At 46.1% G+C, this 144,179-nt stretch overlaps 1 protein-coding gene, 1 long non-coding RNA gene and 1 pseudogene across 3 annotated transcripts; 1 reads left to right on the top strand and 2 right to left on the bottom strand.

Moving 5' to 3' along the window:
• Positions 1-4,798: 4,798 nt before the first annotated feature.
• On the bottom strand, positions 4,799-26,188 carry LOC134911790 (uncharacterized). The gene is made up of 3 exons (XM_063919824.1): positions 26,036-26,188; positions 5,836-6,245; positions 4,799-5,752 (listed from the first exon to the last, which is right to left on the bottom strand). Exons 2-3 carry the CDS (start codon positions 6,241-6,243, stop codon positions 5,204-5,206), a joined length of 957 nt encoding a protein of 318 aa, XP_063775894.1. The 5' UTR covers positions 6,244-6,245; positions 26,036-26,188; the 3' UTR covers positions 4,799-5,203.
• A 49,909-nt stretch (positions 26,189-76,097) lies between these two features.
• Positions 76,098-110,381, bottom strand: LOC134911789 (uncharacterized). 2 transcript variants are annotated; one of them, XR_010176840.1, is made up of 5 exons: positions 110,297-110,381; positions 85,406-85,615; positions 84,068-84,272; positions 77,256-77,317; positions 76,098-76,288 (listed from the first exon to the last, which is right to left on the bottom strand). It is a non-coding gene; the product is annotated as an uncharacterized LOC134911789 (long non-coding RNA). The 2 variants fall into 2 exon arrangements; XR_010176841.1 differs by lacking the exon at positions 110,297-110,381 and adding an exon at positions 110,101-110,260.
• LOC134912900 (5S ribosomal RNA) lies at positions 105,698-105,817 on the top strand (annotated as a pseudogene).
• Positions 110,382-144,179: the final 33,798 nt, after the last annotated feature.

Raw genomic sequence — 144,179 nt, 5'->3', positions numbered from 1 at the left:
TACAAGTGCCACCAGGAAGACAGCAGGCTGCAGAGGACGCTAGACAGCCATTAATAATACTCATGCAGCTATAAAAAAAAAAAAAAAAAAATTAAATTAGTGGAGGGGGGTTTCTGGGTGCTTGGAAACCCCCCCTGGGTGCACCACTGGAGAGTGTCACTATCTGTGCACATAGGGAATTTTGATAAGGTGGGGAGTGTCACTAAAATAGGGTGATATTACACAGTGGGTGGAGTATTGTGGTAATAAATAGCATCAGCCATTATAACTCAGTGCATTATATGCTCTGTGGCTAGTTCTAGTTAGGTTTACCTACTTGAACACTTCACATTGCTAGTGCGCTATTCTTTGTTTGGCAAGCCAGAACAAAGAGCTTTTTGTTATGGATCACAACTACCAAGTCAGGGTATTATATGCTCACGCTGTGGCAGTGTGGGATACGGAGAGAGCACAGAGGAGGGAGAGGAGATGTGCTCGATCCTGTTGGACCAAGCAGTGGCTGTTGCAGAGGGAATCTCTCATATGCCATTGCTGAAGCAGATTCAGGAGAACAATCCGGAGGATTACCGGAATTATCTGCGGATGGATGCGGAGATGTTCCAGGAGCTGCTGCGACTGGTGACACCTCTCATTCAGAAGCAGGATACGAACATACAGCAGGCTATATCTGTGCAGGACTGGCTGGTGGCTACCCTGCGCTAAGTGGCTACCGGGAGATCGCTGCAGGACCTGAAGTTCAGCACCCTGAATATATATATATATATATATAAATAAATAGTTTCCTGCCTCTGCCGAGGAGTGGAGAGTCACTGAGGATTTCGAAGAGAGCTGGCATTTTCCTAATTGTGGCGGAGCAATTGACGGGAAGCACGTGCGCATAACACCTCCTTCCAAGAGTGGCTCCCTTTACTACAACTATAAGGGCTTTTTCAGCATAGTCCTCATGGCAATTGTTAATGCCAACTACGAATTTATTTTCATAGATGTTGGCAAAAATGGGAGAGCATCAGATGGGGGTTCATTAAAAGGGGTGTGGTATAGTGGTTCAAATCTATTTTTCCCGACAAAGATTAGTCCGACAGTGATTGTCAGACAATGTAGTTTTACCGTCAAACTATGGTTCGACATTAATCATACCTCGACATAGATAACTTAGACAATGAAAGTAAACAGACCTCTCGAAGATCGACAGCGTGTATGCAGACATTAAAAAAGCCCGACAATTATCAATTAGATACGTATTACACAGACACTGTTGAAGACCGACAAAGCATATATAGACATTTTAAAGACCGACAGGACATAAGTCAGATAAGCTCAAGGCCGACAAACAAAAGACCGACAAAACATATGTAGACATTTTAAAGTCCGACAGGACATAAGTCAGATAAGCTCAAGACCGACAAACAAAAGACCGACAAAACATATATAGACATTTAAAAATCAGATAGGCCACATGTCAGGTAAGCACAAGACCGACACACATAAGACCGACACACATTCACTATCAAAAAATAATATTACACATAACAGACAGTTCTTAGACAAGTATTCTTACTCCGAAACAGGCCCTTATCATCTGTCCTGAGACTTGTAGTTCTCCTAATCACCCCTGCATACTCAGTCACGGCATCGCCACCATACCTGGACGCAACGCTCTCAATAGCTATTGCGGGTGGACGGGACTCATAGCATCTCGTCTTGGACGGCCCCCCGTCGCCAGCAATAGCTACTGAGGGGTGTGTGTGTGTGTGTGTGTGTGTGGGAAGGGGGGGGGGCGGTTGGCCTGTATGGTTTGTGCTTGGTAGCTGTAAAGCTGACAGGTGTGGCTGGGACCTGTAGTTCCACGGATGAGGGTAGCGCCGGGGGTAACGCTGTTAGCGTAGGCGCGTCTGAGGTTAGACGGCATGGTACCGTTGCTGGGGTGACGATGGAGGCGTCCAGAACAGGGCGCCCAGAAATCGCGGGGGGACGGACGGAAGAGGGGTGACTGAGGGAATGGGGTGCTTTGCGGGGAAGGTTGGGGGTGTGGGGGGGGGGGGTGGCCTTGCACTCATGACTTTGGCCTGTATGGTTTGGGCTTGGTAGCTGTAAGGCTGACAGGTGTGGCTGGGACCTGTAGTTCCACGGATGAGGGTAGCGCCGGGGGTAACGCTGTTAGCGCAGGCGCGTCTGAGGTTAGACGGCATGGTGACGATGGAGGCGTCCAGGACAGGGCGCCCAGAATCGCGGGGGGACGGACGGAAGAGGGGTGACTGAGGGGATGGGGTGCTTTGCGGGGAAGGTTGGGGGTGTGGGGGGGGGGTGGCCTTGCACTCATGACTTTGGCCTGTATGGTTTGGGCTTGGTAGCTGTAAGGCTGACAGGTGTGGCTGGGACCTGTAGTTCCACGGATGAGGGTAGCGCCGGGGGTAACGCTGTTAGCGCAGGCGCGTCTGAGGTTTTGCTGGGGTGACGATGGAGGCGTCCAGAACAGGGCGTCCAGACATCGCGGGGGGACGGACGGGAGAGGGGTGACTGAGGGGATGGGGTGCTTTGCGGGGAAGGGTGGGGGTGTGTGGGGTTTGGCCTTGCACTCATGACTTTGGCCTGTATGGTTTGGGCTTGGTAGCTGTAAGGCTGACAGGTGTGGCTGGGACCTGTAGTTCCACGGATGAGGGTAGCGCCGTGGGCTGTTGGGGTGATCACCGTTCACCCGCCTAACCTATTTGGAGCTGAGGGTACAGGTGTGTACGCGGCTACATGTATGTAGGAGGGTAGTCTTGGGGAAATGAAAGTCTCAGAGGACTATGATATCGACATATTGGCCCATGTCCTAATAATCTGTCGGTCTTTTGCGTGCCGGTATTATTTTATTCTTTTATATATATGTATTGTCTAGGTATATGATGTCGGTCTTTTATGTGTCGGTATTATTGCTTTCTGTTTTATGATTTGTCGATCATTTGCCAGTCTATGCATACACTGTCGGTCTTTTACTTGTCGATATTATCGAGGTCTGTTTGATCAATTGTCGGCCTTTTTTACTGTCTATGTATGCACTGTCGGGTTTTTGTCATGTCGGTCAAATGCACGTCTGACTTGTGTTTTGTCGGTCTTTGGTGTGTCTGCATATATACTGTCGGTCTGTTGTGTTTCGGTATAAATCTTGTCTGATGAAGGACTTGTCGGTCTGTTTTGTTGCCGATTTATGCGATGTCGGTTTAGGGGTGGTCGATGTGACTGTTGTCTGACTTATGAACTGTCGGTCTTTGTTCTGTCGGACTGTTGGTCTTGTCGGGTTTTCCTTTGTCTTTATTTTAACTTTGTCTGACTTTTAACTGTCGGTCTCTCACTACTGTCTAACTAGTGTCTTTCTGTCTTCTGTTGTCGGTCTTTTCTCTGTCTGTATTCTTCATGTCGGCGAGTCAGCCAGAACCCCATTAAAAGACACCGGCTTCTATCGGCGGCTCCTCACACAGCAGCTACATCTGCCTAAAGCAGAGGAGTGCAAGCAGGGGCTGAATTTTGTATTTGTAGGAGATGAAGCCTTTGCTCTGCACGAACACATTCTAAAGCCCTACTCTCAAAGGCAGCTTACCTTGGAAAAGAGGATCTATAACTATCGCCTATCTCGGGCCCAACGCGTAGTGGAGAACGCTTTTGGGATCATGAGTAGGTGATTTCGTATCTTCACTTCTCCAATTGATTTGAGGGTGGACAAAATAAACTGGGTGGTATTTGGGTGTTGCGCCTTGCACAATTATTTGAGGCGCGAAAAAAATACCCACAAGGCCACCACCTACAGCACCGCCAATAGACAAGCCACGTGATCCTGACTCTGCCAGGTGGCCTGGTGTGGAAACACCTGCAGGACATAACTCACAAGCCACCAATGCAAAGGCCAAAAAAGTCAGAGAGGAGTGCATGGCCTACTTTAACGGTGTGGGTGCAGTGTACTGGCAGGACGCTGCAATTGAGTAGATGTATTTCAGGGATTGTTTACTATCTGTGGTGAAATAAATGATGTCTGCGGCATGGTTTTGGTGTGTCCTTTTTACTTTGTGTCTGCTATTTTGGTTTTAAATTTGTATTTGTTAGCTAATTGAACCGTGTCCTGAAATTAATTACAAATCCCGAGTCATCGGTTAATAACAGAGATTTGAACCACCATCTATTACCAATTTACATATTTGTTTGCATATTGTGGTTTTTAAAAACGTAACTGCACTGCAGCTAAATAACAGGGATATACTTGGGATCCCGCAAGGTGCTTAATTGTGCTTGACCCACTGCCTGCATTCCGATGTTGTTATCTTGTATATCGTTGTGGCAGCAGCCAGGATTTCATTATTCATCCTGATTAACCACATATCCAAACATCTATGTAAACAAGTGCAACATACAATACCCCTTTCACATCTTCAATGCCGAATCCCACCCTGGAATTGGAAACGGGGCTTTCCCGGGTGGGATTTGGCAATGGACCCTAACGGCAGTCTTTGGCAGGCTTCCCAACCCGGCAATATGTTGTGATGGTTGCAATAACGTTGGGGGGCAGAGCCGGCAACAGCACTGGGAGATAAGGTCATCTCTGCACCGCCTCTTCCTATGTAGTGAATGGGGCCCAGGTTGCATCGCCTCGGTAACCCGTTTACACTGCCACTGACCCGATATTCAACCCGGGAATAACTCTTGTTCTAACCTGGGTTGAATTACTGGGTAAGGTGACCCGGGAATTCTCCATAGCCCTTTATCTTCTTTAAAAAAGTTACAATATAAATCACCCATACAGAATTGGAAAACATACTCAAGACAATTTGTTGATTTTGCAAAACTTTATAAAATTTGAAAATAATACAGTATACAGCCAATTCTAGGCAGGCTTCATTGACTGTATCATGAGAATAAGTGCCCTTTTTGCGCGGACTATCCCAACAGAACATTAGAAGAATCGGGCAGAACTCTTACAACAGTACAGTAGAGACTAACAGTGCTGCGAACATGCACTGGGTGAAGGAGAAATAGTGCACTTTTCCGAACAGTCTCTTGAAGGAGCACAAGGAGTGGACTCATCACAACGATCAAAAGTCCGGGACAATTATGTCATAAAACCAACGCTGTGGAACTATAGACCTCAGTATAGTTCACTTGGAGCAACAGTGTAGGAAAAGGTCAACAACAGATTTTTACACTTACTAAAAAACCGGGCTGAAAAACAAAATTATAAATTAAAAAAACGAGGGTCGCCCAGGACCGATGCCTGTGAAGGTGGCATGTCGGAGTACGACGTGCTAGGCTGAGGGGAGGGGCTGGGCTGTGTGGGTCCCGCCGGAAAATAAGACATCTGATGAGGAGGATTTCCCGGCGCATACTGCATGGGATGGTGATGTGGAAAGGTGGATGGGGGAACATTTTGGAGATGGCGTCTGGCAGGTGGCACTATCTCACACTCATCGACCAGTGTCCGGTCGATGGCGCGTGTGGTAGCATCAAGTACCAGGCACTTGTGGATCCTCTTTTGATCCTCAGTCATCTGCCTCATCTCCGCCGCAATGAAATTGGCAAAGGTTTGTTCATAATCCGGGGACCTATTCAGAACCTCCTCAGCATGTGCAAAAAAATGCTGTGAGCTGTAGGCGGCAGAGGTGACCCTCCTGGATGTCCTCCGTCGTGTGGGAGGACGTGACTGAGGTGCTGCAGATTCCTCAGACTCGACCACCTCTGCAGATTCCGGAGTCGACTGCTCCACCTCCAGCTCCTGGGTAAGATCCTGCAAAATAATTGAAAAACAGCAAATTGATTCCAAGTCAAAATGTTGTGGGAACAATACAATACAAATATGTATGTACTTACCAGATCCAGACTCTCCTGGGCCTCCTCTTCCATGAGGATTGGAGATTCTGGATCCAGGCTTCCCAGTGACCTTGTCCGCGGCTCCTGCTCCAACGTGAACTTGAAGAGGTCATAGTACCACAGTGTCTGCTTATAGACCTCATCTGTCCCGGCTCCGGATCGCTGTGACTCTTCCACCCTCTTGTGTTCTTTTATGAAGACTGTTCGGAAATTAGCAATCTTCTTCTTCACCCAAGCAATGTCCACAGAACTGTTTTGGCCTCTACTGTACTCGATCAACTGTTGAAATGCCCTATTCTTCTTGGTCCTGTTGGAATAGTCCGCGCTCTTCACTCTCCACAGGCACTCATTCTCCTGATAAATTTCAATGAAGCCTGCCCAGAATTGACGATACTGCTCACTAGCCATTTCTGTGTAAAAATTAAAAACACAGTGCCTGGTAAACAAATATGCCCCCAGAAATGCAGTGGTTGAAAAACATATATCTGCCCCCACTTCCCCTGCACCTGTTAAAGCACATTATGCACATTGCACCGGGCAGAGCAATACACATTGCACGAGGTACAGCACGTTATACAGTACACATTCCAACAGGTAGAGCACATTATACACTTTGCGCCAGGTAGAGCACTTAGCAATTATTAGATTAAAAAACAGGTCAATAAATTATTCTAACATATTATAACACATTACTAAAACATACATTTTATATATGCAATGGGTTTATGTTTATGGTGCTGCTATGATAGGAGCCACAGACTGGATTTAGACATTACAAAAGTATTGCAGGGAGTGGGGGGCGAGAGGGTGACAATGCTGTTGGGCTGTTATCATAGAGGAGGTATGCGTTCAGATTCCCAGCTGTGGGGATCCCGGCAGCCGTAATATAGACGCTGGAATCCCCAAAGCACAGGGCCGGCACCAGGCCTACTAGCACCCAGAGCGAGGAAATTTGAAAGTGCCGCCCCCCCCCCTTTTTTTTTCACCTGGAAAAGTGGGCGTGGCCTCACAACTTTATATTATCAGAGTATAGATATATTTTCACACCCCTCTACACACACAATTAGCAGCCTTACACAAAACGCTCACAGTAGTGTACTTTACACATAATGTGTCCAGTATAGTGTGCAGTGCCAGTTACACATATGCTCCCAGGAGTGCCAGATACACAGTATATGGCCGCAGCAGTGCCAGAAACACAGCATATGCCCGCAGCAGTGCCAGGTACACAGTATATGCTCCCAGCAGTGCCAGATACACGTGCCCCCAACAGAGCCAGAGACACTCGCCCCCAGAGTGCCAGCTGCACTGAGTCTGCACCAGTGTCCATCCCGCGGCCCACCTCCTGGCTGAGTCCTATCAGTGGCTGTGTGTGCCGACGAAGGGGAGTGCTGTGGGCGGACTAAAGCAAAGCTAATCTGTGCGCGCTGTGTGACGCCGGTGCCGCACAGCGTGCAGAGTAGTTTAGCTTTGTCCCACCCACAGCACTCCCCCTCATTGGCACACACAGCCACTACTGCAGGACCTGGCTCCAGGCAGGCTCCAATATGGCGGCACTAGCATGCGCCACCCTTTAGGGCTGGCGCCCTGCTGGGCCACTCTATTGGAACATGCCTGCAGCCAGCCCTGCCACAGCACGCAGGGGGGTTATGGTTAGGCACACTCGGGGGGGGGGGGGGGTGATTGAGGGTTAGGCTACAGAGAGGAGGGCTAAGCACTAAAGGGGGCGGGTTAGGTATAGGCTACAGAGTGGGAGGGTTAGGGGTACGGGAGGGAGGTTTGGGTACTCTCTGCACCCTTGTTGGCATTACTGCGATTGGAATGCCGGCATCGGTATACTGAACGACGGCCTCCCAACAGATGATTTTTTGGACTTGGTACAGCCACTGGGATTCGAGAGAGAGATGGAGGAAGAGAGAGACAGGGGAAGACAGAGGGGTATATTTACTAAGCTCCCGATTTTGATCGAGTTGGTGTTTTTTCTTCAAAGTGTCATCTCGGTCATTTACTAAACACCAATCTTGGCAGTGATGAGGGCATTCGTATTTTTTTTGTGGGCTGAGAAAAAAAATACGAATGAATACACCATCGGTCAAACACGCCTGTTATTATAGAACTCGGTCATTTACTAATCTCAATCACTGCCGACAATAGCCAAACACTGCCGGGAAAAAGTACAAATCGTAAAAAAAAGCAGTTTTCAAATAGACCTGCTTTTTTTTACCGTGTTCTGATAGGCATGCACGGATCAGTGAGATCCGTGCATGTTTGTCAGTGGGAAGGGGTGTGAAAGGGTTAAAAATCAGAAAAAAAATTGCGTGGGGTCCCCCCTCCTAAGCATAACCAGCCTCGGGCTCTTTGAGCCAGTCCTGGTTGTAAAAATACAGGGAAAAAATTGACAGGTGTTCCCCCGGGTGTGGTTCATCAAATCGACAGTGTCTAGGTCGACACTGGATGGAAGGTCGACAGGGTTTCTAGGTCGACATGTGCTAGGTTGACAGGTCTAAAGGTCGACATGAGGATTTTTTTTTTTTTGGTGTCGTTTTCTTCGTAGAGTGACCGGGATCCCAAATTAGTGCACCACGTCCCGTCGCATGGCTCGCTTTGCTCGCCATGCTTCGGGCATGGTGCCTTCGCTCCGCTACCGCTTTGCTCGGCACACTTTACCGTTCCAATCGTAGTCCACGTGGATCGTTAAGTATGAAAAAATCCAAAAAATAAAATAAAATGTGAAAAACTCATGTCGACCTTTAGACCTGTCGACCTAGCACATGTCGACCTAGAAACCCTGTCGACCTTCCATCCATGTCGACCTATAGTGGTCCACCTAAACATTGTCGACCTAGACATTGTCGATCTTCAGACCGGATCCCGTTCCCCCATATTTTAACAACCAGCACCGGGCTCTGTGCCTGGTCCTGGTGCAAAATATATGGGGGACAAAAAGCGTAGGGGTCCCCCGTATTTTTAACACCAGCACCGGGCTCCACTAGTCAGTGAGATAATGCCACAGCCGGGGGACACTTTTATATTGGTCCCTGCGGCCCTGGCATTAAATCACCAACTAGTCACCCCTGGCCAGGGTACCCTGGAGGAGTGGGGACCCCTAAAATGAAGGGGTCACCCACCCTCCAGCCACCCAAGGGCCAGGAGTGAAGCCCGAGGCTGTCCTTCCCATCCCTGGGCAGTGGATGGGGGCTGATAGTCTTTCAAAGTGACAAAAAAAAAGAATATTGTCTTTTGCTGTGGAACTACAAGTCCCAGAAAGCCTCCCCCTCATGCTGATACTTGGAAAACCACAAGTACCAGCATGCGGAGAAATAACGGACCCAATGGTACCTGTAGTTCCACAACAAAAGAAATACCCAAATAAAACTCACACACCGTGAAAGTTAAAATTTATTTAAACACACTTACACACTCACACATACTTACCTACATCCCACGCCGCCAATCACGTCCACTTGTCCAGTAGAATCCAATAAGGGTACCTGTTAAAAAAAACCTCAAAATACTCACCTATTATCTGGTGAAGTTCAGTCCTCTTCGTTCCAGTAGGCAGTGCAGGGTGAGACATATTGAAAAACGAAAACCCGCTCCAAACGAACTAAAGGGAATCCATGTTTAAACATGAAACCCCTTTCCAAGAATGCCGGGACCCCCCCCCCCCCAATAGCTGATCTTCACCCCCGACTGGGAGGTCAGGGGCGAAGCCAGTGCTGGGTGCTGAGCAGAGAGGTAGAGCACCAGGTAGAGCACTACTACACTTTGCGCCAGGTAGAGCACTACTACACTTTGCGCCAGGTAGAGCACTAAAACACTTTGCGCCAGGTAGAGCACGTATACACTTTGTGCCAGGTAGAGCACGTATACACTTTGCGCCCCCCAACTGTGCCGGCTGACAGCATCCCTCAGGAATACTCTGGGCACCATCTCACAGCCAGCTAAGGACACAGCGCACCCCAACCAATTTCCATCTCCCCCCCCCGGACCTGTGCCGGCTGACAAACTCGGGGCCAAAGAAGTAGGCATTGACAACAGAAACACACACCGCGGCATCTCCCCCCCTTCCCCCGCCCCACTACTCACGGAGCAGCAGCTAGGCAGAGGAGAGCAGCGGGAATTGGCCAGGCACCTCGTATCGTGCTGTGCGCCAGGGACAGACCCGGAGCCAACACATAGCACACATCACCGCCGCCAACCCCCTGACAGACTCGGCGCCAAACATAGACATCAGCAAGGCACGGCGGCATCTCCCCCCTGCCCCCGCTGCCCACCTCACGGAGCAGCAGCTAGGCAGAGGAGAGCAGCGGGAATTGGCCAGGCACCTCGCTATTCATACTCACTTTTTCAGCCGTGTCTGGAGCTCATGAACTCTGCTGACTCTTCCCTCTTCAGCCTCCGCGCACTGAGCTATGGGCGGCGGGGAGAGGCTAGAAGGAAACCGCTATCGCTGGGGAAAATCGCTTGTGCACACAAAATATGAGCAATTTTGACTAACTTTTACAGCGACATAGTCTAAATTGACTTGCCTGCACAGTCTATTTTTCCCAGCGATAGTGACCTGGCAGGGACGCGCATCGCTATCGCGCCTGTGTACTCACGGAGCGATATGCACTAACTTTCCGAGTGATTTTGACTACGCTTTTGGGACACGGCGGCTGTTTCCGCACTGCTGGTCTCTGTGGTAGGGATTTTGACTCCCCTGTTGACGGTGTGGGCGTCTGGAAGTGGATCGGCGGGCCAGTACGGTGACTTGCGGTCTGCGCTGACCCCACTTGTCGCTCCTGGTTCTGCTGCGGGGCAGCAAACGCTTGTTACAGATGAGTCCGGTGCGCATGCTCCTGCACTTAACCAATTGCCGGGCTCTTCGCGGGCACCTTCTGTTCCCTCTCCTGTTGCAGATCTGGTGGACATGGCGGAGAGTGAATCCGATGACAGCGACCAGTCTTTCGCATCGGCTGCCACGAGACGGGACTCCCAGGCCTCCTCGTCCGGTGAGACTGATTGTCATGGCGCATTAGGTCAGCTGGGTGCCGTGGCCGAGGCTGCTAGTGGCAAATGCCAGACGGAGCTTGCCAAGGGTAAATGCCGGAGGCACGGATGCTCCCACAAGCGCAGTAAGCGTTCGCGCCGCCATAGGCACAGGAGCAGTAGTCCGGAAGAGGGCAGCCCAGCGACGTCGTGCGTTGCCCATACACCAAAGTTTTGCGGGGTCTCCGCCCACGGATACGGGATTGTATCAATAGTGGATCCTACGTGGATGTCTTCGCATTAATATCCAAGTCCCACAAGGCTTTGGTGGTGGCCAAGAAAAAGAGTGGGATTGGTGAGAACGCCTATAGGTCCTATGTTAACTGGCTCAAGGGGTTCTACACCTTCTCAGCCTGTTATCTGGAGACTCGCCTGGAAGAGGCCCTGAACATCATGCGCTATCTGCACATGCTTCATGGTTTATTCCTTTCTAACAGGCCTCTTGCATGGTTTCGGTACGACACGGAGTTCAGGCGAAAACAGCACGGGCTGCATATCATGGCTTTCAGAGTCAAGGACGTTGAAGTTTGGCTTGAGGTTACGGAGGGCTCCCTCGAGCTTCCGGAAGCCTCTCCGGCCAAGCCCGTTAGTACGTCCGCTAGGGGTTCATTTCGGGCCAAAGCGGGTCGTGGGTCCAAAGGTCGTTGTTTTGCCTTTAACAACGGCAATTGCGGATCCGGATCCAAATGTCGTTTCCGGCACAGCTGCCTGTGCTGCAGAGCATCCCACCCGGCTACGGAATGTCCCAAGCCTGGGTCCAGGTGGAAGATCCTCTGGCATTACTAGTGCTAAGTAAAGCCCTTTCCCCTGTCCAGCTGGATGCCATGCGCAAATGGCTGACTTGGTACCCGCTTCGCCCCCAGGCCCAATTTTTGCTGGAAGGTTTTACTGAGGGATTTCGCCTCCCCATTAGCGGCGAGGTCCCTTACTCAGCTCCTCGGAACTTGCGAGAGAGCTTCCCCACGTTCTGAAGGAAGAAGTGGCCAAGGAGGTGCAGCTGGGACGCATGGCCGTCCCCTTTGCTGCACCCTCTTTGCTGAATTTGGTTTTATCCCCTGTCGGAGTCGTCCCTAAGAAAACTCCTGGCAAAATTAGGCTAATCCAGCACCTGTTTTACCCTCATGGCGGGTCTGTTAACGATGCGATTTCCGAGGCACTGTCCTCGATTACGTATCAGTCGTTTGATGACGCTTTGAAATTAGTCAGAGCGACGGGCCCCCATGCGTTATTGGGTAAAGTTGAATCTGCATTTCGTCTTTTGCCATTGCACCCTGATTCATTTTGTTTCATGGGCTTTAGGCTGGACGACGGCTTTCACATCGACAAATGCCGACCCATGGGTTGCTCAGTCTCCTTTGCTTTTTTCGAGGCTTTTAGTTCATTTCTCCATTGGTGCGTTTGCCCTGGGACGGGTGAACCGGGAGTCGCACACTATCTGGACGATTTCCTGTGCGTCGGGACTTGCGGCTCGGACAGATGTGCTCGGCTGCTATTCTACTTGAAAGCACTTTTTTCCGAGTTCGGGGTACCGATCGCTTCGGAAAAATGTGAGGGTCCCTGCACTCGCCTCTCGTATCTAGACATCGAAATGGATACTGAGGCGGGATGCTGCCGGTTGCCCTTAGACATAGTTGCCAAGTTGCGTGAGAGTATTGAGAGGGCATTGGCAGGTGGCAAGGTTACCTTGCGCCAGTGCCAATCCCTTCTCGGTCTTTTCAATTTTGCATGCAGGGTTATTCCCATGGGTAGAATCTTTTGTCACAAATTGGAGCGGGCGATGGCTGGCGCTCGTAGGCCGCATCACTTCATTAGATTGTCATCCGAGATTTGCAGGGATCTGCAAGTTTGGGATGCCTTTCTGCAGGAGTTTAATGGTGTAGCCATTTGGCTGTCTGATGCGGTCTACAGCCCAGGTATCCAGTTGTTCACCGATGCGTTGGGTTCCTGGGGATACGGTGCGTACCTCGATGGTGCGTGGTCCACTGCCCCTTGGCCGGATTCCTGGTTCCAGCTCGGCTTAACCCGCAACCTGTTGTTGCTGGAACTGTTTCCCATTGTCGTTGCATTGGAGCTGTGGGGGGAGCGGATCAAAGACCGACACATGGTCTTTTGGTGTGACAATCTGGGGGTGGTTCAGGCGATCAATGGGCAGCGATCTTCCTCGCTTCCAGTTCTTCGCTTGTTGGCCCGCCTGGTCTTGCGCTGTTTGCGTCTTAATGTTCACTTTGTTGCGCGGCACGTCCCAGTGGTTGACAACAGCATTGCCGATGTTCTTTCTAGACAACAGTGGGCTTGGTTTCGCACGTTGGCTCCTTCTGCAGCGCTTACAGGTGACGTTTGCCCTTCTCATTGCTGGCAGGTTATATGGATGGGCTAACTGGGGCGTGGGCGTTGGATTACCTTGCCTGCCTGCCCTAACACTAGCGTTCGTCCCGTCACCTTAGCACCCATGTATGGTGACTCCCGGCCACGTGGTGGCGGAGCGTGGCTTGTCCACCTCGATGGGTCTCCTTTGATGTTGAACCAATTCCGGTGGGTATTTCAGTAATGCATCCTTGCGTTGGGATTGTCGCCATCACTGTCTGGCACACATTCCTTTCGTAGGGGTGCTGCGACAACAGCCGCTGCATTGGGTTTTTCTGAGACTGAGATTAAATCGCTTGGTCGATGGAAATCCAATGCCTACAAGCGCTATGTCTGGTAATTGCATTTTTCCAGTTTCAGGCAGGCCTCCTTCTGTTTTGCCTCAATTTTTTCTTGTTATACTTTGGTTTATTTTCAGTTCACTCGAGGGAGGACAGGATGGCGGGCCGGCAGGTCGGTGTGGGGGTGCCTTTGCTAGCTGCTACATTTTTAGCGGTGTTCTGCGGGAGTGCCTTGGCTCTGACTTGTTTCCCCATCTTTTCGTCTCTCCTCGACTGGACTCGACCTGTAGCCTTTTTTGGCCACTCGTCACCATTTGTACGGTGGGGGTCCTGTTGGATTTTGCCCTGCTTTTCTCCTGAGAACCCGGAGGGTGCTATTGGCCCGCGCCCTCTGCGGCAGGTTTTGCAGGTTTTCACTTCGGGACAGGTCGTTCCCCTCCCCGCCCCTTCTTTGTTTTCAGGACGCCCATTTCTCTGGACCTGATGGCGTCCTTTTTGACTGATGAGGGCATTTGTTTAGGTTGGAATGTAGTTTTCGGGTTCTTGATAGCTTAGTTTTAGTTAGTTAGCGCTTAGTCCGTTGTTAGTCAGGGTATGGTGGCGGCACCGGCTCCTTACAGGCCGGTGTGTAGCGGGAAAGAACGGCAGTTACAGTGGCTACTGCGCCGCTGTTTGTGGGTGCGCTTTTTGACCAATACATCGTATACTCTGGCCCTCCTTACCGGGGGTCATTTGGGCTCGGCTGTCTGGCCGGCTCTATTATGGTGTATTGGGGAGAAAGTTGGAAACTCAGCACTTATTGGTGGTCATTCCGAGTTGTTCGCTCGTTGCCAATTTTCGCTATGCTGCGATTTGTTGCTAAATGCGCATGCGCATGGTACGCAGAGCGCATGCGCTAAGTTATTTTACACAAAACTTAGTAGATTTGCTGGTGTTCGTGCGGCGCTTTTCAGACGCACTGCTGATCGGTGAATGATTGACAGGAAAGGGGCATTTCTGGGTGGTAACTGAGCGTTTTCTGGGAGTGTGCTAAAAAACGCAGGCGTGTCAGGGAAAAACGCGGGAGTGTCTGGAGAAATGGGGGAGTGGCTGGCCGAACGCAGGGCGTGTTAGTGATGTCAAACCAGGAACTAAACGGACCGAGCTGATCGCAATCTAGGAGTAGGTCTGGAGCTACTCAGAAACTGCAAGAAAATATTTAGTAGCAGTTCTGCTACTCTTTCGTTTGCTATTCTGCTAAGCTAAGATACACTCCCAGAGGGCGGCGGCCTAGCGTGTGCAATGCTGCTAAAAGCAGCTATCGAGCAAACAACTCGAAATGAGGGCCATTGGCGTAGCCAATGAGATAAAGCAAGTCATGTCGTGGACATGCGTAGCGGCAATAAGTCGGAATGTCACTGTTGGTCTGGCCGTTCTTTCCTATTGCCACCATACGTAGTTTAAATATATCATAATAAATAACGGTTGACCGATTTTAATGGCATTTCAGTGGTCTGTGTCGTTATTTCTCTGTGTCATTTATGTATAGATAAGTTAAGTTAGTTCATATTTATTTGTAAGGTTATTGTGTAATGATGTCATGCGGTCCGACATCGGCCGATAGAAAGTTTATATTCTCCTGTTAAATTACAAGATACCAGAGGAAAAAAGCTCAGGCATTAAATCAATAAAATCCTGAATAGCTCTTGGCTCTGACTGTTTCCCAGTAATAATTTAATTTAAAAAAAATTGTATCAGCACCGCTAAACTAAGCCATGCTTTTAAAGGCCTCCTTTGGCCCAGCCATCACTAAAGCAGACAGCATAGTCATTCCTAAACTAGGTAAAGATCCCAACTGTTGTGGAGTCTGTAGGCCCATTTCATTACTTAACACCAACCTTAAAAATATGACCAAAATAACACACATCTAAACTTGTGCGATAACCACATTTATTCACCAAGCCCAAGCAGGTTTTGCTCCTGTCCATCAAGCTTCGGACAATATTAAATGCACAATCATTTTAATCCATATAGCTCAACAACATAAGTCCCCAGCCCTAGTTCTGGCCTTGGGAGCAGAGAAAGCTTTTGATCGCATTCGATGCCCTTGCATAGTTACAGCACGTGCAGCAGTGGGATTCTCTAGTAATTTCCTCCATGGTGTTCCCACTCTTTTTTATGACACTCTGCCACAAGCAAACATGTTCTCCCTTTATGATCTTTCATGGCACTAGACATGCCTATTTACTAATACTTATTTTCCACAATATTTGAATTAGTAATCAAACACCTTTCCAGTTAAGTGATATTAATTTTCTACTCACCTTCATAAATCTTCAAACATACTAACCCTTAAAATGTGAGAAGTTCAGATTATGTCTAATAAATATTTAAAATGCCAGCGTTAATATGTTGTGGACGCAAGGCGCATCTTATTATCATATACGATAAAAGTGCGCTGTACCTCACAAACATTACATCCCTTAAGAGAAAACAAGCACTCGCACACATTGGGGTAAATTTACTAAGGTCCCGATTTTGACCGAGATGCCGTTTTTTCATCAAAGTGTCATCTCGGTAATTTACTAAACTCAAATCACGGCAGTGATGAGGGCATTCGTAATATTTGGAAGTCCTAGGAAAAAATCACGAATGAATACACCATCGGTCAAAACGCGGCTGTTTAAGTATGAATCTCGGTCATTTACTAAGAAGTGCAAAGCAAAAAAAAAACAAAACACTGCCGTGAAAAATTACAACTCGTAAAAAAGTGCTTAAAAAAACCAGACCTGCTTTTTTTATCCGTGATTGGATAGGCATGCACGGATCCATGAGATCCGTGCATGTATATCAGTGGGAAGGGGTGGGAAAGTGATTATTTTCTCAAAAAAAAATTGCGTGGAATCCCCCCTCCTAAGCATAACCAGCCTCGGGCTCTTTGAGCCGATCCCAAGGGCCAGGGGTGAAGCCCGAGGCTGTCCCCCCATCCAATTGGCTGCGGATGGGGGGCTGATAGCCTTTTGTGAAAATGAAAAGATATTGTTTTTAGTAGCAGTACTACAAGGCCCAGCAAGCCTCCCCCGCATGCTGGTACTTGGAGAACCACAAGTACCAGCATGCGGCGGAAAAACGGGCCCGCTGGTACCTGTAGTACTACTACTTAAAAAATACCCAAAAAAAGACAAGACACACACACCGTGAAAGTAAAGATTTATTACATACATGCACACAAACATACATACATACTTACCTTATGTTCACACGCAGGTCGGTCCTCTTCTCCAGTAGAATCCAAGGGGTACCTGTTGAATAAATTCTACTCACCAGATCCAGGGTCCCAGGGGCAACCATTTGTAATCCAGGTACTTGAATAAAATAACAAAACGGATACCCGAGCCACGAACTGAAAGGGGCCCCATGTTTTCACATGGGACTCCTTTCCCCGAATGCCAGAAACCCACTCTGACTTCTGTCTAAGTGGGTTTCTTCAGCCAATCAGGGAGCGCCACGTTGTAGCACTCTCCTGATCGGCTGTGTGCTCCTGTACTGAGTGACAGGCGGCACACGGCAGTGTTACAATGTAGCGCCTATGCGCTCCATTGTAACCAATGGTGGGAACTTTCTGCCCTGCGGTTGACCTAAAGTGACGTCACCGCTGAGCAGAAAGTTCCCACCATTGGTTACAACGGAGCGCATAGGCCAGGGGTGACTAGTTGGATATTTGATGCCACGGCCGCAGGGCACTATATAAAAGTGACCCCCGGCTGTGGCATTATCTGTCCAGCTAGTGGAGCCCGGTGCTGGTTTTAAAAATACGGGGGACCCCTACTCTTTTTGTCCCCCGTATTTTTGGAACCAGGACCAGGCGCAGAGCCCGATGCTGGTTGCTTAAATATGGGGGAACCCCTGTCATTTTTTTCCCCATATTTCTGCAACCAGGATCGGCTCAAAGAGCCCGAGGCTGGTTATGCTTAGGAGGGGGGACCCCGCGCAATTTTTTTATTTATTTTACACTGTTTAATTTAAAAAAAAAAAAAATGAACCCCAGCACGGATCACACAGATCCGGCCAAGATTCATTTTTAAAAAGTCGGCAGTGTTTTGCTAATCACTGCCGTAAAAAAAAAACAAAAAAAAACACGAATGACATCGACATCGGAACAAAAGAAAAACCCGAATACGACAGCTTAGTAAATTAGTCGTAATAAATTCAAAAAGTTGCAGTTTTACACTTTCGATGTCATTCGTGATTGAACTTTGACCTGAAACGGGAAAATACGAATCTTAGTAAATTTACCCCATTGTATGAGTTCCAATGCTCATAGATGTATATTTTTGATATTAAAAGGATATGCATACAATATAACACATGTACAGTGTATATATATATATGGTTACAGATTTACAATTACACAGGAAGCAAGAATCCATACAGCCACAGCCAGTATACATTACCATTTCCCTCAATGCACACTCCGCTCCATCTCTCTCTCTTTCTCTCTCTCTCTCCCTCCCTCTCGGCAAGCAAAAACAACTAACTCTCTAAGTCCTACACACTGCATATATCAAAACAGTGGGAGTTAACAGGTTGTTGGCTTCAGGCTCCTTCCATTGATACAGGAGAGGGAGGTCTCTCATTCATGATGTGTCATTGGTCAGTTCATATGCAAGCAACGTCCAGCCTTGAATCAGACATCATAGGGGTTGGCCACTTGGATCCTGCCCACATGCTTTCTATGGAATGTCCTTTTGTTTCTCGTTAGAATTGTGGCTTCATATTCCTACACTTAATCATAACTAATCGTTGTAATGTGCTACAACCTAACCACAGCTATTAAACCAACACACTCATTCCCCTGATTATTTTGACACCATGCATGCCATGTTTATCTTGTTCCGTTCTATTAATACATATACATGATGTTATACTCTATTATATAATTCATTACATTATAATGTCTGGTGCTTGACATGTTGAATTTATGTGTGGTATGAAATATTTGTTGAATACATCTCTGTGGCCCGTCTGTGCGAATGCGCGCGCTACCATACATCACTGTGCACGCTGCGTGTACGCTCACGCACAGCGACCCATCTGATTGGAGTTTACATGTGCTGTGTATGTAATATTTTTGACTTCGACAAATGATAGAACTATACAGTAGCCTATTTGGTTATAAAATCAACCCAGATAAAACTGAAGTATTAGATCATATTAAAAAAAAAAAATTATTGAAATGAAATTTCAATGTTAAATGGCCGTGATATAAGCTAAAATATACGGGTATACATCTTACTGATGATGTCATCTCCAAGCGCCAGCAGAAGGAAGACCTGCTATTAACCCTGGTCCAGCTTGCGGTGTGAACATGGTTTAAAGGTGCCATGACATGGCTATGACACAGCTTGAAAACATGGCCCTCATTCCGAGTTGTTCACTCGCTAGCTGCTTTTAGCAGCATTGCAAACGCTAGGCCGCCGCCGCCCTCTGGGAGTGTATCTTAGCTTAGCAGAATAGCGAACAAAAGATTAGCAGATCTGCTACTAAATAATTCCTTGCAGTTTTTGAGTAGCTCCAGACCTACTCCTAGATTGCGATCACTTCAGTCCGTTTAGTTCCTGGTTTGACGTCACAAACAAGCCCTGCGTTCGGCCAGCCACTCCTGCGTTTTTACCTGGCACACCTGCGTTTCGTAGCACACTCCCTGAAAACGGCCAGTTTCCGCCCAGAAACACCCACTTCCTGTCAATCACACTACGATCACTTGAGCGATGAAAAAACTTCGCTCGAGCTTGTGTAAATCTACTAAGTTTTGTGTTAAATTACTAAGCGCATGCACGCTGCGCACCATGCGCATGCGCATTTTCCACCTAATCGCTCCGTGGCGAAAAACGGCAACGAGCGAACAACTCGGAATGACCACCCATGTCCAATTACCCAGGTTGAACCCAGGTTTTTGATGGATAAAGGGTATTGGTGACAAATTGACATGTATGTTTTTAAACACAAAATTCTGTGGGAGAATTTACGCAAGTTTGAATTCACATTCTGATCAGTTTCATGTAAGATTTACAAATAAAAGCGTCTGCAGTTGTAATGCACTTTTTGTTTCAATTACCTACTTTTTCAGAGCCAGCTTTAAAATGCAGACTATACATTTCTCAATACTGACCAAGCCTGGACCCTGTATTCCACAACACCTGGAAAGCCACTAGATTTCCATGGTCTGCTATAGAGTATAGAATACTCAAGTGAGAGCAGAAAAGTTTAGGAACAATAACAGAAAAGTCTATTAAGAACAATTTACAATAATAGGTATTATCTTGCAAGTATTGATCAGAAGGCGCCCACACTTATGTCTTCTGACTTATACTGATCAGTGTAATAGATGGGAACTGATGATGTCATATCAGTTTCTCTCTGTACTTCCAGGCTGATGGGGTCTTGCTGTGGCCTGCCAGACAGAGGGGCCACCAGTAAGGAGACAGTCCAAGCCTTGAAAAAAGGAGATTTATGGTAGACTTACCATCGTTAAATTTCTTTCTGCGAAGTACATTGGGTTCCACAGGGAAACATTGGGTGTAGAGTGAATCTTGATTCAGAGACACACCAACAAGCTAAAGCTTTAGGCTGTCCCAGGATGCATTGTGGGGCCTTCTCTATAACCCCGCCTCCAGGCACTGTGAGCTCAATTTTGTTAACCAATCCAATGTAGGAGCAGGCAAAAGAGAAGGCAGATGTTAGTCACATAGAACCACATTCTCACGACAGAAGAAGGGACCAGCGGTTAATACCATACAAAGCCATAGAAGCTAGGTGCGTCAGGGTGGGCGCCCTGTGGAACCCAATGTACTTCGCAGAAAGAGATTTAATAATGTTAAGTCTACCATAAATCTCCTTTTCTGATGTCCTAAAGTAGTTCCTCAAGGGAGGGGACGTGCCTTAGCGGTATGAGAACCCGTCGTACAAAGGAAGCATCTTGGGAGGCAGAATTATCAAAGGCATAGAACCTAATGAACGTGTTCACTGAGGACCACGTAGCCAGCTTGCACAATTTTTCAGCGGACGCGCCACGGCGGGCCGCTCGAAAAGGTCCAACAGACCGAGTAGAATGGGCAATAATAGGAGCAGGAACTGGGAGTCTAGTCTGTACTTAAGCTTGTACATTCACCATTCTAATCCATCTGGCCAGTGATTGCTTATTCGCAGGCCAGCCACTTTTGTGAAAACCAAAAGGGAATCTGACATCCAGATAGAGGCAGTCCTCTCCACGTATATACGGAGAGCCCGTATCACATCCAAAGACCGCTCTTTGGAGGACAAACCAGAAGCGATGAAGGTCGGACCCACAATCTCTTGGTTTAGGTGAAAAGATGACACCACCTTAGGTAAATAACCAGGGCGAGTTCTCAGAACTGCCCGGTCACGGTGAAATATCAGGAAGGGTGGATGACAGGACAAAGCGCCTAGGTCTGACACCCTCCTAGCAGAGGCAATAGCCAGTAGGAACAGGACCTTGACAGAGAGCCATTTAAGGTCCACTGACTCAAGAGGTTCAAATGCCTCATAATTCTTAGCAGCACACCAGGTGAAGTAAGAATTCCAGACCCTGTAATATATCCGTGCAAATGCCGGTTTTCGGGCCTTTAGCATAGTTTGGATAACCACCTCGGAGAATCCTTTGGCCCTCAGGAGTGAAGCTTCAAGAGCCACGCCATCAAAGCTAGTCTGGCCAGGTCCGGGTAGACACAAGGGCCCTGAACGAGGAGGTCTGGGCGTTCAGGAAGTAGAAGAGGACGCTCTATCGATAGACCCTGCAGGTCTGAGAACCAATGCCGTCTGGGCCATGCTGGAGCAACTAGAAGTAGTATTCCTCCTTCTTGTTTGAACTTCCGTAGTACCCTAGGCAGGAGTAACACTGGAGGGAACACATAGGGCAGCTGAAAGTTCCATGGAATGGCCAGTGCGTCCGCGAACGCTGCTTGAGGATCCCTGGTTCCTGATTCAAAGACCAGAACTTTGTGATTGTGTCGAGACGCCATCAGGTCTACATCTGGAAGACCCCATTTGTCCACTAAGAGTTGAAAAACTTCCTGATGAAGACTCCACTCTCCGGCATGCATGTCCTGATGACTGAGGAAATCCGCTTCCCAGTTGAGGACTTCCGGAATGAACACTGCGGATATTGCTGGCAGATGGCGTTCCGCCCAACAAAGGATTTTTGACACTTCCACCATTGCCATGCAGCTTCGAGTGCCTTCTTGATGGTTTATGTATGCCACGGTGGTGGTGTTGTCTGACCGTACTTGAACAGGCCTGTCCTTTAACAGAGGCAGGGCAAGAGACAAAGCATTGAACACTGCCCGCAATTCCAGGATGTTTATCGGGAGGAGTGATTCTTCCTGGTCCACCGACCCTGGAAAGAGTGTTGCTCCAACACCGCACCCCAGCCCCTCAAACTGGATCCGTAGTCAGTAAGACCCAGTTGGGGATCCAGAAGGGACAGCCCTTGTTGAACTGCTGGTCCTGTAGCCACCAGGTCAGCGATAGATGAACCTCCAGAGTCAAAGAGATCATGTGAGACCTGATCCGATGAGGTAGGCCGTGCCACTTGGAAAGGATTAACCTCTGCAGAGGGCGGGAATGAAATTGAGCGTACTCTACCATGTCGAAAGCCAACACCATGAGGCCTAGTACTTGCATCGCAGAGTGTATCGACATTCTTGGGTGAGAGAGGAAGTACCTTATCCTGTCCTGAAGCTTCAAGACCTTCTCTGGAGACAGAAACAGCCATTGACTGTGTGTGTCCAGCAGTGCCCCCAGGTGCACCATTCTCCGAGCAAGGACAAGCGAGGACTTCTTCCAGTTGATGAGCCATCTGTGGGCTTGTAGGAAGTTTGCCGTCAGTTGCAGATGACTGAGGAGGATATCGTGGGAGTTTGCCAGGATCAGCAAGTTGTCCAGATATGGCAGGATCCTTGCTCCCTGGCGACGGAGATGAGCTGTCATCACGGTCATAACCTCGGTAAAGATCTGAGGGGCCGTGGCCAGTCCAAATGGCAGTGCCTGGAAATGAGAGTGAAGGTTGCCAATAGCAAACCGCAGATATTGCTGATGCAATATGGCAATAGGTATATGCAGGTAAGAATCTTGTATGTCCAGGGATACCATATAATCTCCGTGTTCCATGGCCACTACATTTGAGCTCAGTGTTTCCATACGGAACTTGGATACTCTCACAAACTTGTTCAGTGATTTGAGGTTCAGTATAGACCGGAAAGACCCATTGGGTTTCGGTACTAGAAACAGGGTCAAGTAGTATCCTCTGTCACTCTGATGTAGAGGTACCGGCACCACCACACCTGTATCCAGGAGGGAAGTCACAACCATTTGTAGAGCTTGCACCTGTAATAGATCCAAAGGGATAACCATTGTGCAGAACTGGCGAGGGGAGACTGCGTACCTGTGAAAGACAACTTCTCGCACCCATGCATCTGAAGTGATCTTTAACCAGACCTGGGTGAATCGCAAAAGTCGGCCTCCCATACTGGGATTCCCCAGTGGGAGGCTTGTCCCGTCATTCAGCAGGCTTGTCGTCTTTAGACGCAGGCTGACGGGCTGCCCAGGACTGCTTGGCCTTGGGCTTTGTGGTTTTGGAAGAACGAGATTGTCTCGGGTATGCCTGACCTTTTGCTTTCCCTTGAGGCTGAAAGGAGCGAAAAGTGGTACCTTTTGCCTTCTGTGCAGAAGGAGTAGTGTTAGGGAGAAAGGCAGTCTTAGCAGCTGCCAAGTCAGCCACAATTTTATTGAGGTCTTCCCCAAACAGGATGTATCCCTTAAAAGGGAGCACCTCCAATGTCTTTTTGGAGTCCAGGTCCACCTTCCATGAGCTCAACCACAAATTACGGCGAGCCAGGATGGACGTATTTAATGCCTTGGTCGCCAACATACCTGCCTCAGAGGACACCTTCTGAATGTAATAGGCGGCAGTGGTCATGTGAGACAGGTACTGTCTGGCAATGCCAGATATATCCTGAGGCAGCTCTTCCTCTAATGCCTGAACCCATGCTTCAATTCCTTTTTGCAGCCCAAGAGGCTTCAGGCATCCTTCCACACGCTTATCTGTCGGTTCTGTCAGTAAGGTGAAAGTGGTGACAGGCAGAGTAGACAACACCACTACTAGACGGGTGACATGGGAATCCTCCGGTGGTGAATTTTCCCACTTGTTACACAACTCTGTAGGGAGAGGATAGCGAGCTACCATCCTTTTAGACAGGGAGAATTTAATTCCTGGAAAAGACCAGGGTTCTTGTCGTATGTCCACTAGATGGTCAGAAGCAATAACGTTTTAGTTACCTTCTGACGTTCAAACCTATCAGGTTTCTTAGACACCGTAGTGGAATCCTCATCATTATCAGTGATTTGTAGGATCTGCTTAATAGCTACTAAGTTAGGGACATCAACCTGAGCAGTGGATTCCTATTCAGAAGCAGCTGTGTCAGTGTCTGACGGGACAGTATATTCCCTATCCTCATCAGAAGAATCTTCTGAGAGATAAGTGGATTGTGAGGAAGAAATAACCCGCTTAAATGACCCCGTGACGCGAGAGTGATTTGGGGCAGTTTTATGTCTAACCAAGGAGTGACTCCATTGCTGCAACTGGGTAGACAAATTATCCGCTCAAGGCGGATTTACCATAGAGACAATATGTTGCTGTAATTGCACAGGAGGTCCCATAGGGGGCGTAAGACATGTCACAAGCGTATTGAGCAAAGTTGAGAACGCCGCCCAAGGTGGCTTCTGATTGGTTACAGGACCTGCGGACTGACTAGGAGATGTCTGGCACATAGGGGGTTATTCCGAGTTGTTCGCTCGTTGCCGATTTTCGCTATACTGCGATTAGTCGCTTACTGCGCATGTGCAAGGTTCGCAGAGCGCATGCGCTTAGTTATTTTACACAAAAGTTAGGTATTTTACTCACGGCATAACGAGGATTTTTCATCGTTCTGGTGATCGTAGTGTGATTGACAGGAAGTGGGTGTTTCTGGGCGGAAACTGGCCGTTTTATGGGAGTGTGCGAAAAAACGCTGGCATTTCTGGGAAAAACGCGGGAGTGTCTGAAGAAACGGGGGAGTGTCTGGGCGAACGCTGGGTGTGTTTGTGACATCAAACCAGGAACGAAACTGAGTGAACTGATCGCAATGTAGGAGTAAGTCTGGAGCTACTCAGAAACCGCTAAGAAATTTCTAATCGCAATTCTGCTAATCTTTCGTTCGCAATTCTGCTAAGCTAAGATACACTCCCAGAGGGCGGCGGCTTAGCGTGTGCAATGCTGCTAAAAGCAGCTAGCGAGTGAACAACTCGGAATGAGGGCCCTAGTACACAAACCATCATACAAAACTTCCCCCTCAGGCAAGTCCTTGGCGCATGCGCTGCAGGATGCAGGAGCGTACTTGGATTTCCAGCCCTTTGTGCTAGACATTATTACTATTAGTGAATGCAACCGCAGAGTGTATTAGTACGATACAGCCAGAGTACAATACCTGCGAATAAATTCCCTAGTATGTGACTGTGTACACAGCAAATAAGTCCGGTATTATGCGACTGAGCCCGCAGCACACAACACAAGCGAATAAATCCGACATTAGGTGATTGAGTACACAGTAGAGTACACTGTAATCAGTAAATACTGTGAAGCACTATATATGGACCCTGACGCACCTAGTCCCTAAGGGTACAGAATACAGTGGTAGATATAGCTGAGATACACTGAAAGTGAAATCCACACAGTAGATACATGCACACACTGTCACAGTGACAATACAGATAATTATTTTAGTAATACAATAAAACTGCACTGGACTAGTATATGTATATTATATATAACAATGCACGGTCTGAGACCGGATGTATACATACCCTCCAACTGTACCTTTTTAATAGGTACAGTACCTTTTTTTCATGGTCTGTACCGATTTTTGCCTCTCCAAACTTCCATTGAAAGTATAGGAAAAGGGGCGTGGCCACGCCCCCTTTACACGCGGCCACGTCCCTTTTTCGGATTTGTACCGATTTTTCTGTGTAAAATGTTGGAGGGTATGTGTATATATCAGAATACTCGTACAATATATTCTGGCACAAATACACTTTTTTTTAACTAACGCTGTCTTAATATTGACATGTAGAATACTTAAGTGCTTGTAAAACCACGGTGCTAATGTACAGGTGGGTTTACAAAGGAGACCTTGCCCTGCAGTCCCGGAGACCAGTCGCATCTATTTTGGAAAATGGTGCCCAGCGTCTCAGTCAAGGAGTGAGGGAGAGTGTGAGGCAGCTCCAGGGCGGGAACACCAGCAGTAGATGGCGCCCTGGGCCGGGGGAGAGGCTACAGGTCAAGCGCCGGTTTCCCTATGCTCATGGCCGGATTAACAATAGGGCGGATAGAGCTGCAGCTCCAAGCCCCCCATTGAAAATAGGCCCACAGAGCTCCCTGCAGTGCAGGCAGTAGCCAGTCCTGTCAGCACATACAGCAGCTCACTCACCTCCGGCTGCTCATTCACCTCCACCCCAAACTGGTCAGCCTGTGTCCTGACCGCTTCGTGTCGCAAGGGGGCGGGGCTACGGACGGGCAAGGGGGCGGAGCCACGGAAATAGTTCCGAGACAGCAGCCTCCTGTCAAGACCCTTCCTCTCTTATCAGGCATGTTATTGTTGGAAAGCTGCAGCAGGAGTGGTATGCTGCAGCAAATGCATTTATGTTTTGATGGGCGAGGGGGCGGGGCTTCGGATGGGCGTGGGGGCGGAGCCTCGGAGATATCTCTGAGGCTCCGCCCCCAAACCAATCCGAAGCCTCGCCCCCTTGTCCATCAAAACGTAAATGTTTTTGCTGCAGCATACCACTCCTGCTGCAAAGCAATAACATGCCTCATGGAAGAGGGGAATGGTCTTGACAGGAGGCTGCCGTCTTTTAGGAGAGCTGGGTCCCTGGATGTCAGAGCTGAGGGGGCATGCAAAACCATGTGAGTAGCAGCCCACACCAGGCCCTGAGGTCTCCTATGGAAGTGGTGTCTATGTCAGTAAGTTTTGAAGGGGGGGGGGGGGGGGGATGTGGGGGGGATGTGTGTGTGTGTGTGTGTGTGTGTGTGTGTGTGTGTGTGTGTGTGTCGCTAAGTAAGTAGTGTCTGTCAGTAAGAAGTGTCAGTGTCAGTAGGTTTTGCGTTGTGTGTGTGTGTGTGTGTGTGTGTGTCAGTAAGTAGTGTCAGTAAGTTTTGCATTGTGTCTGTGTCATTAAGTTTTGCATTGTGTGTGTGTGTGTGTCTGTGTAAGTTTTGTGTTGTGTCGTGTGTGTCAATATGTTTTGCGTTGTGTGTGTGTTAGTCAGTCCTGCAAGTGTGGCGGTACGCTCCGTTACTGCGTACCATTAAGAATGTGTCCGCCAGTATGCCATAACCCCGCCACACTGTAAAACACCACCACCAAGCTCCTAGATCTTGCTCGGAGGCGCCGCCAGCACCGTCTTCCTTTTCCAGGAAAAGGACTGCTGGGAGCGTGAAGGTGATGTCATCACGCTCCCGCACCTGGCAGACTGGCAGAGAAAAAGTGACGTTGGGGTGCCGGACCAGCGGTGTGTGGGTGGTATTCAGTATACCAGTTGATGGGATCCCGGCGCACAGTATACCGGCGCCGGAATCCCGTCAACCGGCATACCGACACATTTTCTCCCTCTTGGGGGTCCATGAACCCCCTGGAGGGAGGATAGCGTGGCGCTTCAGCGCGCCACTGTGCCCGCAGCGAGCCCGCAAGGGGCTTATTTGTGCTCGCCCTGCTGTCGGGAAGCCGGCAGTCTGGATCCCGGCGCCGGTATGCTGGCTGCCGGGGACCCAGCCGCCGGCAGCTCATACTACACCTCGGTGAGTAACTCTAATGGTCGAGACCCCACCTCACAAGTACAATGAGGCGGCACTCCCGAGTTTTGCTGGTGCATTAAGACTTATTGATCCAGAATCTTACTAAATAAATCTTACTGCACCAGCAAGACTCGGGAGTGCTGCCTCATTGTACTCTGTCCACAGCTTGAATAACCGAAGGAGGGCACTGGAGCAAATATTCACTAATAAGTGTCACATCCTGCTGTCCTTGTCTCTGTAGTCCGCAGGGACAGGGGGTGTCTGTGCCATGGATTCACATAATATATAACCACTCCACCTAGTATCACATGGTCACATCCCTTAATGGCATGTGACCACGCCCACGGCGCGCAGGCACAGTACCACTGAGAAAAAAATTCTGTGTGCAGCACTGGTTTCAGTAAGAAGTGTCTGTCAGTAAGTAGTGTTTGTGTCAGCACATTTTGCATGGTGTCTGTGTCAGTAAGTTTTGTGTTTGTGTGTGTCAGTAAGTAGTGTCTGTCAGTAGGTTTTGTACTGTGTGTATGTGTCAGTAAGTAGTGTCTGTCAGTAAGTGGTGGGTGTCTGTGTCAGTAATACCCCTTTCACACCGCAAAAATAACCTGGTATAGACTGGGTGTATTGCTGGGTCGACACGTTCCGATGTGTTTTGTGAAAGGGGTCATGGGCGAATTCTGGATTGCCTGACCCGGTAATTCAACCCGGGAATAAAGAAGGGTTGTTCCCGGGTTAAATACCAGGTCCGGTGCACTGTGAATGGGTCACCCAGGTCGATGCAACCCGGGACCCGTTCACTGCATAGGGATGATCTCATCTCCCAGCGCCGCCTCCGCACCTGATGCCGACTCCATCTCCGCCCACAGATGGCAACCCGAACCGGCAAATTGCCGGGTCGGGTTGGCGGTGTGTAGGGTCAAATGCCGGGTCCCACCCAGGAATGGACCCATTTCCAATTCCCAGGTGGGACTCGGCATTGTGATGTGAGAGCGGTATTGTGTTGTGTGTGTGTCAGTAAGTAATGTCTGTGTCAGTAAGTTTATCTGTGTTGTGCGTGTGTGTCAGTCAGTAATATCTATCAGTAAGTGGTGTCTGTGTCGGTAAGTTTTGTGTTGTGTGTGTGTGTGTTAGTAAATAGTGTCTGTCAGTAAGTGGTGATTGTGTCAGTAAGCTTTGTGTTGTGTGTGTGTGTGTCAGTAAGTAGAGTCTGTCAGTAAGTGGTGACTGTGTCACTCACATGGCATAGGCCACACCCCCTATTTAGACCACACCCACACCACACTGATCACCCCCCCCACATCACTAGTCACACCACCGCAGCGCTTGTCACATCTCCTGCCGAGGCACACAATAGGCCCTTCCTAAATTTCAGCTCCAGGCCAATATGGACCTTAATCTGGCACTGCCTATGCTGGACTTCACAACCTGGTACTAGGGAGTCTTATTAAAATGGATATTAGTATATCCGACCTGTACTCCTATGCCCTGGTGGATATAGTGGGGTCCCTGCTCGGTTACAGTGTCCACGCCAGCGTCGCAGTCTGTCTCCCTAGACTGCAACAGGAACGTAATTTAGTGGCAAGTCCCACCTGGGGGACCCTCTTACTTCCTCTCCGTAGCAGCCACGCAAACCAAGAGAGCGTCTGCGACCGTGTGCCAAGAGCTGTAGTGTCTCTGCATTAAGTACCCAGGAACAGGCAGCGGTAGTATGCGACGCCGCTTGGGAGGTGATGGAGCTGCAGCGCTGAAGTGTCACCATGACATACAGTGCTTACAGCCCAGTTTTGAAGAAATTTTCTGTCAGAAAAAGCTTTTTCAGGGCTGCCCAGTACAGCCCTCCTGTTAGTGACTGCTTCTACAGGCACCAACTCAAAACTGAGCTTACAGTGCCTGGAGGCGGGGTTATAGAGGAGGCCCCACAATGCATCCTGGCACAACCTAAAGCTTTAGGCTGTTGGTGCCTCTCTGGATCAAGATCCACTCTACACCCGATGTTTCCCTGTGGAAACCAATGTACCCTGCTGCAGAAATAGAGGCAGCACTTTTGCCTGTGTCCTGCTAATCCTTCCAACTCCCCCAAAGCAGCCCCCTGATTCCTGCTGATTTCCACTTTGCGATTCACTATTTTTATTTTGCTTTAATCAAATCAAACACAAGTAATAAACTAAATCTAAAGGGGGGTACACACGGAGAGATCCGTGTTTAAAATCTAAGCAATCTAACTAAATTGCTTAGATTTTAAGCACGGATCTGTCGTGTGTATTCTGGCCAGCGATAGCGATGCGCTGCTCCGCATATCGCTATCGCCGGTGCTAGATTGAGCCTGCATGCAGGCTCAATCTAGCGGGTTGCTCACTTCACCACTGTGTGAAGTGAGCGGCCCCCCGTCCATCCCCCCTTCGCTCAGCACATCGCGTTGTGCTGAGCGGGGGGAGAGATGTGTGCTGAGCGGTCTGTGTTAAGATCGCTCAGTACACATCTCTCCTGTCAGTACTGGCCTTAAAGTTACAGTTAATAAACACATTAGTGAAATATTATGGAAAATGGCTGCATATACAGTAGCAGCCCCAAGCACTGACTTGTAGATGGTAGTGCACTAAGCATTGAATCTAAATCTGCATGTTTTCATCTGTTATGAGACATCTGTACAGTATGTCACCTTTGTGGGGGGAACAATTGACCTTGTGCTGAAACAGAACAGACTTATATTTCTTTCCGTGCGTACAAAACTATTTTTTTTATTGTACTGTTGCTTTAAACAGTGCCTATAGATTACATAATGAGTATGTGAACACAACAAACTATTCTATATAGTGTAATAGAAACATATGGCTGATCGTATTTAGTAATCCTTGCAACACAAGATTCCACATTCCATTACTGCACTTAAACTGCTCTCACCATAATAAAATTAAATACATAGACAAGTGGTATTTATTATGCTGATCTAATTTAATCAATTGATTGATACGTTCTCTTGTTTAAAGCAAATATACTTTGGTAACGTGAGAAGGTGTCACCTCATCAACATAAAGATGATAGCAGATAAATTACATTTCATTACATTACAGCCATTTCCAACCAGTGCAGAGCTCTACGCTAATGGCACTTTTCTCTGTTTGTTTTAGAGTAGGTCACATATAATCTATTCCCAGTCAAACAAAGGCTTTACACAAATACAGTGCATTAGAACAAGTATTAGATAACATCACCAGTACCAAAGACATTGGCTGCAGGTGAGATTGGGGGGTCTGCTTTATATCACATGCAGTCAGCTCTTACAGGCCACTGTGTGTTCCTAATTATACATTTCAATGCAAATAAAGGTCTTGGAGATTAATTGCTTTGATACATCAAGTAGCTCAAGTGTACTAACAGACTCCAGTGTATAAAAGCACATGTGGGTGGTTCAAGATATCCAATACATCATATAATGGAAAGTAATAAATATATAAATATATATTCTTAAAGGGCTACTCAAAAAAACCCCCAACTAACTGAATGTGTGGTGTTTTATAAACTACGGGTGAATAATAACACAGACACAAATATATGTAGGAGTTTATTAAATAGACATCTGAGAAGTTATACTCGCATGGGTGGATGGAGTCAGATATTTTCTTATACACACCAGGCTTTCTGTCAGTAATTCCATTGAAGGGCTCTAATGCCAATTTTTTTAGTCAGCTTTTGTCGAAACCTGGTTGCAGGGCAGGGCTGGATCTAGGGGAGGAGGGGGGGGGGGGGGAGGGGGCAACCGCCCCCCCTAACACAGTCATTGCCACGCCCACTTTTGAGCAGAAGAGAGCTCTCTGGGGAGAGCCTGAAGCAGAACGATGTGCTGCAGCTTATACCACAGCAGCACAGAGGAGCCAGGAGAGCAAGGGTTACAGAGCATTTGCCCCTCGCTTGCTGGTGTGTGTACTAGGGCTAATAAATACAATTACCCCATAGCATAGTTACATGTACGTAGAACAATCACAAAGCACTATCTCAGTCTCACTCAAAAAGTTCAGTCAGAATTGAGAGAGGAGGAGTTAGGATTGCAGATGGGAGGAGTTGGGACTGTAGAGGGAGGAGTCAAGATTAAACAGTAAACCGCCCCCCCCCTAAAGAAAAGTCTAGATCCGTCCCTGTTGCAGGGTGGTAGAGATCAATAACAGGATCAGGTGATGGGGAGGCATGATCAGGGACAGGCCCACAGGGGTACTGGGGAAAATCCAGGTGGGCCCAACCCCCTCTACTAGGGGTCAGGTTCCAGACTGTGCACCTTAATTATACATTGTTACTTTATTAGCATGGATGTTTGATTTACTTCTATGGAAATTACACCAAGATTCGCCTAATGGTTGTTACCCACCTCCTGTGGTGGCTGACTACACCCCTTAGACATGGGCACATACTGTACTACTGTATTCTCTTGGTGTTCCCTTCTTGCCACAGTCAGACACTTAGGTGGTCATTCCGAGTTGATCGCTAGCTGCATTCGTTCGCTGTGCAGCGATGAGGCAAAAAAAGGCACTTCTGCGCATGCGTATGCGGCGCAATGCGCACGTGCGAAGTACTATTACAACGAACTATGTAGTTTCACACAAGGTCTAGCGAAGCTTTTCAGTCGCAATGCTGGCCGCAGAGTGATTGACATGAAGTGTGCGTTTCTGGGTGTCAACTGACCGTTTTCAGGGAGTGTTCGAAAAAACGCAAGCATGCCAGGAAAACTGCAGGCGTGGCTGGGCGAACGCAGGGCGTGTTTGTAACGTCAAAATAGGAACTGAACAGTCTGAAGTCATCGCAAGCGCTGAGTAGGTATTGAGCTACTCTAAAACTGCACAAAAAAAGTTTGCCACCGCTCTGCGATCCTTTTCGTTCGCACTTCTGCTAAGCTAAAATACACTCCCAGTGGGAGGCGGCATAGCATTTGCACGGCTGCTAAAAACTGCTAGCGAGCGAACAACTCGGAATGACCACCTTGGTGTGTCCACTCCCATCTTAAAATAAATATATATGAAAACTACTATGCATGCTGAAGAGGGGGGCATTCTACCCCCTGCACGTCTGGCTACTTAAATAAGCCTGGGTAATTAGTACCTGCTCCACTCTCTTTGCGCCCCTGCATGGCTGACAATAATATTAAACGGCCTGTACTAATATCAGCAATACAGTAAATGTAATAGAATATCAAACATTACTGTAAATCAGTGGCAGCCACCAACAAGCCTGCAAGTCTTCCCTGTGGCATTCAGCTTTGTACTCCGTTTTCTTATAAAGCAGAGAATAAGACTGAACCTTCATTCTTCTTTATAAGGAAGTCTGACTGGTTTCTGCGTCACAAGCCCACACTGCAGAGGGCACACAGCACATCCCATCCAAGGAGACTGCGGTGTATGTATTCTGGACCATGGTCTCTTCCTCTTTCCTCTGCAGACTTTGGACTAAATTTATTATTTGTCAAAAAGTCACTAAATTAGCTAATAAGTGTTTGAGTGGCTATCAGGAAGGACAGGGAAGTATACTTGTCCACTCTCCATTTACCTCCAGGAGACTGCCGGGTCATTGAAAACTGTGCAATTCTCTTGCAACCCGATAGCCCCCAGCAGGGGCGTTACTAGAACTTTGTGAGCCCCATAGCAAAATCTTGAAAAGGCCTCCCCCCCAGTCAGGAGAGAGAAGGGAGTAAGAGAGAAAGAGGGTGTCAGGGGAGAGAAAGAGGACCGAGTTAGAGAGGAAGAGAGAGAGAGAGAGAGTGTTTTCATGGAAAAAGAGGGGATGAGAAAAAGAGAGAGACAGTGTCATGGGGAGAGAGAGAAAGAGGAGCAAAAGAGAGAGCGAGTGTTAGGGAGAGAAGGTAAGCAGTTAGCTTCCCGATGGATGGGATCCCGGCAGTCAATATACCGACGCCTGGGATCCCTAAGGAGGACACAATGACGGCGTCTACATACCGCCATCACTCGGGATGGTGGAGTCACATTACCGACAGCCGGCATCCCGATTGGATCGTCCTCACAGCGGGATGCGATGGCACCCTGCCACGCGCGCGGGGGGGGGGTTAGGTTAAGGCATGAGAAGGGGGGTAATGGGGGGGCTGTCGGGATAATGATTGATGGGATGCAGCTGTTGGTATACTCACAGCCGGCATCCCGTCCATCGGCAAATCATACTGATCCCGGAGAGAGAGTGGGGAGGGAGAAGGAGCGAGCAGGAGAGACACTACTTGACTACAGCACAGGATGGGGGTGGAGGCATACAGTAGATAGACAGATGGACAGTTGGGGTTATAGATGGACGAGCGGGAGGGGGCATAGACGAACAGACGGTCAGATAGAGCACCATATGGGGGCATAGACGATTGTACGGGAGGGTGTATAGACAAACAAACGGATGGATTGAGCACCATTTGGGGGTATAGACGGACTGTACGGATGGGAGGGGTCATAGACGGACGGACAGAGTGGCATTGGCAGACAGGTGGACAGACAAAGCACCGTGTGGGGGTATAGAGAGACAAGCAGACGGACAGGAAGGCACATAGATGGACGGACGGGAGGGGGCATAGATGGACAGATAAGAGGCGGCATAAACAGACAAACATGCCGGTCCCTCTAAATATACAGGGTGCAGGGAATGCAGCTGTTATAGGGCTTGATGGCTTGTAGGTCCCCGAAGGCAATCCCATTGCACCCTCTATAATTTATTATTATTATTTATTATATATTTTTTTCTTATTTCTTTATTTGTAATCACTGCTGCCGCACCAGATTCGGAGCCCGGCAGTGTACTTATAGGGAGTTAGGAGGGAGGCAGGAGGCAAAGCCACATATGGGTTCGGCTGTATGGATGTGATTTGCAACACTATTCCTCTAGCCTGCCCTCCCAGAGCCGGCCCTAAACAATTTGGTGGCATAGGCAAGATTTTGGCAGGTGCCCCCAGCAGTTAATCCCAGGCTCTCCCCTCACAACACACTGTTGTAACAGAAAAAAAGGGCCAGGTTTTAGAGAAAAGTCCCTTATAACCCCAAATCAGAAGGAGCTATATTTTACACTCAAATACACAGCACCACTGCACAGCACCCATCACAGCACCCCTCTCCAGGCACAGAAATACTCACAATATAGACCCCATTACTCCTCACCCAGGACAGCATCACTCTCCCCGCACAGCATCCCTCTCCCAGCACAGCACAGATCACCCCTCACCCAGCATCCCTCTCCGAGCACAGCACAGGGCACCCCTCACCCAGCATCCCTCTCCCAGCACAGCACAGATCACCCCTCACGTAGCATCCCTCTCCCAGAACAGCACAGATCACCCCTCACCTAGCATCCCTCTCCCAGCACAGCACAGATCACCCCTCACCCAGCATCTCTCTCCCAGCACAGTACAGGGCACCCCTCACACAGCATCCCTCTCCCTGCAGAGTACAGATCACCCCTCACCCAGCATCCCTCTCCCTGCAGAGTACAGATCACCCCTCACCCAGCATCCCTCTCCCAGCACAGCACAGATCACCCCTCACCCAGCATCCCTCTCCCAGCACAGTACAGATCACCCCTCACCCAGCATCTCTCTCCCAGCACAGTACAGGGCACCCCTCACACAGCATCCCTCTCCCTGCAGAGTACAGATCACCCCTCACCCAGCATCCATCTCCCAGCACAGTACAGATCACCCCTCACCCAGCATCCCTCTCCCAGCACAGCACAGATCACCCCTCACCCAGCATCTCTCTCCCAGCACAGTACAGGGCACCCCTCACACAGCATCCCTCTCCCAGCACAGCACAGGTCACCCCTCACCCAGCATCCCTCACCCAGCACAGTACAGGGCACCCCTCACACAGCATCCCTCTCCCAGCAGAGTACAGATCACCCCTCACCTAGCATCCCTCTCCCAGCACAGCACAGATCACCCCTCACCCAGCATCTCTCTCCCAGCACAGTACAGGGCACCCCTCACACAGCATCCCTCTCCCAGCAGAGTACAGATCACCCCTCACCTAGCATCCCTCTCCCAGCACAGTACAGATCACCCCTCACCCAGCATCCCTCTCCCAGCACAGTACAGGGCACCCCTCACACAGCATCCCTCTCCCAGCACAGTACAGGGCACCCCTCACCTAGCATCCCTCTCCCAGCACAGCACAGATCACCCCTCACCCAGCATCCCTCTCCCAGCACAGTACAGATCACCCCTCACCCAGCATCCCTCTCCCAGCACAGTACAGATCACCCCTCACCCAGCATCCCTCTCCCAGAACAGCACAGATCACCCCTCACCTAGCATCCCTCTCCCAGCACAGCACAGATCACCCCTCACCCAGCATCTCTCTCCCAGCACAGTACAGGGCACCCCTCACACAGCATCCCTCTCCCAGCAGAGTACAGATCACCCCTCACCTAGCATCCCTCTCCCAGCACAGTACAGATCACCCCTCACCCAGCATCTCTCTCCCAGCACAGTACAGGGCACCCCTCACACAGCATCCCTCTCCCTGCAGAGTACAGATCACCCCTCACCCAGCATCCATCTCCCAGCACAGTACAGATCACCCCTCACCCAGCATCCCTCTCCCAGCACAGCACAGATCACCCCTCACCCAGCATCTCTCTCCCAGCATAGTACAGGGCACCCCTCACACAGCATCCCTCTCCCAGCAGAGTACAGATCACCCCTCACCTAGCATCCCTCTCCCAGCACAGCACAGATCACCCCTCACCCAGCATCTCTCTCCCAGCACAGTACGGGGCACCCCTCACACAGCATCCCTCTCCCAGCACAGTACAGATCACCCCTCACCCAGCATCCCTCTCCCAGCACAGTACAGATCACCCCTCACCCAGCATCCCTCTCCCAGAACAGCACAGATCACCCCTCACCTAGCATCCCTCTCCCAGCACAGTACAGATCACCACTCACCCAGCATCTCTCTCCCAGCACAGTACAGGGCACCCCTCACACAGCATCCCTCTCCCAGCAGAGTACAGATCACCCCTCACCTAGCATCCCTCTCCCAGCACAGCACAGATCACCCCTCACCCAGCATCTCTCTCCCAGCACAGTACAGGGCACCCCTCACACAGCATCCCTCTCCCAGCACAGTACAGATCACCCCTCACCTAGCATCCCTCTCCCAGCACAGTACAGATCACCCCTCACCCAGCATCCCTCTCCCAGCACAGTACAGGGCACCCCTCACACAGCATCCCTCTCCCAGCACAGTACAGGGCACCCCTCACCTAGCATCCCTCTCCCAGCACAGCACAGATCACCCCTCACCCAGCATCTCTCTCCCAGCACAGTACAGGGCACCCCTCACACAGCATCCCTCTCCCAGCACAGCACAGGTCACCCCTCACCCAGCATCCCTCTCCCAGCACAGTACAGGTCACCCCTCACACAGCATCCCTCTCCCAGCACAGTACAGATCGCCACTCACCCAGCATCCCTCTCCCAGCACAGCACAGGTCACCCCTCACCCAGCATCCCTCTCCCAGCACAGTACAGATCACCCCTCACCTAGCATCCCTCTCCCAGCACAGTACAGATCACCCCTCACCCAGCATCCCTCTCCCTGCACAGTACAGGGCACCCCTCACACAGCATCCCTCTCCCAGCACAGTACAGGGCACCCCTCACCTAGCATCCCTCTCCCAGCACAGCACAGATCACCCCTCACCCAGCATCTCTCTCCCAGCACAGTACAGGGCACCCCTCACACAGCATCCCTCTCCCAGCACAGCACAGGTCACCCCTCACCCAGCATCCCTCTCCCAGCACAGTACAGGTCACCCCTCACACAGCATCCCTCTCCCAGCACAGTACAGATCGCCACTCACCCAGCATCCCTCTCCCAGCACAGCACAGGTCACCCCTCACCCAGCATCCCTCTCCCAGCACAGTACAGGTCACCCCTCACACAGCATCCCTCTCCCAGCAGAGTACAGATCACCCCTCACCCAGCATCCCTCTCCCAGCAGAGTACAGATCACCCCTCACCCAGCATCCCTCTCCCAGCACAGCACAGGTCACCCCTCACCCAGCATCCCTCTCCCAGCACAGTACAGGTCACCCCTCACACAGCATCCCTCTCCCAGCACAGTACAGATCGCCACTCACCCAGCATCCCTCTCCCAGCACAGTACAGATCACCACTCACCCAGCATCCCTCTCCCAGCACAGGTCACCCCTCACCCAGCATCCCTCTCCCAGCACAATGTGGAGGGGATTGCTCCCTCCGGCCGTGCGTCGCGGCGGGCAGGCCCTAGCCTGGAGGGGCTTGCATCCGAAAGGATTCAAGCCCCTCCAATCGCGACGCCGGAATTTGAACGGCGCGCCGAGCGCGAGCCAATCAGGGCTCGCGCCTTGGCCGCCAATCAGAGCTCGCCGCGGCGGGCCTATCAGGGCCCACCGCGGCGAGCCAATCGGAGCTCGCCGCGGCGGGCCAATCGGAGCTCGCCGCATCATAGCTCCGCCCGCTCCCAGCGTCATATAAGAGACGCTGCGGAGCGGGAAGAGTCAGTCAAGCGGCGGACGGCGAAGAGAGAAGAGCTCCGGACGAAGACAGGAGACCTCCCGCAGAAGATAGAGGATCCGGCAGCGGCGGCGGAGCGGAGGAAGGCGTCAGCGGAGCGGAAGAAGACGTCAGTGGAGAAGAAGAGGAAGGCGGAAGACGGCGACCAGCGGCGGGAGTCCGGCGGAGAGTGCTGCAGCGTGTGGAGAGCAAAAGAGCTAACGAAGCTCCCCGCTGCAGCCTCTCCCTCCGAGACAGGTAGGCGGCCCTGGGCCACCTCCACCTACCTCTAGAACCACCCTAGACCACCAGGGACAGGCGCTAGGCCTGCAGGTATAATCAGGCCCCCTCGGCCTGTGCCCACGGTAGGCAGGCCTTCTGCCTGAGCTCCCTCCAGGCCTTCTGCCTGAGCTCCCTCCAGGCCTCCTGCCTGAGTCTCCCTCCAGGCCCCCGACCTGAGCCCCCTTCCAGGCCTCTGGCTTGAGCCCCCTCCAGGCCTCCGGCCTGATCCCTCCTCCAGGCCTCCGGCCTGCGCCCCTCACCCAGGCCTCCGGCCTGCGCCCCTCACCCAGGCCTCCGGCCTGCGCCCCTCACCCAAGCTCCCAGGCCTACTGCCTTATACGGGACCCGGGACAAAGTTCTGTGCAGACCGGCCCGGATCGGCTGGAAGTGGGCTGTGCGGCAGCTTTCGAGGGATCCGTGGCCGGTGTTAGGAGCCGACCGGCTCCACGCGGTGTATGCTCCAGGGGATTTGGAAGTGTGGAGTAACGTCCCCGTCCCACACGTCGCCATCCTCCGGTCGTCTGGAGTGGGCAACCGTCTGCTCTAGACCCCCCGTCCCCCATTGAGAGCAAAAGGCAGTGGCCGGTGTCCAGTATCTGGAAGGTAGGACTGGTTAGTCGGGGTATACTGTTGGGCCGGGGAATTGTTCTACTGGCTTGTTGGTTAGTGAATGTGTTTAATTAGTCCGGTCTCTGCTAGTTTGGAATAGAACCAGTAGCCTCAGTTGTCGAAGACTGTTTATTCAGGCAGGCGTAGTTGGCTGTAGTTGTTGTTAGCCGTTAGTGTAGCCTGTAGTTAGGGAGGCTGCTCTTCTTGCCCCAACAGGAGTGAAGAGGCGCGACAATCAAGGTGACCAGCAAGTCGGGAGTGAGTATTACTCTGTGTCTGTCCTGTCATCACCCCGTATAACCGGTCGGGGGTTTGCTCACGGACGTGAGGACCCCCCTCACCACACAACGTGCGAGAGTGCGAGTGTGTGAGAACTGGGTAGCTGAGGCCTGCGGGCCGGTGATGACCTTCCGCCCAGCCGGTGAAGGTCGCTGCTACCTCTGACGTGCCCCGTACTCCGGACGGAGGCCGACACGCACGTCTCAACCGGTTCGTTCCTTTTTCCTAGGTTCCGCATCACCCCCTGCAAGGTGGTGTTCACGCTGGTGATAGGTCCGTAGGTCCGGAAGGCAGTTTCCCCTGACGCGTTGGGCATCGTCGGTGACGGGAGTTGTACAGGTGGGTGGAGTGACGACACCTGCACGGCAGCAGGCCCTACATCATCGTCTAGGCCTGTTACATTAGTACAGATCACCCCTCACCCAGCATCCCTCTCCCAGCAGAGTACAGATCACCCCTCACACAGCATCCCTCTCCCAGCACAGTACAGATCACCCCTCACCCAGCATCCCTCTCCCAGCAGAGTACAGATCACCCCTCACCCAGCATCCCTCTCCCAGCAGAGTACAGATCACCCCTCACCCAGCATCCCTCTCCCAGCAGAGTACAGATCACCACTCACCCAGCATCCCTCTCCCAGCACAGTACAGATCACCCCTCACCCAGCATCCCTCTCCCAGCATAGCACAGATCACCCCTCACCCAGCATCCCTCTCCCAGCACAGGTCACCCCTCACCCAGCATCCCTCTCCCAGCACAGCACAGTACAGATCACCCCTCACCCAGCATCCCTCTCCCAGCAGAGTACAGATCGCCACTCACCCAGCATCCCTCTCCCAGCACAGTACAGATCACCCCTCACCCAGCTTCCCTCTCCCAGCACAGCACAGTACAGATCACCCCTCACCCAGCATCCATCTCCCAGCACAGTACAGATCACCACTCACCCAGCATCCCTCTCCCAGCACAGTACAGATCACCCCTCACCCAGCATCCATCTCCCAGCACAGTACAGATCACCCCTCACCCAGCATCCCTCTCCCAGCAGAGTACAGATCACCACTCACCCAGCATCCCTCTCCCAGCACAGTACAGATCACCCCTCACCCAGCATCCCTCTCCCAGCACAGTACAGATCACCCCTCACCCAGCATCCATCTCCCAGCACAGTACAGATCACCCCTCACCCAGCATCTCTCTCCCAGCACAGTACAGATCGCCACTCACCCAGCATCCCTCTACCAGCACAGCACAGATCACCCCTCACCCAGCATCCCTCTCCCAGCACAGTACAGATCACCCCTCACCCAGCATCCCTCTCCCAGCACAGTACAGATCACCCCTCACCCAGCATCCCTCTCCCAGCACAGTACAGATCACCCCTCACCCAGCATCTCTCTCCCAGCACAGTACAGATCACCCCTCACCCAGCATCCCTCACCCAGCACAGTAACCCTCTTCCAGCACATCACCCCTCACCCAGAAAAGAACATATCACAGCAGCAGTTCCCATCACCACTCTCCCAGCACATCATCCCTCACCCAGCACGGCATCCCTCACCCAGCACAGCGCCCTCTCCCAGCACATCATCCCTCACCCAGAAAAGCAAAGATCACAGCAGCAGCCCCCATTGCCCCTTACCCAGCACAGCTCCACTCACCACAGGCGTATTTATAATGGTTGAGGTGTATGTAGTGCACATGGGGCCCCGGGGTCCAGGGTGGCCCACACCGCACACCCTGCACCCATTATTTTTAATATTTACCCTCCGAAGTCCGCGGTGTAGCAGGAGCGCTGCAGAAATCACTGGGGAAATGGCGCGGCTCCATTTTCCCGGTGTTTTGCGCATGCACAGTAGGAAAATCACTGGGAAAATGGCCACAGCGCCATTTTCTCTGAGATCTGCACATGCGCTCTAGGGACCCTAGTGCCCAGAACTACAGCGCTGCCGGCTTGAGGTGAGTGGGCCCAGACAGAGCGTGGACATGGGCCTTCTCCTCTCTAGGTACGCTCCTGCCCCTCACAGCACAGTCATAACTTCTCACAGTACAGGCTAACAGCTAAGCTGAGAAATAAGAAAATTCCCTGACTGTGCTGACTTGTTTAAGACTTGTAAGTTAAGAGGTACACTGGTATAGGCAGATGCCTCTGTTTTCCCGCCTCTTTGCTATGTGTAGCTGGATTTGGTAGCTGCAGTGCAACCTGCTGAAGGTGGAGCTGAAAGGTGTTGCTCCCTACCCCCTCCATCCTGGTGACAATCATCATCACTAGTCCACCTGCTGGGTCCCTAAGTTCTTACCAATGTGAATGATACTAGAATCCACCTGTACCCTTAGTAGTATCCCCCGGTATCCGTTCAGATGGTTGACCATGTTATGGTCGACAGTCATTAGGTCGACCACTGTTGGTCAACATTGACATGGTCGACATGGACACATTGTCGACGCATGAAAATGGTCGACACATGAAAAGGTCGACATGAGTTTTTAAAAAAAATCTTTTGTGGAACTTTTCCATACTTTCCGATCCACGTGGACTACAAATGGGAACCTTGCCCGAAGCATGGCGAGCGAAGCGAGCCATATTAGGGGACGCGGTGCACTAATTGGGGTTCCCCGTCACTTTACGCAAAAAACGACACCTAACAAAGTTAAAAAACTCATGCCGACCTTTTCATGTGTCGACCTTTCATGTGTCGACCATTTTCATGTTTCGACCATGTGTCCATGTCGACCATGTCAATGTCGACCAATAGTGGTCGACCTAATGACTGTCGACCATAACATGGTCGACCATTCATATCGGAACCTAATCCCCCTGGGTCCCCACTCCCGATATCTCTCCCCCTCCCCCCAAAGCAGTGTAATTAGCCTACTGAGCTCCCACCCCTCCACCCCCCCATATTTATCAGCTCCCCTTCAACCAGCTGTTACCTTTACCTTAGCTGGGGCAGGTTCCTGCAGCTGCGTGAGTTGCCTGGCTTCCTCTGCAGCTGCCTCATGCAGAAAGTGAAAGTAATAATAATAATAATAATAATAATTATTATTATTTTATTTATAAAGTGCTCTTTCTCCACTCAAGGTGCTTAAATAAATACTTCCTGTCTGTCTGAAGCTGAACACTGGCTCTGTGTTCTACTGCTGCAGCCTCCTGATGTTTACTCCTGGCTGGCTCGGATCGCTGATATAGCGATCCTTGCCAGAGCTAAGTGAAAGAGAAAAAAAGTACCACTGGCACTAGGTTTAGGATGCCCCTAGGCATTTGCCTAAATGCCTATGCTTAGGGTTGGCTCTGCTCCCTGCTGGCCTGTCTTCTTCAGAGAACAGCTGGAGAGGTACTTGACCAGAGTCAGAGGTTTGGTTGATCCTCTGCACTACTTATCTTTTATCCCCAGTGGGGAGGTCTGAATGGTAGGTGGGGAGCTTTTAGTGGTACGTTGGTGGCATGTAGAGAGCTATGTGGCATGTGGATCCAAGTGCAGAGGTGTGAGTGGTATGGCATGGCATGTGTGGAGGTCTGTGACATATGGGGGCTATCTGAGTGGCATGTGGGTTAGTTTAGGAACATATCTGAGGGGACCATTTTATGGCGATGACGGTTTGAGTGTTTGTTAGTACATATTGTGGCCTATTTTGCAGCATGTGGGGGGCATTATAGGGAACCACAGATTTTTTTTTTTTTAATTCTAAAAAGTGTCACTTTTATGCAGTTAGCTCTTCTAGCATATGCACACAAACATACACATTGCAGGGTCAGGTCAGGCAGATGCGTCATAATTTACTCAAAGGATCTTGAAGATGTAAGATAAGATTGGCATTACCCAGAAAAGAGGTGCAGAGTATAATGCACTGGAGGTCTTCGCAAGGGACCTCTGCAAGGGGATATGGGGGTCTATTCATGAAGCAGTGAAAAGTGTGGAGAAGTGAGCCAGTGGAGAAGTTGCCCATGGCAACCATTCAGCATTGAAGTAACATTTATAATATGCATACTATACAATTGTACGGAGCAGCTGATTGGTTGCCATAGGCAACTTCTCCACAGGCTCACGTCTCCACTCTTTTCACTACTTCATGAATAGACCCCATTATCTATTCTACACAGGTTGATGCCTTCTGTCAGGGATCCTGGCATGACAGGCTGGTGTTCACAAGGAGAATGTTCAGACAAGCTTGGATCACATTCAGAGAGTAGAATAGTAAGATTGAATATCCAGTAGAAGGCGATAAAGCAGAAATATGCCTCTATTTGCAGTAAATATGCAAATAAAACAAATATTAAATGGACTTTCATAATTAAATAACTGCAATTATCATTAGTATGTCTTTTACTAAAATACTGATGCAAGCTAATAGCATATCTCTAGTCCTTCTATTAGATTAATTCCTGATTTACTGTACTTAATAAGTATTTTATAAAGTATTTTATTATAATGTGTCATAATTGAAGAAACGGATACGAAAGTTACTTTCACTTTTAAAGAAGAATTATAAAACTTTCTTTGATCAACTTTTGTCATTATATATATATATATATATATATATATATATATGTATCTATCCAATAAATACGGCACTCAGAGATGATATAATGAAAAACTGGATATATTCATAATGAATATATCCAGTTTTTCATTATATCATCTCTGAGTGCCGTATTTATTGGATACATATCTATTTACTCATTCTGGCACCGGAGGAAGTTGTTATTTGATTTAGAGTGCCGGCTGACTTTGGAAATATATATATATATATATATATATATATATTTAGATATGGTAGTAATTGTGGTGGCATTCACAGACTTGAACACGAGTAAAAATTGCTTCTACGTTTCGGTTTTAATTCAACCTTCGTCAGGAATCACACAATACAAAATGTTCTTACCTTAAATACATGTCATGTTCACCTTGTGACAATAACAAATTTGCATATTTCCGCCCGGATGTTCACTGATGTCATTGACAATGAGTATTTATCTCTGACATGACTACAAGCTCTGGCACCATAGACTACGTGCACCCGTCACCATAGAGACTGCAGCTAATGAACACCTTACATTAATCACAAAATACAATAAAACAGCACTTAATGAAACACTGAGATAAATGAGTTAAAAGACAAGTATTCATTCAAGCCATGTGGATATGGTATTCAAATCATATATCCACCTAGCTTCCCGTTGTAATAATACTTTCTCTGACGTCCTAGTGGATGCTGGGGACTCCGTAAGGACCATGGGGAATAGCAGCTCCGCAGGAGACTGGGCACAGCTAAGAAAGATTTAGGACTACCTGGTGTGCACTGGCTCCTCCCACTATGACCCTCCTCCAGACTTCAGTTAGAATCCTGTGCCCGGCTGAGCTGGATGCACACTAGGGGCTCTCCTGAGCTCCTAGAGAGAAAGTATATTTTAGGTTTTTTATTTTACAGTGAGATCTGCTGGCAACAGACTCACTGCAGCGAGGGACTAAGGGGAGAAGAAGCGAACCTACCTAACTGGTGGTAGCTTGGGCTTCTTAGGCTACTGGACACCATTAGCTACAGAGGGATCGACCGCATGGAACCGGCCATTGGTGTTCGGTCCCGGAGCCGCGCCGCCGGCCCCCTTACAGAGCCAGAAGCAAGAAGAATCCGGAAAATCGGCGGCAGAAGACATCAGTCTTCACCAAGGTAGCGCACAGCACTGCAGCTGTGCGCCATTGCTCCTCATACACACTTCACACTCCGGTCACTGAGGGTGCAGGGCGCTGGGGGGGGGGCGCCCTGAGAAGCAATAAATACACCTTGGCTGGCAAATATATCACAATATATAGCCCCAGAGGCTATATATGTGATAAATACCCCTGCCAGAATCCATAAAAAAGCGGGAGAAAAGTCAGCCAAAAAAGGGGCGGAGCTATCTCCCTCAGCACACTGGCGCCATTTCTCCCTCACAGCTCCGCTGGAAGGAAGCTCCCTGGCTCTCCCCTGCAGTCTACACTACAGAAAAGGGTAAAAAAGAGAGGGGGGGGGCACTAAATTTAGGAGCAATATACATATAGCAGCTATAAGGGGATATAATTTAGTTAATCCCTGATTTATATAGCGCTCTGGTGTGTGCTGGCATACTCTCTCTCTGTCTCCCCAAAGGGCTGTGTGTGGTCCTGTCTTCTGTCAGAGCATTCCCTGTGTGTGTGCGGTGTTTCGGTACGGCTGTGTCGGCATGTTTGATGAGGAGACTTATGTGGAGGAGGAGCAGGTGCCTATAAATGTGTTGTCACCCCCTGCGGGGCAGACACGGGAGTGGATGGACTTGTGGAAGGAATTACGCGAAAGTGTCGACTCCTTACATAAAAAATTTGACAACTTGCCAAATGCGGGGCAGCCGGCTTCTCAGCCCGTGCCTGCCCAGACGTCTCAAAAGTCATCAGGGGCTCTAAAACGCCCGCTACCTCAGATGGCAGACACAGATGTCGACACGGATACTGATACCAGTGTCGACGACGAAGAGACAAATGTAATGTCCAATAGGGCCACTCGTTATATGATTGAGGCAATGAAAAATGTTTTACACATTTCTGAGGTGACCCCAGGTACCACAAAAAAGGGTATTATGTTTGGGGAGAAAAAACTACCAGTAGTTTCTCTAACGTCCTAAGTGGATGCTGGGGACTCCGTAAGGACCATGGGGAATAGCGGCTCCGCAGGAGACTGGGCACATCTAAAGAATGCTTTAGGACTATCTGGTGTGCACTGGCTCCTCCCCCTATGACCCTCCTCCAAGCCTCAGTTAGATCTCTGTGCCCGAACGAGAAGGGTGCACACTAGGGGCTCTCCTGAGCTTCTTAGTGAAAGTTTTAGTTTAGGTTTTTTATTTTCAGTGAGACCTGCTGGCAACAGGCTCACTGCATCGAGGGACTAAGGGGAGAAGAAGCGAACTCACCTGCGTGCAGAGTGGATTGGGCTTCTTAGGCTACTGGACATTAGCTCCAGAGGGACGATCACAGGCCCAGCCATGGATGGGTCCCAGAGCCGCGCCGCCGGCCCCCTTACAGAGCCAGAAGACAGAAGAGGTCCGGAAAATCGGCGGCAGAAGACATCCTGTCTTCACCAAGGTAGCGCACAGCACTGCAGCTGTGCGCCATTGCTCCTCAGCACACTTCACACTTCGGTCACTGAGGGTGCAGGGCGCTAGGGGGGGGCGCCCTGAGCAGCAATAAAAACACCTTGGCTGGCGAAAATACATCACATATAGCCCCCAGGGCTATATGGATGAATTTTAACCCCTGCCAGAATCCATAAAAAAGCAGGAGAAAAGTCCGCGAAAAAGGGGCGGAGCCTATCTCCTCAGCACACTGGCGCCATTTTCCCTCACAGCTCAGTTGGAGGGAAGCTCCCCTGGCTCTCCCCTGCAGTCACTACACTACAGAAAGGGTTAAAAAAGAGAGGGGGGCACTAATTAGGCGCAGTATTAACAATACAGCAGCTATAAGGGGAAAAACACTTATATAAGGTTATCCCTGTATATATATAGCGCTTTGGTGTGTGCTGGCAAACTCTCCCTCTGTCTCCCCAAAGGGCTAGTGGGGTCCTGTCCTCTATCAGAGCATTCCCTGTGTGTGTGCTGTATGTCGGTACGTTTGTGTCGACATGTATGAGGAGAAAAATGATGTGGAGACGGAGCAGATTGCCTGTAATAGTGATGTCACCCCCTAGGGGGTCGACACCTGAGTGGATGAACTGTTGGAAGGAATTACGTGACAGTGTCAGCTCTGTATAAAAGACAGTGGTTGACATGAGACAGCCGGCTACTCAGTTTGTGCCTGTCCAGACGTCTCATAGGCCGTCAGGGGCTCTAAAGCGCCCGTTACCTCAGATGGCAGATATAGACGCCGACACGGATACTGACTCCAGTGTCGACGGTGAAGAGACAAATGTGACTTCCAGTAGGGCCACACGTTACATGATTGAGGCAATGAAAAATGTTTTACACATTTCTGATAATACGAGTACCACCAAAAAGGGGTATTATGTTCGGTGAGGAAAAACTACCTGTAGTTTTCCTGAATCTGAGAAATTAAATGAGGTGTGTGATGATGCGTGGTTTTCCCCCGATAACAACTGATAATTTCTAAAATGTTATTGGCATTATATCCTTTCCCGCCAGAGGTTAGGGTGCGTTGGGAAACACCCCCTAGGGTGGATAAAGCGCTCACACGCTTGTAAGGGCTCTACCCTCTCCTGAGATGGGCGCCCTTAAGGATCCTGCTGATAGAAAGCAGGAGGGTATCCTAAAATATATTTACACACATACTGGTGTTATACTGCGACCAGCAATCGCCTCAGCCTGGATGTGCAGTGCTGGGTTGGCGTGGTCGGATTCCCTGACTGAAAATATTGATACCCTAGATAGGGACAGTATATTTTTGCCTATAGAGCATTTAAAAGATGCATTTCTATATATGCGTGATGCACAGCGGAATATTTGCCGACTGGCATCAAGTCTAAGTGCGTTGTCCATTTCTACCAGTAGAGGGTTATGGACACGTCAGTGGTCAGGTGATGCGTATTCCAAACGGCATTTGGAAGTATTGCCTTAATAAGGGGAGGAGTTATTTGGGGTCGGTCTTTCAGACCTGGTGGCCACGGCAACAGCTGGGAAATCCACGTTTGTACCCCAGGTCGCCTCTCAACATGAGAAGACGCCGTATTATCAGGCGCAGTCTTTTCGTGGACAAGCGGGCAAAATGTTCCTCATTTCTGCCCCGTGACAGAGGGAGAGGAAAAAGGCTGCAGAAATCAGCCAGTTCCCAGGAACAGAAACCCTCTCCCGCCTCTGCCAAGCCCTCAGTATGACGCTGGGGCTTTACAAGCAGAATCAGGCACGGTGGGGGGCCCGTCTCAATGAATTTCAGCGCACAGTGGGCTCACTCGCAAGTAGACCCCTGGATCCTTCAGGTGATATCTCAGGGGTACAAATTAGAATTCGAGACGTCTCCCCCTCGCCGTTTTCCTAAAGTCGGCTTTACCGATGTCTCCTTCTGACAGGGATACAGTTTTGGAAGCCATTCACAAGCTGTATTCCCAGCAGGTGATAATCAAGGTACCCCTCCTGCAACAGGGAACGGGGTATTATTCCACACTGTTGTGGTACCGAAGCCGGACGGCTCGGTGAGACCGATTCTAAATCTAAAATCTTTGAACACTTACATACAGAGGTTCAAATTCAAGATTGAGTCACTCAGAGCAGTGATTGCGAACCTGGAAGAAGGGGACTACATGATGTCTCGGGACATCAAGGATGCTTACCTTCATGTCAAAATTTACCCTTCTCACCAAGGGTACCTCAGGTTTATGGTACAGAACTGTCACTATCAGTTCAGACGCTGCCGTATGGATGGTCCACGGCACCCCGGGTCTTTACCAAGGTAATGGCCGAAATGATGATATTCCTTCGAAGGAAGGGAATTTTAGTTATCCCTTACTTGGACGATTCCCTGATAAGGGTAAGATCCAGGGAACAGTTGGAGGTCGGTGTAGCACTATCTCAGGTAGTGTTGCGGCAGCACGATTGGATTCTCAATATTCCAAAATCGCAGCTGGTTCCGACGACTTGTCTTCTGTTCCTAGGGATGATCCTGGACACAGTCCAGAAAAAGGTGTTTCTCCCGGAGGGGAAAGACAGGGAGTTATCCGAGCTAGTCAGGAACCTCCTAAAACCGAGCCAAGTCTCAGTACATCAATGCACAAGGGTTCTGGGTAAAATGGTGGCTTCCTACGAAGCAATCCCATTCGGCAGATTCCACGCAAGAACTTTCCAGTGGGACCTGCTGGACAAATGGTCCGGGTCGCATCTTCAGATGCATCAGCGGATAACCCTGTCACCAAGGACAAGGGTGTCCCTCCTGTGGTGGTTGCAGAGTGCTCATCTTCTAGAGGGCCGCAGATTCGGCATTCAGGACTGGGTCCTGGTGACCACGGATGCCAGCCTGCGAGGCTGGGGAGCAGTCACACAGGGAAGGAATATCCAGGGCTTATGGTCAAGCCTGGAGACATCACTTCACATAAATATCCTGAAGCTAAGGGCCATTTACAATGCTCTAAGCTTAGCAAGACCTCTGCTTCAAGGTCAGCCGGTGTTGATCCAGTCGGACAACATCACGGCAGTCACCCACGTAAACAGACAGGGTGGCACAAGAAGCAGGAGGGCAATGGCAGAAGCTGCAAGGATTCTTCGCTGGGCGGAAAATCATGTGATAGCACTGTCAGCAGTATTCATTCCGGGAGTGGACAACTGGGAAGCAGACTTCCTCAGCACGACCTCCACCCGGGAGAGTGGGGACTTCACCCAGAAGTCTTCCACATGATTATAAACCGTTGGGAAAAACTCGACAGGTATTGCGCCAGGTCAAGGGACCCTCAGGCAATAGCTGTAGACGCTCTGGTAACACCGTGGGTGTACCAGTCAGTGTATGTGTTCCCTCCTCTGCCTCTCATACCCAAGGTACTGAGATTGATAAGATGGAGAGGAGTAAGCACTATATTCGTGGCTCCGGATTGGCCAAGAAGGACTTGGTAACCGGAACTTCAAGAGATGCTCACGGAGGATCCGTGGCCTCTACCTCTAAGAAGGGACCTGCTCCAACAAGGACCCTGTCTGTTCCAAGACTTACCGCGGCTGCGTTTGACGGCATGGCGGTTGAACGCCGGATCCTGAAGGAAAAAAGGCATTCCAGATGAAGTCATCCCTATCCTGATCAAAGCCAGGAAGGATGTAACCGCAAAACATTATCACCGCATTTGGCGAAAATATGTTGCGTGGTGCGAGGCCAGTAAGGCCCGACGGAGGAAATTCAACTGGGTCGATTCCTACATTTCCTGCAAACAGGAGTGTCTATGGGCCTGAAATTGGGGTCCATTAAGGTTCAAATTTCGGCCCTGTCAATTTTCTTCCAAAAAGAACTAGCTTCAGTCCCTGAAGTTCAGACGTTTGTAAAAGGGGTACTGCATATACAGCCTCCTTTTGTGCCTCCAGTGGCACTTTGGGATCTCAATGTAGTTTTTTGGGTTCCAAAAGTCACATTGGTTTGAACCACTTAAATCTGTGGAGTTAAAATATCTCACATGGAAAGTGGTCATGCTGTTGGCCCTGGCCTGGGCCAGGCGCGTGTCAAAATTGGCGGCTTTATCCTGTAAAAGCCCTTATCTGATTTTCCATTCGGACAGGGCGGAATTGAGGACTCGTCCTCAGTTTCTCCCTAAGGTGGTTTCAGCGTTTCACCTGAACCAACCTATTGTGGTGCCTGCGGCTACTAGGGACTTGGAGGACTCCAAGTTGCTAGACGTTGTCAGGGCCCTGAAAATATATGTTTCCAGGACGGCTGGAGTCAGAAAATCTGACTCGCTGTTTATCCTGTATGCACCCAACAAGCTGGGTGCTCCTGCTTCTAAGCAGACTATTGCTCGTTGGATTTGTAGTACAATTCAGCTTGCACATTCTGTGGCAGGCCTGCCACAGCCAAAAATCTGTAAATGCCCACTCCACAAGGAAGGTGGGCTCATCTTGGGCGGCTGCCCGAGGGGTCTCGGCTTTACAACTTTGCCGAGCAGCTACTTGGTCAGGAGCAAATACGTTTGTAAAATTCTACAAAATTGATACCCTGGCTGAGGAGGACCTGGAGTTCTCTCAATTGGTGCTGCAGAGTCATCCGCACTCTCCCGCCCGTTTGGGAGCTTTGGTATAATCCCCATGGTCCTTACGGAGTCCCCAGCATCCACTTAGGACGTTAGAGAAAATAAGAATTTACTTACCGATAATTCTATTTCTCGTAGTCCGTAGTGGATGCTGGGCGCCCATCCCAAGTGCGGATTGTCTGCAATACTGGTACATAGTTATTGTTACCAAAAAATCGGGTTATTGCTGTAGTGAGCCATCTTTTCTAGAGGCTCCTCTGTTATCATGCTGTTAACTGGGTTCAGATCACAAGTTGTACGGTGTGATTGGTGTGGCTGGTATGAGTCTTACCCGGGATTCAAAATCCTTCCTTATTGTGTACGCTCGTCCGGGCACAGTATCCTAACTGAGGCTTGGAGGAGGGTCATAGGGGGAGGAGCCAGTGCACACCAGATAGTCCTAAAGCTTTCTTTAGATGTGCCCAGTCTCCTGCGGAGCCGCTATTCCCCATGGTCCTTACGGAGTCCCCAGCATCCACTACGGACTACGAGAAATAGAATTATCGGTAAGTAAATTCTTATTTTTTCCCCCTTCTGAAGAATTGAATGAAGTGTGTGAACTAGCGTGGGCTTCCCCCGATAAAAAAATGGTAATTTCAAAAAAATTACTAATGGCGTACCCTTTCCCGCCAGAGGATAGGTCACGTTGGGAAACACCCCCTAGGGTGGATAAAGCACTTACGCGCTTATCAAAAAAGGTGGCACTGCCGTCCCAGGATACGGCCGCCCTAAAGGAACCTGCTGACAGAAAGCAGGAGGCTCTCCAAAAAGCTATATATACACACACTGGTATTATACTGAGACCAGCTATTGCCTCAGCATGGATGTGCAGTGCTGCAGCTGCATGGTCAGACTCCCTGTCAGAAAACATTGACACCCTAGACAGGGACACTATATTGCTAAACGTAGAGCATATTAAAGACGCTGTCTTTTACATAAGAGATGCACAGAGGGATATTTGCCGGCTGGCATCAAAAATAAGTGCACTGTCCATTTGTGCCAGGAGAGGGTTATGGACCCGGCAGTGGACAGGTGATGCAGATTCCAAAAGGCACATGGAAGTTTTGCCTTATAAGGGTGAGGAGTTGTTCGGGGATGGTCTTTCAGACTTAGTGTCCACAGCAACAGCTGGGAAGTCAGCGTTTTTGCCACATGTCCCCTCACAACCAAAGAGAGCGCCGTATTATCAGGTGCAGTCCTTTCGCCCCCAAAAGAGCAGAAGGGGTAGAGGCGCGTCCTTTCTGCCCAGAGGCAGAGGTAGGGGAAAAAAGCTGCAGCATACAGCCACTTCCCAGGAACAAAAGTCCTCCCCCGCTTCTTCTGCTAAGTCCGCTGCATGACGCTGGGGCTCAGCAGGCGGAGCCAGGTACGGTGGGGGGCCGTCTCAAACACTTCAGCAATCAGTGGGCTCGCTCACAGGTAGATCCCTGGATCCTTCAAGTGGTATCTCAGGGGTACAGGCTGGAATTCGAGACATCCCCCCCCCCCCGCCGTTTCCTCAAATCTGCCTTACCAACGACTCCTTCAGAAAGGGAGGCTGTGTTAGAGGCAATTCACAAGCTGTATTCCCAGCAGGTGATAGTCAAGGTGCCCCTACTTCAACAAGGACGGGGTTACTATTCCACAATGTTTGTGGTACCGAAACCGGACGGTTCGGTGAGACCCATTTTAAATTTAAAATCCTTGAACACATATTTAAGAAAATTCAAGTTCAAGATGGAATCGCTCAGGGCGGTTATTGCAAGCCTGGAAGAGGGAGATTACATGGTATCTCTGGACATCAAGGATGCTTACCTGCATGTCCCCATTTACCATCCTCACCAGGAGTACCTCAGATTTGTGGTACAGGATTGTCATTACCAATTCCAGACGTTGCCGTTCGGCCTGTCCACGGCACCGAGGGTATTTACCAAGGTAATGGCCGAAATGATGATACTCCTTCGGAAAAAGGGAGTTTTAATTGTCCCATACTTGGACGATCTCCTGATAAGGGCAAGGTCCAGAGAGCAGTTATTGGTTGGCGTAGCATTATCTCAGGAGATGCTACACCAGCACGGTTGGATTCTGAATATTCCAAAGTCTCAGCTGGTTCCGGCGACACGTCTACTGTTCCTGGGGATGATTCTGGACACAGTCCAGAAAAAAGTGTTTCTCCCAGAGGAGAAAGCCAAGGAGCTGTCGTCTCTAGTGAGAGGCCTCCTGAAACCAAAACAGGTGTCGGTGCATCATTGCACGCGAGTCCTGGGAAAGATGGTAGCTTCCTACGAAACGATTCCATTCGGCAGGTTCCATGCCAGAACTTTTCAGTGGGACCTGTTGGACCAATGGTCCGGATCGCACCTTCAAATGCATCGGTTGATAACCCTGTCTCCAAGGACCAGGGTGTCTCTGCTGTGGTGGCTGCAGAGTGCTCATCTCAGAGAGGGCCGCAGATTCGGCATACAGGACTGGGTCCTGGTGACCACGGATGCCAGCCTTCGGGGCTGGGGGGCAGTCACACGGGGAAGAAACTTCCAAGGACTTTGGTCAAGTCAGGAGACTTCCCTACACATAAATGTTCTGGAACTGAGGGCCATTTACAATGCCCTATGTCAAGCAAAGCCCCTGCTTAAAAACCAGCCGGTTCTGATCCAGTCAGACAACATCACGGCTGTCGCCCACGTAAATCGACAGGGTGGCACAAGAAGCAGGACGGCGATGGCAGAAGCCACAAGAATTCTCCGATGGGCGGAAAATCACGTGTTAGCACTGTCAGCAGTGTTCATTCCGGGAGTGGACAACTGGGAAGCAGACTTCCTCAGCAGGCACGACCTCCACCCGGGAGATTGGGGACTTCATCCAGAAGTCTTCCAACTGATTGTAAACCGTTGGGAAAAGCCACATGTGGACATGATGGCGTCCCGCTTAAACAAAAAGCTAGAAAAATATTGCGCCAGGTCGAGAGACCCTCAGGCGATAGCTGTGGATGCTCTAGTGACACCGTGGGTGTACCGATCGGTTTATGTGTTCCCTCCTCTTCCTCTCATACCCAAGGTACTGAGGATAATAAGGAGAAGAGGAGTAAGAACTATACTCATTGTTCCGGATTGGCCAAGAAGAGCTTGGTACCCGGAACTTCAAGAAATGATCACAGAGGACCCATGGCCTCTGCCGCTCAGACGGGACCTGCTGCTGCAGGGCCCTGTCTGTTCCAAGACTTACCGCGGCTGCGTTTGACGGCATGGCGGTTGAACACCGGATCCTAAAAGAAAAGGGTATTCCGGAGGAAGTCATTCCTACGCTTATAAAAGCTAGAAAAGATGTAACCGTACAACATTATCACCGCATATGGCGAAAATATGTTGCGGGGTGTGAGGCCAGGAAGGCCCCAACGGAGGAATTCCAGCTAGGTCGATTTCTGCACTTCCTACAGTCAGGGGTGACTATGGGCCTAAAACTGGGTTCCATTAAGGTCCAGATTTCGGCTCTGTCGATTTTCTTCCAAAAAGAACTGGCTTCACTGCCTGAAGTTCAGACATTTGTCAAGGGAGTGCTGCATATTCAGCCTCCTTTTGTGCCTCCAGTGGCACCGTGGGACCTCAACGTGGTGTTGGGTTTTTTAAAGTCACATTGGTTTGAGCCACTCAAAACCGTGGATTTAAAATATCTCACGTGGAAAGTGGTCATGCTTTTGGCCTTGGCTTCGGCAAGGCGCGTGTCAGAATTGGCGGCTTTGTCCTGTAAAAGCCCCTATTTGATTTTCCATATGGATAGGGCAGAATTGAGGACTTGTCCCCAGTTTCTTCCTAAGGTGGTACCAGCTTTTCACTTGAACCAACCTATCGTGGTGCCTGCGGCTACTAGGGACTTGGAGGACTCCAAGTTACTGGACGTAGTCAGGGCCTTGAAAATGTATGTTTCCAGGACGGCTGGAGTCAGGAAGACTGACTCGCTATTTATCCTGTATGCACCAAACAAGATGGGTGCTCCTGCTTCAAAGCAGACTATTGCTCGCTGGATTTGTAGCACAATTCAGCTTGCGCATTCTGTGGCTGGCTTGCCGCAGCCTAAATCTGTAAAAGCCCATTCCACGAGGAAAGTGGGCTCTTCTTGGGCGGCTGCCCGAGGGGTCTCGGCTTTACAACTTTGCCGAGCTGCTACTTGGTCAGGGGCAAACACGTTTGCAAAATTCTACAAATTTGATACCCTGGCTGAGGAGGACCTTGAGTTCTCTCATTCGGTGCTGCAGAGTCATCCGCACTCTCCCGCCCGTTTGGGAGCTTTGGTATAATCCCCATGGTCCTTACGGAGTCCCCAGCATCCACTAGGACGTCAGAGAAAATAAGATTTTACTCACCGGTAAATCTATTTCTCGTAGTCCGTAGTGGATGCTGGGCGCCCGTCCCAAGTGCGGACTGTCTGCATTACTTGTATATAGTTATTGTTAACTACAAGGGTTATTGTTGAGCCATCTTTTGAGAGGCTCTGTTGTGTTCATACTGTTAACTGGGTATATTATCACGAGTTATACGGTGTGATTGGTGTGGCTGGTATGAGTCTTACCCGGGATTCAAAATCCTTCCTTATTGTGTCAGCTCTTCCGGGCACAGTATCCTTACTGAAGTCTGGAGGAGGGTCATAGTGGGAGGAGCCAGTGCACACCAGGTAGTCCTAAATCTTTCTTAGCTGTGCCCAGTCTCCTGCGGAGCCGCTATTCCCCATGGTCCTTACGGAGTCCCCAGCATCCACTACGGACTACGAGAAATAGATTTACCGGTGAGTAAAATCTTATTTTATCTCGGTTTCCACCTCTTTTATCTTCAGATACTGAACCAATAATTTTATATTTCAAAGATGCTAAATTATGGTTCCTAACTCGAAAATTCTTAGCTACAGGTTGCTTAATATCTTTCCCTTCTAATGCCATTCTAATGGCACTGCGATGTTGTGCTATACGTTCACGAAATTGACGGGATTTCTTCCCAATGTAATACAGTCCGCAATGGCAGCGAATGAAATAAACTACATATTTCATAGTGCAGGTGAGAATTTGCCTAATAGGAATCCTTTTCCCCGTATGGGAATGGGCAAAGGTATTGCCCGTTTCCATATATGCACATGTAATGCATGCCAGACATTTATATACCCCCAGTTTTCTGGATAAAAGATGCTGGCTGCTGGAGTCTTCATCTAGAAATGTCTGTATGGATAATGTAATCCCTGATGTTTTTACCACGTCTGTGACAAGGCAATATACGTTTATTTCTAACAGAGGGCAGGTCTCCATCATTTGGACTAATGGGCAGAATTTTTTTGCTGTATTTGTCAAGGAAACTGTAGCAGAAGTATAGTTATTAAACCAGATTATAGACTCAAAGGTTTTATTATGTATCTGGGTATTATCTAATTATCTAACTCTTTGGGCATCCGTAATGCTTTAGCCATTGCTGGCTATTTAGATATGTTAATACATACAGTATGGACCAATAAAGTTAATAACTGATGTTATATCTAAAAAATATACTTTACTAAGATATAGTAACAACATGTGAATGTTAAGGTAGTTATGGTTTAATAAAGGAGTGGATATTGAGGAATGGGAAAGTGTGGAAATAGTGTAAGATGTCTTATGAAGCTCTATATCAGGCATTCCCAACCGCGGTCCTCAAGGCACACCAACAGTGCAGGTTTTAGTGATATTCAGGCTTCAGCACAGATGGTTAAATCAAAATGACTGAGGTACTAATTAAGTCACCTGTGTTCAAGCCTGGATATCACTAAAACCAGGACTGTTAGTGTGCCATGAGGACCGAGGTTGGGAAACATTGCTCTAGATCAGGGGTGTCCAACCTTTCACCTTCCCTGGGCCACATTAGAAGATGAAAATTTGGTTTGGGCCACACATAAAATAACAGTAACGATACCTGAATGAGAGACAGATTACTTACCTACATCCCACGCCGGTCACGTCCACTTGTCCAGTAGAATCCAAAAGGGTCGGTACCTATAAAAATGAAAATTATACTTACAAACGAATGAATGAATATTATGCCCTCACTGACGCGGGAAGACGTTCGCCCCTTGTAGTTGTGCCCCTGTAGCTGCGCCCCTTGTACTGTGCCCCTTGTAGTTGTGCCCCTGTAGCTGTGCCCCTTGTACTGTGCCCCTTGTAGTTGTGCCCCTTGTAGTTGTGCCCCTGTAGCTGCGCCCCTTGTAGTTGTGCCCCTGTAGCTGCGCCCCTTGTAGCTGTGCCCCTGTAGCTGCGCCCCTTGTAGTTGTGCCCCTGTAGCTGCGCCCCTTGTAGCTGTGCCCCTGTAGCTGCGCCCCTTGTAGTTGTGCCCCTGTAGCTGCCCCCTTGTACTGTGCCCCTTGTAGTTGTGCCCCTGTAGCTGCGCCCCTTGTAGTTGTGCCCCTGTAGCTGCGCCCCTTGTACTGTGCCCCTTGTAGTTGTGCCCCTGTAGCTGCGCCCCTTGTAGTTGTGCCCCTGTAGCTGCGCCCCTTGTACTGTGCCCCTTGTAGTTGTGCCCCTGTAGCTGCCCCCTTGTACTGTGCCCCTTGTAGTTGTGGCCCTGTAGCACTAGCTGCCCCTTTGTACTGTGCCCCTTGTAGTTGTGGCCCTGTAGCTGCCCCCTTGTACTGTGCCCCTTGTAGTTGTGGCCCTGTAGCTGCCCCCTTGTACTGTGCCCCTTGTAGCTGCCCCCTTGTACTGTGCCCCTTGTAGTTGTGGCCCTGTAGCTGCCCCCTTGTACTGTGCCCCTTGTAGCTGCCCCCTTGTACTGTGCCCCTTGTAGTTGTGGCCCTGTAGCTGCCCCCTTGTACTGTGCCCCTTGTAGCTGCGCCCTTGTACTGTGCCCCTTGTAGCTGTAAAAAAACACACACACACACACAGACACAGACACATACTTACCGCTCCTGCAGCGCTGCCTCCGTCTCCGTCCACCGCTCCTCTCTGCTGCACTACGGGAGGGATTTCTGTACAGGACAGGCCGCGGCCACGGACTTCAGATCTTGATTCCCCCCCCTTCCCCGGACACTGTACAGCGGCGCAGGACTTCAGATCTTGATTCCCCCCCCCCCTTCCCCGGACACTGTACAGCGGCGGGATCCGGACTGAAAGTCGACAGTAACTAGGTCGACAATGTCTAGGTCGACCTCTATTGGTCGACAGTAACTAGGTCGACAGGGTCAAAAGGTCGACAGGGTCAAAAGGTCGACATGGTCTAGGTCGACAGGTCAAAAGGTCGACATGAGTTTTTCACAATTTTTTTCTTTTTTTGAACCTTTTCATACTTAACGATCCACGTGGACTACGATTGGAACGGTAATCTGTGCCGAGCGAAGCGGTAGCGGAGCGAAGGCACCATGCCCGAAGCATGGCGAGCGAAGCGAGCCATGCGAGGGGACGCGGTGCAGTAATTGGGGTTCCTGGTCACTCTACGAAGAAAACGACACCAAAATAACATTAAAAACTCATGTCGACCTTTTGACCTGTCGACCTAGAACATGTCGACCTTTTGACCCTGTCGACCTTTTGACCCTGTCGACCTAGTTACTGTCGACCAATAGTGGTCGACCTAGACATTGTCGACCTAGTTACTGTCGACTTTCCATACCACACCCACAGCGGCGCAGGACTTCAGATCTTGATTTCCCCCCCCCCCCCCCTTCCCCGGACACTGTACAGCGGCGCAGGACTTCAGATCTTGATTCCCCCCCCCCCCTTCCCCGGACACTGTACAGCGGCGCAGGACTTCAGATCTTGATTTCCCCCCCCCTTCCCCGGACACTGTACAGCGGCGCAGGACTTCAGATCTTGATTCCCCCCCGGGACACTGTACAGCGGCGCGGCCACGGACAGACACCCACCCCCGGCTCACTTACGTGTTCTTGTACAACCAACTTCTCCGCTGGGCTCCTCTACTCTCGCGCTGCTCAGTCACGTGTGCCGCTATGCAGCGGAGGAGGGCTACACTGTGACTGACAGCGGAGAGGGCGTGAGCTGGTGCTGGTCCCAGCAGCAGCAATCCAATCAGGATGTGCTGACAGCCTGCTGGGGCCGGCTCAGCCTCACATGTGGTGTCCGTACTCGAAAAAAAAAAAAAACCTCTGCTGCAGCGCTGCTCCTGGGCCGCATTACTAGCCGACTTGGGCCGCATGTGGCCCGCGGGCCGCGGGTTGGACAAGCCTGCTCTAGATAGTTAAGATGGCCACTAAGCAAGTCATGTAGGGTAAGTAACGGAAAGGTGAAGTTAAAAGTTCAAATGGACACTGAACATTGAGTCATATAGAGTTAAGTAGAGTGAGGATGAGGGACAAAGCTGAGTTGGAGATAAGCCAAGGCCATGAATGGTAAGTCACATGCATAGGCCGTCACATATTATGTCAAGGTTACGTTCCATTGGATGTACAGATGAGTCTTGATGACATCATCTGTTAAGATAAGTATAAATATCAGAGCTAGAATGGGCTCAGCTCATAGGAGCTTGGGACTGCTGAGACATGCATCTATAAAAGTTATTATTATTATTAGTATTATCATCATCCTCATCTAATTCTTGGCTGTACATTGAATAATTTATACAATATCTAATTTTACTGTTTACTGTAAATACTGTTACAACCTTTTTGACCATTGTATGAATTACTTTTAGTTTTTTTCCGTATGTGATTTGGGTCAGCATTTATGGGGCCTGTGTGTGGTGGGCTAGTCTTCACGGAGCATGGACAGCATTCCAACCTCAGGTATTACTTTGGTTAACACTTGAAGGAGGAATAGACAGTCTCATCCCAATCCCATGAATTAAAAGTGAAAAACACATAGGGGCTGATTCAGACCTGATCGGTTCTGTGTTCGCACAGCAGCAATCAGGACTGAACTGCGCATGCACCGGTGCCACAGTGCACCGGCGCATGGCAGACAACTGACGGATGTCGTAACCCTGTGATCGCCTCTGCTTGATTGACAGGCAGAGGAGGTCGCTGGGAGGGGACGGGATGGCGTCGTTTACCCGCCATTTAGGGGGTGCGGTCCGGGCAACACAGGCGTGCCCAGACCGTTGGGGGGGCGGGCCGCGGTGGCTGCGTGATGTCACACTCAGCCGCTGCGACCCGGGCAGCGACGAGTAGCTCCCTGCCAGTGCGCAGGAGCTGCGCTAGCTGGGAGATACTCCTGAAGTACAAAATCATCGCCACTGTGCAATACTTTTGTAATTGTGCGACGGGACAGGGACTGACATGTGGGGCGGGCTAGCCTTGTGCTGGGTGTCCCCCCGCATGTCAGTGTGACTGATCGTAGATGTGCTAAATTTAGCACATCTACGATCAGGTCTGAATTAGCCCCATAATAACCTCTGTAAGGCCTTAGACAGCAGTGTGTGAAACAAGTATGAAAGAATAAGGTGGTCGACTGGAGGTAACAAAATGGAGGTTTTTCATAAATGTTTTTAATCTTGACAAACAAAAAATTGTTATGAGATCAGGATCGTATCACTGATCAGAGGCAGGGATTCACAGGAAAATGGTACTAGAGGAGCAGGCAGAGAGAATCGACAGTAGCAGTGATACTTACCATCCCCGTTAGGTTACGCATGCACATGGCTACTGGTCATACAGTGAGTCGGCGTCAGAGGGATCTGCTTGGATCCCTTTTCACCACCCCAGTCCGGGAACAAATTCCATCTGCCAGACCAACTGTGGGATTACTGGATAGTAATCTGCCCATTACGCTGACATTACGACAGTGATATGCAACCAAGAACTGTGAGGAAATCCTACAGTAACAGCTCATTTTTATTTGGGGTTAATCACAACCACTTTCATTGCTGGCAGGTGTGTATGCAAATTTGCTTTGCGCATGGCTATGATTTTGATTGGTTAACTGTAAAACATATGAAAATGTGTATACTTGTGTAACTAAGGAATTGTAGGTTTTATATTTCATATATTTTTCCTAAAAATTGTCTATTAATTTTCACTTGCATCTTGTTGGTGACAATGTCTCATTAAAGATGGAAGAAGGTCTGATCTAATGTATCTAAATTTCAAGTGTGATATCAGAAATACCTGCAGTTTCATTAATGGTGTGTAGACTTTTTCTGTCCACTGTATTTATATATATGTATATTTCAGTGACGTGCGGTGGGGTGAGGCAGAGCCTTTCCTGGCATACTAATGTTTGCACCAGAGTTCTGACTGTATAAAGTATACAAATATACAAAGAATATGTTAGAAATATCTTCTTTACATTATTCTAATAATTTTTATAGTCAAAACTCTGGTGTAAAAAGTCTATGGCCTCATCTGCCTATCTTTATTGCACATCTCTAATTAAAACTCACCAAATTTCCAGCAGTATATACTGTTGCACCTGTGTATGATGCCCACATGAACCCTTGGGCTCAAATAGTGTGTGTAAATCTGGCTCTGGTACTAGCCAGTGCCTCCTGAGCCATTTACCTCAATGCACGTCCCTGGAACATATATATATATATATATATATATATATATATAGCACCAATGAAAGGCGGCACTCGGAGACTTTCACAAAGTGATCAACGTGGTTTAATGTGGGTCGTCAACGTTTCGGAAGACGAACTCCCTTCTTCAGGACACAGCAAACAAGTGTGACATGCAGTGCAAAAAACATTTAAATAACTTACCATCCCCAGGCCCGGCAGACCCCGCCGCGGCCAGCGGCGTCCCGTCCCACGGCACCCGCACTTCCGGGTATGGCAAACCCCGTCCTCCGGAAGTGACGTCACTCCGTGCCCGGTCGTCGTGGCCGCTGCGGATGTAAACACAGGGGGTTGAGCACACGTTGCCATGGGGACCAGTAAACATAACATCACAACATCACAGACTGGAAAACAACAGTTAAAATATGACCACTTGTGTGGAAAACAGTGCTTATGAATAAAAATAGCATATACCAATAAAACATTATATGTGCCCATAGTGCTTAGGACACACACCGCGGAAAGCGTGTGTGTGAATTAAAATGCAAAGTGCGTGAATCTCTCACTCCTGTCAGATACATAGTTCACCCTCCAGAGAAACCCTGAAGGATGCGTTGATGTTGAAGGAATAAACTTAACAACAGCTGTATATTACTATATTCAGAAATCTGCACCTAGTCTACAAGCGTGTATTCCTCAAGTGCAGGCACCTGACGGCCCAATGGAAGTAAATGGATTACATCTCAGAGCCCAAAATTCCAGAAACAGGTCCCTCTGACCCCTAGTGGAGCATTTAGCCCCCCATAGGCTCAAGAACTAAACTGGGCATACCTAGCTCATAAGAAACAATTTAGGCTTAAATACTCGTTTAAGCCACGCGGGTGGATTGTGTCCAGTTTGTGTATCCACCTGGCTTCTAACTGCAGCAGTTTTTTTGCTCTGTGGCCACCCCGCAGTGAGTCTGGTACCTGATCCACTATTTTATAGCGTACTGACGCCAAGCTGTGGCGCATTTGAGCAAAATGGCGTGCCACCGGCTGTTCACTATTGCCCGACAACAGTGCCGCCCTAATGGCGGACCTGTGTTGGGCCATCCTCTCCTTGAAAAGGCATTGTGTTTTGCCCACGTAGTATAGACTACATGGGCAAATTAACACGTAAATGACGAACACTGCGCTGCATGTGAGTGGCCTCCGGATCGCTATCTTTTTCCCTGTATGGGGGTGTGAAATGGAATCCCCCGTCAGCATATAGCTGCACGTAGTGCAGCCCAGGCATTTGTGGCAGCCTGCTTTGCGTGTCAGGAAATGTGTCATTGGTTGTGCCAACTTGAACCCTGTCACATCATTTTTGACTATAAGATCTTTAATGTTCGCGCTGCGGGTATAGCATGGCATGATTCTGCTGTTTTTTAACACTTGTAGATTAGGGTCAGTTGTTATCATCGGCCACATCTGTTTGACCTTTTTACAGGTCCTTCTGCTGGCTGTGTTAAATTGGTTTACCCAAGGGACCTTCATCGCCTGTGTAGTGGGCTTTTTCTCCTGTAATAGTTCCTGTCTATTCATGGATCTAGCTCGGGCTCGTGCCTGTTTCAGTAACCCAAGAGGGTAACCCCTTTGCAGAAATTTGTTAGTCATGGCTTCTAGTTGATGTTATCGGGAGAACAAAGGGAATAAGATGCCTTGGGTTGTAAATTATAACGTACATTCTACCGAGATTAATAAAATACCAAAGAATCTTTGGAAATTAATCAAAACAGACAAGGAACTTCCCTTGACTGAAACTAAGTTGATGCCATGTTACACAAGATCAAAAAATCTGAAGGATATATTGGTAAAAAATGATATCTCCATTACTCGTTCAGAATCATCAGATTTATTTTCAAGACCGATAAGAGGCTGCACACGTTGTTCTTGTACAACCTGTAGGTAATGGTATCTCATTAGTGGAGATACTTTTTGTCATCCACATAGCGGAAAGAAATATATCATCAGGGACCATTTGACTTGTAACAGCAGCTTCGTGGTGTATCAGATAGTGTCCCCGTGCGGGTTATCCTACATTGGAAAGACTCAACAGAAATTCAAGAAACGGATGGCGGTGCACCGCTCATCAATTAAATTGGCCTTGGAAACCGGGGAAAGCGATCAACCTGTAGCGAAACATTTTTTAGAAGCTCGCCATAGTCTTGCAAGCCTACGATATCGGATGATAGACCACATACCGGCCTCCAGAAGGGGTGGTGATAGGGGTGCCTTGCTGATTAAGAAGGAAACCGAATGGATCATTCGCTTGGGAGTTATGGCTCCAAAAGGACTTAATGATAAATTAACATTGGGAGCCTTATTGTAAATGTATGCTTCTAATATGTTTGTGTAGTTGTGTAAGTGTGGACTACATGGCTGAATGGTAACAATAGTTATGCAATTATGGCAATAGAGATGTCAATAATTTTGACTTATTTTACAGCATTACATTATCTAATAGTCGTTACCAATGCGCTCATGGACACTTCTGATTTAATGTATTGTCTTTGCAAATATAGGATCCGATCTTTCGTTTTAATAAGAACAGATTGTGTAGTTCAGCCATGCTGTTCACTCTTATAATACATCATGAGGGGTGTTGGTTTTAGACAATACTTATTTTTATTATAGATCACGCACTTTGTTGTCTCCGGTTGCTATGGAGATGTGTGGGGTGGACGTGCATCCCGCAGCTGTGTGATGACGTCATTACATAGCGCCTCCGACGGGGGAACACCAGGGCTGGACGGAGCTTACATGACGCGCTGCAGCGTCACCCGACAGTGCCACGGCGGGGATTAAGTCCACGCTGGGGGACACCTGTGGGAGATGCAGTGACGTGATCAGGGTGTGCCGCCGGCGTGGGGAACGCTCGCATTGGGAGGCGGTCACTTGGTGCAGGGATACTTAAAAGGTAAGAGTTGTTTGTATCATTATGGAAGCCTGATGAAAATCTGAATAAGATTGAAACGTTGCAGACATGCTAGTTGTCGTTTATTCTTCATCCTGAGCCTTGAGTGCCGCACCTTCTTTCATTCGACTACATTGTACTTCGTTACTGTGAGGGCACCGGGTCAAGTTTATTTCCATGGAGGAGTGCCGGACTCACTATGCTATATATATATATATATATATATATATATATATATAGAAAAATGTTGAGAGGTTCTAAGCGACCAACGGTGTTTATACAGCTATTTAAAAGAATAGTACCCAGTGTATAAAGAATATATATACAATTTATTATGATCACAGGAGCCAATAAAAAAGAATAAAAAATGTTTCTAAAAATATTCACATCTGACATATACCAAAATAATTGGTTTCATAGGAACACAAAAACAAAAAATAAATAAACAAATAAATAAATTCAAGATATACAAAGTATTAGAATAAAAGCACGTAGATATAGATAAACGATATGTGTATATCTTATCTTGGATAGAGGTCATCAAGGGTTAGTCCAACGCGTTTCGTCTATGATAGACTTCATCAAGGGGTCTATCATAGACGAAACGCGTTGGGCTAACCCTTGATGACCTCTATCCAAGATAAGATATACACATATCGTTTATCTATATCTATGTGCTTTTATTCTAATACTTTGTATATCTTGAATTTATTTATTTATTTATTTTTTGTTTTTGTGTTCCTATGAAACCAATTATTTTGGTATATGTCAGATGTGAATATTTTTAGAAACATTTTTTTTTTTTTATTGGCTCCTGTGATCATAATAAATTGTATATATATTCTTTATACACTGGGTACTATTCTTTTAAATAGCTGTATAAACACTGTTGGTCGCTTAGAACCCCTCAACATTTTTCTATTTTAATATATCTCCAGGGATTTACCACCCCTGTACTCCTGGGGATTAGCTGACGCCCATAGATTTGTGGAGTGTTATTTTATATATATATATATATATATATATATATATATATATATATATATATATACATGTCCAAAGTCAGCCGGCACTCTCAATCAAAGCAGCTTCCTCCGGTGCCAGAATAGGTGAAAAGATATGCATCCAATAAAAACGGCACTCAGAGATAATATAATGAAAAGCTGGATGTATTAACGTTTCGGAGCAGCAAGCCCCGTCCTCAGAATAACCACAGAGGACGGGGCTTGCTGCTCCGAAACGTTAATACATCCAGCTTTTCATTATATTATCTCTGAGTGACGTTTTTATTGGATGCATATATATATATATATATATATATATATATATTGAACTATTTATTATTTTTAATTGCCAGATAAACACATAGGTGATATTATCCTCACAAGTGGCGCAATTTTTTTCATTCTAAACATATATATATATATATATATATATATATTTCTGTAGGGTCCGGCACTCACTAATATATTTATATCTGTCCCCGTTGCCTTCCGCAAAATGCAGCCAAACTGCTGGATATAAGGAGGATTTCGGCGGCACTCAGAAAAATAAAAAACACAGACGCAGCCACTTAAAGCAAGGCTTGCTTTAAGTGGCTGCGTCTGTGTTTTTTATTTTCCTGAGTGCCGCCGAAATCCTCCTTATATATATATATATAATCAGTGGCGTCATGATGGAGGTGCAGGGGGTACGGCCCGCACCCGTGTGTCTCCCTTCCATGGGGTGATACCAAATCATACTTGCCAACTCCCGTTCCAGCAAAATTTCTCCCGTTGCCCCGCAGAGCCCTCTGAATACCCCCAGTGCCGTCCAAAATCCAGACCACGCATGCGCTAGTCCGTCCGCGACGGGGCGGAGCTTGGCATGCAAAATAGACTGGCAAGCACCACGGGCCCGTGGGTAGCGTTGCCCGCCCTGCCCAGCAGATCCAGCGAGCAGCCAGCCAATATAGAGACCTAAGTGCACAGTGTCCCTCTCCAGCGGCCATAGCAGCAGCAGATCCGTCTCCCTGCATGCTGGAAGCTGCAGGAAGTGAGACAACGAGTGATGCAATTGCTGTTGCAATCAGGTCTGAATTAGGCCCTTTGTTAGCTGCGGGAGGCTATGGCATGCTGCGATGCGGCAGCACCAGGACAATCTGCCTCTCGCAGCAAGAGTGTAGGAGGATACATCTGTAAGTGCGAGTCTGCAAATGCATTTTTTTGTAATGAAACAGATTTCCGCATGAATGTGCATATCTGAAGGTGGCCATACATCAGAAAGATGAATCACATGTGATGATCGCATGCGATTTCCCTTGAACTTCCCAGAAGCTCCCCGGCAGTCCTGGACTCACAATATCATACACAAGTACTCTAAAACTAGTACAAAAACATTACTAAGGGTTCCGTGTGATGTGATACGGAAGGCGGTCCATGGGGGTGACACCATGAGTAACCATACCAGGTGACACCAACCCTAGTGACGCCTCTGATGTAGAGACACCACGGTATAGTGAAAGTAACGGGTGGCACTCCAAGGACTTCAATGCGTAGAGAACATAATATCAACGTTTCGATTTTATTCAAATCATCATCAGGATATGAAATGCAATAAGACAAACAAACATATATAGCTCACCATCACCCAAGACGCCAATCTCGCTTCCTCCCGCCCTTCCGCACACAGGGCGCCGGCGGCTAACAATGACATCACACGCTGAAACGCACGCATGATGCGTGTCACCGCCGTACAACATCCTGTTGCCTGGTAACGGGAGAATACAGAGTATATACAATAAAAACTTTTTATACAAAAAAGGACAGGGCAATGTTCCTAATCAGTCCATTACAACATTATCCATAAACGACAATAGCAGTATGCATACCCAGAACTGACAGAATTCATAATCCGATTTAAGAGAAATAATGAACAGTTCATATTACCACAATACAACGATCCCCATAAATTTTACAGGAAACTGTTCAACCCCAAATTCTCATTAAGACCATAGGGAGAAACTGTATTGAGGCGATGTATCCATCTAGCCTCTTTCTGAAGAAGGGTTCTATCCCTATCACCTCCTCGTATCTTCTTCTCAACATGTTAAATTATTTTGTACCTGAGCGTAGCTAATCCATGGTTATACTCTCTGAAATTACGTGCTACCGGTTGTTCTTGGGACACCACAGTACCCTCCACAGCTTTTCTAATGGAGGATCTGTGCATGTTCATGCGCTCTTTGAATTGCCTTGTGGTCTTTCCTATATAGAAAAGACCACAAGGACAACTAATGAAGTAAACCACATGGGTGGTAGTACAGGTAAGTACCTGCCGTATAGCAATTCGTTTACCTGTATGGGGATGAGCAAACGAGTCCCCTGTCTCTAAAAAACTACACGTAGTGCATCCAGTGCACTTGTAGCACCCGGGTTTACGTTTTAACAAAGTGCCCGGCATAGCAGAAACCTTCCTACCGGTAATGTCATTCTTAACCAGCCAGTCCTTAAGATTTCTATTACGGGAGAAGCTAGGTAATACCGACATGTTCTGAAACACTCTCAGATCAGGGTCGGTGGATACCAATGGCCATAACTTTTTGGTGTGCTTTACCAGGCGATCACTGCGTGAATTAAATCTTTGTACGAATGGAATTTTCTTCGTTAACGACACTGACTTACGATTTGCTGAATGCAAGAGTTCCAAACGTGGAACTGCAAGAGCCTTTTCCTTAGCTATCAACAAATCTGAATATTTATAGCCCCTGGCCAAAAACTGGGTGATCATGATGTCAATATCTGTTTTGGTGGATTCAATATTATCTGAAATCCTGTGTACCCTAAGAAATTGAGAGAACGGAAGACCTTTTTTGGTTGATAGTGGATGTTGACTGGAAAAATGCAATACATTATTCCTATCAGTAGTTTTTCTGAACAAGGCGGTATGTAACTGCCCCTGATCAAGTGTTAATTTTACGTCTAGGTAATTAACCTCTAGATTACTGATACTATATGTAAATTTAATGAATTCATTGCAACTGTTAGCATATGACATTAATTGATGGAATTCAACTTCCTCACCCAACCAGATAACCAGCAGGTCATCAATGTACCTGACAAACAGCAAAATCTTGGACGCAATATGCGAATCCTGAAAAAAGATGGTCCGTTCTATGTCAAATATATACCCATTCGCAAAAGCAGGGGCCACGCAGGACCCCATAGCACAACCCTGGCACTGAAGGTACCACTGCCCATCGAAAAGAAAGTAATTTCGTTTCAGCGTTAATTCTAACAACTGAATAAAAAAATCAACATCAGGACCAGTATATACATTGCTAGATGCTAATAACCTCCTGATCGCTAGCAACCCCCCATCCTGCGGAATACTGGTATAAAGGTTGACCACATCTAATGTACACAAAAAACATGGAGGTAAAGGTGATGGTAGTGAGTCCAACTTTCATAGTAATGTCGTCGTATCTTTCAAGTAAGTGTCCTGTACCTGTATCACAGGCTGGAGAAAAGTGTCCAAGTACTTAGATACTTTATAGTAAATAGAATCTCGAGCTGCAATAATGGGCCGGCCCGGAGGCCGGATCGGATCCTTGTGAATTTTAGGGAGGGTGTAGAGCACAGGGGCCACAGGATTATCCTATATAAGTGCTTTTTTAACCGCTACAGTAATAATATTCTCGTTTACCGCCTGTGACTATACACCTTCCAATTCACGATTAAATACCCCAGTCGGATAACACGACAATTTACGATATACATTCAAATCTCCCAATTGTCGGTAGACCTCAGAGCAATATTTATCTAAATCTTGAATTACTATTCCGCCCCCTTTATCAGCGGGACGGATAACAATGCTACGATCTTTACTCAGCTGGTCCAAAGTTTCCCATTCCTCTTTGGACATATTTGCTGCAACAGGGGTATGCATATCAATGGAATGTTGTTCCAACTGACGTTGAAAACATTTAAGAGATGCGTTGGTCGTATAAGGATCAAAGGTAGATCTGGATTTAATTGATGCAGGCAGACTCTCAACACTGGATGTAGTAGTGTGTGATTGAAAATATTCTTTGAGACGAAGATTTCTGTTAAACCGATAAGAATCCAGTTTCCACTGAAAATTATCGAGGTCACACGAAGGCACAAATGAAAGTCCTTTGTTCAAAATGTCCAATTCTTTACTTGTCAGCGTTCTATTAGATAAGTTGAAAACTAGGTCTTCTTGGACTTGTTTTGCTTCCCTTTTGCAGATCCGGAAGCACTGTTGCCCCCTCCTCGTTTTGCAACGTTTTTGACACCACGCTCAGCGCGTGTACTCATCCCTAAAGGGGGTTTACCTGTGGTGGCATCCTCAGATTCACTATGCGTTGAAGCGCCCCGACTAGATGTTTCCGTATCACCCGGAAATTTGTGGAATTTCCTCTGTCTGGAACGAAACGAGGTTTTATTAGCAGGAGTGGGGTTATAAGCCCATGTGTAGACTCTGTTCTCAGCATAGTCCCGCTGTACTGTAGCCAGTTTATCACGCTTAAACTTGACCAAATTTCGTCTATATGTATCAATTTGTACTGTGAGTTTTTCTATCCATCCATTAGATATATCAGAGGTTAATTTGTCCTGATGTAAGTCCACAAAGGTATTAATCTTGGACTTAACTAACTGTAATTCCCTCACCGACTCCTCAACCACCAACAGGATTAGGTCAAGGCTGCATTTATTTAAGATTGCAGCCCATTTACGGCAAAAATCGCTGCTAAATTTTCCAATTGTTGGGGAAATCCTAATGCGAAACCCCCTAGGAATCTGACCACTCCGGTGGTAGTCGGACAACGTAATGCCGTGCAAGAGGAAATCAACCTCCTTCTTTTTTAAACGTAATAATTGAGTAAAAAGTTGTTCATTACTTTCATCACCTCCAGTAAACAGTAAATTCTCCTTAAATCTAATGGATTCCACGTCCGCATCCGAGAAACTCCAAGTTTCTCTTACAGGTAAAGTAATGTCTCTGATACCACTTGATTCGGCCATGTCAAAATACAACCGGATAATCACTGTTTAAGGACCAGAATAGGGACAATCTCCACTGTATAAAAACAACAAAAGTCACTGAGTCCGATGAGTCATATAGAAAAATACAAGCAAATGGGTGCCATGCCCAAGGTACAGTACAGCAATGCTACTTGACGGCAGCCAGTGTAGATGTCCTTAATATTATAACGGAATTGCAGCCGGCACTCACAGTACAAGATACAACAGGCCTAGGTGCCTGCCCCGATGTAGAGACACCACGGTATAGTGAAAGTAACGGGCGGCACTCCAAGGACTTCAATGCGTAGAGAACATAATATCAACGTTTCGATTTTATACAAATCGTCATCAGGATATGAAATGCAATAAGACAAACAAACATATATAGCTCACCATCACCCAAGACGTCAACCTCGCTTCCTCCCGCCCTTCCGCACACAGGGCGCCGGCGGCTAACAATGACATGTAAAATGTAGATGTAAAATTAACACTTGATCAGTGGCAGTTACATACCGGCTTGTTCAGAAAAACTACTGATAGGAATAATGTATTGCATTTTTCCAGTCAACATCCACTATCAACCAAAAAAGGTCTTCCGTTCTCTCAATTTCTTAGGGTACACAGGATTTCAGATAATATTGAATCCACCAAAAGAGATATTGACATCATGATCACCCCGTTTTTGGCCAGGGGCTATTAATATTCAGATTTGTTGATAGCTAAGGAAAAGGCTCTTGCAATTCCACGTTTGGAACTCTTGCATTCAGCAAATCGTAAGTCAGTGTCGTTAACGTAGAAAATTCCATTCGTACAAAGATTGATCGCCTGGTAAAGCACACCAAAAAGTTATGGCCATTGGTATCCACCGACCCTGATCTGAGAGTGTTTCAGAACATGTCGGTATTACCTAGCTTCTCCCATAATAGAAATCTTAAGGAATTGCTGGTTAAGAATGACATTACCGGTAGGAAGGTTTCTGCTATGCCGGGCACTTTCTTAAAACGTAAACCCGGGTGCTAAAAGTGCACTGGATGCACTACGTGTAGTTTTTTAGAGACAGGGTACTCGTTTGCTCATCCCCATACATGTAAACGAATTGCTATACGGCAGGTACTTACCTGTACTACCACCCATGTGGTTTACTTCATTCGTTGTCCTTGTGGTCTTTTCTACATAGGAAAGACCACAAGGCAATTCAAAAAGCGCATGAACATGCACAGATCCTCCATTAGAAAAGCTGTGGAGGGTACTGTGGTGTCCCAAGAACAACCGGTAGCACGTCATTTCAGAGAGTATAACCACGGATTAGCTACTCTCAGGTACAAAATAATTGAACATGTTGAGAAGAAGATACGAGGAGGTGATAGGGATAGAACCCTTCTTCAGAAAGAGGCTAGATGGATACATCGCCTCAATACAGTTTCTCCCTATGGTCTTAATGAGAATTTGGGGTTGAACAGTTTCCTGTAAAATTTATGGGGATCGTTGTATTGTGGTAATATGAACTGTTCATTATTTCTCTTAAATCGGATTATGAATTCTGTCAGTTCTGGGTCTGCATACTGCTATTGTCGTTTATGGATAATATTGTAATGGACTGATTAGGAACATTGCCCTGTCCTTTTTTGTATAAAAAGTTTTTATTGTATATACTGTTTTCTCCCGTTACCAGGCAACAGGATGTTGTACGGCGGTGACACGCATCATGCGTGCGTTTCAGCGTGTGATGTCATTGTTAGCCGCCGGCGCCCTGTGTGCGGAAGGGCGGGAGGAAGCGAGGTTGGCGTCTTGGGTGATGGTGAGCTATATATGTTTGTTTGTCTTATTGCATTTCATATACTGATGACGATTTGTATAAAATCGAAACGTTGATATTATGTTCTCTACGCATTGAAGTCCTTGGAGTGCCGCCCGTTACTTTCACTATACCGTGGTGTCTCTACATCGGGGCAGGCACCTGGGCCTGTTGTATCTTGTACTGTGAGTGCCGGCTGCAATTCCGTTATAATATTAAGGACATCTACACTGGCTGCCATCAAGTAGCATTGCTGTACTGTACCTTGGGCATGGCACCCATTTGCTTGTATTTTTCTATATGACTCATCGGACTCAGTGACTTTTGTTGTTTTTATACAGTGGAGATTATCCCTATTCTGGTCCTTAAACAGTGATTATCTGGTTGTATTTTGACATGGCCGAATCAAGTGGTATCAGAGACATTACTTTACCTGTAAGAGAAACTTGGAGTTTCTCGGATGCGGACGCGGAATCCATTAGATTTAAGGAGAATTTACTGTTTACTGGAGGTGATGAAAGTAATTAACAACTTTTTACTCAATTATTACGTTTAAAAAAGAAGGAGGTTCATTTCCTCTTGCACGACATTACGTTGTCCGACTACCACCGGAGCAGTCAGATTCCTAGGGGGTTTCGCATTAGGAATTCCCCAACAATTGGAAAATTTAGCAGCGATTTTTGCCGCAAATGGGCTGCAATCTTAAATAAATGCAGCCTTGACCTAATCCTGTTGGTGGTTGAGGAATCGGCGAGGGAATTACAGTTAGTTAAGTCCAAGATTAATACCTTTGTGGACTTACATCTGGACAAATTAACCTCTGATATATCTAATGGCTGGATAGAAAAACTCACAGTACAAATTGATACATATAGACGAAATTTGGTCAAGTTTAAGCGTGATAAACTGGCTACAGTACAGCGGGACTATGCTGAGAACAGAGTCTACACATGGGCTTATAACCCCACTCCTGCTAATAAAACCTCGTTTCGTTCCAGACAGAGGAAATTCCGCAAATTCCCGGGTGATACGGAAACATCTAGTGGGGGCGCTTCAACGCATAATGAATCTGAGGATGCCACCACGGGTAAACCCCCTTTAGGGATGAGTACACGCACTCAGCGTGGTGTCAAAAACGTTGCAAAACGAGGAGGGGGCAACAGTGCTTCCGGATCCGCAAAAGGGAAGCAAAACAAGTCCAAGAAGACCTAGTTTTCAACTTATCAAATAGAACGCTGACAAGTAAAGAATTGGACATTTTGAACAAAGGACTTTCATTTGTCCCTCCGTGTGACCACGATAATTTTCAGTGGAAACTGGATTCTTATCGGTTTAACAGAAATCTTCGTCTCAAAGAATATTTTCAATCACACACTACTACATCCAGTGTTGAGAGTCTGCCTGTATCAATTAAATCCAGATCTACCTTTGATCCTTATACGACTAACGCATCTCTTAAATGTTTTCAACGTCGGTTGGAACAACATTCTATTGATATGCATACCCCTGTTGCAGCAAATATGTCCAAAGAGGAATGGGAAACTTTGGACCAGCTGAGTAAAGATCGTAGCATTGTTATCCGTCCCGCTGATAAAGGGGGCGGAATAGTAATTCAAGATTTAGATAAATATTGCTCTGAGGTCTACCGACAATTGGGAGATTTGAATGTATATCGTAAATTGTCGTGTGATCCGACTGGGGTATTTAATCATGAAATGGAGGGTGTATTGTCACAGGTGGTAAACGAGAATATTATTACTGTAGCGGTTAAAAAAACACTTATACAGGATAATCCTGTGGCCACTGTGCTCTACACCCTCCCTAAAATTCACAAGGATCCGATCCGGCCTCCGGGCCGGCCCATTATTGCAGCTCGAGATTCTATTTACTATAAAGTATCTAAGTACTTGGACACTTTTCTCCAGCCTGTGATACAGGTACAGGACACTCACTTGAAAGATACGACGACATTACTACGAAAGTTGGACTCACTACCATCACCTTTACCTCCATGTTTTTTGTGTACATTAGATGTGGTCAACCTTTATACCAGTATTCCGCAGGATGACGGGTTGCTAGCGATCAGGAGGTTATTAGCATCTAGCGATGTATATACTGGTCTTAGGGTACACAGGATTTCAGATAATATTGAATCCACCAAAAGAGATATTGACATCATGATCACCCAGTTTTTTACCAGGGGCTATAAATATTCAGATTTGTTGGTAGCTTAGGAAAAGGCTCTTGCAATTTCACGTTTGGAACTCTTGCATTCAGCAAATCGTAAGTCAGTGTCGTTAACGAAGAAAATTCCATTCGTACAAAGATTTAATTCACGCAGTGATCGCCTGGTAAAGCACACCAAAAAGTTATGGCCATTGGTATCCACCGACCCTGATCTGAGAGTGTTTCAGAACATGTCGGTATTACCTAGCTTCTCCCGTAATAGAAATCTTAAGGACTGGCTGGTTAAGAATGACATTACCGGTAGGAAGGTTTCTGCTATGCTGGGCACTTTCTTAAAACGTAAACCCGGGTGCTACAAGTGCAATGGATGCACTCCGTGTAGTTTTTTAGAGACAGGGGTCTCGTTTGCTCATCCCCATACAGGTAAACGAATTGCTATACGGCAGGTACTTACCTGTACTACCACCCATGTGGTTTACTTCATTAGTTGTCCTTGTGGTCTTTTCTATATAGGAAAGACCACAAGGCAATTCAAAGAGCGCATGAACATGCACAGATCCTCCATTAGAAAAGCTGTGGAGGGTACTGTGGTGTCCCAAGAACAACCGGTAGCACGTCATTTCAGAGAGTATAACCATGGATTAGCTACTCTCAGGTACAAAATAATTGAACATGTTGAGAAGAAGATACGAGGAGGTGATAGGGATAGAACCCGTCTTCAGAAAGAGGCTAGATGGATACATCGCCTCAATACAGTTTCTCCCTATGGTCTTAATGAGAATTTGGGGTTGAACAGTTTCCTGTAAAATTTATGGGGATCGTTGTATTGTGGTAATATGAACTGTTCATTATTTCTCTTAAATCGGATTATGAATTCTGTCAGTTCTGGGTCTGCATACTGCTATTGTCGTTTATGGATAATGTTGTAATGGACTGATTAGGAACATTGCCCTGTGCTTTTTTGTATAAAAAGTTTTTATTGTATATACTCTGTTTTCTCCCGTTACCAGGCAACAGGATGTTGTACGGCGGTGACACGCATCATGCGTGCGTTTCAGCGTGTGATGTCATTGTTAGCCGCCGGCGCCCTGTGTGCGGAAGGGCGGGAGGAAGCGAGGTTGGCGTCTTGGGTGATGGTGAGCTATATATGTTTGTATGTCTTATTGCATTTCATATCCTGATGACGATTTGAATAAAATCGAAACGTTGATATTATGTTCTCTACGCATTGAAGTCCCTGGAGTGCCGCCCGTTACTTTCACTATATATATATATATATATATATATATATATATATATATAGAGAGAGAGAGAGAGAGAGACAGATATATACATATATTATATATTGTGTTCAGACAATGCTACTATAAACAAACCAATGCATACAAATTGCTTGCAAGAAAGTTTTCTCATTGTTTTGTAAAGAAAGTATGTTTTTATTTTTACTGTGCGCTTATGCTTAGTAGACTTTTGGATGGGATAAATATGTTTAACTGAAAATAATCTGAGATTAAAGATTTGCTATTATAGTCGTATTACGGGAATTAGAAACAGAGAGAACAAGAATTAGTTAAAATGAAACCATGGCTTGTATAACTTACAAGACAAGGCTGTTTGTGCCAAAGTTAGAAATGTTGTTTTCAGTTTAAATCTGCAGTACATTTGAAACCATAGTAGAAGAAATTAGACATGTTCAATTAGCACAACATTTGGGTATAAAAAACATCAACTGTTGGATAGCGGCCAAGTTTTTTGAGGGAAAAAATTCAGGCCAAACATTCATGCTTCAGGTTAGATTTGGTAGATAATGTATGTTTGAAGGAAGTATGCTTATAAAGGATTTTCCACAGTTATAAGAATACAAAACAAAGACATTCAACCCTAAAGCAGTGTAATCTCAGCTGCTTGAGGAAATTCAATCTGAGGACACTGGCAATGCAAGCTGTCTGGTCATGTTTAGAGTTTGTTGAAAGGATAATGAGATGTTCGACATGTAGGTTATTTAAATTGAATTTGGTATTGTATAAATCTTTTTCCTTTGCACCTTTAGGCTCCTTCCTGTCTCTGTGAGTCATGTATTCGGTGTCTGAAACTCTAGAATGTTTCTGTGATAGACAAGTCCTGAAAATGAAATTGGATATATTACGTTGGTTTGTATGAATAGATCTCACAATCTATGTTACAGTACTTATCTTTAGTGTGCATTTATGTGGGAATAAAAATCCAGAATTCAGCTTTGCACTATGTTGTATTATAAATGCTGGTGTAAGGTATACAGTTGTGAAGGTACCTGATATTTGATATTTTTTTCGATCAAAAGGGATTTTGGGTATTAGTAAGATGCAAAGATTTTAAGGTGCAACACTGTACAATAAAAAAAAAGCTTGGTCTCTTAGTAAATACTTCACTTGATACAAATCAGAATGCCATAACTCAGGGTCAGTGGTGCCACACCCGAGACCGGGTGGTATTCAGGTTGCCGACTGTCGGGATCCCGGCGCACAGTATACCGGCGCCAGAATCCCGACAGCCGGCATACCGACAGTTTTTCTTCCTCGTGGGGGTCCACGACCCCCCTGGAGGGAGAATAAATAGCGTGGTGAGCGTAGCGCGCCACCGTGCCCGCAGTGTTGTGAGTGCAGCGAGCCTGCAAGGGGCTCATTTGCGCTCGCCATGCTGTCAGTATGCCGGCGTTCGGGCTTCCGGCACTGGTATGCTGGTCGCCGGGAGCCCCGCCGCCGGCATACAATACCACACCCGTGGAGACCAACTGCCACTCTTACAGATGTGCTCATGATCATCCGACCTGCGATTATTTGTAATTGCAGTTCATTTGCCACGGCTATGAGTGGGTACATATGTACTCACCCACTTCCATTAGGAATGCGTCAGTGCGCATAAACCCGCAACTAATCACGAGAGGGTGTGAATAGTTGCTGCCGATAATGGAGGAACACAACTGTATTTGTCTGATTTTTTTTTACAGTAAGATAAAATTTTTTATTTTTTAAAGCAGTTTGCAGATTTCATCAAATTGTAATTTTACACAATGCATTCAAATTAAACTTGATAATAACTTCCCTTTTACCTTCCAAATATTCTGTGCTTCTTGATTAGTTGGAAAGACGAGTAAATGTATCACTTGGTTTCCTGTTTAACACAAATTGAAATGTAATTCAGTGGAAAATAGTGATAATACTGACTCATGCTGCTCCACACATTATATTAATTGACTCATATTCTTTTACTTGACACGTTGCAAATTATTTTTTTCCTTAACTTTTTGACCCACTATATTAAAGGAGTAAGCAGTTATTTAAAAAGATGACACATACATGTAGCAGAGGAATACTGTGTAACAGTGGATTAGTGTCACAGACTGGAGTTTGGTCTCCGCTAATGAATCTGGCTTTGTCACTTTGCGGCCATCTGTCTCCCCACTAGTGACCTGAGTAATCCCCAAAGTCAGTAGTCACTTATCTGTAAATGTGGCTGGTGTTCCACTTCCGGCAGTTTTGTCTGTTCTGCATCTTGGATTGTATCACATGATTTGTTCTGCCTCACCAGCTCCCAACAACTCCTGTCACCTGTTTCATCTAACCTATCAGCACTTAGGGTGCCCTATTTAAATCAGAAAGTGCTAACAGCACATTGTCAGTACCCTGGTTTTTGGTTAAGTATTTGCTCCAGTATTGCTTCTTAGTATTCTGCCTCAATGTGTTCCAGCAACCTGCTCCTGTTTTGCTTCACAGCCTGTAGCACTGCAGCCTGCTCCATTAAGGTAGATGGTAGATCCAAGTGGCCTAAGGGACCTTTTATGCCAGTAATCAGGTGGCAAGTGAAGCAAAGCGGAACGAGCCACCGAGCCCGCGAGGGTACTTTTCCGGTGCCCTGTACGGCCGTAGCTCCTCCCCCTGGTGAAGTGTCTCTTCCCCTAGTGACATCAGAAGGTCCCTTCTCCCACTCCAATTTAGAACCAACCGCTCCATTAATGCTTAGCACCCAGTTCCAGTGCTTCCTGCAGTCTGCTTCAGTTGTACCCCTGGCACCCAGTTCCAGTATTTCATGTAGCCTGCTTCAGTTATGCCACTGGCACCCAGTTCCAGTACTTCATGCAGCCTGCTTCAGTTGTGCTTCCTGCACCTAGTTCCAGTGTTTCCTGCAATCTGCTTCAGTTGTGCCCCCTGGCACCCAGTTCCAATGTTTCCTGCAGTCCGCATTAGTTGTGCCCCCGGCATCCAGTTCCAATGTTTTCTGCAACCTGTTTCAGCTGTGTCCCTGGCACCCAGTTCCAGTGTTTCCTGCAGCCTGCTTCAGTTATGCCACTGGCACCCAGTTCCAGTACTTCATGCAGCCTGCTTCAGTTGTGCTTCCTGCACCTAGTTCCAGTGTTTCCTGCAATCTGCTTCAGTTGTGCCCCCTGGCACCCAGTTCCAATGTTTCCTGCAGTCCGCATTAGTTGTGCCCCCGGCATCCAGTTCCAATGTTTTCTGCAACCTGTTTCAGCTGTGTCCCTGGCACCCAGTTCCAATGTTTCCTGCAGCCTGTTTCAGTTGTGTCCCAGCACCCAGTTCCTGTGTTTTCTGTAATCTGCTTCAGTTTTGCCCCCTGGCACCCAGTTCCAGTGTTTCCTGCAGCCTGTTTCACTTGTGTCCCTGGCACTCAGTTCCAGTGTTTCTGCACCCTGCTTCAGTTGTGCCCCCTGGCACCCAGTTCCAATGTTTCCTACAGCCTGCTTCATTTGTGTCCCCGGCACCCAGTTCCAGTGTTTCCTACAGCCTGCTTCAGTTGTGTCCCAGCACCCAGTTTCAGTGTTTACTGCAGCCTGCTTCAGTTATCCCCCCAGCATGAATGGAGATAAAACATAGCATGTAATATGGCAGTTAGAAGCTGGTTGATTGGTACTTTGGGGTCTATTCATGAAGCAGTGACAAGAGTGGAGAAGTGAGCCAGTGGAGAAGTTGCCCATGGCAACCAATTAGCTGCTGTTACAGTATGCAAATGATAAATGTTACTTCAATGCTTATTAGTTGTCATGGGCAACTTCTCAACTGGCTCACTTCTACACACTTTTCACTGCTTCATTAATATACTTCATAGCTGTGTTCACTTTATCTCTCTCCAAGGCTTAGTAAATTGACTCTAGAGAGAGAAAGAGAAGTGAGGAATGAATTAAGTTCTGGGATTGGGTACAGAGTGAAAAGACGGATGGGAGACAGAAACAGGAGAGAGAGATGTGGGCAGAAAGTGTAAGGGTGTGTACACACGGTGAGATCCTTGCTATGTTCGATTTTTACTTGCGATTTCCCTTGAACTCCCCGGAGCCCAGATAGGACAGATTTTGACTAACTTTTCTTGAGATATGGACTATGTGTGCTTACGATTTTGGCTTATGTGAGATTTTGGCTTATGTGAGATGTCCTTGACATGTGAGATGAACTAGATAGTACACCGATCTAGCAAGGATTGACTTGCCTGCACAATCTATCTTTTCTTGCGATGCCGACCTGGCGGGGCCGCGCATCGGGATCGCAAGGTGACTTTCACCTTGCGATTTGCACTAACTTTTCTTGCGAGTTTGACTATATAGTCAAAATCTCAAGAAAAAATCTCACCGTGTGTACACACCTTTAGAAGCAAAAAGAGAGAGAGAGAGAGTGAGTGAGTGTATATATGGTAGAGAGAAAAAAATATATAAAAGCCAGGTCAGGCCATGAATTACAGCTCTTTATATACTAAAGTGCAGTTAAGAGTTGACAGGAGGTGAGTATGCGGTCAGTCTTACTGGTTTCCATGGATTTAAATATGTAGCCTATATAGTGTTTGTTGAAAAAAAAAAAAAGAGAACTTTTTTTAACCAATGTTTACTATTTTTCAAACACCTTTTACTTTGCTTAAAAAGACACGTATAACTACCAGCGGCGATTGTTTACTTATGTGGCCAGGGGTCTGTAAATGTGTACATGCACAGAATTGTAATCCTCTGCATGTGCACATATTAACAAGCCAGCCGGCTTTTAGGGACTGCATCAGCTGCAGCCCTGCAGTCCCTAGGTTAAAAGTTGCCGCTGATAACTACCCTTGATAGAGAATGACCATAGTTTTGGTAATTCGTAGTACAGACATACCCAAATATTAAGGATGAACTCTCTTGATTGCAGTGGTGGTGTGTTGTGAGTTTATAGTCATGAGTTTTACTGCACGTAAAGGATGGAGTCAAGATGTGGTTGGGAGTAAAACGTGCCCGTCAGCTTTGGGGCCCCAGTGGTGGCAGACTATAATATAGGAACTCCTGCCCCATATTCCCATTAACAGCCCCCTTGGGGGTGGCTTATACTCAGATGATCAGTGGGAACAGCGGCTGTGCAGACTACTCACTTTTTTGGGTCACACACAGCACTACATCTTTTTGTACGTATATTACATGCTTGTGGGAAAAAGGCAATAGTGGTCATTCCGAGTTGTTCGCTAGCTGTTTTCGTTCGCAGCGCAGCGATTAGGCAAAAAAGCGGCACTTCTGCGCATTCGTATGTGGTGCAATGCGCATGCGCGACGTACTTTCACAACAGCCAATGGTTTTTTACACAAGGTCTAGCGAAGCTTTTCAGTCGCACTGCTGGCGGCAGAGTGATTGACAGGAAGGGGGCGTTTCTGGGTGCCAACTGACCGTTTTCAGGGAGTGTTCGTAAAAACGCAGGCGAGTGATAGCAAGCGCTGAGTAGGTTTGAAGCTACTCTGAAACTGCTCAAAAATATTTTGTAGCCGCTCTGCGATCCTTTCGTTCGCACTTCTGCTAAGCTAAGATACACTCCCAGAGGGCGGCGGCTTAGCGTTTGCACAGCTGCTAAAAGCAGCTAGCGAGCGAACAACTCGGAATGAGGGCCAATGTTCCTAGAGTGGTTAGTGGCCTCATAATCAGCATACATATAGCACAAACAGCATACAACATACACAGTACAAACAGGGCCATCTTAACAGCTGTGCAGGCCCCTGGGCACAGCAATGCACTGGGCCCCCTACCCATCCTCTAGCGGTAGGGGTGGGCGGTACTATCAGCGACAGCTTTGATGTCCCGCGGGCGGTAGGGGGTGTTCTAGCTTCCGCTCTCCATGTAGGACCTGGGGGGTAATTCAGAGTTGATTGCAGCAGCAAATTTGTTAGCAGTTGGGCAAAACCATGGGGGTCATTCCGAGTTGATCGCTCGCTGGCAGTTTTTAGCAGCCATGCAAACGCTATGCCGCCGCCCACTGGTAGTGTATTTTAGCTTAGCAGAAGTGCGAACGTTTTTATAGCAGAGCTCCTGCAAAACTTTTTTGTGTAGTTTCAGAGTAGCTGAAAACCTACTCAGCGCTTGCGATCACTTCAGACTATTCAGTTCCGGATTTGACGTCACACACCCGCCCAGCGTTTGCCCAGCCACTCTTGCGTTTTCCCTGGCACGCCTGCGTTTTTCTGAACACTCCCTGAAAACGGTCAGTTGCCACTCAGAAATGCCCGCTTCATGTCAATCACTCTGCGGCAACCAGTGCGACTGAAATGCATCGCTAGACCCTGTGCAAATCTGCATCGTTCGTTGTGCCCATACGTTGCGTAATATGCATGTGCAGAACTGCCGTTTTTAGCCTGATCGCAGCGCTGCGAACAAATGCAGCTGGCGAACAACTCGGAATGACCACCCATGTCCACTGCAGGGGGGGCAGATATAACATGTGCAGAGAGAGTTCGATTTGGGTGGGGTGTGTTCAATCTGAAATCTAAATTGCAGTGTAAAAATAAAGCAGCCAGTATTTACCCTGCACAAAAACAATATAACCCACCCAAATCTAACTCTCTCTGCACATGTTATATCTGCCACACCTGCAGTGCATATGGGGGGTCATTCCGAGTTGATTGCTCGCTAGCTACTTTTTGCAGCCGTGTGAACTCATAGTCGCCGCCCACTGGGGAGTGTATATTTGTTGTGCAAGGATGCGATCGCATGTGCAGCCGAGCGGCACAAAAATAGTTTGTGCAATTTCTGAGTAGCTCAGAACTTACTCAGCCGCTGCGATCACTTCAGCCTGTCCGGTCCCGGAATTGACATCAGACACCCACCCTGCAAACGCTTGGACACGCCTGCGTTTTTCAAAAAAATGGTCAGTTGCCACACACAAATGCCTTTTTCCTGTCAATCTCCTTGCAATCGGCTGTGCGAATGGATTCTTTGTTAAATCCATCGCCCAGCACCGATCCGCTTTGTACCCATAGGACGCGCCTGCGCATTGCGGTGCATATGCATGCGCAGTAGTGACCTGATCGCTGCACTGCGAAAAACGGCAGTGTGCGAGCAGGTCGGAATGACCCCCTTGGTTTTGCCCAACTGCTAACAAAGTTGCTGCTACGATCAGGTCTGAATTAGGCCCTTGGAGCAGTAATTTCTGCTAATTACTCCTTTACTGCACAGATGGGGCTAAACTGTAGAAGGGATGACTTGGCTGAATGAAGAAGCCCCAGTACATGACTTCCAGGGTGGTAGGGGTATTTAATATGTAGGGGAGGGGTGGATAGTGGTGTGGGCTTAATATTTAGCATTTTCCAGTGGGAGGGCAGCTTGCTTGACTGCAGATATCTCAAGTTCCTGAAAATATATTTCTTAGCTTTGAATGGGATAAAAAAAACTAGAGTCCCACCTTTCAGAAGGTTCTGGACACTTGGGGACCAGAGTTCAGGAGCCAGAGCAATCCACCAGTAAAAATCTAAAACTGCATATTAGGCGTGTGGAGCTGGAGCAGGGACCAGCTGCTGGAAGGCTGATATCTCTGGTTCTGGGCATAGTAGAGACAAGCTGCCAGTGTCCACCAAAAGGGGAGAGTCACAGCTTTTGGCTTCTACCTCAGAAAAACTCTCATACACACGGTGAGATTCGGACTTATCCGATTCTCACCGTGCGACAGGGGGCCGGGTCGGCACTTAGCCAGTATCGCAAGCACATAATGAGTGTGCTTGCGATGCTGGCTATGTGCGATTTTGGCTAAGTGTCAATCCTGACTATCTCTTCTATAGAGATAGTCAGGATTGACTTGCCTGCACAGCCTATTTTTTCTGCCGATGCCGACCGCGCGGGGCCGCGCATCGGCATCGGATCGGGATCGCAAGGTGACTGTCACCTTGCGATCTGCACTATCTTTTCTTCCGATTCTGACTATATAGTCAGAATCGAATGAAAAAATCTTACCGTGTGTACACACCTTAAGTCAAACAGAACCCGAGATATCTGACTGGGAAGAGCAATTAACAGGCTCGGATGGGGATCACTGTTTTCAAGTCTGATATCTCTGGTTCCCCAGGGTCGATTTTCAAAAATCTGGTACCCCTGGAAAGAGGGGACCCTCCGCTATCAGTCTAGGGCCCTTATACTCCTGGGGCCCTTGGGCAAGAGCCCATTGAGCCCATACGAAAAGACGGTCCTGAGTACAAAACCCATAAAGGATATTGCCCTCTAGAAGTGGTACTGTGAGATTCTCTATAATACAAATGTAAATGTTGCTTATTTGCATTTGCCATAAGACAAAAGGGTTAAATTCATATAGGAAGCATTTGTTTGTTTTGTTCTAAATAAAAGTTCTAGTTATGATCTAATAAGTACATTTTCTAAGCAGTTTTTACATATTTGTGAACTACAGTTAGATAATGGTTTGCCTGAAATGTGCTGGCATACCTGGTAGGCATAATTTAATTGTTAAAAATGTTTCTCTTTATAAAAAACTAAAAGAAGATAAGTGTTATAACAATTTGTTATCCTTTTTACATGAATAATTATGTACTGGTCACTCTACAGTTGGTCTTATGTGAATCTTTTACGAATCAGTTACTGAGAGCTAATAATTATCACTGTCACCATATATATGCCAATTGACTTACGTTGGACAAACATTTATTTACTGACAGTGTCACGAAGTAGGTAATATTATCTCTTGGTACTATCCCAGTAACCTGGCATCTGCTGGTGTCTTCATCATATATGTATTTTTAGCCACAACACATGCAAGCATGACAAGGGGCTGTATTCACTGGTGTCACAGAGGACGAAGAGTACAAGTGTTTCATCTCACTCCTCTATCTGCAACTGCAAAGGGAAATAGAAATTAAAATGAGAAATAGAATGTATAATTACTTGTTCAGAAAAAGTGAATAAGTAAAGATGGCATTTCTTGTTTTCTTATATGTAAAAGTAAAGAGTTTGAAAGGTGTGTCTTATTTACGTAAAAACACCACAGGATTGCGCAAAATGTAATACAGTAGCTTGCAATTTAAGTGCGCTACAGCAATTTCGGGTTGATAGCTGCTAGACGTAAATGGCAACTAGTTTTGCCTTAAAGATAATTGCCACTTTAAGTCTAGCAGCTAACATGCCGCAATTGCGTTGGTGTACCTACAGTAAATCACTGATTATTACATTTGGGCCTTTGTTTCTGCTAAGGCAATGATATACTGTATACCCACAATTCTAAAGTTCTTTAACACCAAACTGCTGAAATGAAGATTAAAATGGTTGGAAGACCTCTATCTCCCATTCCCATGTCGACCATGAACCAAATGTCACCAGACTGAACACAGAATCGGTAGTTACCGTGAGTATAAGATTTCCGGGCACTGGTCCAGCAGGAAAACAACTGATCTATTTTGTCTGGTCTGTTATTAACTTAATTTTGCAAGTGTCAGCTTGTATAAGAGTGCAAGTGAATGCTGGCACTAGTAGTGCCACAAATGTGCATTGTAACCGGTGACCCCCATCTTAAAATAATAACTGTTGCCCCTTTTGAATAAATTATTTTTGCTTTCTATAAATCATATACTCGTTTCCTCTAAACCAGGGGTGGCCGGACTTTTGAGACCTGGGATCTACTTTTTGTTCACTTATTTACCGGTGATCTACCGGTGTCAAATAACACCAATAATAATACTCAGATCCCCCCCTTTGCAGATCCCCCCTTTGTGCAGATACCCCCCTTCCAACCCCCTGCATAATAGCCCCCTGTACAATACCCTCCGCAGTGCAAATAACCAACTTTGCAGATACCCCCCTTCCAGTGCCCTGCATAATAGCCCCCTGCACAATAATCCCCTCTGTGCAGATCCTCCACCCTTTGCAGATCCCCCCTTGTGTGAAAGAAAAACCATTTGTAAAGATACCACCCTTTGTGCATAAGATCGTCCACTCCCTACCCTTCTGAAGAAACCCCCCTTTGAATTACTTACCTGACAAGTTGCCATGCTGCCTAGCTTCAGTCCTCCCTCTCCCCGCAGTCACGGCTCCCGCTTTCACGCTTCATGGCCTCCCACTGGCTGCTTCTCCTGTCATTGCCACCGACGGCTGGATCAAACTGGATCCAACTAGCGCCCAGGCTCCTCACATCGCGGGTTAAGTCATTACATCACCTGCGCACCCGCACACTGCATCCCTGGGAACTGTGAAGAGAAACAGCGGCAGCAGGCTCTTTACAGTTATTTTCTGTTAAGTCTGTTGCGATCTACTGGCAGATGCACCGCGAGCTACCGGTAGATCACCATCTACCTTTTGGCCACCTCTACTCTAAACAATACTTTTTTATTGCCCTATAAGAAAATAATAAATTTGTAGTGCGTTATAATAAAATTAATATATTTACATTGCACCATTAGAAAATAATAAACTAATATTGCCTATTATTAAATAATACATTTATACTGGCTGCTTAATAAATAAATTACTTTTGCCTCCATAATTACTAAGTCTGTTTTGACTCTATAAAAACACTTACCTTGAGGCGGGTGTGGATCATTGGGTCGGCCTGAAAAAGGTTGACAGTATCTAGGTCGACCCCAAAAGGCAGACATGCACAAGGTTGAAAAAACACAAGGTACCAGCGCTGGCTGTAAGAATTATATAAGGACGGTTTGCTGAATAAAATGTCAATTTATTAAACCATTTAAAAAGACAAGTGTGAAGTCTCGTTATTAATCTAAATAACACTTAAAATGTATAGTATAATAATTCCCCCTGGGTATAATCACTTTTACATCCACTCTCCTTTGGGACATGTATGGATTTTTTCGCGGCTAGGACAGTCTCCAGATAACATTCACTGTAGCAGCAGATAATTACCGGTTTCCACAGAAAAGATGTTTGATGGCATCAGCTTTAGGAAGAGTCCATTGCTAGCTGTTTGTGTGGATCCGGTTCTTTATCCTTGTGGAGTAATTCCCAGTGATAGGAGCAAAGTCCAAATGAATGCCGGAAATGTCAGAGTCCCAATGTGTCGTGGAGTAGTGCCCAGGTGGGGTATGAGCCCTATACCCCACCTGGGCACTACTCCACGACACATTGGGACTCTGACATTTCCGGCATTCATTTGGACTTTGCTCCTATCACTGGGAATTACTCCACAAGGATAAAGAACCGGATCCACACAAACAGCTAGCAATGGACTCTTCCTAAAGCTGATGCCATCAAACATCTTTTCTGTGGAAACCGGTAATTATCTGCTGCTACAGTGAATGTTATCTGGAGACTGTCCTAGCCGCGAAAAAATCCATACATGTCCCAAAGGAGAGTGGATGTAAAAGTGATTATACCCAGGGGGAATTATTATACTATACATTTTAAGTGTTATTTAGATTAATAACGAGACTTCACACTTGTCTTTTTAAATGGTTTAATAAATTGACATTTTATTCAGCAAACCGTCCTTATATAATTCTTACAGCCAGCGCTGGTACCTTGTGTTTTTTATTCCATTATATTCTGGGATCTGACCATCCCCATACCAGCTGCTGCTGGCTGCGCACTTACATATCTTTTTACTTTTCTATATGCACAAGGTTGACATGGGAAAATTTTTGTCATGGTAAAAAGGTCGACACGGAAAAGGTCGGCACAGGAAAAGGTTGGCATGAGTTTTTTTTTAATGTTGTTTACTCTGTAAAATGACCAGGAACCCCAGTTAGCACACTGCATCCCCCTGCATGACTTGCTTTGCTCACTCGTTCTGCGGGCAAGGTCCTCACTCCACTACAGGTTACTATTCCCAATCGTAGTCCGCGTGGATGGTAAAGTATGAAAAAGTTGAAAATGAATTTTTTTTTAAAAACCTCATGTCGACCTTTTCTGATCATAGCCATGTCATTCATAATGCATGTCGACCAATAGTGGTTGACCTATTGACTGCCAACGTATCATTGGGGCATGGCTTGGCAGCCATTGAAACAAGATGTGTATGCACATAGGTTCCTGAATTTTCTACTATAACCCTCATAATTTTTAAACATACCAAGCTCAAACTGTGTTAATTACAGCTGCAAACCTTGTGGACCACCTGAACACCATAGACAACTGACAAGATCCAGCTATTTTATTACTTATTACCAGTTATTTATATAGCGCACACATATTCCGTAGAGCTGTACAGAGAATATTTTGCCCATTCACATCAGTCCCTGCCCCAGTGGAGCTTACAATCTATATTTCCTATCACATGTACACACAGACACATTCACGCTAGGGTTAATTTAGTTGGAATCCAGTTAACCTACCAGCATATTTTTGGATTGTGGGAGGAAACCGGAGTACCCGGAGGAAACCCACGGAAGTACGGGGAGAATATACAAACTCCACACGGTTAGGGCCATGGTGGGAATCGAACCCATGACCTCAGTGCTGTGAGGCAGTAATGCTAACCATTACACCATCTGTACTGCCCCAGCTTTCCATCATACTCCCCTCTGTTCCATCAACACTTGTAGTTACCAGTCCATGAGTAGGATCCATGAGTAGGAGCCAGTGGCCTCACATATACTTCCTGATGACACCTCGCTGGATACTCAGTTGTCAGCCCCCAGTCATGATAGCCTCCACATCACACACAGACCAGCCTCCCATCTACAGACACCTTTTGCTCCTGTTAGAGAGCCTCCTCCTCGGCCCTGTTCGAAGTGCTTATCACCAATACCTGCCGGTCAACCAGAGATCCCATGTGTAGCTTACAGCTTGCCTGTAAGCTCTTGGAAGAGGATGATTATGTGAACAGTGTCTTACTGATACTCATTTCAACAGTATTTCAGAGTAACAGTCTGCCTTTAACTGTGCCACCTGTTACACCAGAATTTGATTTATGCAGTTAAACTTGAGTGGCAATCCAAGACTTAGGAAGGGATGTATCACGTATCGTATATACTATGTGATACAACCCGCCCCTTATTGCATGCATACTGGCATGTGTTAAGAGCTGTCCCTTGCGGTGAGAGGACTTCTGAGCTTATGACCCAGGAGTATTATTGTGCATGAGCAGCTTTCGGCCAGCACATATGCAAGCTGTGGGTGGAAGCAGAGCCGGCCCTAACCGATATGATGCCCTAGGCAAGATTTTGGCTGGTGCCCCCTAGCACCACCGCTGGTTCCGCCTCTGACCCTGCACCTCTTTCCCAGCACCATCACCCCTCACCCATAGCAGTCCTTATTTTGGTATTTGTACCCCCTATATTTTAAATAGGAACAGTTCGCACATTTGGCGCACAGCCCAAAAAGGGGTGTGTTTTTGCTGGCAAGGGGCATGGCCACATAATAGTAACCCCAATTCCAATTACGCCACACAGTACTGTAACTTTTATTCATATTTGATCATGCGATAGTGTCCATAATTCATATTACATCCCACAGTAGTATCACTTTACCTTATAAACGTTACTCCTCACAGTAGAGCCCCTTATTCACATTACATCACACTGAATTGCTCCTTATTCACATTACACCACACCTTATTGCTCTTTATTCACATTAGACCACACAGTAGTGACCTTTCTATACGCAATGCCACATAGTAGAGCACCTTATACACATAACACCACACATTAGTAATGCATTTATACACATAATTCCACACAGTAATGCCCCTTACACATGATAACCTTTATTAATGCTCTTTTACACATAATGTCCCTTACACATATGACGCACATTATTAATGCCCTTATACATATAATGATAGATATAGTGCCCCCTACACATTTGCTGCACATTATTAGTGCCCCATACACATAATGACACACATACAGTAGTACCCTGTTACACATATGCCGCACATTATTAATGCCCTTATACACATAATGACACACATAGTGGCCCTTACACATATGTTGCACATTAATAATGCATTTTTACATGACACACATAATGCTCCTTACACATATTCCGAACACTACTGCACAACCAACCCACTCACATGCACACAGAACTCACACTTCCACTAACACTTTGACCTCTGCCTCTGCTTGGATACAGATGTGTCCTCATAAATCTTGCCTCAATGCTAACGTCGGGCACCTTTTTTTTATGAAAAAGCATCTTATTTGCATTGCTATGTGGCTAGGATGCACAAGCCGCTTCTGCCGATTAAAATGATATGCAGCATGCCTATATACTGTGTGAGACTGTGGCTGTATCTGCATATGAAATGCTACACACAGAATATAGGCATGCTGCATATCATTTTAATCAGCAGAAGCTGCTGATGCCCCTAGGCATATCAGATGCCCTAGGCAATTGACTAGTTTGCCTATGCCTATGGCCGGCTCTGGGTGGAGGGGGGTTCAAGGATCCTTTGGATTCCTCTCTGAGAACTCATTGAGGTAAGAAGCCTGGCCAAGTCTGCTGTTTTTGCTTTGCTCTCAGCTCTGAATCAGCCCTCAGAAGGGCAGCATGGTGCCTTTTATGTAGATTTCTGTCAAAAGCTATAAATAACCCTTAAGACCAGGGGGTATATTTACTAAGGTCCCAAATTAATTTGAATCCATTCGAGTTCCTTTTTTTTTCTTCTAAGTGTGATCTTGGGAATTTACTAAACACAAATCTCGGCAGTGTTGGGGCTATTTGTATTGAGATACACTGCTGACCACACAAATACGAATGAATAGACCATCGGTCAAACACGGTTGTTATTATATACAACTCAATAATTTACTAAGAATTCGTATTCTCAATCACTGCTGACAATAGCCAAACACTGCCGGGAAAGCATAGAATTCATAAAAAAATGCAGCTTTAAAATAAACTTGCTTTTTGCTGGCATGTTCAGAAAGTCATGCACGGATCAGTGAGATCCGTGCATGCTTCTCTGTGTAAAAGGGCCTGAAATAGTTAAAAATGGAGAAAAAAAATAGCTTGGGGTCCTCCTTCCTATGTATAACCACAGCCTCGGGCTCTTTGAGCCGGTCCTGGTAGTTTAAATATCGGGGAAAAATTGACTGGGGTCCCCCAGCATTTAGACAACCAGCACCAGGCTCTTGGGCCGACCCTGGTTCCAAAAATATGGGGGACAAAAGACGTAGGGTCTCCCGTATTTTTAAACCCAGGACCGAGCTCCACTAGCTAATGCCCGGTGCTGGTTGTCTAAATTCTGTTGGACCCCAGTCCAATTTTTTCCTGGTATTTAAACAACAGGGACAGGCTCAAAGAGTTCGAGGCTGGTTATACATAGGAGGGGGAACCCCACACAATTTTTTTTTTTTTACTTTTAACACTTTAAATACTATACACAATGAAGCCCTGCATGGATCTCACTGATCCGGCCAGGCTTCATTGTGTTATGTCCGGCAGTGTTTTACTAATCACTCCTGTAAAACACTGCCTGACAATACGAATTGCATCGACATCGGAAAATACGAATTAGAGAAACACGGTAGCTTAGTAAATTACTGATTACAAATGTAAAAAGTTGCAATTTTGCACGGCCGATGTAATTTGAGTTCAATTTCGACTGAAATCGGCAGAAACATGAATCTTAGTAAATAATATACCCCCTGGATCTTAATTGGTGGTGACTTCATAACTTTAATAAAATCTAATTTTGACCACTCTACCTCAAAAAGCTTATATCCAGTTCATGTTAAAGAAACCGTCAAATTTTAAACCCAAATTAAGCTTCACAATCTACATGATGCATTGCACATAGCTTACCCCTATGGTTTAAGCATATACTCATTTTTACAGTTGCCCTGAAAACCCCCTGCTATACAGCCAGTGGATCAAATCATAACTACAGTAGCAGTGGTATACAATTCAATTTTACAAGAGCTGTGGCCACAACATGCATTATAAGGATTAACAAAAAACTGTATACACCTGGCGCCACCACCCTCAAAGTATTAGCAGCTAGTCTCGGGGATTAAGTTCCAATTCCCCCAAGTTTGATAGCAGAAAAAAAGGAAAGAATGTGAGACAGCGCTAATTACTTTGACGTCTTTTTATATATGATTAAAACACAATTTCACAATATCACATATAAATACCGGCCAGTATTCTTTAAAATATACGTATACTCTAGTTAACTTTCTAAGAAAAACCAATATAGCTTATCCCTTTATAGAGCTGCTGAATCTAACACTCTATTTTTTACAATAGAGCTGCAGTGTTATATTGCAGAGGTAACCCTCTATCCTTTCTGGAGGCAAATGGACCGCTGTAATTTGCAAATTGAAGTCCCACTGTAGGTAATTCCAGCACAGTTCTTTTCGGGTACAGCATGCACCTCTACCAATCAATTCAAAGGTAATATGCAGTTCTTAATGCGTGCCAAGCATAGGTATTTAAGCGTGTTAGTAGAAAGCAAATCCTCCCAGCACATTAATGACATAGACCAAATGAACTGCTGGTTGGTATATAAACAGTTCTTTTAGGTGCACCATGCAAAGCACCAATTACCTCTCACAGCTGCTCCTCTCACTTGTGGCTCTGCCTGTGTTCTCAGGCTACAGTGTGGAGTCCGTTATATTCCCCCTTAGCACTGGGGTATTGTATTGAGTGTGCGCCGGCCGGCTTAGCAGACAGTGCTGCAGGAGTGGTCAAATCTCTCCCGGGTGTCTTGCTCGTGACAAACGCGTTTCTCCGCCGTCTAATTAGCATCGGCGGCTTCCTCAGTGTCAGTAGTGTTAGATGTATAATTTGGTCTTTAAATACCCATTTTCGCGGCTCGCGCATGCGGACTGGGCCCGCGATTCAAGCCTCTATTTCGGATTTGTTAGTTCCCTTGTGTTCAGCATATCCAAACCTCGTTTTCAATATGGCTTTATAGGAAGTATTCCTCCTGCTCCATATATATTTAATACATCGAACCCAGCCTCTCTTTCAATCAGTGGGTATTATATGGGTTCTGAATATACAAGCATTATCTGCATTCAATACTATTATAATAGCAGCATAAATATACACCTAAACACATGCGCGAGCCGCGAAAATGGGTATTTAAAGAACCAAATTATACATCTAACACTACTGACACTGAGGAAACCGCCGATGCTAATTAGGAGGCGGAGAAATGCGTTTGTCACGAGCAAGACACCCGGGAGAGATTTGACCACTCCTGCAGCACTGTCTGCTAAGCCGGCCGGCGCACACTCAATACAATACCCCAGTGCTAAGGGGGAATATAACGGACTCCACACTGTAGCCTGAGAACACAGGCAGAGCCACAAGTGAGAGGAGCAGCTGTGAGAGGTAATTGGCACGCATTAAGAACTGCATATTACCTTTGAATTGATTGGTAGAGGTGCATGCTGTACCCGAAAAGAACTGTGCTGGAATTACCTACAGTGGGACTTCAATTTGCAAATTACAGCGGTCCATTTGCCTCCAGAAAGGATAGAGGGTTACCTCTGCAATATAACACTGCAGCTCTATTGTAAAAAATAGAGTGTTAGATTCAGCAGCTCTATAAAGGGATAAGCTATATTGGTTTTTCTTAGAAAGTTAACTAGAGTATACGTATATTTTAAAGAATACTGTCCGGTATTTATATGTGATATTGTGAAATTGTGTTTTAATCACATATAAAAAGACGTCAAAGTAATTAGCGCTGTCTCACATTCTTTCCTTTTTTTATGCATTATAAGAGATAGATTCCAAGAGGGGGGTGGGGTGGGGTGGGGTACAAATAACCCGGGCTTGTCAGAAAAGCCAATTGGGGGGGCCTGAGCCTGAGTCAGCTGTCTCCCTGTACAGCCACCGGCACCACCTGTGTAGCACATGACACCACTTACAAGGCACCAGTGCTTAATCTTTAAAAAAAAAATTTCAGGGGTCATGGCCACACCTGTCCGAGTTAAGTCATGCCTTCCCAGTACCCAAAACCCATGGCCACTATTGGTGGGTCTAGGGACTGAGCACTTACTCAGTGGCAGCAGTTTCTCCTATCAAGGTTGCACTGTGTGTGAATCTGAGCACACACTAAGTGCACCAGACCAGTGAGACCAGAGAGCAGCTGCCAGCGAGAAGAGACAGGCATTTTAACATGTTGTGGGAGCTTGCGTGCTTAGGAATCTCAGTTCTGTCTCCTACTGGTTACATCAGTAGTGGATTTACCACTATGAAGCCATAGCGGCCGCTTAGGGCCCGGCGGGTCTCAGGAGGCCCACCAATAAGACTGAATCTAGGCAAGAGCCACTTAAATGGTAAGGGTGTCCAGCGCACACCGGAGTAGCACTAAAATGAGGAAGTCAAAATAAACTACAGCTCCCATCAGCCCTTGCTGTTGGGAGCTCCCATCAGCAAGGGCTGCTGGGAGCTGTAGTTTATTTTGACTTTCTTCACCATAGTGCGGTGAGCACTGGCTGGGAGGAGGAAGGAGGGACTCGGGAGGCTGAGACTCAGTCACGGGAGCTATATATGTCTAGTTATAAATATATACAGTATATATATATATATATATAGAAGATAACAGTGGCACTCTTAGGATTTGGACATTAACACACGCAGGACACAGCGGTCTCTGTTTCACATATCAATATATGAAACAGAGACCGCTGTGTCCTGCGTGTGTTAATGTCCAAATCCTGAGAGTGCCACTGTTATCTTCTATCTACATACGGTCGGGAGACCAGTTCTGGAGGCACCTGGGTACTTGCAATAACTGGAGAGAGTGCCGGCCCTCACAACCCTGTATATATACATATATATATATATACATATATATATATATATATATATATATAGAGAGAGAGAGAGAGAGTATATGGGTTGGGTATGGGTGACCAGCGGTTGGGATACCGCCGGTCACCATTCTGATGCTGGGATCCCGGTGTTGAGATTGCCGATGGCGCTCGCCACTGGTTCTATTCCCACTCTATGGGTTTCGTGGACACCCACGAGTGGGAATAGTCCCTGTCAATCACCATGCCGACTTTCTGGCTTTACATTGGGTGGAATTCCACATTGGGTGGAGTTCCAGCATCGGTATAGTGACCGGTAGCATAACCGCACCCCATATATATATATATATATATATATATATAATACACTTAGGTTCCTGTAGTAAATGCTAGGGTGTGCATCAGGTAGACACAAGCATAACGTGTGTAAGGAGCTCTACTGTGTGGCGTAACATGTTTACAGAGCACTTCTCTGTGGCGTAACGTGTTGATGGAGCACTTCTCTGTGGCGTAATGTGTATAAGGAGCTCTACTGTCTGGCGTAATGTGTATAAGGAGCTCTACTTATGTGTAGGTGCAAGAGACAAGTTATACCGAGGTACATTCGGGCGCTTGGTGTATGAGAACCTTTGCTAAGCTGCAGCCAAAGATGGAGGGAAGTCACTCCCACAGTAGTACAAAATAAAGCGGAATGGAGGCTGCGCTCTATAGATTCTAAACAGTGGTGGTTCTTAACAAATTAATATGTTTAAAATAACATTTTAATAAAAACCACAAATGCATACAAACAACACTGTGATAACATGTATTCATGTATATCATTAAAAAAAGGTAAATATTACCCTGGGTATTGGGTCAGGAAATATGCTTCATTAAAGGAGTCCGTTCCAAGGTTACCCTTGTTGGAAATATGGTCCAATACAGCAAGAGTCTCTTTAGATGTGAAAAGAGTCCAGTTAATAATGCAGTATTCAATTCGCTCATGCCTGGAGAAAATTGCCTTTTTCTGTTCTTGGACGCGTTAATTTGTTTAAAATGGCCACCCAGCCTACATTTCTGTATATCTTGCAAAATTCCCCAGTTTATATTCCTAAGAAAATATTTAGTGGTATTGAAAGTATTCTGTCATCCTTTATATGGGGTAACAAACCAGTTAGAGTCTCCATTAGAACTTTATATAAGTCTCAGTTATCTGTGGGTCTGGGCCTTCCTAATCCCTGATTTTATTATATGGCTGCGCAATTGACACACCTAGCTAGTGGGGCTAGGGGTACAGTGAATTTGACTATGGCAGTATTCTTGGCCGAGCGGATGGGGTCCTCCTCCTTTTATTCCTTTTCTCCTCTACAGTTTCTGCTCTCAGGTCTGTCGGTTGCTGGACTGCCCTACTTGCTTCGACCGCCCCTACTTTGCTGGCGTTTTGTTCATACACTCTACGACTAGTCGAACCAGGATGGCAGCACCCCACTATGGTTTAATAACGCATACTCTGAATTGCTTCCGCTGTCATTAGATAACATTTGAATCACTAAGGGAGTGATCTCGGTGGGACAACTGTATTGTGGGGGAGTATTAAAATCCTTTCAACAGTTAAAGGAGCAATTTGGTGTCCCTAACACTGCTTTATTTAGGTATTTCCAGCTGTGACATGCCATACAAGTCCAATTCCCTCAATGGTCCCCGATACTCTCGGATTCCCCTGTTAAGGTGCTGTTACTTAATCTAGGCCTGAGGGGAAGAGTCTCTTCTCCATATGCTGCTATTAATGATAAATTCAATCCAGACCAATTGCACGGCCTTAGACTGAAATGGGAAATGGATTTGGGACCTTTGTCTGATGAACACTGGATCCAAATGTTGGGGTCTATTAAATACACCACCCCTTGTATTAGGTTTCAAAAGTATTTTATTAAGTCTTTCATAAAGTTTACCGTATGCCTATGTCTATGCATAGAGCTGGACTCAGAGATAATTCTCTTTGTCCCACATTTCGGGCCGATAACGCTGGGTTCTGGCATATGATATGGGACTCAACCTCCACCAAATCCATAAATGTATGGCAGGACGTAATGCATTCTAAGTAGCACTTTATCACTTCTGTTCTTTCATTTTTGTGTGCTATAGATGGGTATTGTTTTTTATAACCCGATACCTGTAGGATCTTACTGCGGTATTAAAGTGTGTTGGGAATACTAAAGACAAGACACACAGAGAAATTCACTCATTTATATTTTTTTAATCGTTGGCATTTTATTGTTATTATTATTGTTATGTTTTTCTTTGAATTGTATTGTAAAACAATTTGAAAATTTCAATAAAAAAATTACCTGATTTAAAAACAACGTTATTTTAAACATATTGGGGGAGATTAAAATGTTTAAAGAGTCGGTTGGGTGTTTTTTTATTACTATTGTGTGGTCATGCCTCTTCCCCAGAAGTCAATGCTCCTTTCTTGGCAGGATTTAGCATACACTGACCGACTTGAGGGGGGGGGGGGGGGGGGGGGGCAATGGGGGTGTTGTTTGAGGAATGGGGTCCTCAAATCGGTGTCTTGTGCTTAGGGCCCCATGAGGTCTATATCTGCCTCTGGGTTACATTGATTATGTATATTATTTATGGGACATTTAACCTTTTTTCCTTCCCAATTTTCTTCTCAATTAATCCAAACCTTGTTTATATTTATGATTGTTTTCATACCAACCTTTTATATCTATTAATATTTACCAAGTATCCCACCCATGAATATAAAAGAAAACTATAAATGTACCAATTTTTGTTTAGAAATGTACCGGTTCAATTCTCCAAATATTTAGTAATATCATGTCAGATGTTTGTTGTATGTATTACATTCTACTTGATGTAGGAAACTATTATTACCAAAAAGATCTAAAAGTCATAGGTTCTCTTAAAATCTGCAGCACACATCAGTTAATTGATGATAGTAGGAGATACTGAGGTGTAAAATTATTAAGCTGCCACATAGTGGATTATTATTACTAATACTACTCCCTTCAATGGCAAAAGTACAGTACTGGATAGCTGTACTGTTTCTGGTGCTGGATGAGGGGTAAGGTGTATGTCATACTGTAAGTTATAACTTATATTGTAACTTACAGCCTAGTCATGTTGATCCTAATGATCTCCATAGAAACATAGAATTTGACGGCAGATAAGAACCACTTGGTCCATCTAGTCTGACCCTTTTTTTTTTTTAACCATATTTTTATCTGCAAAACAAAATGCATATTTTTTGCAATGGGTGTATAAAATGGGAAATAGACTAGTGAAATATATGTGCCCGTGCCATATGCAGAAACGTAGAGTACTATACTTGGTGCTAAGGGGGGCATTTACTAAGCAGTGTTAAGAGCGGAGAAGTGAGCCAGTGGAGAAGTGCCCATGGCAACCAATCAGCACTGAAGTAACATCTAAAATTTGCATATTATAAAATTATACAGAGCTGCTGATTGGTTGATGGGGCAACTTCTCCACTGGCTCACTTCTCCGCTCTTATCACCGCTTAGTAAATGTCCCCCATAATGTTACATTGAATGCCACCTACAGGTTCGTCCTCATTCCCCATGCTGTTGACAGGTTGGCTTTATTTACATTGGACACGTGGTCCCTTAAAATTCTGACCAGTGAACATCTGTTAAATAATTGAATAGGCAAATGGATGAAAGTGTTATATTACGTTTAGAAGAAACTGAGATATTTAGAGTTAGAGATAAATTTTTACAACTTAAGAATTGGACATAGCACTTTTATCCACAAAATATATCAGTAGATAGACTGGCAACATTTAAAGTAACATTGTTACTATGATCCTTAATGTAGGTCATAACACCTTCCTCCATTAACCACTTGACTGGCATGGTCGCATCAGGTGCAACCACGCCAGCAAGTGCTTTATCTGATCTGGTCGCACAGGATGCGACCAGTCAGATAAAGAGCGTGTGCAGCTGCAGGGAAGGGAAACTTCCCTCTGCTGCTGCTGTCAGAGGGACTGGAAGGTCCCTCTGCCTTCCCACACCCTCCCCCAGTGTCTGCCATGTTGCCGATCACTACTGATCGGTGAGCACGGCAAGACGCCCCACCAAGTGGCTGCAGATAATAGCACCCACTGGAAAAGTGTTAATTAACCCCCACAAGCCCCCCTCCTTCATGTATCAGGTTGCTGTCCTGGCTTTTAAAATAACAACCGCGATGGTCGCGATGTTTCCTATGGTCGCAATGTTCCGATTGTGACGACCGATGTTCTGATGTTTAAAGGAAAAAATTCAAATATATGAAAAAAAATCACCCCAACAGTTTTTTTGTGTTTTTTGGGGACAAAAAATCGTCAGTTAAGTGGTTACTCAAACATATTTTTCAGAAATTTGTACATCCACTCGCCTCTTCTATTATAAAGTTTAACTGAAAAGCAAAATACTACCGCAATTAATAAAAATTTGTACTAGACTCTTTAGTATGTACAACTGTTTATTCTTTACATGGTCCTCTCATGTGCCTTTCCTTTTCTTACTTACACTATCTTATACTCCATACTCCCTTTGATGGAACCTAACCCCCGGTTTTCCATACTTGTCTCTAAGTCGCTGTTTTATTGTTTTGCTCATTTGATTATATACTCTGTAATGGGCGCTGCAGATCCTTTGTGGCGCCATACAAATAAAGGATAGTAATAATAATAATATTAGTCAACTGATATTTTGGACCTCATACTTGATCAGAAACAACACAGAGTGATCCTTAAATGAAGACTTTGATAATCTATAAACTCTTAAAAGAAAAGCACACATCACAGACATGCCTAGTAGCTCCTGTTCGCAAGAGGAGACTTCCGGAAAATTCCAGTTGCATGGTAACTCTTTGCAGCAATGTTTTTCCTAGTCTGAGGTACAGTACAGTACATATTAGTTTTGGACAAATGTAAAAAAAAAAAAAAATCAGTACCAAAAATGTGTTCACATAAATCCATAGATAGATTTTTGCATACTGTATCATTAAATTGCATCCCCTTATGCTGGGGGAAGATGACACAGGAATTGTGCAGGCAACGGCTGGTAAGTATAGGTTAGATACAGCAAGAGCATGTTACACAATGAGACATGGATACATCCACATACAGTATACATCCTTTAGGAACCATATCACATTATTAATCTTTTGCTCGAGTATGTCTTTTAGTACTAGCTGCAGACGGTATCCGGATGGTAGGATAACATCCGGATGATCGACCTTTTTATATGTCGACCATTTTCATGTGTCAATCATTTTCCCATGTTGACCATGTTAATGTCGACCAATAGTGGTCGACCTAATGACTGTCGACCTTAACTAGGTTGACCATTTATCCCATAACCGCTGCAGAACTGACTTTCTGATGCTGGGAACAGCATAATGAAGGGGTCATTCTGAGTTGATCGCTCGCTAGCTATTTTTTGCAGCGCTGCGATCAGATAGTCGCCGCCTATGGGGGAGTGTATTTTCGCTTTGCAAGTGTGTGAACGCCTGTGCAGCCGAGCGGTACAAAAAAGTTTTGTGCAGTTTCTGAGTAGGTCTGAACTTACTCAGCCGCAACGATCACTTCAGCCTGTCTGGTCCCGGAATTGACGTCAGACACCCGCCCTGCAAACGCTTGGACACGCCTGCGTTTTTCCAACCACTTCCTGATAATGGTCAGTTGACACCCATAAATGCCTTCTTCCTGTCAATCTACTTGCGATCGGCTGTGCGAATGGATTCTTCGTTAAATCCATCGCCCAGCACCAATCTGCTTTGTACCCGTACGACGCGCCTGCGCATTGCGGTGCATATGCATGCGCAGTTTTGCCGAGTTTTGACCTGACCGCAGCGCTTCAAAAAATAGCTAGCGTGCGATCAGGTCGGAAAGACCCCATGAGTACGATCACATAAACTCATGTCCCTCATTGCCCGATTTTCTCCTATGTGAAGCCCATGTGTGGGATCCATGGTATCCGTTATTACTTGTAAAGGATTTCCTTCAGCCCACAAATTTATCATATAGTTGGTAAATGACTGATGTTATTTCTTGTATATATACATACAGTATATTCTTGTATATCTTATATTAATTAATACTATAAATACACAGTACTGTGCAAAACTTTTAGGCAGATGTGGAAAAAATGCTGCAAACTAAATAAAAAAAGAAGTGTTCATAGAAAATAGAAGTGTTAATAGTTTATTTTTATCAATTAACAAAATGCAAAGTGAATGAAAAGAAATCTAAATTAAATCAATATTAGTGTGACCACCCTTCAAAACAGCATCAATCCTTCTAGGTACACTTGCACAGTTTTTGAAGGAACTTGGCAGGGAGGTTTTTCTAAACATCTTGGAGAACTAGATGTTCTGTGGATGTAGGCTTGCTCAAATCCTTCTGTCTCTTCATCTAATCCCACGCAGACTCTATGGGCCTAATCCAGACCTGATCGCTACTGTGCATTTTCACACAGCTGGCGATCAGGTCTGAACTGAGCATGCGCCAGCGCCGTAGTGTGCCGGCGCATGCTAGAGATGCAATCGGCATCTCTGCCCAGCGATCGCCTCTGCCTGATTGACAGGCAGATGCATTCGCTGGGTGGGCCGGCGGCATTGGGTCGCCATTTCAGGGGAGCGGTCTGGGCATCGCAGGCATCCACGGGCTGCGTGGGGGGCGGGCCGTGGCGGCTGCGTGATGCCACACGCAGTCGCTGCGACCCGGAGAGCGACAGGTAGCTCCCTGTCAGTGCGTAGGAACTGTGCTGGCAGGGAGCTACTCTTCAGGTACAAAATCACCGCCGCGCAATGCTTTTGTACCTGTGCAGCGGGGTAGGGCCAGACATGCGGTGCGGACTAGCCCTGTGCTGGGCATGTCAGGGGTGGCTGATGTTGGAATCAGGTCTCTGTGGGGGCCATATCATTACTTCCAGAACTTCTTTATGCTGAAGATAGTTCTTAATGACATTGGTTGTATGTTTGTATTTGTTGTCCTGCTGCAGAATACATTTGTAGTTAATTAGATGCCTTCCTGATGGTATTGCATGATGAATAAGTGCCTGCCTGTATTTCTCAGCTTTGAGGACATCATTAATCCTGACCAAATCCCCAACTCCGTTTGCTGAAATGCAGCCCCAAACTTGTAAGGAACCTCCACTGTTGCCTGCAGACTCTCATTATTGTTTTGCTCTCCAGCCCTTCGGTTTCAGCCAATTATTTCAACTTTTAACTCATGAGTCCAGAGCACCTGCTGCCATTTTTCTGAACCCCAGTTCCTATTTTTTCATGCATAGTTGAGTCTCTTGGCCTTGCTTCCATAACACTAAGGTGAAAAGCATCTTGGGAGACTTAACTCATCCAGATTTGGGGATGTGTTCTGTGTTTCCATCTAAAAGGCGTTATCGATCTATTCTTTGTCGGACTAGTCGGTTAAGGGGTAGTTTCTACCTGACAGCAATAAACATGTTAAATAGGACAAATTTAAGATAAATGGGAGTGTTCTGGCTTGAGAGTTTTTCCTTGTCCTCATGGTTTCTGTACCTGCTTGCTTTTTAATTTTGTTGATTGTTCATGTTTTATGAACTATTGATGATAATAAAGTATTATTATAATTATTTATTATAATAATAATAATAATAATAATAATAATAATAATGTAGAGATGTGCCCTGTAGGCACATCAGCGGTGCTGACTGATATAGAGAGAGAGAGAGAGAGAGAGAGAGAGACACTTTTCCAGCTCATTGGAAAAAGCAAAACAAGCCGGCACTCACGATTTGATGAAGAATCGAAGAAGATTTATTCCATAACAAGGCGACATGTGTACATACAGGCACAGCCCGACAGCTGTTTCAACCGACATAGGTCTTCCTCAGGGGCTACAAAAGCTGCGTGTAGCACAGGAATATAAGCATAAATTGGCGCCAAAGACAAAAAAACACATCACCCAATGGGAGGAGAGGGAGGCGGGACGAGTCCTGTATGTGGCTCCCCCATCTCCCCTGCTCCGTCGCGTCATCGTTAATGTAAACAAAGCTGGCGCCTTCCCTAGCAATGGCTCTGGTGTGCTGTGCGCGAAGGGGGGGACACCAGCGCAGGCGATTCTGAGCCTGCACAGGGGGTGGGGACGGGAAAAAAGGTGAATACACAATGTGCATAAGGATACAACAAGACAAAGAAACTGGGAAACAATTTGTAATTGACCATTATCAGACCTGCACCTGCCCTCTAGAGTTTATATGTGCTCTCTTTGCAATATTACTTTTTTCAAATTTTTTTTTTTGGGGTCTCTTTTGATTACCATGTACTTTACAGTCGCCTAGGGGTGGCCTCTTGTCCAGCACGACTAGCCTATGCACAGTACTTTTGGCTATACAAATGTCTACAAACAAGGAACTTACGTCTATATTACAATTTGACAATGCGGATGCAGAAAGAATTTTGTTTGATGACACTGAATCTCAGTGTTGACAGTCCAGAGGAATTTACGAGTGATCTGCTTAGGTTGAAGAACAGGGAGATCGAACTACATCTCCATGGCCTCACCCTCTCACAATATTACAAGGAACAATACACTCCGAGGGGGTTTAGGCTACACAACCAACCCACACTTGGTAGACACAACAATGATTTCTGCACAAAATTGTGCAACATACTGAACAAGTGTTCCTTTGACTTAATGCTCTTAGTGATAGAACAAGCAGGCACTGATCTAGATAGCATTAAGAAAGATATATTGGAACTTCAAACTTCCGATCTGCATAGGGGGGATCCGGATTGAAAGTCGACAGTAACTAGGTCGACAATGTCTAGGTCGACCACTATTGGTCGACAGTAACTAGGTCGACAGGGTCTTTAGGTCGACATGTTCTAGGTCGACAGGTCAAAAGGTCGATATGAGTTTTTCACAATTTTTTTCTTTTTTTGAACCTTTTCATACTTAACGATCCACGTGGACTACTATTGGAACGGTAATCTGTGCCGAGCGAAGCGGCAGCGGAGCGAAGGCACCATGCCCGAAGCATGGCGAGCCATGCGAGGGGACGCGGTGCACTAATTGGGGTTCCCGGTCACTCTACGAAGAAAACGACACCAAAATAACATTAAAAACTCATGTCGACCTTTTGACCCGTCGACCTAGAACATGTCGACCTAAAGACCCTGTCGACCTAGACACCCTGTCAACCTAGTTACTGTCGACCAATAGTGTTTGACCTAGACATTGTCGACCTAGTTACTGTCGACTTTCAATACCACACCCGTATAGGGCCATGCAAACTCCTGAATGTGATCTCTTATCCAATCTCAATAAGGACATTGAGAAATTCAAGGGAGATTTACTTAATTTCAAGAAAAACAAATACAAACAAGTCAAATTAGACTATAAAGAAAACAGGGTATATCCCTGGTATTCGCGCAGTGACCTGAGGAGGTTCAAACCGCTGTTTCAGCGGGGTCAAAGACCTCCACAACCTTTCACTGACATTGATAGTCAGTCACATACCTCAGCTAGTGACTCTGATGTTCCATCCACATCTGGTCAAAACCCCACTTATCTCTCTAGGTCAGCAAGAAACAGACGACCTCCCAAAAAACCCTTATACCCACCCGTCGAGGTGGGAGAAAAAGAAAGAAGATGGCAACAAAAATTCAATTAGAAACAGTTGTATTCAATCTCTCCAAACATCCCCTTATACCTGATGAGCTATCCGCTCTCAATAAAGGCCTCTCATTCATCCCTACAGTGACTCTGGATGAATTCAAGTGGCAAGTGGATCTTTACAAACTGGGCAGGCAATTGCGACTTAGAGACTTCTTTTCGGGCAATAACACCAATTTTGGATCAACACCTTCAACAACGGAGTCGTGCCCTCTAAAGAAACCCAGTGTTTTTGATCCTCCATCTGTCAATCCCTCCATACAAACCTTTATGAGGGTTCTCAAAAGGGACACTATACCCTTTGTTTCCAAGCAAAAGTTATCCCACTACAATATCACGATGGGTGAAAGGAAAGCCATCGAGTCTCTACATAATGATACCCAATTGGTCATCAGAGCTGCGGACAAGGGGGGTGGCATTGTGTTGTTAGATTATGACTACTACATCATGGAAGCCAATAAACAATTGTCTGACACCACTTGCTACCACAAACTTGGCCATGATCCCACAGGGGCTTACAAAAGTGAGATAGACTCCATTATTCAGGTGGGACTCAATAATGGATACATCAACAAGAACACAGCTGAGTTTATGACCACTGCACATCCCAGGATACCCTTTTTGTATACACTCCCGAAAATTCTAGTGATGAGCGGATTCGGTTTTACTCGGTTTTACTCGGTTCTCAAAATTGAATCTTATTGGCTATCCAAAACACGTGACATCAGTGAGCCAATAAGATTCGGTTTTGAGAACCGAGTAAAACCGAGTAAAACCGAATCCGCTCATCACTAGAAAATTCATAAGTCTCTCTCTCAACCGTCAGGACGACCCATTATTTCAGCAAGGGGGTCCCTTTGTCAACCTCTATCTCAACTGGCAGATTTTTACTAACAGCCATTGGTCAAGCAAACGGCCAGCTTCATTGAAGATACGTCAGACTTTTTGAGGAAACTTGAACTAGTACAAAACATCACGGACGATACCCTGCTGGTGACACTTGCTGTCTCGAGTCTCTACACTAATATCCCGCATACACAAGGGATGGAAACATGCAGAGAGCTTCTCACTGACAACAATGCCTATTTTGGCCCACCTGTGTCCTTCTTGATGTTGTTGATCAACTCAAATGTTGCATCATAGACTAGATACCACCACTACAACGGGGTGGTGATCGTGATAGACTGTTGCTACAAAGAGAACTCCAGTGGATTCATAGATTACAAACTCTGACTCCCAATGGCCTTAATGAAGATTTTTCGGTTGGGATGTTTCTTGTGAAGCGATTTAGCCAGTGTTTTTAGTTTCATTTCTTTAGACAATCGGCTGTATGTTGGCAAGACTAGCGGAATGCTCAATGAACAACTTAGCCAACGCCGCTCTTCTATCAAGAAATGTCTTACGTCCACAGATACCACGAGAGACTTTACCAATTTACCAGTTGCAAGACACTTTAAAGATGCACAACATAAGGTCAATCAACTCAAATGTTGCATCATAGACCAGATACCACCACTACAACGGGGTGGTGATCGTGATAGACTGTTGATACAAAGAGAACTCCAGTGCATTCATAGATTACACACTCTGACTGACTCCCAATGGCCTTAATGAAGATTTTCGGTTGGGATGTTTCTTGTGAAGCGATTTAGCCAGTGTTTTTGGTATCATTTCTTTAGACACCGTCGTGTGTCCAGTATCATTTCTCTTTACCTATTGGTTTCTTTTTGAGCCCTTTGACACTGCCGTGTGTCAGTTATTGTGCACTGTCCAAGTTACGATGCATTGATGTGGCTATATACATTGACACTCTATGGGTTGTGGAAGTGACTTTGTTTCCTTGGCTTCTCCTGCCATTCTTTGCCACTACTATTAGGATGGCCCTGTAACAGGTAGCACCTTTCTGGCCTTAGATGCGGCATTATAGTGATCTCAACAGCCATACCACCCTGGACGACATCCAATTCCATCCGATCTTGGAAACTAAGCAGTGTTGGGCCCAGTCAGTACCAGTTTTGGGGACAGCTTGGGAATACTGGGTGCTGTATTTTCATCACTTAGCCATATGCGGCTTCGGGCTACCTGATTGGCAGTCTTTAGTTATATCGATCTTCTACCATACACTCTTGATCCTCCACTTCCCTTCCCTTTATATTTATTCATCCTCCCTATATTTTATCATTTTCACCACCCTGACATCTTATCTTACCACATTCGATCCATTCGGCACCTGTGTGCACCTGGGCTCCAATAGGATTCATTACTTTTCCTTTTGCTCTTTCTTTCTACCAATTTCCCTCTGTTGTCTTATACTTACTATGGTGCGTAGTCCACAGTTATGAGTATATTATCCTGTGCTACCTATACCTCGGGGTTACTTTCAGTTTAGTCTTTGTCACACCGCTGTATGAGTGGGTCTTTCTGCTTTTTAATACATGCTCTGCTGGACATTATACTTCTGCCCATGGACACCGCCACGTGTCATTTATTTTTACATGTGTCACTACCTGTTGTGAGTATCTTGTTGAATATGTTTTTATTTTCTGTGGACATTTTTCTAGCCCATGAATTGGCTACTCTCTTTGGTTCATTTGACTTATGCAGTGCTATGATTCATTTTCCTCCATTTGACTCTCTACACAGGACTATAGACATCAACAGTCTGTTTTGACACTAGGGTGTCAGTGGGCTCCAGCTGAGCTTATTCCCTCTCTGCATATTCATATACTCACATGTGATTTATTTGTCATTTTTGTTTATTCATATGTTATGTGAATGTTATGGGTTTTTTTTCATGCGCTTGATCTTTCTATTTCATGTTTGCCACTTTCTTTGTCTTGTTGTATCCTTATGCACATTGTGTATTCACCTTTTTTCCCGTCCCCACCCCCTGTGCAGGTTTAGAATCGCCTGCGCTGGTGTTCCCCCCTTTGCGCACAGCGCACCAGAGCCGTTGCTAGGGAAGGCGCCGGCTTTGTTTACATTAACGATTATGCGACGGAACAGGGGAGACGGGGAGCCGCATACAGGACTCATCCCGCCTCCCTCTCCTCCCATTGGGTGATGTGGTTTTTTGTCTTTGGCGCCAATTTATGCTTATATTTCTGTGCTACACGCAGCTCTTGTAGCCCCTGAGGAAGACCTATGTCAGTTGAAACAGCTGTCGGGCTGTGCCTGTATGTACACATGTCGCCTTGATATGGAATAAATCTTCTTCGATTCTTCATAAAAATCGTGAGTGCTGGCTTGTTTTGCTTTTTCCAATGAGCTGGAAAAGCGAGTGTCTCTATGTTTTTTTACTGCCTTGCACCATTTACTCGTCTATGACCATGGCTTTGAGTGCTGTCACTTGTTCTTTTATTTCTATATATATATATATATATATATATATATATATATATATATATATATATATATGTATATAGATACATACTGTGTGTGTATTTATATATATATATATATATATATACACACACATTTTTTTCTATTTTTCTTTTTAACTAGCTATACAGATGTTGTATATATAAGCTTGCCATAATATCCCTTTCATTTATACAGGTTCTGTGTCTGGCTAAATTCCAGCCTGCATTCCACTTGTGTAAATCATAGGTGTCCCAAATTAAAGGGATATTATGTCAAGCCTATATATATAAAATGTAAAATTAATTTTTGATTTTTATGTTGGAATAATCTTCCTTCCCAGCATGGCAACCTTCATCATTGCTTGAATAAGACATTTGATAAATAAACTCCTAGATGGCCTAAAGGCAATAATTTTTTTTTGTAATTAGACGAATGCTTTCATTTGTAGTGGTTGTAGCATAGTATAATACATTATATTGTGTGATAGTAATAGCACGTAAAACTGGTTTTATTGAGAGTATAAGTATTTTTGAAAAGTGTGAATTGTAGTAATCTGCAGATTGTAATTGAACATAAATACATTGGATGTGAGTTGATGTTTGGGAATTTTGGAATAAGTGCAAACAAAAATCCTCAGCAATTGGCAGTTAAATTACACTAAACTGTGCAAGGCAAAGAAAATGTTAATCCAGTACGACAGGATAATGGTTTAAAGTTTCAAAACTCCCGGAGTGTCCTGACTTTAGGTCTATTTTCAAGCTGACTTACTTGCCAGCTACCTACAGGTCTGTTGTGTTTCGAATTTTCACTCCGGACTTCTATACCGAAAGCCAACTTTTCAGTAATAAAATCTTGTACCTACATTCATGATAATCTGATTTGCATATCTGTGTGTGCAACATAATTGAATTAAAAGTATACAGTTTCACTCTTAATGCATATAATTATGTGCATATGTAATATACTTGAATCCAACAAATTTTCTTTCTTACAATTTCCACTAACCAATCAAGTGCTACCATTCCTTGGCACATGTACTCGATCAGATATTCCTTTGAACACAATGCTTTAAAATAATAATTAAAAAAGTGGGACAAATATTTTTGAAAACATTTTTTATCCACCTCATTTTTTATTGTGTTATTCTTTTTTAGTATGCATTACTCTTATTTTAGTGAAACCATATATATGATATTCTGGCACGGTGAGAATTGATGTGTATTCTTTGGACGTTAGGTACAGCCTCGTTGCCAAGTGGATTAAATGCCTCCTGGATTTTACATCTTTTATGAATCTGCCGGGTTCCAAGTTTGTGAAATCATCCTCCACATGAACTTTGTGGTAGCAACTGTTTCTATATGATGGAATGGATGCTGATGATGAGTTTTGTGGTCCTCTAATCACATGTATGTGGAGGTGTTCATAGGAACATTAAACCCTGGCAGGTTATTTTTCCATGAAATACATGCCAACATGACAGATTGAAATGTCTTTTTTGTGGGATTTCTCTTTTTTTTTGCCCTGAAAACTTGTGCTTGTCAACTTCACGCTAATAACAGCAAATGATTCTTTTCCTCCCTCCATTTACTGTTATATTCTGTAATAATACAGATTGCTGAACTAAAATTTCAGATAAATAGCAAAGTGGGAATGAATAGTAATAGGTACCTTCCATTTACTAAGAAGCGGAGTCATATAGCCACTTGCTTATAATAAGTGTAGCTTAAAAGGGAATGCCACATATTTTCCTTAATACATACTGTACATCCCAGAGTATACATGTTGCAAATTATTATTATTTTTCTGCTGTTGATGACAGTTGAAAGTGCCACACGAGCCCTATGGTGCAGGTAACAGTTCCTCAGCAAAAGAAATTGACGGGCCACTAGTCACTGCGGGGCCTCTAGGCTTCAGCCTACTCAGTCTTATAAATAATACAGGCCATCGACTGGTGGAGTATCAACAAAATCCAACATGTTCAAATTCCCTGACTCTTGCATCAGAACCAGTGAATCGTGGATTTCAAACATGTTGGATTTGGGCGATAACATGACTCGGGCATCGGCAAAGCGAGGAATTGCTGCAATTTATGGTAGATGTATGGGCTCCATTAGCAGAAAGCCACAAATACAGTTTAAGACTTTGTTGCAACCACACCGGCAAACACGCTGCACAGAATTTACTAAATGAAATGTGTTATTCACCTGAAACACAGCAGATACACTATGACTTTGTTAAACTCTTCCTCCATAACAATACAAAAAAAAGCTGACATTCTCTATGTCACTCTACAATGCCACCCCATGCATCTCTACAGCATCATCCCCCTTGCGTCACACCAATGCCATCCCCTTTGCATATCTCCAGCTAATCCCCTGCATCTCTCCGGCAACATCTTCCTGTACATCTACAGCTCAGCCCCCTGCATCACTGTTGTTCACCCCGTGTCTCTCCAGTGCCATCCCCCATGGTTCTGTCTAGCGCCATCCTCCTGCATCTCTCCAGCATCACCCTCCTATGTCTCTCCAGGACCATCCTCCTGTGTTTCTCCAGCTCAGCCCCATGCGTCACTCCAGCTCAGCCCCCTTCTGTGTCTCCAGCTCAGTCAAATCTCTCCAGTCCCCCTTCTGTCTCTCCAGCTCAGCCCCATATTTCCAGCTCCCATTCTGTCTCTTCAGCTCAACCCCCGGCCCTGTCTCTCTGGCTCAGCCTTCGGCCATGTCTTTCCAGCTCAGGCCCCGGCTTTATCTTTCCGGCTCAGTCCAGGGCTCTATCTCTCCAGCTCAGCCCCTGTCTCTCCAGCTAAGTCCCAAGTAATGTCTCTCCAGCTCAGCCCTTCCACTCAAGCTCAGCTCCCGCCCTGTCTCTCCAGCTCATCTCCCTGTCTTTTCAGTTTAGCCCCCTGTCTCTCCAGCTCAACCCAGTCACTCCGTTTCAGCCCCCCGCCCTGTCTCTCAAGCTTAACACTCACCCTGTCTCACCAGTTCAGCTTCCTGTCTCTCCAGCTCAGCCCATGGCCATGTGTCTCCAGCTCAGTCCCCTGTCTCTCCATCTCAGCCCCCTGCATTGTCTTTCCAGCTCAGCCCCCAGTGTTGTCTCTCCAGCTCAGACCCCAGCATTTTCCCTCCAGCTCCAGCTTAGCCCCTTGTCTCTCCAGGCCCTCTTACCTGCCTGCCTGGTGTGGCTGTGGAGTGGATTGTGGTCCTCTTCACAGCTGCAGTGTGATGTCATGATGTCATAGGCGCCGTGACCACTCCACAAAGAAAAAAGTAGCCACTAGGACCAGGGAGGGGATGCGGCTGTGGCTGCCTACACTAATACACTAATTAGGGCAGTACGGATGGTGTAATGGTTAGCATTACTGCCTCGCAGCACTGAGGTCATGGATTTGATTCCCACCATGGCCCAAACTGTGCAGAATTTGTATATTCTCCACGTACTTGCATGGGTTTCCTCCAGGTACTCCAGTTTCCTTTCACAATCCAAAAATATACTGTTAGGTTAATTAGCTCCCAACAGAAAAGTAACCCTAGCGTGAATGTGTCTGTGTGTACATGTGATAGGGAATATAGATTGTTAGCTATACTGGGGCAGGGACTGATATGATTGGGCAAAATATACTCTGTACAGCGCTGCAGAATATGTATGCGCTATATAAGTAATTGGTAATAAATAAATAATAATGCCACCTGCATCATTTAATGATATGGGTGGCATGGTGGGCTCTCTGTGGGACTCCTCAGTGAGAAGAGGAGTCCCACTTCCTTTTCTTGCAAGGGCCATGACAGAGGCGGAACTAGTTCCACCTACCATTATAGATGACCGAATGCCCCATTTAAAACCATGGCCTGTGTGCTTTATGCTATTGTATATAACACTGTATTGCTACTATCAGTTAGACTTAGCTATTTTGTCTGGATTGCCTTTCAATACTTTCTGGAAGTCTGTTTACATATTAGGTTTCATCCCCTTCGGTGTTAAGGAATAGTGGGACTCATCCTCAGAATATACCTGGAAAGTGCTAAGAGGCTCACTTGTCCTTAGTAGTGAAAAAGCTCAAATGGGAAAAATACATATTTACCTATAATCCACACTGCCGATGGGTCCTCAAGGAGGAGATGGCAGAATAACATCATCACACCAATGCATGATGATATAAATTTACACACCTCTGCTCACTACAGTGCACTACAGAAAAAGATGCAGAGCCAGGGGATGGGACGAGTGCACTTAAACCGACCACCTGTATGCCTCCTTAGTAATTATTGTAACACCCACCTTACAGAAATCATAAAGAAGTCCAGAGATGGGGAACCTCTCACCAATCATTGCTTCATTAACCTAAGAGGCACCCTCATTATAAAGACAAGACTTGTATCTTTCAAATGATGTAGCTCCGTAGTAGCTATTGTCTGGTGATCACAAGTGGGCTAGAGGATAGGAGATGTGCACTAAAAGTACACAGCATCTCTCATCTTTACATCTGCATGCTTGGGGGAATCTTCTTAGTAGTTATTCGGTAGTGGTCAGTAGACAATAACACCCTACACTACAGAAAGCATTCAAAAGGCCAGAGATAGTGTTATAATGTTCAGATCTTCCTCGTTTTGCATATAATTATTCCTTGTGTTATTGAAAGGTGCACATATTTTTTTTCTAGTTTATTGCCTATTTTGGGTTGGTTTAATTTGCTGTGTGAAGATTTATAAGCAAATGAATTACTTTTTCTGAATACACAAACATTTCTGAGATAAGCAGGGTATTAATTGTGTTGGTACTGCTGCATAAACAAATGACTGATATTGATGTTGGAATGTGACCAGCCTAAAAACTGCAAAAACAGGCTCAGCACAGGGGTGAGAAAATCCTCAGCATCTAAAGAGATAAGAATCCATTGAAACTCCTTAAATGTCCGCTAATCTAAGTTGTCATATATAAAAGAACAATTAAATCATTTGCAAATATACATGCAAAAGTTTCAAGACGGTTTCAGAAATGCAGACACCAAACTTCCTATTTGTAATCCTACATCCACGTGGGCGCGGGTTATCCGGCACCCGCGACTACAAGCAGTGTCTGAATAGGTCGATGTCACACTGTTGGCTGTTGGTTAGTGCGGATCACGTGGTTTATGACATCTACCCCACGTGACCGCCGGGTCCACAACCACTAGAGTTTCATTAGAAACAACAGGAAGTGAAGACAGTGAAGTCCAATGTTCCCAACATGTTTAATTTCTCTAGTTTTTCTAGAATAAGTAATTTAATTTATTCAGATGGATTACATGGTTCATTAATATCGATTCCAGTACTCGTTTTTAGTATTAAAGACATGCGTTATGATGAGTTTGCCTCCTCAATCAAAATAAGGTGTTTGAAAGTTGATTTTAAGGTAATTTATATATAATTGATGATGCAGACAGGTGATGTGGATTAACCAATGTATGTCCTATATAAGGGATGACTGCTTCAGAGAGCATATACCTTTGATAAAGCTGCCCCTGGAAGTCAGCGAAACGCGTAAGGACCATACTAGTGGACCGTGTGGCACTACTATCCAGGACATTTGGACGGTGGACCTTCTTCAGAACAAGCCTGGGACTCTCTCTGACGACCTTTCCATTGCTAAACGGAGAACCTATTTCCCCCAACCGGTGTGTTGAAATCTCTTCATGCTGAGACATCACCAGGGAATGTGACATTTGGTTCCACCAGGATCGGTAACTATTAATGGAGAGACTTACCATTCATGCCCAGGAAACATAGGTCCACCAACCACTGGTTATTTATTAGTGCCCTGCACACGATCACCCAGCTTGCTTCAAGTCAGTCATGTTTTAACTTGTTCACATAAGTGCCCTTATATGTGTAACAAAGTATTTTAAACCGACCAAATAGAAATTGAATAAATATTGATTGATCCTTTCCACCTGTCTGCATACATCTGTTTTACTTTTATTTTTTTTTATTTTTTATTTATTTATTTTTTTTAAATTTGTGTATTACTAAGCGCTGTCTTTGGTACCCAGAGTACAATTGCATATTGTAGTCAGAGGTTGTGGCTGGCTCCTTGTACTCTGTGACTCTGTGAAGGTATTCTGGGGGGAAATTGTACTGACATTTTCCTGTGTGTGTGTGTAACCCACTGCACCATATTTGGGGGACTTTGTCTTGTAATGCAGAATATACAGTATGTCTTCTCCTGGGGAGTCTATACCATGCTCAAAACTGTACAAATTCTCAGGCTTCGGTGGCAGATCCCCCTGGGGTGGCCACCATAGGGTGTACTTTCACATATATTTCTTCAAATATGTCCCATGCTGGGTAGAAGCCGCAGTTTTGAGATGTCTGGGGAATCAAATCCCACAGCTGTGCCTCTCACCCCAACTACATACCCTGAAAAGCGTACACTTGCCATATAATGCAACTGACATACAGATGTATCCACATACATCTTTGCTATATCCCGCCATGTATGGCACGGTTTTGCATGCCATAGACTCAGATATTTAGCCATGCCTTGTGATTTTTCTTGATTTGCTTCTTTAAATATGTTACTTTATACATATTCTGTTATGGCAAACAAAAATTTTAAAATTCACCCACTCGCTACTCTTGAAAAACAGCTTAGCCGTGTCTTGCATGTTGTGCCAAATTGGTAAAAAAGCAAAGATGTAAGTGGACACATCAGTATGAGGGGGGCAACATATAGTTTGAGGCTAATGGGGATGAGGAATCTATATATATATATATATATATATATATATAATAAATGCCTTCCCACTATTTAGAGCGTTAAACTCCTTATTTGGGAAAACCTGAGTACACCCAGAGATATAATCCACATCCCTAAAGAGTGTTTAAATTGTTAACGAAGGTCGTGTTACCTGTCCCTGGTACAACCTCCATAAAGGATTAGCCTGATCGCAGATTGAGACTACTCTCTAATACTGTGCACTGCTACAGGTGTGGCTCAGAGACCCTTGCTTGCGTAGATCTCTGGGGCTATAGTTACGTGGTCAGGCTCCTTACTTGATGATTCACATTCTATGGGTGGGATTCAAATAATATATCACGCCCAATTTCCTTTCTAAAATGATCTCCGTTATCGGGCATATTGCGCCCATAGTGATCAGGTTTAGCTGTGTAAAGGGTTGGGTGCCTCCCTACTCCGGGGGTTGCGAGCTGAAATAATGATACCACGCCCCTGAGGGCAGAAACAGAACAGATGTAGAAAGGGGTGAAAAGAATTGAATCCCGCCCTATGTATAGGAGTGACAGTTGTTTGTTCTATGTCACTTACAGGATTCTACAGGCTTCACTGCTGGAGGCCATGAAGAAGATTGGCCTGCGTCACGCAGGGCACACTACTCTGGCAGTTTAGACAAGCAGGGGACGGTGGGCTACACCAATGGACTGCAGATACAGAATCCAAGAAAGGTATGGCGGGTCCGCCCTTCACAGGTGAGGCCCTGTTGGGACACACTGGATACGTGAATGTCCATGCCAACTGCGGGTAAGTCGACATATCTTCCTTCCGCAGCTGCACAGACCCGGAAATTATATCCTACACCTACTCTGCAATCCCGTCGAACTGCAAGGTTTAAACGTGAGTCTAAGGGTTCCTCCACTTCCTTTAGAGGACGTTGGGGAAAATCCAGAAAACCTGCACTGCCAGGTTCCCAGGGACGGATTTCGGATTCTGCCTTCTCAAACCCTTCGGTTTGTCGGTGGACCTCACTGCCTGGGGATCAGACAGGTGGGAGCGCTATAGAGATTCCAGTTAAACATATGGGAGATATCCTGCCTAGACCCCTGGAAATGGTTAGGATGCCCAGGGGTGCAGACTGGAGTTTCTAGTACTCCCGCCTCACAGATTATTACTAGCTTCTCGGACAGAAAGTACACTACTGCTGGAAGCTATTCAAACATTTGCCAAACAACTGTCATTGTTCCAGTTCCACATCACCTACAACACAAGGGCTATTACTCAAACCTGTTTTTGGTACCGAAACCGGACGATTCGGTAAGGCCAATATTAGACCTAAAAACATTGAACCCTACTTGAGGGAATTCAAATTCAAGATGGAGTCTCTGAGAGCGGTGATCTGCTGCTAAAAGCATCTTCCAGGGAGAGGCTGTTACAGAGTATTGCTCTCTCAACTCGCCTACTCCAGGATCTGGGGTGGATCCCGAAACTTCCAAAGTCACATATGGAGCCGACAGAAAGCGTCGGTGATCCAGTCTATGGTCCGGGATGTCCTGAAGCCAGCCCGGGTATCGGTTCGTCAGTCCATTCGCGTTCTGGGGAGGATGGTAGCCTCCTACGAGGCTTTACAGTACGGAAGATTCCATGCATGGTTCTTCTAACTGGCTCTCCTGGATAAATGGTCGGGATCACATCTTCACATGCACCAGCGGATACGCCTGTTGCCGAAAGCCAGAAATTTCACTCCTCTGGTGGCTGCAAACTTCTCACCTACTCAAGGGCCGCAGGTTCGGGATTCAGAATCGGATTCTTCTAACCACGGATGCAAGTTTCTGAGGTTGGGGAGCAGTCACCCAAGGGGAGAACTTCCAAGGAAAGTGGGCAAGTCAGGAAGCTCTCCTTCCGGTAAACATTCTGGAACTAAGGGCCATATACAACAGCCTTCTACAAGTGGCACATCTTCTGAAAGATCAAGCCATTCAAGTTCAGTCGGGCAACGTCAGGGCGGTGCCCTACATAAACAGGCAAGGCGGAACGAAGAGCAGAGCTGCAATGTCAGAGGTAATGAGAGTCCTCCTCTGGGCAGAAAGACGTGCACTGGCACTGTCATCAATCTTCATTCTGGGAGTGGACATCTGGGAAGCAGACTTCCTCAGCAGACGCAATCTCCATCCAGGAGATTGGGGCCTCTATCCGGAGTATTCGCAGAGGTAACAATCCCATGGGGTGTACCTCAGATAGACATGATAGACATGATGGCCTCTTGCCTCAACAAGAAGCTTCTGAGGTACTGTTCCAGGTCAAGAGACCCACAGGCAGTGGCAGTGGATGCCCTGGTAACTCCGTGGGTGTCCCAGTCAGTGTATGTGTTCCCTCCACTTCCACTCATCCCAAGGATTCTTAAACTAATAAAAAGAACAAGAGTTCAGGCGATCCTTTTTGCTCCGGACTGGCTAAGAAGGGCTTGGTACGCGGATCTTCTGGGATTACTCTTGGAAGATCCAAGGCCTCTTCCTCTTCGTAAGGACCTTCTTCAACAGGGGCCATTCGCTGATCAAGACTTACCGTGGCTACGTTTTACGGCATGGAGGTTGAACGCCAGATCTTAGCTCGGAAAGGCATTACGAAAAAGGTCATTCCTACAGGCTAGGAAAGGAGTATCGTCAAAACATTACCATCGGATTTGGTAAAAAGTGTGTGTCTTGGTGTGAATCCAAGAAATTTCCTACGGTGGAGTTTCATCTGGGACGTTTTCTCCTCTTTCTGCAAGCAGGTGTGGATGTGGACCTTGGGCTCCATAAAAGTCCAGATTTTGGCCTTGTCCATTTTCTTCCAGAAACAATTGGCTGCCCTCCCTGAGGTTCAGACATTCTTGAAAGGAGTTCTGCACATCCAACCACCCTTTGTGCCTCCTACGGCACCTTGGGATCTTAATGTGGTATTGCAGTCCCTGAAATCGGTTTGGTTCGAACCTTTGTAGGAGGTGGACGTAAAGTTGCTTACTTGGAAGGCTGTCACTGGGGGCACTGTCGCACAAGAGCCCTTACTTGATTTTCCATGAGGATAGAGCTGAGCTCAGAACGCGTCAGCGATTTCTTCCAAAGGTTGTTTCGGCTTTTCATATCAACTGACCTATTGTGGTGCCAGTAGCTACTGACACCTCGATTACTCAAAGTCCTTGGATGTTGTGAGGGCTTTGAAAATATATGTGAAGAGAACTTCTCGTCACAGAAAGTCGGACGCTCTGTTTGTCCTTTATGATCCCAACAAGGTTGGGCAGACAATTTCTTGCTGGATCAGGTTTTCTATCCAGCATGCTTATTCTACGGCAGGCTTGCCGTGTCCAAAATCTGTTAAGGCCCACTCTTCTCGTAAAGTGGGTTCTTCCTGGGCAGCTGCTCGGGGTGTCTCGGCTTTACAGCTTTGCCGAGCAGCTACTTGGTCAGGGTCGAACACGTTTGTTAAGTTCTACAAGTTCGATACTTTGGCCTCTGAGGACCTAAAGTTTGGTTAATCTGTTCTGCAGGAGCCTCAGCACACTTCCTCCTGTACTGGAAGCTTTGGTACATCCCCATGGTACTAAATGGAACCCCAGCATCCTCTAGGACGTAAGAGAAAATAGGATTTTAATTACCTACCAGTAAATCCTTTTCTCGTAGTCCATAGAGGATGCTGGGCGCCCGTCCAATGCTTTGTTTTCCTGCATTGTTGCTTGTTTAAGTATTGGTTCAGCTGTTGCTGTTCCTATTTCATGCTGGTTAGCAGGGTTTCTTCTAGTTCCTGCTGGTTAATTGCATGCTGGTTAACATGGTTTCTTTATGTTTCATGCTGGTTAACATGGTTTCTTCATGTTGCATGCTGGTTGGCATGGTTTCTTCATGTTTCATACGGGTTAGCATGATTTCTTCATGTTGCATGCTGGTTGGCATGGTTTCTCCATGTTGCATGCTGGTCAGCATGGTTTTTTAATTCGGTGTCAGCTGGTGTGATTCTCACCACTATCTGTGTATTTCCTTCTCTTGAAGTATGTCCGTATCCTCGGGCACAGTTTCTCCACTGAGACTGGTAGGAGGGGCATAGAGGGAGGAGCCGGCCCACACTATTAAACTCTTAAAGTGCCCATGGCTTCCAAAGGACCCATCTATACCCCATGGTACTAAATGGAACCCCAGCATCCGCCACGGACTACGAGAAAAGGATTTACCGGTAGGTAATTAAAATCCTATTTTCTGCTCATTTGGTCAGTGTTATAGGCAAAACCAGTGCTGGTGGTGGCCAATCAAAAGCTATGTAGACAATCAGAAGCGGAGTAGTGTCAACCATCCCATACAGTAGTTGCACCTAACCGGTAAGCACCATTTTTATATTTTAAAAATATCGCTGAGTATCTCAAAAGAAAACCTTTGGCCTAGCAGTGCCTTGAAAAGAACAATGAGACTCTAGGGCCTTGTGATTCGAGAAAGTTTAGAAGCCAGTTCCTTACACTAAAGAAGACAAGAATGAAGTGATCGTGCGGGCAAATTTCTCACCTAAATTAGGTGGGTGGTCTGCAGTATACCTCTGGCCGGGATGCCGGCGACAAGCATACCGGCGCCGGGTTCCCGACCGCCGGCATGCCGACACATATTCTCCCTCTTGGGGTCCACGACCCCCCTGGAGGGAGAATAAATAGCATGGTGCGCGTAGCGTGGTGAGTGCAGCGAACCCGCAAGGGGCTCATTAGCGCTCGCCCAGCTGTCGGTATGCTGGCGGTTGGGATCCCGGCGCCGGTATGCTGGCCCCCGGGATCCTGGCCGCCGACCACTCATACTACACTCAAATTAGGTATACAATATACCTTGAACAGGATCACACTACGGGGGATATGTATCAAACCTTGGCGAGAGATAAATCCAATCAGCTTCTGCCATTTTACAGGCTGGGTTTTAAAAAATGACAGTTAGGAGCTGATTGTTTGGTACTTCCTCTACTTTATCTTTCTACGAGGTTTGATACGTCTCCCCCTCTTTAATTTTGTATAGTACATACTGCATTATTTTTATTTCTTTTTAGCCCAATAAAAATAAATAAACATAATTGCAATCCGCAATTGCTTTGTAGGCTGCTATTCATTATCCAGCCTTGTGCCCATAATAAAAAGTAACTATTCTTCTCATTTGCGTACTTAAAGCTCACCAGGTGAACAGGATTAAAACTTAATCAGTCAATTCAAATGCTTTTAAATCAGTCATTTCATCATTAACTTTTTAGAGTCAGATAGTGATGACAGGATTGGCTGTATACTAAAGAGCTGTCAACTATTTTCTACTCAAGAATGTGAAAAACAATTACAGGTGATTAAATCACGCTGGGACACTCTAGGAAGCGGCTCGGCTCCAAAGATAACCAATATATTTATTCAGAGGGAGTGGAGAACATTGTCCATTATTGTGGGAGTGGACCATGTTAATAAACATTGGCTGATTTAAGGAAATGTCCAGGATTCAGGGTGTCGTAACCTGTCAACTACACTGTTTTACATGAATGTACTAACTGTATATTAAAGGTTATGCGTTACTGAGTTTTATAAATAATACCACTTTTCCACCAAAAAGCCTGGTCCAACCTGTGTTTCCAGACAAGCTTCCAAACCAGGTCAGACCCCATTTATATCGCTTTCAGATCGCAATGCCAGGTCGCACCCGGAATTTGAAAACGGGTTTTTCCCAGGTGCGACCCAGCATTGGACCCTTTCACACTGGCTTCTCGGTCTGGCAATATGCCATCGCAGTTGAAGCGACCCGGGACCCGTTTACTAGATAGGTAGAGGCGGCGCGGAGATGAGCTCATCTTCCAGCGCCACCTCTACCCCAGCCCCCGCTCCACCTCCCGCCGCTATGGCAACCGACCCGGCAAGTTGCTGTGTCAGGAAGCCAGCACATAATCTCCAATGCCAGATCCCACCCGGGAAAGACCCGTTTCCAATTCCCGGGTGGGATCCGGCATTGGAGATCGGAAAGAGGTACAAGTAAGCTCCAGGAGACGGGCAGGGACTTGGGGGCAGGCATGCAGCTGGCTGGGCATGGCCCATGGGTCTAAGAAGTGGTGCAGCTCAGCTCAGTTGTAAAGGGCCCTACACACTCGGTGGCTGGCCGCCGAGCTGCCCGACGGCCAATACAGTCGTCGGACGACCCGGTGACGGAGGGATTGATGCAGCGTTCAGTTAAAATCTTTAAGTGTGTATAGCCCATGAGAGTCAGCAGCAGGTCTGTCACCTCGTCGGGAGCTAGTCTGTTAGGCTGCGACACTGTAAGCTGAGAACTGTAACTGTGAATGACAGACACAGCACTGTGGCTTATAAAGTCTATATAAATATTCTATAATACATGCATCCATACATTACCATTAGTGTTAGTATTTTATATATATATATATATATATATATATATATGTGTGTGTGTATATATACATATATATATATATATATATATATAATAGAGCTATATATATTTCTATATAGATCTCTATAGATATATATATTTACTAGTGATGTGCACCGGAAATTTTTGGGTTTTGTGTTTTGGATTTGGTTCTGCGGCCGTGTTTTGGATTCGGACGCGTTTTGGCAAAACCTCCCTGAAAATTTTTTGTCGAATTCGGGTGTGTTTTGGATTCGGGTGTTTTTTTACAAAAACCCCTCAAAAACAGCTTTAATCATAGAATTTGGGGGTCATTTTGATCCCATAGTATTATTAACCTCAATAACCATAATTTCCACTCATTTCCAGTCTATTCTGAACACCTCACACCTCACAATATTATTTTTAGTCCTAAAATTTGCACCGAGGTCGCTGGGTGGCTAAGCTAAGCGACCCAAGTGGCCGACACAAACACCTGGCCCATCTAGGAGTGGCACTGCAGTGTCAGACAGGATGGCACTTCAAAAAATTGGCCCCAAACAGCACATGATGCAAAGAAAAAAAGAGGAGCAATGAGGTAGCTGTGTGACTAAGCTAAGCGACCCAAGTGGCCGACACAAACACCTCGCCCATCTAGGAGTGGCACTGTAGTGTCAGACAGGATGGCACTTCAAAAAAATAGTCCCCAAACAGCACATGATGCAAAGAAAAAAAGAGGTGCAATGAGGTAGCTGTGTGGCTAAGCTAAGCGACCAAAGTGGCCGACACAAACACCTGGCCCATCTAGGAGTGGCACTGCAGTGTCAGACAGGATGGCAGATTTAAAAAATAGTCCCCAAACAGCACATGATGCAAAGAAAAAAAAGAGATGCACCAAGGTCGCTGGATGGCTAAGCTAAGCGACCAAAGTGGCCGACACAAACACCTGGCCCATCTAGGAGTGGCACTGCAGTGTCAGACAGGATGGCCGATTTAAAAAATAGTCCCCAAACAGCACATGATGCAAAGAAAAAAAGAGGTGCAATGAGGTAGCTGTGTGGCTAAGCTAAGCGACCCAAGTGGCCGACACAAACACCTGGCTCATCTAGGAGTGGCACTGCAGTGTCAGACAGGATGGCTGATTTAAAAAATAGTCCCCAAACAGCACATGATGCAAAGAAAAAAAGAGGTGCACCAAGGTCGCTGGATGGCTAAGCTAAGCGACCCAAGTGGCCGACACAAACACGTGGCCCACCTAGGAGTGGCACTACAGTTTTCTAGCGAGAGGATGAGTGCTACCATCCTCATGTGAATCTGAACCACTAGCCATAAACATTGGCCAGGGCCTCAGTCGTTCCTTGCCACTCCGTGTCGTAAATGGCATATTGGCAAGTTTACGCTTCTCATCAGATGCTTTTAATTTAGATATTTGGGTCATTTTACTGAACTTTTGTAGTATACTTGATGACACAGAGGTAGAGCAATGGACTACTGTACCGTACTGCTATATATATACTGGTGGTCAGCAAAATTCTGCACTGTCCTCCTACTATATAATACTGCGCACAACTAAAATGTAGCACAGGTACGGATGGATAGTATACTTGATGACACAGAGGTAGGTAGAGCAGTGGACTACTGTACCGTACTGCTATATATTATATACTGGTGGTCAGCAAAATTCTGCACTGTCCTCCTACTATATATACTGCGCACAACTAAAATGCACCACAGGTATGGATGGATAGTATACTTGACGACACAGAGGTAGGTAGAGCAGTGGCCTACTGTACCGTACTGATATATATTATATACTGGTGGTCAGCAAAATTCTGCACTGTCCTCCTACTATATATACTGCGCACAACTAAAATGCACCACAGGTATGGATGGATAGTATACTTGACGACACAGAGGTAGGTAGAGCAGTGGCCTACTGTACCGTACTGCTATATATTATATACTGGTGGTCAGCAAAATTCTGCACTGTCCTCCTACTATATATACTGCGCACAACTAAAATGCACCACAGGTATGGATGGATAGTATACTTGATGACACAGAGGTAGGTAGAGCAGTGGACTACTGTACCGTACTGCTATATATTATATACTGGTGGTCAGCAAAATTCTGCACTGTCCTCGTACTATATATACTGCGCACAACTAAAATGCACCACAGGTATGGATGGATAGTATACTTGACGACAGAGAGGTAGGTAGAGCAGTGGCCTACTGTACCGTACTGCTATATATTATATACTGGTGGTCAGCAAAATTCTGCACTGTCCTCCTACTATATATACTGCGCACAACTAAAATGCACCACAGGTATGGATGGATAGTATACTTGACGACACAGAGGTAGGTAGAGCAGTGGACTACTGTACAGTACTGCTATATAATACTGGTGGTCACTGGTCAGCAAAATTCTGCACTGTCCTCCTACTATATACTACAATGCAGCACAGATATGGAGCGTTTTTCAGGCAGAGAACGTAGATATTTTCAGCACACTGAGCACAGATATTTGCAAGCACACTGAGCACAGATATTTGCAGCACACTGAGCACAGAAACTGAGAGAATGCTGCACGTCCTCTCCCTATCATCTCCAATGCACGAGTGAAAATGGCGGCTACGCGCGGCTCCTTAAATAGAATACGAATCTCGCGAGAATCAGACAGCGGGATGATGACGTTCAGCGCGCTCGGGTTAACCGAGCAAGGCGGGAAGATCCGAGTCTGCCTCGGTACCGTGTAAAATGGGTGAAGTTCGGGGGGGTTCGGATTCCGCTCATCACTAATATTTACATATATATAGAAATATACATACTGTGGCCACACCCACTCCCAATTGTTGTACCGGGGCCCAGGATTTCTCTTGGCAGCTCTGGTTCCGCTCACCCGCCTTCCTCTCTGGTGGAAGTAGAACTAGGCTGAATTAGCACCCCAGCTACCTCTTCTCACACAGGTAGCCAGGCAGCGCTGCAGCTTTTGGCTCCGGCTCTGCCCCCCGCAGTCAGCGTCCTCTCTGGGAGAGCCACCGGCCCACCCCAAGCCCTAACTCCAGTAGGAGGACAGAGACAGCCGGCGAGGATGGAGCCAAACGTAAGTATAACACACTCCACTTTCTCTCTCTCTGTAAAATGGGCTGTCTGGTGTAATGTGTATAAATGGGGACTCTGCTGCCGTAGTGTGCAACAAGGGGTCCTCTGCCTGCCATAGTGTAATAAATGGGCACTCTACCTGCCATAGTTTGTAAAAGGGGGGACTCCGCTGCCATAGTGTGTATAAAGGGGGACTCTGTTGCCGAAGTATGTAAAAAGGGGACTCTACCTGCCGTAGTGGGTAATAAGGGGGAAACTGCCTGCCTGATGTGTAAAAAGGGGGACTCTGCTGCCGTAATGTGTGAGAGGGGACTCTGCCTGCCCCAATGTGTGATAGGAACTCTACCTGCCGTAATGTGTGATGGGCCTCTACCTGGCGCAATATGTATAAGGGGCTCATCCTGGTATGTATAAGGGGTATTACTGTGTGGTGTAATGTTTATGAACACTACTGTGCGGTGTATTGTGAGTTGGTACTATTCTGTGGCCACTTCCCTGATGCTGGGGGAGGGGGGGCGGCCAATATAATTGTGCCTAGGGGCGGCCTGACCCCTAAATCCGGCTCTGCCTACACCCAAGATGGTTCCGCCATGCTGGGCTCACATATCTATTATGCTAAGGGGCCTATTTATTATTGATCAGGTTTCAGGCACGATAATGATCAGATTTCAGGCACGCTAATTTTTATAATGCTATTTACTGCACGAATGTATCAGAAATCACATCCAGGAACAGAGGCTTTTGGATGATTTGTTAGTTGTAAAATAATCGCATCAGTGGTCATTTCATAACTGTACTGGGATCCACGACATGCTATTGCGCAACCGCAGTCCGCTGACCATGCATGTGCGGCGGCCATTGCTGGGGAGGCAGTGTGTGTGTGTAAATTTTGGTAAATTTTGCAAAGCACATTCCATAGCTGTAGCGGCTTACCTACACAATTACCTACACAGACACCTCATTACTGACACAAACACACTGACACAGACACAAACACATTTATTGATACACAGTTACTTACTGGCACAAACCCCTTACTAACACATATACAATTACAGAAACAAACACACTTACCGACATCCCATACTAACAGATACCACTTACTGACACAGACACCCCTTACTGAGAGATTCCAGTTATGGACACAGACAGACAGACTTACTGACACAAACACTGACACACACACTAATGACACAGATACCATTTACTGACAGATACCCCTTGCTGACACCACTTATTGGCACATTATCATACATACATATTTTTTTACAGAAGCCCTTCACTGACACAGATACCCCTTATGGACACAAACAGACGCCGCTTATTGACAGACACAATTACCTACACAGACAACTCTTTACTGATGCAAACATGCTTACTGACACAGATACCACTTACTGACATAGACACCCCTTACTGACATACCACTTACTGTCTCAGACACCCCTTACAGACACAAACACACTGACATAGACACACATACTGACCCAGCAGACACACTTACTGACACAAACACTTACAGACACACACAGTTTTTTGACACCACTTATACCCCTTTCACACTGCAGAGCCGGGTTTCATCCGGGATTTTGTACACAGGTACTTCCCGGGGTCAAATCAGCTTGAGACTCCTTTTAAGACTGGCGGTCTGACCAGGGTTTGTGACGTCACCGCCGATGCATCAGTCGGTGCTTGGAAATGAGAATCCGTGGTCAACCCTGAATATTACCCAGGTAATTTCAACAGGGTGCTTTCACACTGCACAATATCCCTGCACGTTCATGAGCAATTATCCAGGATATTTATGGCAGTGTGAAAGGGGTATTTCTGACAGTTACCCCTTACTTACACAGATAAAACTTGCTGACACAAACACACTTACTGATACGTACACCCTTTACTAAAAGATACTACTTACTGACACAGATTCCATTTACTGACACAAACACTGAAACACACACACACACACACACACACGCACACGCACACGCACACACACACACACACACACACACACACACACACACACACACGTATTTACACCGATAGCACTTACTGACAGATAGATACAGTTCCTGTCTGACCAAGTGCACAAACAACACAATGGGACATATGATGGACAGAATGTGATTATACGGTTACCAACCTTGCGATACTCACCTTTGGGTACCTTCCAACAGCCTACCTTTCATGGGGGCCTGGCTGTGGAGGCACCAAGAACTAACCTCAGTCTACCTTTAATGGGAGCCTGACTGCTCACCATAAACATATACAGCCTAGAGCTGGAGCAATAGAGACCACGGCCTAGCACCGACTTACCATCCTCGTTAGCTACACAATAACTTAGGGCATGCTGCCCTGGGCTTATCGCCGCTAGCCTGGAAATACACAGTAGCGTGGGCCTGTTGCCCCCTTGCCCTGGCCTACTGTTGTTGGGGACTGAGTACTTTACTTATAGGCCTAGTGCCCCAGCTTGGGTTATCCCCTTTAGGCTGAACGGGCCAAGGGCCGCCCAATGCTCCACTATATGGGCCTAACACCCCCTTTTGTTTCCCCAGGCCTAGTGCCCGCCTAGCGCGCAATATATTGGGCCTAATGACCCCTTATGTTCCCCGGGCCTAGGGCCCACCTATTGTGCAATTCTATTGGGCCTAATGCCCCCTTATGTTGCCCGTGCCTAGTGCCCACCTGTTGTGTCCCAGGCCTAGTGCCTTCTATACCCACTTGCCCAGTGCCTGAACCCTGGTGGTCCAGGGTGGTGCTGGCTGGACTTACCCATCCTAAGGGCTGTGGCTGGACCAACCCTGGTCCAGCTCCACCCAGGCTTGGTACAGCCTGGTCCAGCCCCGCCCACTGCATGGTTTTCGCCAGAGCAGGATGGCTCCCACCCCCTCCAAGCTTCCTGGATCCTTCACCTGGGCGTTGGCTCTTTTATCTTCACCGGCAGGCGGCGGCCTGTATCAGCTCTTTTACAATGGTCACCGCCCTCCGGGACTTCCGTCGCCTTCCCCGGCGTCTTCTATCTTCAGTCTTCAGGAGCTTTTCACTGCTCCTTCCTGAAAATAGCAAGGATTGGTGGACTGCGCTAATATGCCTCACCTGATAGATATAGGCTGCTATAGAGGAGAAATGAGGATTTCCACTATCCTCACAGTAATGCAAAAGAAAAGAATGTCTCCCAGCGCTAATGTTATCAGGTGTAAGTTCTATAACTTATAGTAATATCTATTCATAGAAATAAAAATAACTCTAACAACAATATATGTTAAAATTAATAAAGATAGTATTTTATTTCCTAGCATAGAACAAAGACGTTAAAAAATGGACCATAAAGAAGAGATCCTCATACTGTAGGTTCCAATAAAAACAGGTGTTTAAAGTTAAACAATTGCTAGTGAATCCTAATACCGGTATACTAAATACAAACAACCACATACAACATAAAACATAAAAACCAGTGATACGTTGAGTAGCGAATTATTCACTGGATGGATATTTGTAATCCTCAGGTGGGTATAAGTGAGGGTATAGAAGTAGGTGCTATAATGTAGTCACCTATCAAACAGGAAATTTGCCCATCAGGTGTCCTGGTTAATACCAGTCAAAACTTAGTCCTTCCGGTATAGGTATGTACAAGTCACTCTAAACGGGATAGCCAGATCCTCCGTCTATTGACTCAAAATGTTCAAAGCACTTACTTCAATGTCCCAGGAAGTGAATGAACGGGTGTCTGCCGGCAGACTGTAACTGATTGCTCCGCGATCAACTAGTTTCGCCTGTCAGCACAGGCTTCCTCAGGATGGCCGAGCAACATCAATCCCCCGTTCTTTATACTTCCTTAGCGTGTCAGTAGTCATGGTAACCAGCTCTCCTGACACGCTTCGTACGCATTCGTTACCATAGTACCCTGTCCTCCGTCTACGTCCTCCGCGTGTCATATTGGTAATCATGGCAACCAGAAGTGTTTACATGAGCCGCTCCGTCGCGTTGGTTACCATAGTAACCGGACCTCCGTCTACATCCTCGGCGTGTCATAGCGGTTGTCATAGTCACTGAAAATGCTTGAATGAGCCGCTCATGACTCGTAGCACTTCCCTCCTCTCCCCCACAACATCCATCGTGGTTTTCACTCTCTATAATAGATAGGAATAGTGAGATAACACTCCCACCTATCCCGGCCAATATCCTCATCAGTCATAAAACGGGATTGTTAATCAAACGTTCCCTCTTTGTTGTTCCTGATTCTTTACCTCTATATCAGTTTCATCCCCTAATTTATAATCTCTCAGGGGATGAATGAAGAGGTCATAATATCTAGTTAATAAGACAATTCAAAACGGTCATCTTCCAAAGTATCCACATGGTGTAAAACAACAACACACAACAGCCACACAAAAGACACTGTCTCTCTATCCTAGGGATAACATTATAATAAAAATGTTTCTGATACCCTCCAATTTCCTCAAGCTAGGTTCCATAAGATTTAGTTTATTCTTTAAGGAAAGGAAAGAGGTCCCAATCTATATTAAGGCCCTTAGGCACCAAGGTTTCCAACTCAAAAATAATTTTAGCTTCTTCTTTCAATAGTGCATTATCCAAATCCCCTCCTCTCCACGATTTTTGTACTAGTTTTATCCCAATAAATTCTAGGCCCATGGGGTCACTATTGTGCATTTTAGTAAAATGTTCTGGAATATTATGATTGTCTTTGTTAGTCCGGATATTATTTAAATGCTCATTTATCCTGGTGCATAAACTACGGTAGGTCTTCCCTACATATTGTAGCCCGCAGGGGCATGTCACCAAGTAAATTACGCCTTTCGAATTGCACGTAATTTTATCTCTTATATTGTATTCTTTCCCTGTACTGTGAGATTTATATTTATCCACACATTTTGTTGAGATTTTTCTAGTTTTTCTACATACTACGCAATTATTGCATCTATAGAATCCGGACTTCATTTCTCTCAGCCAGGTTTCCCCTCCTCTCCTATCATTCTTATAATAACTCCTAACTAGGCTGGTTTTTATATTGGGCGCTCTTTTATATATTATTCTAGATTTTGCTGGCAGGATTTCCCTAAGGTCATCGTCTGCGGTAAGAATATGCCAATGTTTGTAAATACTTTCTTCTAGAAACCTCCGTTGGCTTGAGAAACCCGTCAGAAACATCACATCCTGCTTTGTCTCAGTACTCTTCTCTTTGTACTGGAGGAGGTTTGTTCTGGCCACTTCGTCTACCTCATCCTTATTTTTCTCAAGGTCACTCCTGACATAATTCTTCTCCTCAAACTGTTCCATCAATTCCATGACTTGTGCATCATAATCCACTTTTTTAGAGCAATTTCTTCTTAATCTTTTCATCTGTCCTTTCGGAACATTAGATAACCATTTAGGATGATGATTACTCTTGAAATTCAGGTAGCTGTTACAATCCACATCCTTTCTATATGTTTTAGTTTCGATCTTGTTTCCTTCAATAAAGATGGTTAGATCAAGAAAGTTAATTTCTTTGTCGCTCACTTCACATGTGAATTCCAGATTGTATATATTATCATTGATTTTCGTAATGAATTGATCAAAGCCCTCTTTCGTCCCCCTCCAGATGATAATCACGTCATCTATATATCTTGCCCATAAGGCAAGATTTGGAAGATGTTCATTGTTGGCCCATATGAACTCATTCTCCCACTGGGCGAGGAAGAGATTCGCGTACGAGGGTGCGAAGTTTGTACCCATGGCGGTCCCTTGGGTTTGTTTATAATAATTGCCCCCATACCAGAAGAAATTATGTTCTAAAGTGAATTTAATGCCCTCCATAATAAAATTAATTTGATCACTTTTCATCTCAGATTCATTGGTGATGATTTTCCGGATATTCTCCATTCCTTGATCGTCTCGGATGGAGGTGTAGAGTGACTTAACGTCACACGTAGCAAGAAGATAGTTTTCTTCCCATGTCACTTTACTCAAGGTATCCAAAATATGCACAGTATCTTTTATATAACTCCGTTGTGTATTGACCAACTTTTTCAGGAAGACGTCAATATAGCATGATAAATGTGAGGTTAATGATTGGGCTCCTGTGACAATTGGCCTTCCAGGAGGGGCATTTTTATCCTTATGGATTTTAGGCAGATGATAAAACACTGCCACTTTGGGATGTTCCGGATATAAGTACTTGAATTCATCCTTTGTGAGAATTCCTTTCATCAAAGCTTCTTTCAGAATCTTTTCCAGCTTTCTCTTATATTCTTCCATTGGATTCTGTCGTAGCAATTGATAAGTAAGGGTATCCATCAATAATCTCACACATTCTCCATCATATTTCTCCTTATCCAGGATGACGACCCCCCCCCCCTTTGTCTGCTTCCTTAATAACAATTTTATCATTTTCTTTAAGATTTTTCAAGGCCTCATTTTCTTTAATGCTCAAATTCCATTTCCCTGATGTTCCAAATTTCTCTTGGATTCTTTTGATGTCTTCTTCCACCAATTTCTGGAATGTATTAAGCAGATGTCCTTTAAGGTATGAGGGGTAGAAGGTCGATCTTCCTTTCAGACCCGAATGTTTAAAGGAGTCAGACTCAGTGATTGTTTCCACTACATCTTCATGTTGTTTTCATCTAAAAAATTTATTTAATGTAATGGTCCTAACAAACTTCTGAAGATCCACAATGTGTCGAATTTATTGAGGGTATTTGTAGGGGCAAACTTTAAACCTTTCTCTAATACTTTTATCTCAAAGGGGGTTAACTTATGGTTACTTAGGTTGAATATCCCCTGCGTAGGATTTTTTTGTTGTTTTTCTTTACCATATCATTTATAGCGCAAGAGGGGATTTGTTCAGTTTCTGAAGCTGAACGTCAGCGGCGTATGGAGAATGGTCTCTGTCTCTATTGTGGGAGTGCTGAACACCTGATTAAAGACTGTTCATTATGCGAGTTCAGAAATAGTGATAAACTTCAGCCTTCCAGGGTTCAAGCTGATAAATCACTCAATGTTCTTCCAGACCCTATTACTCCCAAAAAGGTTGCCCAAAAGAAAACTCTTATTCACAATTGGAGTCCTGTGACGAGGGGCTCAGAACTTAAATTTGGGAACCAGCAGGGGACGATTAAGTCTCTTATCAGCAGTGAGGTGTTCACCGCCTGTGCCCCAGGAGGGGTCTCGAGTGGCTGTGCCCCAGGAGGGGTCTCGAGTGGCTGTGCCCCAGGAGGGGTCTCGAGTGGCTGTACCCCAGGAGGGGTCTCGAGTGGCTGTGCCCCAGGAGGGGACTCGTGTGCCAAAGCCCCAGGAGGGGACTCGTGTGCCAAAGCCCCAGGAGGGGACTCGTGTGCCAAAGCCCCAGGAGGGGACTCGTGTGCCAAAGCCCCAGGAGGGGACTCTTGTGCCAAAGCCCCAGGACGGGACTCGTGTGCCAAAGCCCCAGGAGGGGACTTGTGTGCCAAAGCCCTAGGAGGGGACTCGTGTGCCAAAGCCCCAGGAGGGGTCCCCACTGCCCTTGCCTCACGGCATGAGGACCCGTCTGCCCTTGCCTCACGGCATGAGGACCCGTCTGCCCTTGCCTCACGGCATGAGGACCCGTCTGCCCTTGCCTCACGGCATGAGGACCCGTCTGCCCTTGCTTCACGGCATGAGGACCCGTCTGCCCTTGCCTCACGGCATGAGGACGCTGTTTTCCCTTCAATCGGGCAAGTGAGGACTGCCGTGTCAATGGTCAGTCCAAATGTTGTCTTGTCTTTCAGGGTCACTCAGTCATCCAAGTCTGCCTTGCCAGAGGTCCGTGAGGTGCCTGCCTTGCCAGAGGTCCGTGAGGTGCCTGCCTTGCCAGAGGTCCGTGAGGTGTCCGCCTTGCCAGAGGTCCGAGAGGTGTCCGCCTTGCCAGAGGTCCGAGAGGTGTCCGCCTTGCCAGAGGTCCGAGAGGTGTCCGCCTTGCCAGAGGTCCGAGAGGTGTCCGCCTTGCCAGAGGTCCGAGAGGTGCCCGCCTTGCCAGAGGTCCGAGAGGTGCCCACCTTGCCAGAGGTCATGCCAAGGCCTGTCCAGCCCCAGGAGGGGGCTCTGCCTGTCCAGCCCCAGGAGGGGGCTCTGCCTGTCCAGATTCCAGAAAGGGTAGTTGATGGCCTCTCACCAAAAGGGTCATCAAACCCTGAAGTCCCAGGATGGGTTCCAGTTTTCGTGTCCAGTTCTAAAGCCCCGGGTGGGGCATCTGATCCTGCAGCCCTAGAAAGGGCATCTGATTCAAGTTCTAGTGTTAAACATTATGCCTCAGAGTTGATTTCCAGTGTGAACACAGCTTTCTCAGACTGTATCCAAAATGCCTCCAAACACTATCATGTCGCATCTGTTAGCTTTAGTTCCAAGAAAGATCTCCATTGTAATACTCCAGGGAATATTGTCTTTGAAGGAGATCTTGCCCAATTCCGTGCCCTGGCTCATCAGTATCTCATATACATCGAATCAGACTCGTCAATCAGCATCACTCCTGCCAATGCAGTTAAATATTTCCTCAGATCCTTCAGAGGGGAAGCTTTGGACTGGGCCAAACCCTTCATCAAGTCCAAAAATCCATTGCTCACTGATCTTCCTGCCTTCATTAAAGCGGTACAACAAAGATTCACCCCAAAATCAGACTGTTCAAAGTTGTCCATAGATTCAAATTCTGTCGTATCTATTTCCAGTCAAAGTCTACCTGTTCCGGTCAGTACAGTTAAGTTAACTGCTTCTGCTAATGAGTCTCCATGTCTTGAAGATCCTAAAGAGAAATTTCCTGCAGTACCGGTTCCCGGGAAGAACCTTAAATTTCGTAAGTCTCAAGCAGGGGCTTCATGTCCTGTTGGTCCTGAGAAAGTTCTTCTTTCTGTCAAGCCTGAAATGAAAGTCCAGTCTGTTGGTCCTGCTAAAGACTCTCATTCTTTTGATCCTGACCAAGACCCAGACCCTATTATCTTTAATGGGAGGTTGGAGCAATTTCGAGATCTGTTACTTCAAGTTCGGGAATTGGGTCCATGCCTTTCCTCTGATGCTGAGGTAATTCTATTCTTGGGCATGGCCTTCAAGGGGGAGACTCTGGAATGGCTTAAACCACTCATCTCTTCCAACGATCCTGTTCTTCAAGACTTGAAAGCCTTCCGTAATGCTGTTACTAAAAGATTTAGTGGTCCTGAAATAGATTTTTCTGAATGTTCTGGGAGTCCTGCCTTGTCCACAAAAGAACCTTCTATTACTGAAGTCGGATCACCTTTGAGGAACCAGCGCACGAATTACTCTTCATCTCACAAAGACTGCAGGCTTCCAAAATCTTCTCCAAAACAACAAACCAAGTACATAACTTCTGGCTGTATGTCATTCTCCTCCCCATACAATTGGTCTTCTGAAAATTCCTGTCATTTGAACTCATCATCCGCTCAGTCTGTCAAGTTTTTATCTCCTGCTAAGAAAGCTGTGATTTTGCCTTGTGACGTTTACTCCAATTCGGATTATGACTCAGTAGCTGAAGAAGCTCTGTTACTGGAGTCACCTGTAAGCTATGACAATGTCTTTATGCTTCCAGTGGTAAAACCAAAACAGTCCCGTAAGAAGCATTGTCGGAGATCTTGAATTTATGATTTATCTCTAAGACTTTTTGTTTCCCTTAGTCCTGTTCGGGTGTCCGGAGTCCACCCTGAAGGGGGGGGGGGGGGGGTAATGTTAGGATTCTGTTCAGTATGTATCTGGTGTCAGCTGATCCATATGTGTTCTGTTCCTTTGGCTCTGTGTACATGCAGCTCAGCAGGTGCACAGGGTTTGTAATTAGAGTTAACACTCCCAGCCTGGCCTTGTTCATTGGTTAGTGTGGCTGTTAAAGGCCAGCTAGCTGAGTTCTCCGACGCCAGTGATATTATACTACTTTCCTGCCTGAACTATCTGCATTTCCTGGTGTCTTTGTCCTAGCTCCTGTTCATGCCGAGAAGCCTGGTCTGCCAGTTCATGTTATCCTGCCACAACCATTCTTGCCAGTTCATGTTCATGCCAGGACTATTTAGCTAAGTATTATGGACTTTCACTGTGCTCTGTGGATTCTCTAGTATTCATTACTTGTGTTACATGTTACTATGGACTTCCTCTATGCCTGCATGCTGTTATACTTTATTGTACAAGTCCTGCAATCTGAGTTCTGTGGATTATATTACTTTGGTTCCTTATTCAACTATCTCATTACTCTGCTGCAAGTCTCAGTCTGAAAAACCATTTACTCCCTGCTCATATTGTACCCTGGATTGTTACTGTGATTCCTCTGCCATACCTTATTATACCACTGCTATAATAAAGTACTTAGAATTCCTGCACTTCTGTGGACATTCATTACCTGCAACAGTGATTGTGATATATTCTAGTCCTGTAATCAAGTCCTGGCTCATAGCTGTGTTATATATTTCTCACCTGCTGTCCATAATTAGTGTAAAGTGTGGCGCTGCACATTCCAGTATTAAAGGGAGAGTCCATAGTCTGCTAAACTTTAATTCTGCTACAACTCGCTCAAGTTATTACAGTATTCCACAGTCAAGTCTGGTTAACCATTTCTATGTCACTCTGCCTACACCTCCAGTAGTGATCCTCTCCTTGTAATTCACCTGCCAAACATTAGAGGCAGGTGAATGCTAACAGCTCCGTCGCGTTGGTTACCATAGTAACTGGACCTCCGTCTACGTCCTCGGCGTGTCATAGCGGTTGTCATAGTCACTGAAAATGCTTGAATGAGCCGCTCATGACTCGTAGCACTTCCCTCCTCTCCTCCACAACATCCATCGTGGTTTTCACTCTCTATAATAGATAGGAATAGTGAGATAACACTCCCACCTATCCCGGCCAATATCCTCATCAGTCATAAAACGGGATTGTTAATCAAACGTTCCCTCTATGTTATTCCTGATTCTTTACCTTTATATCAGTTTCATCCCCTAACTTATAATCTCTCAGGGGATGAATGAAGAGGTCCTAATATCTAGTTAATAAGACAATTCAAAGCGGTCATCTTCCAAAGTATCCACATGGTGTAAAACAACAACACACAACAGCCACACAAAAGACAGTGTCTCTCTATCCTGGGGATAACATTATAATAAAAATGTTTCTGATACCCTCCAATTTCCTCAAGCTAGGTTCCATAAGATTTACTTTATTCTTTAAGGAAAGGAAAGAGGTCCCAATCTATATTAAGGCCCTTAGGCACCAAGGTTTCCAACTCAAAAATCATTTTAGCTTCTTCTTTCAATAGTGCATTATCCAAATCCCCTCCTCTCCACGATTTTTGTACTAGTTTTATCCCAATAAATTCTAGGCCCATGGGGTCACTATTGTGCATTTTAGTAAAATGTTCCGGAATATTATGATTGTCTTTGTTAGTCCGGATATTATTTAAATGCTCATTTATCCTGGTGCATAAACTACGGTAGGTCTTCCCTACATATTGTAGCCCGCAGGGGCATGTCACCAAGTAAATTACGCCTTTCGAATTGCACGTAATTTTATCTCTTATATTGTATTCTTTCCCTGTACTGTGAGATTTATATTTATCCACACATTTTGTTGAGATTTTTCTAGTTTTTCTACATACTACGCAATTATTGCATCTATAGAATCCGGACTTCATTTCTCTCAGCCAGGTTTCCCCTCCTCTCCTATCATTCTTATAATAACTCCTAACTAGGCTGGTTTTTATATTGGGCGCTCTTTTATATATTATTCTAGATTTTGCTGGCAGGATTTCCCTAAGGTCATCGTCTGCGGTAAGAATATGCCAATGTTTGTAAATACTTTCTTCTAGAAACCTCCGTTGGCTTGAGAAACCCGTCAGAAACATCACATCCTGCTTTGTCTCAGTACTCTTCTCTTTGTACTGGAGGAGGTTTGTTCTGGCCACTTCGTCTACCTCATCCTTATTTTTCTCAAGGTCACTCCTGACATAATTCTTCTCCTCAAACTGTTCCATCAATTCCATGACTTGTGCATCATAATCCACTTTTTTAGAGCAATTTCTTCTTAATCTTTTCATCTGTCCTTTCGGAACATTAGATAACCATTTAGGATGATGATTACTCTTGAAATTCAGGTAGCTGTTACAATCCACATCCTTTCTATATGTTTTAGTTTCGATCTTGTTTCCTTCAATAAAGATGGTTAGATCAAGAAAGTTAATTTCTTTGTCGCTCACTTCACATGTGAATTCCAGATTGTATATATTATCATTGATTTTCGTAATGAATTGATCAAAGCCCTCTTTCGTCCCCCTCCAGATGATAATCACGTCATCTATATATCTTGCCCATAAGGCAAGATTTGGAAGATGTTCATTGTTGGCCCATATGAACTCATTCTCCCACTGGGCGAGGAAGAGATTCGCGTACGAGGGTGCGAAGTTTGTACCCATGGCGGTCCCTTGGGTTTGTTTATAATAATTGCCCCCATACCAGAAGAAATTATGTTCTAAAGTGAATTTAATGCCCTCCATAATAAAATTAATTTGATCACTTTTCATCTCAGATTCATTGGTGATGATTTTCCGGATATTCTCCATTCCTTGATCGTGTCGGATGGAGGTGTAGAGTGACTTAACGTCACACGTAGCTAGAAGATAGTTTTCTTCCCATGTCACTTTACTCAAGGTATCCAAAATATGCACAGTATCTTTTATATAACTCCGTTGTGTATTGACCAACTTATTCAGGAAGACGTCAATATAGCATGATAAATGTGAGGTTAATGATTGGACTAACCTCAGTCTACCTTTAATGGGAGCCTGACTGCTCACCATAAACATATACAGCCTAGAGCTGGAGCAATAGAGACCACGGCCTAGCACCGACTTACCATCCTCGTTATCTACACATTAACTTAGGGCATACTGCCCTGGGCCTATCGACGCTAGCCTGGAAATACACAGTAGCGTGTGCCTGTTGCCCCCTTGCCCTGGCCTACTGTTGTTGGGGGCTGAGTACTTTACTTATAGGCCTAGTGCCCCAGCTTGGGTTATCCCCTTTAGGCTGAACAGGCCTAGGGCCCACCCAATGCTCCACTATGTGGGCCTAACACCCCCTTTTGTTTCCCCAGGCCTAGTGCCCGCCTAGCTCACAATATATTGGGCCTAATGACCTCTTATGTTCCCCGGGCCTAGTGCCCACCTATTGTGCAATTCTATTGGGCCTAATGCCCCCTTATGTTGCCCGTGCCTAGTGCCCACCTGTTGTGTCCCAGGCCTAGTGCCTTCTATACCCACTCTCCCAGTGCCTGAACCCTGGTGGTCCAGGGTGGTGCTGGCTGGACTTACCCATCCTAAGGGCTGTGGCTGGACCAAGCCTGGTCCAGCTCCACCCAGGCTTGGTACAGCCTGGTCCAGCCACGCCCACTGCATGGTTTTCGCCAGAGCAGGATGGCTCCCACCCCCTCCAAGCTTCCTGGAGCCTTCACCTGGGCGTTGGCTCTTTTATCTTTACCGGCAGGCGGCGGCCTGTATCAGCTCTTTTACAATGGTCACCGCCCTCCGGGACTTCCGTCGCCTTCCCCGGCGTCTTCTATCTACAGTCTTCAGGAGCTTTTCACTGCTCCTTCATGGCCAATGAACTGAGCTCCCGCACCCGGCGCTGGCTAACATAAGCCAGTGTAAGGGGGCAGGACCATTGTGTGGTGAGCAGGGATTGGCTCGCCACTGCCACTCCTGATTGGCTGCCAGCCCATGAGCCGTGATTGGCTCACAGTTGGTGCCTCATTCAAAATACGTCCCTGTGATTGGCCTTGCGATTCGCCACTGCCTCCATGGCCACTGACAAACTCTGTAGCAAATTGGACATTTGGGGATTGGACCAGACACAGTGTCTGTCCCCAGCGCTGCCTGGTGCCACTGCCGGATCTTGCCACATAGGACGGTATCAGGATCCCTCTGGAATCCAGCCCACCCCAGGCGAGGAGGAACATGGCACATAGCAGAGCTTTTGAACGCGCTCTAGTACACTGGCCCTTGCTACAGCTGTGCGCATGCGCACATCATTTATTCTTGGGAGACAGATCTACTGGGGCATGCCAGCAGCTCACAGAGCACTGGGTATACACCCACAGTGCCGAAATACGGGGGCGTGGCTCACGATAGCAGTAATCCTACAAAGCCACACTTCCTTTCCCATAGGCCATGCCCCCTTTTGGGAGCGGGAAGGAGTCCCACATCAGAGGGGACATATGTTGGGAGTTATACAGCACACGAAGACACAACCTTCATGATATACTTACAGTAAAGCCCCCGCCACCATGGCCCACTGTTTTTGCCTCCTCCCCCCTCCGGACTTCAGCAGGTGAATGTTGCAGCATACAACCACCCCACCCTGCCCAATATGAGAGGCAGTTACTAGGGGGCACTAACTGATGGGTGTAAATTACCACCTCCGATGCCCCCTCCCATTGGATCATAAATCAATGGCAGGCGCAACTTAGTGTGTAATCTTGTATACTGTCTGGACGGCAGCACACCTCACCATCTCTTCTCGGCTCCTCCCTCTCTGTGCATGTGACACACGCAGAAAGTAAGTTACATACAGCACAACACAGTGGAGAATAGAGCAGCATGCCCTGGTGGCGGAGCAGGCACCCGGCAGCTGTCACCCTTCAGTCAATGCGCTGACAGTCTGCCGGGATCTGGAAATAAAAATGCCGTTTATTAAACAGCTATGTCGATGGGCCCCCTGGGACCTGCCAGGCCCTAAGTTGGTGCTTTGGCTGCATAGTGGTAAATCCACTACTGAAGACAGCCTACAGCAGACCTATGTTAAATGTATCCAGTTTGTGAACGAAATGTGCCCCCATTTCAAATGGTTATGGTGGGCAGACAGGCAGTGATGTGTATGTAGTGTTTAAGCAGAACACTTCTTTTATTCTGAAAGATTGCAGATCCAACAGTGACGTGACCTAATTCATTTCCAATGGTCTACTGCTAGGTCAGGTTTTCTTTTTCAGAAATCTTGAAATGATATCACTATACTGAATTCTCTTCCAAGAATTTTATGGGGACAATTTGGCAAGTGCTTCTCGTGATTGTTCTTTCTGCCCTTCAATGATTCAGACACTTACATCATTTTCAGCAGGGATTGTTGCATGAATATTTGATGCTATACCCAGAGCTTTGTATGTATTTTTAAATGCTCCTGCTTTTTTACTTATGTGACAATTCTTTAGTACAGAGGGCGTGCAACATCCAGCGAGGGCAACCTCTAAGTGGTATATATATATGTCATTTCCATAGCTGCTGCTGCAAAAATACAACACCTATTTCTGTGTCCACATGCGAAAATAGGATTCAGTGTCACTACATTATATAGTTAAATGAGCTTCACAGCAGGAACAGAACTACTGCCTGTGCAGCAAGTGCTCCGCTCTGGGACTATGGGAACTCTGCCGCTGCACAGACCAGAACCTGGAGTGGCCCCAGAATTCCTGACTGTCACTTACCTGGTTCATTTCTTTCCTGCTCCTGTTCGGCTGGTGCCTCAGAGCTAAAGATGTAATCTATTTCACAAGATCAGCACTACAGACACAGGGGAACATTTATCAAAGCTTGGAGAAAGGTAAAGTGAAGAGAGATAATGTACCAACCAATTAGCACCTGTCACTTTACAGTCTGTGTTTGAAAAATGACAGGAGCTGATTGGTTGGTAATTTATCTCTCTCCACTTTATCTCTCCTCAAGCTGTGGTAAATCTTTCCCACAGCCTGGGAGAGGTCAGTGCTGAGGAGCCGCCTACCAGTGGTACAGACTAAGAGAACAGAAAATAGGTTTGTAATCACTATGGGGCATTTTAGATACTGTGATACTACAGTGGGATATTTAGGGTCTCGGGGCACTACTGTTGGGCATTTTCAATACTAGGGCACTACTATCAAGCATTGTAGGTACTTAGGACATTTTAGGTACTTGGGGGACTACTGTTAAGCATTTTAGATGCTTGGGGCATTTTATGTACTTGGGGGACTATTGTTAAGCATTTAAGGTACTGGGGGGACTATGTTAAGCATTTTAGGTACTTGGGGCATTTAAGGTACTCATGAGACTATTGTTAGGCATTTTAGGTACTGGGAGACTATTGTTAAGCATTTTAGGTACTGGAGGACTATTGTTAAACATTTTAGGTACTTGGGGGACTATTGTTAAGCATTTTAGGTACTTAGGGGACTATTGTTAAGCATTTTAGGTACTGGGGGACTATTAAGCATTTTAGGTACTGGAGGACTATTGTTAAACATTTTAGGTACTTGGGGGACTATTGTTAAGCATTTTAAGTATTTAGCGGACTATTGTTAAGCATTTTAGGTACTGGGGGTCTATTGTTAAGCATTTCCGATACTTGGGAACTATTGTTAAGCATTTTAGGTACTCGGGGGACTACTGTTAAGCATTTTAGCTACTTAGGGCATTTTAGGTACTGGGGCACTACTGTGGGACTCAAAGCATATTTGCGCTCCACTCACTAGTACCACCATTATTTCAGGGGGTGGGAGACAGAAGTACTAAATTACTATTGCAAATATTAATTTAATGTACAAATGTAACTCATAAGGTGAACTGTGTTCAGACATTCATGTATTCTCATCACTTTAAAATATATACAAGGCTCTAATGAGCAAATATGTAAACGTTAGAACTATTTAAAAGGATAGACATAAAGTTGCATGGTGGCACTGTCTTAAGCAGAGAGTGGGTGTGTTTATTAACGGACAAATTGACAACCAGCAATTCAGCCTATTGGAGGACAAGGCAATTAGCTGCTCTCAGCCTTAAAAATGTTGATAACAGAGAACAAAAGTTTATACTCCTCTGCATAGTAAATGTAAACACTGTACAATGCAGATTTTTTTAAGCTCTCTGTAGGCATGAGATTGTTTATACATATATTTGTGAATGCTATAATATAGATTTGTTTTTTCATAATAGACCAAATATGAGTGAGTGGCTACAATATTAAAAGAAAAGAAGTTACACATTGATTCACAGGATTATCCAGGCTGTAAGTTCGGTATTATTCATATTCGCTTTAAGTATGTGTGTGAAATGTTTTGTTTTTATTTAATGTACCGTAAATTCTCTGCCAAGCATTATATAAAACAAACCACTCTGCCTAATAAAGTGTCAGATATAAAACTTGTTTATTACACTTGGCAAAGACAAGGGAAAAATTGTGTTTTGCATCTAGTTGATTATTGTAGCTTTTTTTTTGCATTGTCCTATTTCTTTGTAATTTCCTTAGTGAATTAAATCCAGGTGAATACCTCTAGGGTCTAGCACATACAGTACGCAAAGCTTATATTGTTTTAGGCTAGCAGCTAGCATCCATGTTGTTTCACCTTTGTCATCCAGTAATCACATGGTTGAGAATGTACAGGTTGAGTATCCCTTATCCAAAATGCTTGGGACCAGAAATATTTTGGATATCGGATTTTTCCGTATTTTGGAATAATTGCATGCCATAATGAGATATCATGGCAATGGGACCTAAGTCTAAGCACAGAATGCATTTATGTTTCATATACAACTTATACACACAGCCTGAAGGTAATTTTAGCCAATATTTTTAATAACTTTGTGCATTAAACACAGTGTGTGTACATTCACAAAATTCATTAATGTTTCATATAAACCTTATACACACAGCCTGAAGGTCATTAAATACAATATTTTGAATAACTTTGTGTATTACACAAAATTTGTGTACATTGAGCCATCAGAAAACAAAGATTTCACTATCTCAGTCTCATTCAAAAAATTCCGTATTCGGAATATTTGGATATGGGATACTCAACCTGTATATGTATTTAACATGCTTTTGCTTTTCTCCTCTGTAGCTATTAACCACAATACTTAATATATGTAGATACGGGCATAGCCAGAACTTTGTGGGCCCCATAGCAGAAGTTGTTAATGTTATGCCCATAATAGTACCCTGGTTTATTTAATGACCAATAGTAGTGCCCTAGGTTCACATTATGTCACATTGTAAGGCTGCCAGTACACAATATGCAACACAGTACCCCCAATTCGCATTAGGACATAGGGGGTAATTCTGAGTTGATCGCAGCAGGAACTTTGTTAGCAGTTGGGCAAAACCATGTGCACTGCAGGGGAGGCAGATATAACATGTGCAGAGAAAGATAGATTTGGGTGTGGTGAGTTCAATCTGCAATCTAAATTGTAGTGTAAAAATAAAGCAGCCAGTATTTACCCTGCACAGAAACAAAATAACCCACCCAAATCTAACTCTCTCTGCAAATGTTATATCTGCCCCCCCCCTGCAGTGCACATGGTTTTGACCAACTGCTAAAAAAAATTCCTGCTGCGATCAACTTGGAATTACCCCAATAGTGTCCCAGTTCATATTATGTAACATAAGTACTATTTTTCTGGAAAAATAGGTTTAGGAACTACGGGTATGGGAGGTGGAACTATTAAAAAAGTTATAGCTAGATAGATAAAAAAGAAGGCACGCAAAATGGACTTTCAAATAAAACTTATCTAAAGGAAAATACATTTTGGCCCAGGACAGGTTCAGGAACCCAGTTTCTGATTATGTCATATTTAATGAGAGGTTCCTGCTGGAAAATAGCACTGTGTAACATTATAATGACCTCCAGTTAATTTTATATCACATTACAATGAGAAGCTCCAGGGGCATAAGTCATACTTACCTACTCTATATTCTTCCTTTCCAGGAGAAGCCTGGAGAGGAAGAAGCCCTCTCCAGGAGAAATGCATCATTAGGCATGACCCCTATTTGGGACTACTCTGATTCTCATTATTTATCTCCCTAAAAGTTTGTCATGGCCCCTATGTATGTATAGAATAGAGGGACTGTCCCGCTGGAATCGGCACAGTTGGGAGGTATGCTATATTGATTTGAGACTTTTTAGTAAGCTGGTATTTTATCCGTTATAAATTTGGTTCATATGAATCATAATTTTAAAAGTGCACGTTGATTGCTGATTTGTATTATACCCCACTCTCAGGAGATTTGTTGTTTGCTTGAATTTAATAAATGTGCAATATTATATTATTATAGTATTGTGTAATTTTTGTGTAATTAAGCACCACCTGTGTTTGCATATTACTTTTGGTTATCTTTAGAGGATTTTCAGTCCTCTTTCAGGCCATGTATCTATGTATGTCTGTATGTATGTATGTCAGGGCCGGCGACAAGGGGGGTCAAAGGGGACACCTGTACCGGACCACAAGGATCAGAGGGGCCCCAAGGGTACCCTACTTAGTGCCCGGCAGGGATGTGAGCCATCTTGTCCAAATAGGACAGCTAGCTGTAGGTGGTGTGTGCGCCAGGCCCAAAGTGACAGGTACCTTTCACAGTGACTGTGCTGCACGAATGTGCACCCGCTCTTCAGGATCCACCTCTTTTGCAGGCAGTTATGGGACATGGCAGCAGCTCTGGCCAGGATTCCCATGCCCTGCGCTGGCCTGTTCTATTGGGGTCTGAGGGCCACATGGTACCTGCTTTGCGGTGTCCAGGTCTGGATACTGGGGAGAGCAGCGCGGGTGAGTCTCTCCATGAGGCAAGAGTGGATTGGTGAGCAGATACAGAGCTTTGGAATAGGGTGGGAATAATATATATATAAAACCTGAGGGGGCCACAAAGATATCACTGTACCAGGCCCCAAGATTTCTGTTGCCGTCCCTGATGTATGTACATATGTATGTATATATGTATGTAATATGTATGTATGAATAACATTAATTTTTAGCCTTAGAAAACTTTTGGCAGCTAACTTCTGGAGAAACTAGTACAACCCTGGTACAAGTGTCCATTTTAAGTTCTTGTTGTAGCCAAAGATGAAAGTAACTTTTGTGCTTGCCAAATTTTCTCTCGTTCTAGATGAAAAAAAATACATACATTACCACTTGTGTCGCATGGGTGTTTGTGAATGTGTTCTGTGCAGGGCTGTAACTAGGGGTGTGCAAGCAGTGCAGCCGCACAGTGTGTAGGGCTCTGCGGGCAGCACTGTCTCTGCCCCACAACTCATTGCTTCTGACTAGCAGGGTTCCTGGAACAGCACCCTGCAGCCAATATCACTGCATCAGTGACCCTGGTGTGTCCTTTGGATGTTCCAGGCAGGCACCATGCAATCTGTACAGGCATTCGGAGCATCCTCGGGATGCTAATAGCAGTTGTACATCTAAGGGAATGATGTCATTCGCTTAGGAGCGGGACCGACACAGGGAGGCACAGTGCCCTGTTACTTTGCTGGTACTATGTAAATTCCAATTCAGGCTGCCAGTGCAGGGATCCTCAGCATCTCTTGTGGCCAAAGACTCCCATGCCAGCTGTGCAGGCAGGGGCTTGACCAGAACTTTGTGGTCACCAAAGCCACATATTGGAGGGGCTCCTGTACCAGTGCTTCTTGACAGACACCTCTCCACAGTGTTAATCTGACCTGCCGAGCGATTGACATAGTGTGTACCGGGCTTAAGACTATAGCTAATAAGAACATTATTGAAATTAATTATTTTGGTGCTGTCACTGAAAGTAAACCCAAAATCCAGCATTATACAAGTGATGTATATGTATTAGAATCAGAATTCACACTTCACAGTATAAATTGTATTAATTGTACTTTTTATGCCTTTGTGTCTCTTAATGTGAGACTATTAAATGTGTTATACAGTACTATTACAGTATGTGCAGTTTGATTCAGGTTTACCTGGTCAGAACTAGTCAAACCAGACACTATATAGAGAGTGTTCTAGCAACCAGCCTCTCTATAGAGTGTTCTAGAAACCAGCTACTATATAGAGAGTGTTCTCTAGCAACCAGCTACTATATAGAGAGTGTTCTAGTAAC

The sequence above is a fragment of the Pseudophryne corroboree genome, chromosome 4 (assembly GCF_028390025.1).
Source record: "Pseudophryne corroboree isolate aPseCor3 chromosome 4, aPseCor3.hap2, whole genome shotgun sequence".
Classification (NCBI taxonomy): Eukaryota; Metazoa; Chordata; class Amphibia; order Anura; family Myobatrachidae; genus Pseudophryne; species Pseudophryne corroboree.
Note: the sequence above shows the minus strand (reverse complement) of the source record. Positions and strands in the feature narration are given on the sequence as shown.

What these genes read in the sequence shown, in the direction of transcription:
- LOC134911790 (XM_063919824.1), bottom strand. Translation starts at nt 6,243, where the DNA reads ATGGCTAGTGAGCAGTATCGTCAATTCTGGGCAGGCTTCATTGAAATT. An exon ending in CCCAGGAGAGTCTGGATCTG is followed by an intron (nt 5,753 to 5,835) that starts GTAAGTACATAC and finishes ATTATTTTGCAG; the next exon opens with GATCTTACCCAGGAGCTGGA.